We start from the raw sequence: 144,179 nt of genomic DNA, 5'->3' as shown, positions 1-144,179 counted from the left end.
GATGTAATTGAGGATGAATGAGGCGATCTGCTTGCCGGTGACTTGGGTAAGTGGAATAGCTTCGATCCACTTGGTGAAATATTCGGTGGCGGTAATAATGAATTTATGGCCATTGGATGAAGATGGATGGATTTTACCCACAAGATCAAGACCCCATTGACAAAAAGGCCATGGTGTTGTGATTGGTTGCAGTTCCTGGGCCGGTGCATGTATCAGGTCGCCATGAACTTGACATTTCTTGCATTTTTTGACAAAGTAGTAGGAATCCTTTTCCATAGATGGCCAATAATATCCAGCTCGCAGGAGTTTCTTGGCGAGTGATGGACCACTTGAATGAGTCCCGCAAATTCATTCATGTACCTCTTCCAAAGCCTTTGTTATCTCACCTTGTTCCAGACATCGAAGGAGAGTACCATCAAGACCGCGTCGGTATAGGGTTTCGGCAATAATGGTATATCGAGCAGTTTGGCGAATGAAGGTTTTACGTTGGTTATTTGATTGGTTGGGAGGAAGGGTGTGATCGCGGAGATAGGTGTAGAACTCACCGTACCATGGGGATTCAGAACCAACAAGGCAACATATCATTTCAGATTCGGGGATATCATAAGCCGGGATCCAAAGTTGTTCTACCAAGAACTCATAGCGTGTTGAATTCTGTGGAAGATCTAGTAGAGATGCGATGGTAGCCATAGCGTCAGCAGCTCGATTCTGATCTCTTGGTATCTGCTCAAAAGTGATAGTAGTAAATGATGTCTTTAGATTGTCCACCATTTGCTTGTATGGCATGAGTTTATCATCTTTGGTCTGATACTCATCTGTTGCTTGTCGAATGACTAGTTGGGAATCGCCATATACTTGCAGTTCTTTTAATTTCCATTGTATGGCTAATCTGAGTCCTGTGATCAAGGCCTCATACTCTGCTATGTTGTTTGTGCATGGAAATGTGAGCCTGTAAGACTTCGGGATGCTATCACCTTGAGGTGTGATAAACAGAATGCCTGCCCCCGAGCCGTGCCTAGTGTATGAACCATCAAAGTATAATTTCCATGACTGTGCTTCTGTAATCATGAATATCTCTTCATCTGGAAAATTGGAAATGAGAGGATGATCGCCTATGAGAGGTGCATCAGCCAACTGATCTGCAATAACTTGACCTTTGATAGCTTTACGGTCCACATACTCAATGTCAAATTCACTTAGAATCATTACCCATTTGGCCAAGCGACCTGTCAATGCTGCTTTGCTGAGTAAATACTTGAGTGGATCAATCTTTGCAATGAGTTGTACCTTGTGTGTTAATAGATAGTGCCGCAATTTAGTGGCTGCCAGGATTACTGCTAGGCAAGCTCGCTCAATAGGTGTGTAATTGAGTTCATAGCCAACCAGTGTACGAGAGATGTAGTATACAGCACACTCGTTGCCTTCTGCATTATGTTGTGCTAGTAATACACCTAATGTTGTACTTGTCGCTGAGATATAAAGTAACAACGGTCTACTTGGATCTGGTGGCATCAACAATGGTGGATTCATGAGATAGTCTTTAAGCGCCTGAAATGCTTGCTGGCATCGGGCATCCCACTGAAAGCGGATGTTCTTGTGTAGCAGGTGTGTGAATGGGTGACACTTATCAGCCAATTGTGCAATGAATCTGCGGATGGATTGAAGCCGTCCTTGTAGTGTCCTTAGCTGACTGATATTCCTTGGAGGTGGCATGTCCATGATTGCCTTAACCTTTGCTGGATCGACCTCAATACCTTTGCTTGAGACAATGTATCCTAGAAGCTTCCCGGAGGTCACTCCGAAGACACATTTCTTTGGGTTGAGTCGAACATGGTATTGTTCCAGTCTATCAAAGATTTTATCTAAGATGTGAAGATGTCCTTCTCTAGTAAGTGATTTTGCTAGTAAATCATCCACATAATCTTCCATCATAGTATGCATCATGTCATGGAAGATGGTGGTCATTGCTCTTTGATAGGTCGCTCCTGCATTCTTTAGACCAAAAGGCATTACATTCCAGCAGTATGTGCCCCATGGACATGTGAAGGCTGTCTTATGTTGGTCCTCTGGTGCGATCTTTATTTGATTGTATCCTGAAAAGCCATCCATGAGTGAAAGCATGGCATGTCCTGCTGTCAAATCTACTATGATGTCAATATTTGGTAGAGGGAAGTCATCCTTAGGACATGCTTTATTTAGATCTCTGAAGTCTGTACAAATGCGGATGCCCCCTTTTGGTTTGCCAACTGGCACAATATTGAAGATCCATTCTGCATAATCAATTGGTCTAATGAAACCAACATCCAGGAGTTTCTTGAGTTCTGTTTTGACTAGCACGGCAATCTGAGGATGCATCTTACGAAGCTTCTGCTTGACAGGTTTGGCTCCTTTTGCTACTGTGAGATGATGCATGACTAAATCAGGATCAAGCCCAGGCATGTCTGCATATGACCATGCAAAGTTGATCTGACGCTGTTGGAAGAACTCTATAAATTGAGGCTGTTCCTCTGGAGTGAGAAGAGATGCCAGATGTATGATATGAGGATTTTCAGGAGTCCCCACATTGTATTCTTTGGTTTCCTCGATAAGAATCGTTGATCGTTCCTGTTGTGTACTAGCAGGGAGGATGTCAAACCCTTCATCCTCAGGTGCCTCAGAGAGGTTTTCACCATTGGATACGCTCTTTCTTTTTACTTTTGTCGGATCAAATAGTGCCACAGTGTGGTTTTCACTGGAAGATCCATGTTTTATTGTTATATTTTTGCAGCTGAAGGATTTGGCATCCGCCCCGAAGTATGTTGCGCTATTAAGTTCAATGGCGAATCCAGCTTTGTGATCCCCGCTTGGTAGATTATCCCTTAATTCCAAAAAGTCAATGATAGCCTCATCGTTCTGGAAGAGGTCAAGACATGGGGGATTTGGTTGGTTCCATTCAATGAGTTCAGGGTGGATAATGGGCATTACTTCATCGATTAAGTTAAGTGCGGGAGATGTATCAGTGAGGGTTAAGACAGTGTGGTGAAGGTCGTTGATGGTACTCTCCCTGTCAGAATCAGGCGTAGGATGAGACGTAGGGTCTGTGGAAGATGTTTCCAGCTCAGGTACCCAAGTGGTCTTTATCTGTGCTTCTCCGTAAACAGGAATGTCTTTGCGTGGCGGAGGTGGTGACGTGTCTTCCTCATCTGAAGTGTTAAGCTGTACAGAATCAAATTCCCACTCATGTGAGTCGGTCTCTGAATCACTTTCCAGCATCCGATTGCTATACCATACTGGGATGTCACTGGAGTTGAATACTGTAGGTGTGATTGGTTTATGTACCTTTGAGGTGATCGGTGCTGCAGGAACTGTGATGGGGTTTAAAGGTTTTGTCACTGGAAGTATCGACAGTGTTGATTTAGTGGCTTCTATTGGAACGGCTGGTGCCATAGATGCTACTACGGGTTCCAATATAGTTGTGGCTGCGAATGATTTTATTGATGTGATGACTGCTGTGGATGGGATTACTAGTTCGATTGGTGGGATTTTTGGCACTGATGACGGTTGCAGTGGGTTTGTGAGCCTCGATGGGGCAGTGACAATATTGCTTGATGGTGCTTTGATTATGAAAGGTGTCCTCTTTACAGTAGGTGGGAAAAATGGTTTGCTAGGTTTTCCTTTAAATCTGAGTTTAGGAAGGATCTCTTTTTCAAAGCCTAGGCCTGTATTACCTTTGGGCTTGAATTCTGGTAGCAGCGGTTCGTGTCGTCCTTGTTTGCAGTATCCCAAAGCACTCTGACCATCATATCCCATTCTTTGCATAATGAGGAGGCCTTTGCCATATTGTTCCGTAGGAAGTGTAACTTGCGGTTTGTCAGTGGTGATGGGATCTTTATAGATCCAGTCCGCTAGGTCCTCATCTTGTGTCTCTTCCTCTTGACTCTTTCCAAGAATGAAAGGCGTTAAGGCACATGCAGGCGTGATTAGTGGTTGCTGGAGCAACTGCTGTGGTTTACCATGTGTTCTAGGAGAAGTGGGCATTTGTCCCACACAAAAGAGCTGACTCAAGTTGTATTCTCCAGGACCTTCCTCTGCGATTTTCATCTTAAGCTTTTCTTGCTTGGGTATAGGGGTGTTTGAACTGGCAAGAGAGGCGGGATTTACATATGATGTGGAGGAAATGGCTTCCCTATTATTAGGAACAGTAATTTCTGGTTGATGGCTGATATTATGGCAAAATGCAAAGGGATTTGCATCGCCCAGGATTGTGATCTCTGCACCATTATGTGGGAACTTGATACATTGATGGTAGGTAGATGGAACGGCTTGCATGGCATGTATCCAAGGTCTCCCTAATAATAGATTATATGGCAGAGGAAGGTCCAGAACCTGAAAAATGATATGCTTTACCACAGGGCCCACTCGGATTGGTAGTACCACAGCTCCTTTGGATGAACGCTCTGCATCATCATAGGCCTTGATGGTGATCTTCTTGCGAGGATCCACTGATTCTATTGCATATCCCAATGCTGTGACCAACTGTAGTGTACAGATGTTTAGGCCTGCTCCATTATCTATCAAGACTCGCTTGATCCTATGTTGGTTGACAAAGCCTTCAATGTGGAGTGAGGCGTTATGAGGTTGTTGGAACGAAGAGTTGTCACTTTCGGAAAAAGTGAGACAAGGTGATGACTTTAGAGTTCCAACCATGGCTTGAAATTGGTCCGTGTTTAGGTTTGCAGGGACTGACGCCTCTTGGAGTGCGTGATCCAAGATTGTTTTATGAGAGGGTGACAGACGCAAAATCTCCAAAATGGATATAAGTGCAGGGGTTTTGTCTAATTGTTCCACAAGATTGTATTGCTTCGGGACAGAGGTGGTGCCCTGTGGAGCTGCCTTTATGGTAACTTTGCCGCGTTGTGTAACAACATCGCAATTTGAGGTGGGATTTTTGAAGGTTATAGTTGCAATTTGTTCACTGGCATCATATAGATGATTTACAGTGTAGTTATACGCAGCCTGCGTATAGTCAGTGGTATCGGTGCCTCGCCTGGAAGTGGAAGGACCCCTTTGATCTTGTGATGGAAGTGGATTCTTGAACATCAGGTGATCATTATTTGTCATTTTTGGATCATGTCCTTCAATCTCAATTTCTCCTCGATCAATAAGATCTTGAATGAGATCTTTCAATCGGTGACAATTACTTGTCTTGTGTCCTCTTCCTTGATGGAACTCACAGTGTTCAGTATCTTTCCACCATGCCGGTTTGACCTGAGGTTCATAGTTGGATAGCTTAGGTAGAGTGATCAAATTCTGAGAAATGAGTTGTCGCATCACTGTTTCAATGGGTTCCCCTAAGGGAGTATATGTGCGTTTTTGTTTTTGCTGACGAGGTCTTGGTTCATCTTGAGATGTGATGCGACCTTGATTAGGAGGAACATTTGTGTTATTTTGAGGTGGAGGATTTTGTCCTGCAAATCGAACCACAGGTTGTGCATTTTGGATAGTTCGAGCATCTACAACCCCATCGTTGACGATATTTTTATTCTTGTTCCAGAAGTTTGGTTTATCGCTATTGAAGTGCGGGCGAGGACCATCTTTTGGTTCATTAAAGATTTTGATGAGTCCTTTCTTGATGAGTGCCCTTTCACATTTTAAACCCTTGGTGATCATATCGTTAAAAGAGTCTGTGTCTTTGACATCCAGGTGAAATTCCATTTCTTCGTTTAAGTTGGAGATGAAAATTTCCACTAGTTCTTGTTCAGGTAACTGAAGAGAACGTCTGCTAGACATTTGGCGCCATCGTTGCAGGAATACTGAGAATAGTTCACCTGGTTTTTGTTTGGTATTGCATAGATCAGCCATGGTGATGTCGCGTTCAATGTTATAAGAGTAATGAGATAGGAACTTCTGGATGAGTTCCTCAAATGTTCTAATGCCACCTGGTAGTCGGCAAAACCATGATGTGGTTGTTCCTCCCAAGCTTTGGGGAAAAAGGCGCATTAGGTATGTGTCCTCATAAGCCACTTCAAGACAAGCGGAATGAAATTCTCGGACATGATCATGGGGATCCCCCTTTCCTCTATATTTTTCAAATTTGGGTGTTTCGAACCCGCGTGGAAAGGGTGGCATATAAAGATTCCTATCAAATGGATAGGGACAGATGTCGTTAAGTAAAAATTGATTGGTCTTAACACCACTATGAAGTTGTTGGGCGAGATTCGCGACTTGTTGCCGCAACATCTCCATTTCATTTGGAGGAGGAGGTGGTGGGTTACCTCGAGGGATGTTATATCTGATGGGATCTCTACGCCTTTCCTCCTCATGGTGACTTTGTCTTTCTGATGCTTGTCTTAATTGGGCAAGATCAAAGTCTGAGGGGAGTTTGGCTCCTTCTTGAGCAAGTCTTAAGAAGTGAGCATCCACATTGCTCCTGAGAATTTCATCAAATAATCTGTTAAAGTGAGGGTTATGCTGAACCCTTTCGATTGTTGAAGGAGTGGGACTACTTGGGTTTTCATCATTTACATTTCCTCCAAGTGCTTCTTGAAATTCATTGAGGTTGTCCTCTTCTTCCTCAATTTCTATTTCTCGTTGCCTTGATCGCGATCGGGTTTGAGCCATTTTGTTTGCAAGTTTGTGTTGAAGTTGATTGAAGATGATGATGAGTTGTTCGATGAAAGATGGATGATTAGTGGATTGTAGATCTCTAGCACTCTAAAGGTAAATGTAACCAGAATTCTTTCTTTGAATTGCTTGTTTGTTTTGATGAGTTTGGATGTGATAAGGTGTAGAGAAATCTGAGATGTGTTACAGATTTTGACTACCTAGTAATGAGAGGATTCACTCATGAACTAGTTTTAACCTGCGTAGATGTGTCTCTTAGGATGAGCTTATCCTAGATGTAGAAACAATCTAAAAGTGATGTGATGTGTTTGATTTCAAGCAATATCTAAAAAGAGAATTTGGGACAAGAACCTCTTAATGATTTGAGAATTTTTGGAATGGATTGATGATGGAATAATGATGTATGAATGAGATGATGGATGTTTTTGTTTTCAACTTTCAATCTTTCAATAAAAACTTTGTGTCACAAATGGAACAAACTCTTCTTCTTCCCTTTCAGGTGTTGGTGGCACTTCTCGAGCTGTGTTGTAGGTGATACAAATGTTTGGGAAGAATTTGGGATTAATCTTTCCTCCTTGATTTTTGTGATAACTCAGAGCTCTATATTGCATAAAAGCTTTGCGGTTCAATGATTTGGAATCAAACTCATTTGTTTTACCTTGAAGATAGAGACACATGCGATGTAGAAAGACTCTATGGGAGACAAAGATTTGTCGATTGATATAGAAGAATTTCCTCCTTTTGATCAAATCCTTTGAGCTTAGTGGTCTCCTTTTCAAGGTGATATTCTGATGACACTTCTTCTTTCGTAAGATGTGAAGAATGGTCATAAATTTTTGATTCTTTGTTTGTTTGTACCTTGTTTTTGATGTTTTTGGTTGTGTTGACAGATGTTGGATGAATACTTTGTTTTTGGGATTGATTTTTTTGATTTTTCCTTGACAAGAAAACAAAGCAAGCACACAAACACAAGAATGTTACCTCAAAGGCACAAATGAGTATGGGTCTAGATCAACCCAATTCTTGGACTTGTTTTTGACCCTTCCTTTAGATTTATTTTAAGGTGTAGTTCCAAAGCCTGAAGTTGGCTCAATTTGCACTAGGTCTGTAAAACGAACACACTTCAAACATTTTTTTATCCCTAAGGTCAAATGGCCAGTTGTGATAAATTTAGCCCAAATCTTGATATTTCTTCGACTTTGGTACTACATACCTTATGAATCCCGCCGTGGCAGGTAAGGATGTGATATACTAAGTCTTGCACGAGCATAACAAATAGATGATCCCTATGATGGGGGAGTCACCACTTTTATCAAGCCACAAGTGACTTTTTAAAAAGCTATGTTTCTACTCAAGGAAATATGTATGGTGAGTATCTTGGGAGCAAAACCATCTATGCTCTTGCACTAAATTATATCTCAAATATCCTCAATCAATAGAACGGGTGGGCTACTACTTAAAGGTGTTTAGTCATGTTCGATATTTTTGGACATAAGTTCATTCTGCAGTGACTCACTTAAGAGCCTTGTAACTGGTGGTGGGGCCCATTTGTCCTTTCGGCCAGTTACACTGTAGGAACAGCTATACCCAAGGCTACAGCTTTCGCTCTCACCTGATTTCTATAGCGGCTCGAAGGATTTACCGCTCGAGGTCGTTCCCAAGAGTATCGATCCCTTGGCAGGCCTCTCTTAAAAAGATAAAATTTGAGCGTTACTAACACTTTTCTCTTGCACCTAGAACCACGAGAGCCAAGGGAGAGGATAGTGTGTGTTAGAGGTAGGACCACTCGACCAACTCTTTTGCACAAGTGTGCCAAACACAAAATTCACTTGTTCCTTTTAATTTGTCATCGCAATGATGATCTAACTATTTGGAGATGTTGCTCCAACAGTCATGGTGTTCTTTTTAACTTCAAAGGCAATGTGTTTTGTAATCTAGAATTTTGAAAATCCTGGTCAACTTAATGAAAAACACGTTTTGCTTTGAAGGAAAATTGCTTTGAAAATGAGACAAGTTGATTGTGAATTTTATTTGCACCAAAAATGGAAGTGTGGATTGTGAGTTTTATTTTGATGCAAGAAATAAAATTTGCCTTGTTGATTTTAAGCACCAAAACGAAGTTTGTTTCCTAACTTGCAAAAAAAATAAAGTTGTTTTTGCATAAGTTTGTGGTTCTTTTTACCTTGGAACAATGAAATTCTTTTTAAGAGCCCCAAACAAATGTGTGATTCTTTTTTTAAAAGCCCAAATTTGAAATGTGAAGTTAATTTTAAACCAAAATAAAAAGTGAATTCATTTTTAAAACCAACTTCAAAAACAAGTTAGTAAAAAATATAAATCTACTTTTTAATCTAATTTAAATCTGCACAAAAGAGAAAAATAGTTAGTAAAATCCGCCTATTTGGTGGGCTTCTACAAGCCTAATTTTTTTTTTTTTTTTGGTTACAAGGTGATTTGTACAACGTTTTGTTACAATAGCGCTAGTCTGCGTTTGAACAGAGGCACTATTTAACACAAACGTACTAAAAGAAAGGGAAAGACAGAGAAGGGAAAAGCACTGAAACAGGATGAATAGCGCCAAAATAATGCCAAACGCACCAAAACAGTGTCAAAATCGCAACCTGTGTGACATTTTCAACATTCAAACATGTTATTGGTTAAAAAAAAAAAAATTGATCTTTTTGGTGTTTGGATTCACGTCGGGTTCACCAAATGATGCTCTGCAAAAAGGATTAGAAAATCTGTTTGATAGCAACACACACAAGAGCACAAGAAACAAACGTTAGTGTTAGCAACAAAAGATTATCCTAAACAGGCATATCAAGAGAGATATTAAGCATGAAATAGAAAGCATATAAACATAAAATGAAATAGCTAATCAAGATGCTCATAGTTGCTCCTCCCTTGTTCCTCTCCTCTCCAAGTCCCAAATGAGTGTAGCTCTCAGCAGCTTTTTGCACTATGGATGCTTATGGAGGATTGAGATTTAATACTAAGCTTCAAATATGAAATGAAAAGCTAAATACTATGCTATTGATGCTAAAATGATTGATTTTAACAAAAAATGATAAGATGTTAGATTGCTTATGCTAAATGCTCTCTAAAAATGTCTATAGCCTAAATGCTTACAAGTTTTCAGGATCTGGATTATGAAGGAATGGGCTCTATTTATAGGAAAAATGGAGCAATGGATGGCCAGGATTGAAAGGTTTAATCAAGGGTCAAGCTTGAAAGTTGGGGATCCATGTCCACAATTTGCACCAATGAAATGGTGACAAGTGTCAACATAAGATTGGGTTGAGAGAAGAGGTTGGAGGCATTAAATGCCTGAGGAGACCTCATGGTTATCTAGAAGGTAAGGGTCAAGCCTAAATTAGGATTACCCACTGGATTAGGAGTTAATGCAAGGATAAACCTTTGTGCAAATGATTAAGAGATAATCATGGTCAAAGCATTAATGGCCTGATGAGACCTTTGGGTTGGGTAGAGGTTGAGTCAAAAAAAATGTTTTAACCATGTGGGAGGGTTGAATTAACCATTAATGGTTATTGGAGACTTTGGGGATTAAGTGGTTGAAGGTTGAAAGCCTTCAATGGTTATCAAAGACTTTGAGCCATTTAGTGGTTGAAGGTTGGAAGCTTTCAAAGGTTATCCAAGACTTTGAGACTTTGAGAAGTGACTCCATTTTGCTTAGGAATGTGACAATATTTAGGGGATGGATTAGGCTAATTAGGAAGGGTTTAGAAGAATCTAGAAGGGGTTTAGGCATACAAGTGGATTTTGTAGGAAAATGCAAGTGGGAGAAATTTTGGTATTTTCAATTAAAATAAAATCATTTATTTCAATTAAATGGTGTAAGTTGCATTTGGATAAATATTTAAATAAATATCAATTTATTTAAATGAGAAAAAGAAGATAAAGCATTAAAATGCTTAAAGACTTTGAGGGGAACCATTAAAGGCTTGAAGACTTTAAGGAAAACCATTAAAGCCTTAAGAAGACTATAGAAGGAAGCCATCAAGTTTGAAGACTTTAAAGCCATCAAGTTTGAATACTTTAAGGGAAACCATTAAAGGTTTCAAGTGGGTGAGGATAAATAGGATTTTAAATAAATAATTTATTTAAATTAGTTGTGCAACTTGCTTTTGTAGGAAAATACAAGTGGGTGGAGGATAAAGGTGATTTAAATAAATTATTTATTTAAAATAATTGTGCAACTTGCTTTTGTAGGAAAATGCAAGTGGGTGGAGGATAAAGGTGATTTAAATAAATGTTAATTTATTTAAATGTGAGAGGTGGGATTTTGGGGGATTTAAATAAATATTAATTTATTTAAATGTGAGAGAAGATTTAATTAAATAAATATGATTTATTTATTTAATTAATGGTCTGAATTTGGTTAAGTGAATTAAATCAAATAAATTGAATAATTTATTTAATTAATAGGAGAAGAGAGTTAAGATGAATTAATTAAATATATTAATTTAATTAATTATTAATTGATGGTTAAATAATCAAATAAATATTAAATATTCATTTAATTAAGTGGACAGATTTATGTGACTACAATTTCATTCACTAAAGATGTCAACATCACTCTTCTTGAAATGGTCTTATCTACTATTCGATATTTTTTACCAATGTTCACCAAACCTTTCTTAACATTATCAACAATAGATTTTTGTAGCTAAGAAGTTTTCCTCTTTTGACTTGTTGTATCTATACCCAACAATTTTAGTGGATCTATTAAGTCTTTATGAGTAAGTACAATTGATAACAATTGAGCTTTCTCTAGTGTAGTATCAAGATTGTAGAAATGAGACATTATTTATTTTGCACTTTTATTCATTGACCTCCTTTTAGTATGTCTAGGTTCTTCACTAAGATGTTTCAACTCATCCACATCCATTTCAAGTAAATGATCTAAATTTTTATAAGAAATATTTCTCTTCACCTATTTAGCTAGATCCACAATATGCTCATCCATACTAGTGGTAGGAGGTAAGGAGCCTGACCCCTCTCCTTCAACCTCCATTGGTTCAACTTGGTCAAGATCCTCCCTATGTTCATCAACTATATTGTGTTCTTCAACAGGCTCGTTTGCCTCGAATCCCACTTGAAAACTCCCTTTTTCTCAAGCCCGTTCTGCACATAATTTAAGATGACAGAGACTATTTATAATGCAATGAAATTCCAAGTTTAATTTGAAACCAAATTTTCAAGACATTTAGTAAGACCTAAAAATTATGTCATAACAGCTGAATATTATGTCATATTTAAGACCTCTTATTGCATAATAGACCTCCTAATATCACATGTTATAGGTCCTAATATGATCTGCATAATATAGGTCTTAAGGGGACTCTTGAGTATAATGTGAAATGTTTTTGCATATGTCAAGTCATATAAATAGACGTAATAGGTTCTAGATTTATGTCACATTTAAGACCTATAATCACATAATAAGTCATAATATCACATAATAGGCCTTATTATTACTTAATATGACCATGTATGCAAAAAAAATTTACATTAATATACTTGACTTCCCTTAAGATAGATATATTATCTGATATTAAAGGACCTATCACATTAAATTAAGTAGGTCTTAAAAAGGATACACTTGTTAGAACCTAAATTAAGACATAATAGGTCTTATTAATTTTATGACTTAATACATGACCACATATGCAAAAACATTTCACATTATACTTGACTCCCCTTAAGACCTATATTATGCAAATATTAGGACCTATTATGTATGTGATATTAGGACCTAAATTATGCGATAATAGGTCATTAATTTAAATCAAATGTACATAATAGGCCCTAATATATATCATAAATATAGGTCTTAAGGCTCGCACTGAAGTATATAATGAGAAATGTTTTTGCATACGTGATCATGTTATTAAGTCACAATAAGACCTCTTTTGTCATAATAGGTTCTATTATGTCATATTTAATATCTAGGTATTATCGCAGATAATAGGTTTTAATATCACATAATAGGTCCTAGTATCACATAATATAGGTTTTAAGGGGACTCAAGTATAATGTGAAATATTTTTGCATACACTTGAAAACAAAGAAGACAAAATGTTTCATTTTTTTAAAGTGTTCAATATTGTTTTGATCATGCATGCACAAATCCTAGGGCTAGACGAGATAGTAGTTGTTGAATCTCACTTTGGGGGTTACCCCAAGCTACACAACTTAGAGCAGATACTTAGGTGCTTGACCCCACTGGCTCCCCTCCATGACACTCACTTCTATGTGCCAACCAAGCACCAGTCCCCACGAAAAATCCTTGTAGCGAACTTTGTATCTCTACTAAGAATCGTAATAATGTGAGCCACTTTAGAGGTCCAACTTCCTGCGCCAACAACTAGAAGGTTTTTGGCTTCTAACACAAAAAAGTGTCCAGTAAGGGCAGCCATTCAGGTGGCTATAATCAGTAGCGTGTTATTCTTCGTTAAATGGATGGCCTCTCAACCTATAGAGGTTGCGCTCTATAGAGTTTATGGGGAGTCGTAACGCCGTTATAGCAGCATGTAACACTTGTTGCTTGGAACTTCGTCACAAACACATTTATTTAGAGTGGTTTGGAAGAGCTTGGATTTAGCTTGTTACCACTTTGGTTTGTTCCCTCTCACGGAGCCTTTAGGGTTACTTGGGAGGCAAGCCCCTTTCCAAGGATAAAACGAAAATAGCCTATTGTTGAAGACACAAAAGACAATTTTGTTATTTTTAGAGCACCAATTGAAGCATTTGCTAAACTATAAAGACACTTGGTTTCAAAATCTAAATTAAATTATATATTTATGGACTATCTAAATTAAATTATAAATTATAAATAATTAATGGGAAAGAGAGGGGTCCTAAAGATCTAAATTTTAAATTAAAACCATGATCTATTATAAATGGACTTAAGCGGGGGAGAAAATGTCAATTACACAACAATCAAGTCAATGGAATTTGAAATTTGCAAATACACATATTATTTCAAATTAAAGCATAATTAATTTTAATTAAAATGAGATTATTTTTAATCCTACTATTTCCAATTAATTTAATAAAAATAATATCATTTAGAATTAATTAAGATATAATTATTATGAAAATTAAATTAATTAAATTTATTTAATTTATTTAATATTATTTAAAATAATTTTCATTAAAAATATTAGATAAAAAATATTTAACTATTAGTAACAAATAAACACAATTTTTGGTATGTAATACATATAAAATTAAATAGAAATAAAAATAAAAATACATACTTGCATCATGATATCTTTGCCTTCTTTGTTCTTGATATCTTTGTTTCATTTTGGGAGAATAATTCCTTGATGTCTTATTTTGCCTTCTCTTCTTGTTCCCCATGCATTTAAAATAACCTTCAAATGTCTACAAATTATTGCCCTCAAAATAATTTTCAAATGTCTTCTTTCATCCAAAAATGCGAATTGTTTTAATCATTTGTGTGTAAAAAAATGAAAAAAATTATGTATATTTATATGACTCTACTAAAATGTTAAAAAAAAAAATTGGGTTGGCCTGGGTTCGAATGAATGTTGACAGTTAAAAAAGGTTGGGTTCATTCAAACTCGATCGTTATATGAATGTGTGCGTCATAATTTTGCCTAGTGGGTTCGAGTGAAGGGGGCTTTGATCAAACCCCTTAGGTTTGATCGGAACCCCCTTCGCTCAAATTAGTGTTCATTTGAACCCAATTGTTAGAGGTCTCTCCCAAAAAATTTTTGCCTTCGGACCTCTGGCTCAAGGCACAAATGAAATAATCTTGATAACCCAAAAATATAAGATGGTAGTACTTAGAGCAAGCTTTCCAACGAGTATAATTTTATTACATTGTGAATTTATTATGTTCTTGTTTTTTTAATTTTATGGAATATTGGTTTTTCACTGAACATGAACTTCTCTGTTCAACGCATTGGGAAAAATAGGAAACTAATTCAAAAAAATTCTGAAAAATATCTATGCCCCAGGTATTGATGTCTTCTTTCTAACAAAAATCAAATAAATTGAATTTTGATATATATAGAACAAGTTATATGTTCAAACTTAAACCTATGTCTGAATTGTGACTAGTTGGACCTCAAAACGTAATAAAATGAAAAATATTCAACATATCACTATCAAACCAACTACAAGCCTTGGATATTTATGTTACAAACCAAAATTCGAAAGAATTGAGTTTTTATCATTTATAGAAAAAAAGCTATGCATTTCGGGAGGCACTTCACTCTTAAAAAATATAGTTTCCTGTAAAAAACTACTTTTCGAGGGAGATGGAAATTTTTTTAAAAAAATCCTTCAAAAAAATTTGAAAAAAATATATATAGAATCTATAGACAAAATTCTACAAATCACTAATTTGCATCATCCTCAAATTATTAATAGTTTAAAACTTATAGTTCTCAGAAGTTGAAGATTATTTTTAAAATGTTCATCTTAGAGTCAAAAGTGGCAAAAAAGTGGGAACCATTATTGTGAGTTCACCAAGGAAGAAAATGTTTTCATAAGCCGAGGAATCTTTGGTCTCCGATCAGGCTAGAGGATTCAAACTTGCATGCTTGAGGACCCTAATGCAGTAAAAAATTGCTAAGGTCATAATTTTATGACACTACAATACCAATCCTTAGATGGCGAATTTCGTGGGAATTTAATATGGTATACAAATATTTGGCGAATCTCGCGTAACTATAACACGACTTATGTAATTTTCAAAGTGATTATGGGTAATCCAAATAATTGGAAAATACAATATACTTGGCAAAAATTGGGGTGAATGGAGACATGTGTCGGCAAAATTCCGGGTGAATTGGGTCCTCCTAGCTAACAAATCTTCATATGCCTATAGGCAAATTATGGTTGTCTATTAAGGCAACCTTGGAGAGTGTAGGCAAAACAATTAAATCTACTGTGTGTCCATCGTATATTGTATTGGCGAGATCCTCGCATAGAAACATTTAATTACATAAATCATATTGCGATTGGGCCATGAATTTGACAGAAATTGATAATGTTTAGGCGACATGGCCATCCCTATTCGGTACAAATTATTCGTCATTTCCCAGGTCACCAAAGTGAAAAATTTGCCATTGGCGAATATTCGCCACTAAAGTAATCTCTGGATGGTTAAGGAGGGCGAAATTGATGAGATTTGAGATTGGATGAGAGAGGATGGCAAGCAGAATGCAATGTCCATCCATTATCACGATTAAGGTTGGAGGGATGGTTATAGATATATATGGTTCTCTTAAGCTTCCTTTTGAAAAAATTATCTTGTATGGATAGGATTTGGCTCTTCTCAAGGAAGATATGGTTTTTTGTGGAAGTGGAATGCTCAGCTAGGGCTGACTTCAGAACAAGATCATATTTAATGTCTGCACCATGTTCTTTGATTCAGGTTTCGAATGAATGCCCAGTTTCACCTATGTAAGGGATGCCACATAAGAAAACAATTTTGTAGACACTAGAATCGGTAAAATAGTCCCTAGGATCTTTAAGAGATGGGATGCAATTACCCAGGGTGGAACATGGTTTGAAGGCACATCTAATGTTCTTATTAAGGAGGATGTTGGAGATTTATATTTTAGTGGTTTTTTTATTTATATTATAATTTAACCTTTCCTTAGATATTTATGTATGGGGTTTTATTTCTTTCCTCCTATATATGTGTATATATATTCAAACATATATTTAGACATATATATGTATATACACTCGCATTAATATATAAGCTACTGCATATATAATCATGTATAGGCTTATTTATCTCTTCTACCTTTGTATACATACATACATACATACATACATACATACATGTGTGTGTGTGTGTGTGATTTTATTTTATGTTATTTTACTTCTTCACATTTCATTTTTTCATTTATCTCTTTATTTAGTTATTTATTTATCCTTGTCTTTTTATTGTTTCCTCTTGTTTTCTTTTTATTTGATTTTTTAGTTTTCTAGTTTCATTTTTTTCCCATCTTGGTTTTTGTGTCCTTTCCTTGGGAATTTGTGCCACTCATTCCCTTCTCTTATCCTTTTTATCTAGCATTGGTTTGCAATTGCATACATTTTTTCTCCTACAACTCTCATCCTAATCATGATTCAAACGTTGATGCAAAAAACTCCTATACAACTAATCCAGAAGCATATATCAATTTAACATGGATTGTGGAAATCTCATCTCTCTAAGAAAAATAATATTTCTGCAATCATAAAAAAATACAATTAAATAAAGACTATAAAGATTTTGTTCAAAAATTTTAATTCTCACTGTTATAAATTAATACATAAATATTAAAAAAAACTTATAATTAAAAACGATTTGAAAAAACAAACATTTTTAATATTATACTATTATATTAATAGGAAAAAATAAAAAATAATTATAATTAATATTTTTAAGTAAGCTATATGAAATACTTTCCAGATACTGAAATGTATCCTTCCAATTGTCTTCCCCGTATCTCCCTCAACTACCATTGTCATAGAAGGCGGCTGGTTTTGAAGTCGGGGTTGTTGACATGTCAACTTTCTTTCTCACGTCAGCGAATATGGTTATATAGTAGAAATCAGAAAAATATTGTTGAGTTTCATAAAATTTCCAACACTTGTCAGGGAGAGTATTTCAAGGGAGCTTCGCAGTACGCAACTTGAGACATGGCATTTTGCGTTTGATGTAATGCATGATATTGACAGAGATGAAAGATGGCAGTAGAGGACAGTAGAATATTGAGGAGGAAGAAAGATGGCAGTAGACGACTGTAGAACGTGAATGAGCCGTTAAATTAGTCATCCTCTCCACTCAAGAGGAAACAACGAAGAACCTAATACTATCTTTCCGAGCATGCATATGAGACAAACGACTATCACTATCCCTATAATTATTGACCTAAAATTTGGATAGGTTCACATCTTTTTTCAAAATTTTAATTTTGATATTGTGGAGTGGATAATCTTGAGATTTGGATATTACTTTCTAGTGTATGGATATCAAAAGGTTTCAATTATGTGTATGGTGAGACATCATCTTAAGAGGCTTTGACACTTTGACATGCTCAAATTACAAATTGATAAGGTATGAAAAGAATATAATTTTCGTTTTTACAATTTTAATAATTAATTATTATTTCTTGAAGGAGAGGGATTAGTAGTTGTATAGGGTCCAATAGTTGTACACTTATTTGTGTTTATAATATCTACTCTTGCCACATATTTATATTATATATTATAAATAAATAATCCACATGTAAGTTAAAAAATTATCAAATATTGGTCAAAATGGACCAATACTTAAACACAAGAGAACCTATAAGTGTTATATAAAAAAGGCATAAATACATTCTTAACAAATGAAATAAATTATTTTTTTTTAAAAATAAAATATAATGGCTATCCACTATAAGTGTGTCATTTATAAAAAAAGATGCTCACTTAAACAAGTACTCTTATCATAGTGAAAAATTATTATTCTTATATGTACAACTATTGGGGTATCAATGTATATGCATTGGAGTATATCATATTGATAATTTGTCTTATCACAAATATAAAAGGTGAATAGAATAAATACCTTGTTTTTTTCCATAAAATGTGAGGGATTGTCCTAAGGTTTTAGTGTTAAACAATTGGTCCCTTTGTGTTCAATATAAGTTATATTTTATATAATAATATTTGTTTTTATAACAACAAATAATTATTTGTGTTCAATTATTGGTCATTTGGTGTTGGATATAAAAGTTAGAGATAACTCACATTTATGATTACTAATAGGAATTTGGTTCATTTAAGTTGCATATAAGTTATATTTTACATAAAAATATGATATTTTACTACTTACAAATGAAAATTTTTTATTCAAATTCTAGGGATTTTTAGATTAAGTTTTGGTCTAATCTTTAAAAAATCATTTTTGGACACTTCACAGTAGACATGTTATTTTGATCAGTTGCATGACGAGTCATGCCTTCTGTAAGAATTTATTGAAGATAGTCAAGATCAAGAGCACGTTGAATAGAACAAAAGAGAGACAAATATATTTTGTGAGATTTTTCCAAGATCTAGGGTTTAATGAAAAATACAATAGAGAGACAAAATAGATGATAGAAATAAATTGTATTCTATCAAGATGAAAATACTAATCAACTGGATCATCAAGGATTACATACAATGAATATGAGCCTGCTTATATGGGAAAGGATATATGGATATGTGAGCACACAAACATGACATGTGGCTCAATAAGAAACAAGGGTACATAGTTGAAACAATATAATATTCCACATGAGGTGGATCACCCACTGAATGTGGAGTGTAACAACAAGATAAGTCCACAGAAGGTGGAAATTTTCCTACACACACTATCCCAATGTGGCACAAACACCCAAGTGTCTCATACCCAAACTACTATGAAATGCATTTCCTAAGTGAACTTAAGTAAGGTGTAATAATATCCATGATGAATAATTATTTACACCAACACCCCCCTTTAAGTGCAACTTAGGGGAATGCACTTCAGTCTACAATGCAACTAAGCAATGCAAGATGGGTCCCGGCTACTAGGTCATGTTAGGTACCCATGTAAAAATGCAAATGCATGCAAACCAATGCAATGAAATCTCTCACAAAGCAGGGAAAGAGAGAAAAACCCAATGGGAAAAAAAGCCTGCCCCAAAAGAGAGATGAAAACCATATACAAAGAACTCTCATAGAAGTATGTGAAGGACAAAACCCCATGTGAGGAAAAATTCCCCCCCATATGAGAGAGGAAGAAGAAGAAGAGAGACGAGGAAGTGCCCCCTCAATGTGGAATCTACACCAATGATAGAAGCTTGATGATGTATGAAGGAAATGCTCCACGAACATTGAACCATGTTCCTCCCCTTAGGAACAAACAAAACCAAAGGTGTATCCATGAAGTTTCCCCAAGCATGAAGGGAAGATGTAGGAAAAATACTCATGATGAAAGGAATATCTAAAAACTGATCAAGTGTCCCCATGTCGATGCTAAAAGTTACCCCCTCCAAAGGTGGTAAACTGTGCCACACTACTGAAAAAGGCACTCCAAGATCTAGTGGAGATGAATGTAGAACAATATCCAAATACTCACATGTCTCATCAAAAAATAAAGAGACCCCCTCCAAGTGTTGTACAAAAGTATCCACAATCATGTCAACCTCTAAAGATTGATCATATAGAGAATGCACAAGAGGGTCAAAGTGATCCCTCACAACAATTGAAGGATCATCTTCATCAAAGAGAAGATGAATGTCATTATTGATGTCTCCCAAATCTACATTGCAGGACTCTACAAACAAACCTGCAATGTCTGTCAAGTAGGCATCCTAATCAACTGAAGCTAGAAGACATGGAATATCCTGTTGCACTGAATCACAAGAAGGCAAAACTGTTGCATTAGCTACATCATAAGGTGCAATAGGTGGTGTGATATCAAGACAAGGAGATGAAATGCAAGGATCAAGAACAGGGTCACAAGTGAGAATCCCCAAGTTCAAGTGCCCAAAGTTCTCCTCAAAATCTGAATCATCAACATAGGAACAATCAACCTCATTAATAGGACCAAAATGTGAAAAAGAGTACAACCGAGATGCATGATCAACCAACCCAGTCGCAATGATAGCTCCACTCTCCAAGTCTCTAATGATAATTGAATCAGGTGTGAAATCCATAGTTTTCCTAGTTGCCCCATGTGTGATTTGATAGATGAAAAGAAGATTATTTCTCAAGTGGGATACACACAACACACCATTAAAGGAGTTATCCCCAATGGCAATAGATCCTTTCCCAATCACATCCATGTATGTATGATTACCCATCAAAATCTATGGCATGTGGCAAGGCTCAAATGTAGAAAAAAAAGACTACGAAGATGCCATATGATGAGAAGCCCCTGAATCTAGAAGCCATCTTCTTGAATCATGACTTGTAGTAGCACAAAGAAGCCGATGTAGATATTCTGGAAGGTAGGTTGATTTTATTCTTCTCAAGAAGATTCTTCAACTCATCAATATCCTTCTTGTAACAATGATGGTCATCACGTCCTGACTTCTTGCAATATCCATAAAAAACATTGTCCTTATATGATTTCCTCTTAGGTGAGAATGGTGAATCACCTTGTTGTGGAGAGGAAGATTGTGCTCCATCTTGATGTGGTTTTGACTTAGGTTGCTTTTGATTCTTAAATTTTCCTTGATTGCTTTGATTCCCTTTATTAGCCACCAAAGCTTGTGACTATGAAGATTTGAGAATCCCCATCTTGGTCAACTTAGATTGCTCAAGTATCAACATCTTCATGATTGAATCAAACGAGGGAGAAGTGTATGAGGAACCTTGAGCTAACCTATGGGTGTGAAAGCTAGATACAAAGGCTACATACTCTGAAGGAAGCTAGTCCAACAAGTTATAAACCAATTGAGCATTCTTTTTGTCAATTCCACAATCCTTTAGCTTTTCTCTTAGCTCATTTGCTTTTGTGACATAATCTTGGATTGTATCAAAATCCTTGGGATCTAAATTTGTGTGTTCACTATCAATCTTGTAGCCCTTAATCTTATCAACTTGACCATACAATTTTTGAAAAATATCTCAAGCCTCTTTAATTGTGGTACACTTATCAATGTGAAAAATGAGGTCATCTGATACATACTTTCTAAGAGTTCCAAGTGCCATAGCATTTTTAGTGAGCCATTCAAGTTGAGCATTAGGATCAGCCTTAGGATTAGGTGGTGCTGTAATAGTTCTAGTTACATAATGAATGAGTCCTTTTTCCATTAGTTTACTCCATGCCTTAACCTTCCATGATGCATAATTATGAGGAGTTAAAAGTGGAAATTTAGGAGAACGCATAGCACCAAAATGAAAAAACAAGATAGAGAGAGGCACAATCACACAAGACACCCCCCCAAAATACTCAATCAAAAAATCCTCCCCAAAAAGGTTATTTGGCACTTTATACTTAGTGCGTATATAATGGGCCACTTGCAAAACAAGGCAAAGTGGACTTCTGATTTCAATTTCCAACTTTTAAAAATGAGATATAAGAGACTTCAGCAAATACTACTAGTGATCTAAACTAAGATTCAAGTGAAATACAAGTACCAAATAGGCGAAAAATGACCAAATACCGAAAGTACAATTTCTACTCAAACTCACTGCAAACAAATGGCAGATTATGAAAGTAGAAAAAAAATTATGCACTTTAAAAAAAATGGCACCTGAAAAGGAGGTCGTATGACCCCAAATGAAGCCTCTGAAGTTGTAAAATCAGGGATTAGACAGGTATAGTCATGAAGATTGGAAATTTTTCCAAAATACATTTATAAAAATCATAAAATTCTTCCACCAATGCAAAGAGAATGAAATTCTATCCCATTTCAAAAAACATTTCACCAAAAAAGGAGCAAAACTGAGCAAGATATGGCCTTCCAAAGTTGAACTGCAAAATTGAAAAGCTCAATGAAGAGGGGATCAAAAAAATTTGAAAATACTGCTGATGTCAGCAAATGACAGGCTCAAAATTGACATTTGTCTACCCTTCAAAAATAATTTGCCTCCCTGCCCATTCAATGTCTGTACCGTACAGACTTTTGAGGTGGACAACTAACTGGACATGTACGTTCGACTGTGTGGCAAAGGCTGATGTATGACGGAGATATCCACATGGCGTGATGACATGGTGGGGGGACCAGTCAAAAGCCTGCGTGGTAGCTATGTGGAGCCCAGATCGGTGTAGTGGCAGGAGTTTGGCTGGTGGTCAAAAGTCTGTGAAGGGGTCGGCGACAGAGGACCTGTGGCAGCGTTTGCCGAAGTGGCTTTGAGTGGTGAAGTCCGATGGTGGGTGAGTGACTGGTGGGACTATTGTCGGAGAGAAACGTTGTCGCAGGGGTGGCCGAGGACTTGCAACACAGATCGGGACAACAGTCACTGAGGATGTGGGTAGGAGTAAGGGATGTAGCACGTGGTGGCCGGTACGATAGGGTCTACGGTGGAGCTATAGTTGCATGGATAACAATGACATAGACGGTATGATCTGTACAACCTGCAACACACGCAAGGTATGGAGATCACGGGGGGGTCTGTGAACCCCCCAAAAAAATTTTGATTTCTTTTTACTTTTCAAAAAAAAAAATTCAAAAAAAAATTTTTTCAAAAAAAAATTCGAAAACTGTACGACTATGCTCAAAATAGGCAAAAAAAAATTCTCACCAAATATAGTCAACTTTATAGTCAAAATTTATGGAAACGGCCTCTTGGATGCAACCGTGATGTCCAAATCATTGTACGATGACCCCAAAAAATGAAAATCCCCAAATCCAAAAATTGAAGGCTTCAAAATTTCTCTAAAAGACTAATCAATGAAGCCCTATAGGCTCTGATACCATGTGATATTTTTCCAAGATCTAGGGATCAATAAAAAATATAACAGAGAGAAAAAATAGATGATAGAAATAAATTGTATTATATCAAGATGAAAATATTGATCAACTGGATCATCAAGCGTTACATATAATGAATATGAGCTTGCTTATATAGGCAATGATATATGGATATGTGAGCACACAAATATGACATGTGGCTCAATAAGAAACAAGGGTAGGTAGGAAATAGGTGTGGGTAGGTATGAATAAAAATATAATATTCCACATGAGGTGGATCACCCATTGAGTGTGGATTGTAACAATAAGATAAGTCCATAAAAGGTGGAAATTCTCCTACACACACTATCCCAATGTGGCACAAAAACCCTAGTGTATCATACCCAAACTACTATGAAATGCATTTCCTAAGTAAGATGTAATAATATCCATGATGAATAATTATTTACACCAATAGTTTTGATGAGAATAAACTGTATTCTAATCCAGATGCAAAATATTGATCAATTTGATCATCCAAAGTTACATACAATGTAGATGAGCCTACTTATAAAGGCAATTCCATATGGATATGTGAGCACACAATCATGACATGTGGCTCAATGAGAAACAATGGTAGGTTAGGGTAGGTAGAAGAAATAATAAAATATTCCACAAGAGGTGGATCACCCACTGAAGGTGGAATTTTTCCTACATACATCATCCATATATGCACACTTCCCTAAGTGTCTCATACCCAAACTACTATGAAATGCATTACCCTAATTCAACATAAATAAAGTTTAATTATGAGACATAATTTACACCAACACCACCCCTTAAGTGCAACTTAGGGGAATGTGGGCTTAAGTCAACAATGCAAGATGGGTCATGGCTACGAGGCCATGTCAGGTGCCCATGTACTAATGAAAATGCTCACAAACTAGTGCAATATCTCACAAATAGAGAAAGAGAGAAAAAAACAATGGGAAAAAACACCCCCCTACAAGAGAGATGAAAACTATACAAATAACTCTCAAATAAGTATGAGAAGGACCAAACCCCATGTGAGGAAAAATTCCTCCCCCCATAAGTAGCCACTCCTCAGTGTAGAATATGCACCAATGGTAGATGCTCGAAAATGAATGAAGAAAATATTCCACAATCATCTAACAACACTCCTCCCCTTGGGAAGAAACAAAAACAAAGGTGAATCCATGAAGTCTCCACAATCATGAAGGGAAGATGTAGAAAAAAAACTCATGATGTGTGGAGTCTCTGAAAAGTTGCTCAAGTGTTCTCATGTCAATGTTGAAAGTTACCCCCTCCTGTACTGGTCCACACTACTTAAAAAGGAACTCCAAGATGTAGTGGAGATGAATGTAGAACAAGATCAAAACAATCACATGTCTCATCTAAGGATAAAGAGACCTCCTCCAAATCTTGTACATAAGAATCCACAATCATGTCAACCTTGAAAGAATGATCATGTAGAGAATGAAAAAGAGGGTAAGAGTTTTCCCTCACAACAATTGAAGAAGGATCATCTTCATCAAAGAGAAGATGAATTTCATCAATGATGTCTCCAAAATCCACTATGTAGGACTCCATAAACAAGCCTAGAATGTCTATCAAGTAGTCATCCCAATGAACTAAAGCTAGAACACAAGGTATATCCTATTTCACTGAATCACGAGAAGGGAAAACTATCACAACATGTGCATCATCAGGTGCAATAGGTGATGTGATATCAATAGGAGATTAAATACAAGGCTCAAGAATGGGGGTCACATGTAAGAATCCCCAAGTTCAAGTACCAAAAGTTCTCCTTTATATCTGAATCAACACAATAAGTGTGATCATCATGTGAAGAATCATCCTCATCAATAGGAATGTAAAATTAGAAAAGGAATGCAACCTAGATGCATGATCCACCACCACTATAGAAATAATAGCTCTAGTCTCTAATTCTCTAATGATAACTAAATCAAGTGTGAACTCCATAGTTTTCCTTTTTGACCCATGAGTGATTTGATAGATGGAAAGAAGATTGTTTGTGAAATGTGGTACACACAACACATCATTGAAGGAGTTATACCCAATGGCAATAGATCCTTTCTGAATCTCATTCATATATGTATGATTTCCCATCAAAATCTATGACATGTTGCAAGGTCAAATGAAGAGGAGAAGATCTTGAATCTAGAAGCCATCTCCCTAAATCATGACTTGTAGAAGCACAAAGGGCTTGTCCCTTTCCTTTAGACTCAAAAGAGTGATCCTTCTCTTTATTCTTTTCTTTGGAAGAAGAAGTTTAAGTAGAAATTGTAGAAGGTAAACTCATTCTATCCTTCTCAAGAAGATGTTTCAATTCATCAATATGCTTCTTGTAACAATGTTGTTCATCATGTGCTGACTTCTTGCAATATGCACAAAAAAGATTGTCCTTATATGGTTTCTTCTTAGGTGAGGATGTAGAATCAACTTGTTGTAGACAAAGAAGACATTTGGATCAGAAATGAGCATGGGATCTATATCCCGCATCCTTTTTGACAGTGTGTAGGTATGAAGCAAGTAAAGTGAGATAAAGAGAAACTAAAGCTAGAGAATCTGGCTGAGGTTCTGAAAGAGGTTAGGAAGAAGTTTGTAGACAAAGAAGACATTTAAATAAAAAATGAGCATGGGATCTATATCCCACATCCTTTTTGATGTTGATGAGTTACCTCTCATGAAACATCTTTTTCTACCTAGGGTGTATGATGTAGGAGCATCCCCGGTCTATGAGAAATCTTGCATCAACCAAAAATATTTGCTTTTAGTTTTGTTCTTGTTGTAGTTTCTATGTTACTTCTAGATTTTTTTGGTTTTTGTTTCTTTTTCATTGTGAATAAAATTTTTGACTTCTAGGCTTGTTCGTGTTCATCATTCCAGATTTCTAGTTCATTTGGATTATTTTCTAACAAGTTATTCTTCCTAGAGTGTTTGTTTCATGGTTCTAGAGGAGTTTTGTGTTTACTATTTATGTTCGAGATTTCTTCTCATGTGGAGTGATTCCTTAGATTGCGGAACAATTTGGCAGCACACACAATGTTCTTAGACCCTTGGACGACCCTCCTTTGTGGTCCTCACTTCATGCTTATTGTTGGTAGATGAGATCTTTACATTTTGGGGGCAACCTATTTTACACATTTCTTTTTTCCTTGTTAAATGTAATCTTTTTTGGCTGACCTGGATGTGTTCTAGATGGTATATATTGTTGTATGTGATCCTTTGAGATATAGTGAAGTAGTATGATGATCTAGATTCATAAATTATAATTTCAACACTTCTTGGCAGTCCTGATGAATTGTATTCTGGGATGTAGTCTGAACTGGGCATGCTAGCCTATATGTAACCTCAATATTATTGGATGTTGTATGATGAATATATGATGATGTAGATATCTGATTTTCCATTTTCTATGTTTGGTTTTGTTGCTTCCATTGTGTTACTTTTGCTGCATGATCTAGACTATTCTCTTTGAGGATCCTCAGGGTGTTGGCTGTACCAGGATATTTCAATTTTTTTGGAAGTACTGTTACATTAAAAGAGATGGAGATCTTGGAAAGTTTGATGCTATATGTGATGAAGGAATCTATTTTTGGTTATTCCACTAAAAGTAAGGCCTACCGGTGTTATAATAAACAATTGAGAAAGATGTTCGAAAGTGCTAATGTGAATGTTGATGAAGGTAATGTGAGACAAATTAGATCTTGTAGATATGATTCTCATTATTAGGATGCTTTTTCAGATAAGGGAAAGCTAGTGCAGACCCAAAGTCAAGTTTAGATTTCTTCAAAAAAGTATGAGAATGAAGGTGTAGATGCTAGTGTAGAAGGAAGAATTCAAGAATCTAAAATTAAAGAGCTTGAAATTCAAGAAAATCCTAAAAACCCTAGGTAGGTAAGGTTGAATCATTCAAAATATCAGATTATAGGTGATAAAAATAAAGGTGTGATGACTAGAAGAAGACTTGCTGAAGAAATTTGTTTAATTTCTACGACTGAACTTAAGAATGTTGATGATGCATGCAAAGATTAAAATTGGATTAAAGCTATCGAAGAGGAATAGAATCAGATTGTGAAAAATAATATATGGATTCCTATTCCTAGACCTAAGGATAAAAAAATAATTGGAACTAAAAGGGTATTTCGAAATAAGTTGAATGAAAAGGGTGAAGTTCTCCAAAATAAAGCTAGACTTGTTTGTAAGGGTTATTCATAGATGGAAGGAATTGACTATGAGGAGACCTTTGTTATGGTGTCTAGAATTAAAGTTGTTAGATTATTTATTACTTATGCTACTCACAGAGGTTTCAAGGTTTATTAAATTGATGTCAAATCAGCTTTTCTTAATGGTGAATTGGAAGAAGAAGATTAAGTTGAGTAACCAAATGGATTTCAACTGACAAATGAAAATGACATGGTTTGTAGGTTGAAGAAAGAATTGTATGGATTGACACAAGCCCCTAGAGCCTAGTATGCCAAATTGGATAAGTATTTAATGAAACTTGGATTCAATAAGGTACTGCTAACATTAATTTTAATTTCAAAATTGATTAGAATAACATCTTTATTGTTCAAGTTTTTGTTGATGACATTATCTTTGGAGGAAATGATTGTCTACATAAGAAATTTGTTGAAGAGATATAGAATGAATCTGAGATGTCTATGTTTAGTGAAATAAAATTCTTTTTGGAATTGCAAATTACTTAGTTGGACAAAGGTTTCATATCTCAATCTGATTATGTGAAGGAATTGTTGAAGAAATTCAATCTTGAATATTCTAAATTTGTTGGTACACCTATGGTGACCAAATGTAAGCTAACAAAAGATGATGATTCACTGAAAGCTAATCGCACCAGATATAGATCTATGATTGGTAGTTTGTTGTATTTGACTTCGACTAGACCTGATATAATGGATGTTGTCTGTCATGTTGCTAGATTTCAAGTTGATCCTAACAAATCTCATGTTACTTATATGAAAAGGATATTCAAATATTTGAAAGGGATAGTTGATTTTGGTTTGTGGTATTCAAAGAATGATGACTTTACTTTGAGTTCTTTTACATATGTTGATTGGGCAGGTGATGTTGATGACTGAAAGAGTACTATAGGTGGTGCATTATTTTTGGGAAAGAATTTGGTCTCTTGGTCGAGTAAGAAGTGGAATGCTATTTCCTTATCTACTACAGAGCCTAAATACATTGTTGTTGCTAGCAATTATACTTAGGTAATTTAGATGAAGGAAATGTTGAAGGATATAGGAGTTATTTATGATGAGCCTATTTCTATATACTATGATAATTCAAGTGCTATCAATATTTCAAAGAATCTAGTGTTGCATTAAAAAACAAAGCATATATCAATCAAGTTTAATTTCTTGAGAGAGAAGGTGAATGAGAAAGTAGTCAAATTGGAGTATATATCTGCAAAAGAATAGATAGAAGATATCTTTACAAAGCTTTTTCCTAAAGATACTTTTGAGTATCTCAGAGAGAAGTTAGGGGTGATTGTCCCTCCTAATGAGAACTAAGATGCATGGATTTGCATTAGTCCGATGAAATTCAGAGAGATATTTTATGCTCCAGATTGATTAGTGAGAATGCTACTCAGGGGGAGTAGTCAATGTTGGTGGTTCAAAATGTTCAGATTTGTGATGCTAATTCAGAGGAAGAAAGTTGTGATTCCTGAGCCTTTGTCATTGATTTCAAAGGGGGAGAGAAGCATGTGAAAAACTCTGTAAGAGAGTAGAGCATTTTGAAATTTGAATAATTTGTCAAAGGGGGAGCCGATCCTTGTTATTTTGAGGAAGATTGCTGAGATTTCTTTCTTTGCATTGATTCTTTTTTCATATTCATATGTTGCCATCAATGTCAAAGAGGGATATTTGTTGGATATTGGCTGATATGTTGTCATTGATGTCAATATATGTGGAGATTATTGATGAGGAGATTATTGGAAACTTTTCTATATATTCTAGTTTTGTAGTTTCAAGGAATGTGTTGGTTTAGCCTATGTATTGTAGATGAGTTGATCAGGTTTAAAGGGTTTACAGTATGTCATTTGTAGATGGTTCATGCTCATTTGCAGAGGTTTGCATAATAACTTGATTTAGTTATGAGATCTGTTATTAGGGATGTTATGCAACTATTTGTGTTATCCCATATTCTGGTTTTTGCTTCGTATTTCTCCATAATTTCTATATCTTTAGTTGTGGATGTGTGGGATGTGTTATATATATTGACATGTGTGTCCTTAGTTCTATTGGTTCATGTATTGGAAATCCACAAGAAAATATTTCAAGTTGACAGTTAGTTATGTTGATGTTCTTGAGCTTCGATGGAGAGAGGATGATGATTCTGGTAATCCAAGTTTTTGCGGTTGTTGTGGTGCAATTCATGTTGCTTGTGAATATCCCTCAATCAATTTCTAAGTGTATTGGTGTTCCACATAGATTATTGTGCATCTTATTGAAGGTTTTCTTTGTTCGATGGCATTCTTAATGTCATATGACATTCTTGGCAGTTGTAGCATGTTGCTAGTGATCAAGGCATAATTGTTGGAGGTGTTGCATGTTTGCAGTATTGAATACGGTCCAGACTATGTCTTAGCTGACATTTTTTTGGTCTGCATGTATTGTTATAGCATGTGAGGATATTATTTTGTACTTGTATTGAGGGTTTAGCCAACCTTGAAATTGAGGTTGAGGGTCTGTATAAATAAATGTAATAATCATGTAAGATGCATGTCTTTTGGTGTCTAAATTGTATCTGCGAGTGTGTGATCGATTTGGATGTGTGAATAAGTGATTTGATATTTTAGAAGTGTGAAGGAGATGTAGTGTTGCAGAGTAGAGTGTGTGATTAACCAAAACTATACTCAGGCATATGGAGATGCTATTTTTATAGTTCATGTGATCCGGATTATTGTCCTAATTTTTTGTAAGTCATTGAGACTTCTTTTAAGGTAGTTAGTCTTCCCTTAAGGTTGTAGCCTTTCTAGGTTTCTTATTTGAGTGGTGAGCTCTAGGTAGTGTGCCTAAATGCATGTGAATTCCCCATTGTAATATTCACATTTACTCCTAATAGGGTATTATCTAAGTGTGCATAGGTTCCCATCATGTTTTTCCACATCAAAAATATTGGTTTTATGTGTGTTATTAATGTGGCATTGTTTCATTCTTTAACTATTAATTATGAAATCTATTTTGTGGTTTAAGTTGCAGTAAGATTTTGTGCAAACTAATTAACCCCCCCTCTTAGTTTGCTACATTGTTGCCAACAAGGGAGAGGAGGAGGGAGAGAGAGAGAGAGAGAGAGAGAGAGAGAGAGAGAGAGAGAGATATGAACATAGAGAGAGGGGGAGGGGTAGAGTGAGAGAGAGAAGAGGGGGAGGGAACTCATAAAATACACAGGTATATAAAGACATTATAATTTACAAAAAATTAAATTCAATAAATATATCACATATAATCTAACCTTACATCTATAGCCTTGAACCCTTTGTGTGATCCTAAATTTGATATGACAACATTGAAACTCATGTCGTTTTTAAAAACTTCCCCCTTATGTAAATTTGGATTTAGTAGTGCTTAGGATCATTGATGCAAATCCTATGAAATGGAGGAATTTGTGACTTGTCTTAACTAAGTGAATCCCTATGTATTGATTTAACAGTGTGTGAACAAGATCTAAGACATGTTAGGTAAAATGTAAAGTGCCTATGCACATGTTCTTATGAATGTAGATGTTGATGCAATAATTATTGTAATAAACTTTGTAATAATAATATGGTGATATTTCATTATCATCATTTATGCCTTAGAAATGGCCTAGGGTTTTGTCCTCATTATCCAAGATTCAAGCATTTAATTTAATTTTTTGTGTAGTGCCAACTATTTGGAGTCAACTTAGTTTGGTCCAAATATTAAAATTGACTGTGAAAAATAAGGGTGCAGTTGTATTAATGGTTGTAAATTAGGTTTAGGGTTTCCTAGATATCATGACCTAACATTGGGATACAAATCTAATTGAGGGCTAAATTTAGATCCTTAGAAATAAGAAATTATGTTCGAGATGAATACCATCTAAACACCAAATTGTTATAATTGAAACACTTGATCAAAATAAATCTAAAATGCATTAGAAAATGTGTTAAGAATACAAGTTTTCACAACACTTATATAATCCTTTAGAAAATAAAGTATTTTCAAAGTTAAACTTTAATTTAACTAGTTTTTATGAAAGTATATTTATACACTTATATATGTATAAATATACATGTATATGTACACATATATATGCATATGTATGTATATGTATATATGTATGAATGAATACATACATACAGATGGAAATTAATGGTTCACTCTTGCAGATTATCACTCTCAGCAGGTCTATTAGACAAGGCTGCACTCTAGCCCCTGCTCTCTTTATTATTGCTTTGGATGCCCTATACTATATCCTAAGATATTTTACCATTTCCCCTAAAGTAGAAGGTGTTAAACTTCCTAATGGATTTGAGTTGATTAATGCTTAATTTGTTGATGACACTGCACTCTTTATCAAACTCAACAAACCAAATATGGAGGCATTGAAGTGCAAAATTAAGTTTTTAGGGGATATTTTAGGAGCTAAAATATCTCAGGTCAAATCCACCATGCTTGGTTGGGATGATCAACCTCTAGAGTGGTTGCAACAATTTGGGGTCCAATGGGGGGGCCCAAATAGGATTGTCAGATATTTGGGAATTCCTTTTGCCATCTCACCATCTCTCAAGGAGATGTGGTTATGGGTTAGAAGCAAGATATACTAGAATCTCAATAAGTCAAATAATAGGTATCTCTTGTTCCCTGGAAGAGTGCAGGTGTGTCAAAAAATCTTATCTTCCTATAGCATCTATTACTCCTCAGTGTGGATGTTCTCCAACTATCAAATCCAGGAAATTCAAAAAACCATCAGGAATTTCGTTTGGTCCGATTGGAAAGGAAATAAAAAGGTTCATTATGTTAAATGGGAGTGGTGTCATAAAGAAAAGAGTTTGGGATGACTAGGGTTAAAAGATTTGAGAATTCAAGGGACTTCCCTTGCAGTAAAATGGATCTTTTAGGCATTTGATGGTAATGAACCATGGAAACTTCTGGTAAGAAATAACATCTTGAGAGTTGTTCCAAATAAGGCCAAATCTTGGAAATCCTTACCCTTTTGTGACCTAATGGCTGGAGACTTTGCAGTCTCAGTGCAAGGCTCGAGTGTCTTTTAGTCTATTTGGAAATCCTGGGAAACTATTAGACCTTTCATCAACAATAATAGGGTCAACAACAATGATTTCATCCATGGGGATAGATCCATCTAGTGGAACCTCCTTCACTCTTCTAGACCTCTTTCTCTTACGCAAGGCTGCTCTTTTAAAGCCTGGGCTGCTAAAGGAATTTGCTACTTTAAAGATATTATTGAGGATGATAGGCTTCTTAGCTGGGAAACCCTTAGAGGTAGATTTGAATTGCAAGATTCCCACAAACAGACCTATAACATGATGAAAAAAGCTTGTGCAAACCTTCAGTTTCCCAAGAATTGCAAGAATAGTAATGATACTTGTAAGGATTTTATGTGGAATTACACTATCCCTATGTCTAACATCAAAGCTATCAATATTTATAATACTCTAATTTATGATGAATCCACTATACTATATGTTAACAAGCTCTGGTTTGCAGAATTTTCAGTGAAATAGTGGCAAAAGGTGTTTTCAAGATTATGGAGTGGTCCTGTTACACCCAATGAAAAATGTTTTAAATGGCTTATGATAATCAACAGGCTATCTTTCAAAAAAGATCATAATAATTGTGATATTTGTAATGTATGCAGGGTTCCTGAGTCTGTTAGACACATTTTCTTTGAATGTAGTATTGCTAGAGAAATATGGTTGTTATTGGGTATTTATATTCCTAACGAGTTTACTATGCTAGATGTTCTAATTGGGTATATTAAGGGTCTAAAAAAGGATACTAATTTATTTTGGCATATTCTTTCCACCGAAATTTTATGGTATATATGGAAAATCAGAAATGAAGACAAATTCCAAGGTATAGTTAGGGCCCTTACTATGTCATTTCATGGACTCACCCTTCGCCATATTTTTTTGCAGGTCTTTGTGACAATGAATTTTGAGAAGCATAAATTCCTTAGGTTCATTAAGGATGGAAATGCAAAGATGTACCTTCATGAGATGGAGAATGGATACAAATGGAGGCGGGCAACAAGAGGAAAACAAGATGTTGACCTAGTAATTGAGAGCCTTAGACTAGAGGTTGCCAAAGCAAGAGACCCAATTAAAGACCAGATTCAAATGCTCTCACAATTACTCGAAGGAAAAGAAGTTGTGTGGATGGATGGTCCCCTAGGGTGGACTACCTAGATGGAAGTAGATCAAGAACAAACATTGATATGATCTGGACTTAGCATTTTAGTTCTTTGAATATGAACATTTTATAAATTTTGTATTGAAGAATATGCTTTCTAGTCATATATGCATAACTTTTTACAATTTTGTATATAGTCAGAAGTAATCTTCTAGACCTGTATAGTTTGTTACTAGATTTGCGATCCATGTAGACATATCTCTGATAATTATGTAACAGTATTTTTCTCTTATATGCAATATTTATATATATATATACATATATACATGTATATGTACATATATGCATATACACATGTATATACATATATATACATGTGTATATGCATATATGTACATATACATGTATATATGTATATACATGTATATATGTATATATATATGTATATATGTATATATATATATGTATATATATGTATATATATGTATATATATGTATATATATGTATATATGTATATATATATATATATGTGTGTATATATACATATATACATGTATATATGTATATATATATGTGTGTATATATATATGTATATATGTATATATATACACACACACATCCATATATAGATCTATATACATATGTATGTGTATGTATGTGTGTGTGTGTACACACACACACACACATAGACACACACACATTTGTAATTTAATAAATATGTTTTTCAATAAATACTAATATTTACAGATAGTCTTGCATGATATATATCAGTATATGAAAACAAAATACTTCATCTAATTATCTATGACATCATAATTTGTTTAATAAAGAATAATATCATGTCTTAGAATTTAGAGTTAAACAAGGATTAATAATTTATTAATTAAGTATTCAATATAAAGATGTTAAAGGGATAAGATATGTTGTACATATTTACCTTTTGATTGTTGACGTACAATTCTAGTTAATTATAAGGTTTTATGTTTGAATAAATAAAATGGCAAAAAACACTTTTTTCTTCCACACCTATATAATATGTTAATAGGATAAATTTTTCATAATTTACAAGACTTTTATGTATATTAATATTTATAGAATATTATGATTATGTAATTCTATGAATAAAAAGTATATCATTATAAATAATTTATCATTTATATATTTATTATTTCAATCTTTACGATATATAATCTTAATTTAATATTTTTTTTTTTTTGAGAAAAGGTGGCGGTGCCACTTAATATGTTTTATTTATATATTTCTTTACATAAGATGATTCAAAGAGCTCCCAAAGAAAAGAACCAGAAAGAAAAACTTTGATCCTTGCCCGATATTACATAGAAAAGTTCTGAAACTTAAATCCCTAATATGCCACAAAAGTACAATATATCTCGTAATGTCCAGAATACCAAATGCCTAAAGTCATCTCCAAGTATCGAATACTTCCTGAATTATGTTGACCAAGATGAAGTCCGAACCAAAACATCATGAAAGTTGTACACATTTACATAGCACTCCACAGTCTGCCTCACTTCAAAGATGCCCAAATCAACATTCATTCACATCATTCAGATACTGCACAACCATAGAATCCTGTAATTATAATACCTCACATACCAACTTTTTATCATTATGAAAATATCTACATAACCATGTGCAATTTTATCCTGTACCCATGTCCTCCAAAATTATTTTTCTAAAGATTGGAAAAGAATCGAGATCAAAATTTGGACCCATCATATTAAGTTCTACCTTGGAACTTCCCATATTTGTGAAATGATCTCCAACCTAGTTTCCTTCTCTATACACATGTGAAATAGTAATGTTTACAAATGTATCAATGAGTGCCCATGCTTGTTCAAGGAAATATCTTATTTGCCAATTGTCAATATTTCTCTTTATGCAATCATTGATAATAATAGTTGATTCGCCTTCAATGTGAATATAAGAGATGTTCAATTTTTTAACTAGTAGAATGCCTTCAAGAAAAGCATATGCCTCTGTGTAGTTGTTAGTACCTAGTGGAATGGAAACAGATTTAAAAGAAAAAACACACCTTGTGTTGTCCCTAATGCATACTCCTACTCTTGCATCACCCGGGTTCCCTTTAGAGGAGCCATCAAAATTCAATTTAAAATGTGTTGAATTCAAAGGACACCATTTCACTTTATTTCTATCAATTTTACTAATCCTCACTCTCAGAAAGCAAGGTGATACGGGAATAGAGATGCCCTGCTAGCAATTAATAATTTGACCATCCCAAGAAGTAAATTCCCTACATGGATTGAATTGGTTTGAAACATGAGCATTGACTAGTTTTGATACTGATTTTTTAATGTATTTGAAAACACCAGAAAGAGGAGATGTATGTTTTCTAAAAATACACTTATTTATTTCCCACCAAATTGACCCTACTAGTGTGGATGCGATCACTTTCCAAATGCATGCAAACAAAGAGGATCAATATAAGACTGGCCAGGAATGAAACAAATCCCATACATTCTTTGGAAGAGGGATGCTAAAGGAGAATTTAGCAAGCACAAACATTCAACAATTATGAGCAAAATCACATTGGAGGAGGAGATGATCTAACGTTTAATTATACTCACCACAAAGTACACAAGCAAATGGAGGTGGAATATTCAATTTATCAAGTCTCTCACTGGTAAGTATTCTCTTGTGTAGAGCAAGCCAAGCAAACATCCCTGCCTTGGGAAGAATATTGTTGTTCCAATAGAAGTTATAAGCTCTTTGTGAATAGGATTGAACTGACATATGATGAATTGCCTTATACCCTTCCTTGATAGAGTACTTTCCATTCTTTGCAAGGCACCATATCAATTTGTTCAAACCATTAGAGATAAAAATAATGCGGTTCTTGAGAATCAAAGAGAATTTTACCTTTTGAGCTGGGGTGATTCAGAGTGAAGATAGATTCTTCCAAATGACAATATTTGAAGGCTTCTCAAGATCACCTATGTAATCATAAAGGTAAGATCCCCATTGAGTAATAAATATGGGGATTGCATTTACTAGAGATTCCTTAAGATTAAGAGAGGGGATAAAACTCCATTAATCATGCTAGAAGTTGACATCTTTCCCATTATGTACTTGCCAAGATAAATATCTAGTAATCACATTCCTAGAAACCATCATGAAGTTCCAAACTGTAGAGCCTAATGGAGGATCAAGGATAGTTAAAATACATGATGGGGTAGGAGTATCTAAATACTTTTCTTGCATAATTTGACACCACAAAGCATGTGGCTTTATATAAATATTCCAAACCAACTTTCCCCCAAAGGCCTTGTTCCATTTTGAAAGATCGTGTAGACCAACCCTACCCGTAGATTTACTTGTAGTCATTTTGTTGAGAGATACAAGAGGGATATTTTTATCTTCTCAAATATTACCTTGCCAAATAAAATTCCAAATAATTTTCTCGATATGGGAAACAATAGATTTTGAGGCTTGAAGGATTGAAATGTAGTAGTTTGGCATTGTAGCCAAAATAATTTTGACAAGAAGGATTCTGCCTGATAGAGATAACCATCTATCTTTCCACACATAAATTCTTCTTTTTAATCTGTCAATCACATAATTCCAAAAAGAGGGTTTTCCTCCTCCTATAAAGAAAGGGATGCCCAAATACAAAGATGGAAGAGAATCAACTGGAAAGCCCAATGTCTAGATAATGTTGTTAGACACCTTTTCATAAGTATTAAATATGAATAGTTTAGATTTTTGAGCACTGATTTTCTACCCAGATTCGGAAGTATATATGTCCAACATTTTCTTAATATGCCTTGTTTCTTGAATGTTGGAACAACCAAATAGAAGTGTATCATATACAAATAAAGTATGGGTGATGAAAAATGAAGTATTAGGGATGCATACCCCCTTCCAAAGACCCAAAGTCAACTGTTTATTGACCAATCTACTAAAAGTTTTTGCCATGATAATGAAGATAAAAGGTGATAGTGGGTCACCTTGTCTAACTCCTTGAGTGGCTCGAAAAAAAATAGAAGGATTACCATTAATAATAACAGAGAAATATGCACCGGAGAGACAATTTTTGATCCATTTGCACCACTTATCCAAAAAGCCAAACTTTTTAAGCATTCTCAAAAGAAAAGACTAGCATACTTTATCATATGCTTTCAACATGTCTAATTTAGCTATGAAAGTAGGGGACTGTGAAGACTTAATTGAGTGCAAAGATTCATGGGCCATAAGCGCACCTTCCGATGTTTCCCTACCAGGAACAAAACCTCCTTGTTGAGGAGATATTACTTTAGGTATCAAGGATTTTAACCAGAGATAAATAGCTTTTGTGAAGATCTTGTAAACTATATTACACAAGGAGATAGGCCTAAAGTCTGCAAAAGATTGGGGGTTCTTGGATTTGGGGATAAGACAAAGATGGGTTAAGTTGAAGTTCTTGAGTATACAAGTTTTTTGTCTTGACTCCTCCAAAGCCATTAAAAGATAAAAACTTAAAACGTCCCAAAATTTTTGAAAGAATAGCATGGTGAAACCATCAAGACCAGGAGACTTGTCAAGAGCCTTTGAAACTACTACCTCTTGAAGTTTAGCAAGAGACAATGGTTGCATCATATAATCATTATCATGTTGTAAAATTAGACAAGGGATGGAATCTAGCAACACCTCGACATTGGACTCCTTAGGAACAAAAGGAGGATAAGGAGGAAGAATATTTTTAAAGAAGAGTTCACCTTCTTCCCTAATTTCTTCTTCATTAGTTAATTTTATCCTCGAAGAAGAGGCATTTATAGAAAATATATTAGATGCAGCTTGCTTAATATTTGCAGATGCCTAAGAGAACTTAGTATTTTTATCCCCATCTTTTAGCCATAGCTCCCTTTATTTTTGTCCCCAATACTCCTCCTCTCTAGGGCACAATTCTTCCTAGTATATTTGTAAATTCTTCTACCTTGAGAAGGTTTCAGGGTTAATCCTATTAGAAAAGGTAAGTTCCTTGATGTCCTTTAGTTCCTTCTCTACATTTGATTTCTTTGCAAAGATATTTTTGAATACTTCCCTATTCCAAACTTTGATATTTCCTTTTACAAACTGCATTTTCATATAAAGTTCAAACATTTTGTTCCCCCTACAAAAGGGGGCACTTACCCACCATTGATGAAGTAGAGCATGAAAGTGTGGGTGCAGAAACCACATTCTTTCAAATTTAAAAGAAGGTATATGATGAGAAGCTTCATGTTTATCCAAGCATAATGAGATAGGAAAATGGTCTGATCCAGAGAATGATAGAATATTAGAGTTGAAAGTATCTTTCTGAAGGATCCATTCATATGAAGTGAAAAATATGTCCATTCTCCTTTCTATTTGAAGGAAGTTCTTTGGTTTCTCCATGTAAATTGACCATTTGAAGGTGAAATGTCAGAAAGGGCATTATCAGACACAAAAGATCTAAAGTCATCAATCGCCTTAGAAGTAGTAGAGTTGCCTCGTTTCTCATCCTAAGACAAATGGCATTAAAATCACCTCCTAAGATGATTTTCTGAGCTCCCTACTGATGTATTTGATAAGATAAGGTATTCCAAAGAGAATGTTTCTCATGGGGAGCTGTTGGACCATAAATATTAAAGAGAAGAAATGATAAATCAAAATTTTCAATAAGAATAAAATGCCAATTTGTCCCTTGGTTTAAGGTTTTTGCTTTGATTGTCTTGGGATTCCACAATGTCAAAATACCATCGGAAGCCCCTACTGTAAGAACATGTATGAAATCCCATAAAGTCCATTTTTAAAAAATCTTTTGAGAGGATTCATCAGAAAGCTTTGTTTCTTGCAATAAAATGATGTCTTCTTGGGAGGAATCCAGCTGCTGCTTGATCCGTCCTGTCTTGTTAGAGGCATTCAAACCTCTGACATTCCAAGATATGATCCTCATTGCACCTGAGAAGAACAACATTTTCTTTTCAGTCTTGGGTGGGGTGAAAACTTGTCTACAATTGTAGACTGGATACCAGCTGCGATCTCTTCTTGGATTTTAAGAATCTTGGGCTTCCGACCTCTTTTTTCTGTGTTTTAGTTAACAATGGAGATGAAGAGACTAATTGAGAAAGAGAGAGATGTTGAGAAAAATCTAAGTCCATCTGTGTGGGAGGTTGAAAAGGCTGATATGAATTATGTTCAGCCACAAGGTGATCAGCATGACTAAACTCCAAAATGGGTGGTGAAGTATTAAGAGTGAGAGGCATAGCATCAACAGAAGGGACATTCTTCATTTTTAGGAATTTCTCGAGAGCAATTTAATCAATCGAGTTCAATGCAAAAGAGATAAGGATATCATGTGCCACTAATTTGATATTTGGAGCATTCGATAAGGGTCCAAAAGTGGGAAGATTGCGATCAACCACATGGAAAGGTTGGAAATTAAACATCAAGCTATGAATCAAATTATCTTTTACATTCTGTGAAATAGAGATTTCCTAGTCTTGAGAATCTGAGGGTCCCACAAAAGTTAAACTCAGAAAAGAAGAAGTGACCTGTGTAAAGGGAGAGGAAGCAAATATGTTCTTGTACAACCAATCAATCAGGATTAGAGAGTAGTGGATCTTAAAAGATATTTTCTTGTATCTACCCACAAATTTTTGTAGAGAACATGAACCAAGGATAACAACCTGATATTGAGGAGAATTCTTCCAGTTGGAGGACCTTGTTATTTTTTCTTTTGGAAGTAAAATGTATGCCATACAACCCAAAAAGAATTGAGAAGGAATCACAGAAAGAGGAGGATCTGCTTGTAACTGAACACCCTAGAAAGGTCTTGCAATATTATCAACATTATTCAAAGGTATGAGACTCTCTGATAAGCCAGCTACACTTGTTGTCCAAGTTGGTGTAGAAGAAGGAGACACAACAGACTGATAAAAGGAGCATTTATGAAAATCAATCACAAAATCCCTTCAAACCTTGACTGCATCAATACCTGATCCTTGACACTGCGATTTAAAATGGCCCAATTTATCTACATGGTCATCAACATCTCTAGTACCCTGTATGCAAATGACTTGATTCCATTTCCATATAGAGGAAGTCATTAAAATAGATTTGGGAAATGGCTTTGTGAGGTTTAGCAATAGGCATACCCTGACAGTTAAATGGGCAAGTTCATATGGGATAAGGTCATGCTTGATAAAAATACCCATTTGATTAGACAAAATTTCCACAATATCTGGATCTCGATACTCAAGCGGGATCTATGGGAGAGAAATCCAAAAAAGCATGAAATGGGGGGAACTAAATCGAGACTAAAATTTGGAACCCACACCAAAGTGATAATACCAACCCCCTTACAAAACCACCCCTTATATCTATGCACACAATTTCTATGTTCTTTTGAATAAAAAATGGCAATACAAAGAGAGATTGCTTATCCATCAAAAAAAATATCCTTCAAGCCTAGCCAGTTCTGTTTAGCCCAAAATGAAACTTGCATGAAGGAAATAGTAGAATATAGTTTACTGATGAGGGTTATGGCATGTAACAGATCTATTTGAGGCTGAATGAGATGGTCTGGCAAAATGATCTTATACACACCCTCTGATTTGCTTGATTCTCTAGTATTAGCAGCATTCTTGACCTTTGGCAAGTTTGGAGCCCGACTACCATCTTTAGTTGTATCATTTGAGAGTTGTGCACTACCTTTTGCATCCAAATTTTGTGCTAGTGAATCAAGAAGAGATGTGCAAGGGGTTTTCTTTCTCCAGTTTTGTGTAACCTCTTTTGGTTTGAAGGGTGCTCCTTGGTCGAGGTTGTTTAGTGGAAGATTATTTGGGGTTGAAATAAATTTGGGGTTTATCAACTGGGTATTGTTTGGCCAGGTCACATATGCTGGAAGGTTAACAGGATTAGCTTGTGACTCAGATAGAGAACGGAGTGACAATAGTGATGTCCCCTCACAAATGTCAAAAGGGGCCTGTGGTGTTTGATCTAGTCAGCGTTCAAAATTATGTTGTGAAAATCTTCTTTCTCTCCCCTTACCATGTAACCTACCTATAAACCATTGGACTCCACCAAAAGAATGCCTTCCCTCTGATATAACATCGTGTAGCTACCATGAAACCCGCCTAACTCCCATGGGTCAAGACCTTAGCAACCCTGGTTGCATGGCTCATTGCATCAATCAAGGTTACTCAGTCCCTCTAGATGTAGATAGCCGCTACCGCCCACCCACCGTTTGGCCACTGTTTGGCTTGTTACCTCGTGACTAGGGTTGCATGGAAAATGATTCGACCCTGTTGGTCTTGCCTAGGGAATGCAATGGTTGCAAGGCATGCGATGGTTGTAAATTTTTCTGACATTGATACAATGACAATCCTTCTAAGTGTGGTTGATGGTTGCAGCTCTCACTGTTGACTTCTACTGCCCACCCTGCAGCTTCTGTCGCCGACCCTGCTGGCCTCGTTGCCTCCCTAAGAGTTAATTAAGTATATTTTTTATAATTAGTTGATAAGTTATTTTATGTATAACTTTTATAATTATAATTTTAAAATTATATAATGAAAAATTATATATTTAAATTTCTTATAAATACATCATTATAATACCAATAACAATTATTCTCCTTCATGGTGAATCATGATTATAATTTCTTTCTTAAGGTGTTTACTAAATCCTATAAACAATGCACACTTGACTCACATTCAATTAACAAATGAATGTGAGTCCAAATTTATAGTTAAAGTCATAGTGTGAATTAAGCTACGGAAGGATGAAACATACCTTACTCTCAAATAATAATTTTTATGTATATATCAGATCCTTAGTTATAAGCAGTTAAGTCGTATATGGAGACAACCAAAAAAACAAAAAATTGAAATTTGACGCACAGTTTGAGAGTTCTATGTGCGCGAAATTAGCTATGTCCACTACTGCTACCCTTCCCCTATCATTTTAGTTATACCCAACTAAGAATGTAACAAATATTTTTCCCGAGGTGCATACAACGTGAGGTCAATAGTTTTTTTTTTAAATTAATTATTTTTATGTTCAATAAATGCTTTTTATTTTTTGTTTTGATTGATTTAAATTTGAAATTACTGACAAATTAATTAAATTTAATATTACTGACAAATGAACTAAATGTATAATTTGTATTTTCTTTTTGAAAAGTTTGAATTTAATATTTATTGTTTCCTGTATTAATCAATAGAAAGCAAGAAAAATGAGTGATGTATGCTTTTGGATTTCGCTCTGTAGGAGGTTTTTGCATCAATGTTTCGAATCACAGTCCTAGATTCATCATAGGAGAAAAAATGTATGCAATTGCAAACCAATTCCAGATAAAAAGGATGAGAGAGGGGAATGAGTGGCACAAATTCCCAAGGAAGGGACACAAAAACCAAAGTGGGAAAAAAATTGAAACTAGAAAACTAAAAAATCTAATAAAAAGAAAAGAAGAGGAAACAATAAAAAGACAAGGATAAATACATAACTAAATAAAGAGATAAATGAAAAAATGAAATGTGAAGAAGTAAAATAACATAAAATAAAATATCTCTCTCTCTCTCTCTCTCACACACACACATAGATATATGTATGTATATATATACAAAGGTAGAAGAGATAAATAAACCTATAAATGAATATATAAATAGGAGCTTATATATGAATAGAGTGTGTGAGTATGTATATATATATATCTATATATATGTATATATGTCTAAATATATGTGTAAATATATATATACATACATAGGAAGAAGGAAATAAAAACCAGTACATAAATATCTAAGCAAACGGTAAATTATAATATAAATAAAAAAACCACTAAAGCATAAATATACATATATATGGAAATGAGTATGTACATAATAAAATTCATGTCCATATATGTGTATACTATTTAAGTTGTGTGTGTGTGAGAGAGAGAGAAAGAGAGAGATGAGAAGATATTTATTCATACTCATATATATGTATAACAATATATCATATATAAATAAAAGAAGGAAAGCAAAAAAGAAAGAAAGAGCAAAGAGAAAAGAGAAAGCCTGTAAATATGCACAAAACATAACTAAATAAATAAAAAAGAAAATAAATCTTAACAAAAGAAAGGAAAAATGCAAAATCTACTATAAAGAGTCACTAAGATATATATACATATATATGGGTATACATACATATATGTATTTATATACACACAGATATATTATATGTATGTATGTATGTGTGTGTATATATATGTATATGTATATAGTAGAAATCAGAAAAATATTGTTGAGTTTCATAAAATTTCCAACACTTGTCAGGGAGAGTATTTCAACGGAGCTTCTTAGTACGCAACTTGAGACATGGCATTTTGCGTTTGATGTAATGCATGATATTGACAGAGATGAAAGATGACAGTAGAGGACAGTACAATATTGAGGAGGAAGAAAGATGGCATTAGAGGACCGTAGAACGTGAATGAGCCGTTAAATTAGTCATCCTCTCCACTCAAGAGGAAACAATGAAGAACCTAATACTATCTTTCCAAGCATACATATGAGACAAACGACTATCACTATCCCTATAATTATTGACCTAAAATTTGGATAGGTTCACATCTTTTTTCAAAAAATTTAATTTTGATATTGTGGAGTGGATAATCTTGAGATTTGGATATTACTTTCTAGTGTATGGATATCAAAAGGTTTCAATTATGTGTCTGATGAGACATCATCTTAAGAGGCTTTGACACTTTGACATGCTCAAATTACAAATTGATAACGTATGAAAATAATATAATTTTCATTTTTACAATTTTAATAATTAATCATTATTTCTTAAAGGATAGGGATTAGTAGTTGTATACGGTCCAATAGTTGTATGTTTATTTGTGCTTATAATATCCACTCTTGCCACATATTTATACTATATATTGTAAATAAATAATTCACATGTAAGTTAAAAAATTATCAAATATTGGTCAAAATGGACCAATACTTAAACACGAGAGAACCTATAAGTGTTATATAAAAAAGCCATAAATACATTCTTCACAAGTGAAATAAATAATTTTTTGTTTCAAATAAAATATCATGGCTATCCACTATAAGTGTGTCATTTATAAAAAAAGATGCTCACTTAAACAAGTACTCTTATCATAGTGAAAAAATATTATTCTTATATGTACAACTATTGGGGTATCAATGTATATGCATTGGAGTATATCATATTGATAATTTGTCTTATCACAAATATAAAAGGTGAATATAATAAATACCTTGTTTTTTTCCATAAAATGTGAGGGATTGTTCTAAGGTTTTAGTGTTCAATAGTTAGTGCCTTTGTGTTCAATATAAGTTGTATTTTACATAATAATATATTTTTATAACAACAAATATTCTTTTGTGTTCAACTATTAGTCCTTTGGTGCTGGATATAAAAGTTAGATATAACTCACATTTATGATTACTAATAGGAATTTGGTTCATTTAAGTTGCATATAAGTTATATTTGACATAAAAATATGATATTTTACTACTTACAAATTAAATTTTTTTATTCAAATTCTAGGGATTTTTAGATTTAGTTTTGGTCTAATCTTTAAAAAATCATTTTTTGGACACTTCACACTAGACGTGTTATTTTGATCAGTTGCATGATGAGTCATGCCTTCTGTAAGAATTTAATGAAGATAGTCAAGATCAAGAGCACATTGAATACAACAAAAGAGAGAAGAATAGATTTGATGAGAAAAAATTGTATTCTAATCCAGATGCAAAATATTGATCAACTCGATCACCCAAAGTTACGTACAATGTAGATGAGCCTGCTTAAAAAGGCAATTTCATATGGATATGCGAGAACACAATCATGACATGTGGCTCAATGAGAAACAATGGTAGGTTGGGGTAGGTAGGAGAAATAATAAAATATTCCACAAGAGGTGGATCACCCACCAAAGGTCGAACTTCTCCTACATATATCATCCCTATATGCACACTTCCCTAAGTGTCTCATATCCAAACTACTATGAAATGCATTACCCTAAGTCAACATAAGTAAAGTGTAATTATGAGACATAATTTACACCAAAACCACCCCTTAAGTGCAAGTTAGGGGAATGTGGACTTAAGTCAACAATGCAAGATGGGTCCTAGCTATGAGGCCATGTTAGGTACCCATGTACTAATGAAAATGCTCACAAACTAGTGCAATCTCTCACAAACATAGAAAGAGAGAAAAAAACAATGGAAAAAAACTCCCCCTAAAAGAGAGATGAAAATTATGTAAATAACTCTCAACTAAGTATGAGAAGGACAAAACCCCATGTGAGGAAAAAGTCCTCCCCCCATAAGTAGCCCCCCCTCAATGTAGAATCTGCACCAATGGTAGGAGCTCAAAAATGAATGAAGAAACTTCTCCATGATTGTTGAACAATGTTCCTCCCCTTGGGAAGAAACAAAAAAAAAGGTGAATCTATGAAGTCTCCCCAATCATGAAGGGAAGATGTAGGAAGAAAACTTATGATGTGTGGAGTCTCTAAAAAGCTTCTCAAGTGTCCACATGTTGATGTTGAAAGTTACCCCCTCAAAATTAGGTGTACTGGTCCACACTACTAAAAGAGGCACTCCAAAATGTAGTGGAGATGAATGTAGAACAAGATGGAAAGACTCACATGTCTCCTCTAAGGATAAAGAGACCTCCTCCAAATGTCATACATAAGAATCCATAATCATGCCAACCTCGAAAGAATGATCATGTAGAGAATGAACAAGAGGGTCAGAGTGTTCCATCACAACAATCGAATAAGTATCATCTTCATCAAAGAGAAGATGAATTTCATCAATGATGTCTCCCAAATCTACAATGTAGGACTCCACAAACCTAGAATGTCTATCAACTAGTCATCCCAATGACTTGAAGCTAGAGCACAAGGTATATCTTATTGCACTGAATCACAAGAATACAAAGCTATCACAACTTGTGCATCATCAGGTGCAATAGGTGATTTGATATCAATAGGAGGAGATGAAAGGCAAGTCTCAAGAATGGGGTCACATGTGAGAATCTCCAAGTTCAAGTATGAAAAGTTCTCCTTGTTGGTATTTTTGTATGGTTTTGTCATTGATATCAACAACTACTAAACACTTATCAATTGTAGCACTTTGGAGTATTAGCAACATTCACCGGCAAGCAAGTGACTTATGCACAGTCACTGGTATCTAGTACACCGGTAGGATATAATGATTACTGGCACTTGGAATGATATGTAAAACACTTGGTTATGTCGAAGACATCATGTGGACACCTTGTCTTGGAGTTTTGTTAATTGGCATATTCATGTTTACATATTTGTTGTTACCGACAAATAGGTCTAGGTTACATTGGCAGGTTTATCTTTTCCAGATTAGCATGGCACGCTATGGAGATGACTTATTATTGTTGTAAATGCATTGAGCCGACATGTTGAATTGGTTATTGCATCGGATATTGTTTTGTTTATAAAATAATTTTATTGTAATATATCTTGTAGAGATGGCCTACTAAAATTGGTCCTAGGTTATGGTATAAATGTAAGATCTTATTTATAAGATCGTGTGGAATGCGAAAAATGATTGTGTGAAGATATATGCGAGAATAAGCAGAGCTATACATGCAGACATCATTTGAAGGTTGAAGGAGGGTTTTTGTGAAGACAATTAGAACTACATTGGTAATGAATCCAGCATATGAAGATGCTATTTTGAATAGTACATTCTTATTGGATTTAACCATCCAATTGTAGTCAGTGTGACTCCTATTTTGTGATTGAGCAGTGAGCTCTAGGCACTTGGCCTTTCTACATTTGCAGACCCCATTTGTATACACTTAGTATCTGCAGTAGTATCATCTAACTGTAGTTTCTTACATTAATCTTTACCGGTATTGCAATTATCTAATAAAACTGTCCACCGGTATAACAGACCTTTTCACTGGTATTAAGCAAAAAGTTGATTAAGTTGTTTTTGATTTAAATTTATTAGACAATTGATTCACCCCCCCCCCCCCCCCCCCCCCTCTCATTTGTCTCCGGGACCTAAGAATTGGTATCAAAACCTAATCCTCTTTTGCAGAAGTTTAACATCTTGAGGAGATCCAATGTCTACTAACTATTTCAGGAAGGACAATCCTAAACTTGATGGAACCAAACTATGGCATATGGAAGATCCGAATGGAGACACATTTAAATTGCATTGGAAAGGATATCTAGGATGTTACAAAGAACGTTTATACTGCTCCTACTCTTGGTCAACATAATCCACCTACCTTGGGAAAGGATGAAGAAAATGATTCCAAAGCAAGAGAAGCACTTTTGTGTGCATTATCAGATCAACAAATCAAGGGATTATCAAATAGGTGTACTGCTAAAGCTATTTGGGATCATTTGGAAACACTGAATGAAGGAGATTCCACAATCAAAATTACAAAACTTGGAAGCTTCCAGGTCAGGTATGAACATCTGAAAATGGAAGAAGATGAAAGGATTTCTTCTTTTATGGAAAGAGTAAATGAGATTGTTTTGGGTATTAAATGTTGTGCAGGAACCTTAAATAAGGATCAAATTGTTTGAAAAGTCTTAAGAGGATTGCCACCAGCATATAAAATGAAATTTATTGCTATAAATGAGTTAAGAGCAATGCCTAATACATCAGTAACTAGGGATACATTGATTGGAAAACTTTCAGCTTTTAAAATTGAAGAATTTGGTCCTGTTGCTACTATAAAGACAGATTTAGCCTTTAAAGCATCAACATCATCTACACCATTATTTGATAAATCAGATTGGAAAGCCTTTTATGCAAGAGAACTTGAAGAAAGCAGGAAAGAAAATGAGAAACTTGAAGAACTTGAAGCACTATTTGCAAGGAAAATGTCTAAAGGCCTAGTTGGAAGTAAGTATGAAGGTAAAGCACCCTTTAAATGTTTTAACTACAATAAGATTGGTCATATGGCTTCAAGATGCCCTGATAGACATGCTAGACTAAGAGAAGAAGCTAGAAGAACATACAAGCCTAATCCTGAATATCAAAGATATAGATTTAAGAAGAATAAAGACAAATCTTTTTACATTGCTGATGAAGGAGTGACTGATGATTCTCATGAGGATCCGATAGACAATGGATGGGTTTTTGTTGCTATAAGAGAAGATCAACTGACACCTACTACTCAATCGGTAGAACAGGCCTTGGCTGCTAAAGTTGAAGTAAAGGATGTGGATCATTGATTCAGGATGCTCACATCATATGACAGTAGATAAAGGTAAATTATTGAACTTTCAAGAATACAATGGAGGCTTAGTAAGATTTGGAGATGATAAAGCTTATTTGATCAAAGGTAAGGGTACAACATCTCTTGATGGTAAGCATAACACTGACAATGTTTACTATGTTGAAGAATTAAAGCATAATCTTTTGAGTGTTGGTCAATTAGTTGAGAAAGGATTTCAGTTACAATTCAAAAATGGAAAATGCAAAATCATGAATAGAACTGGTTTGGAAATTGCAACCGGTAATCAGACTATAGGTAATATCTTTCATTTGAATAATAGTGAAAATATATGATTAATTGCACATATTGATGAAAGTTGGCTATGGCATAAGAGACTCTGTCATGTAAACTTTGATTGCATGGTGAAAATCAGTACTACTAAGGTAGTTAGAGATTTACCTAAAATTGTCAATCCTCACAATACAATATGTAAGGAATGTCAATTTGGAAAACAAGTTAGAGCTAGTTTCAAAAGTATTCTAGAAAAATCCAATAATGCTCTTGATTTAATTCATACTGACTTATGTGGTCGAGCTAGAACTAAAAGCTTACAAGGCGATAGATATTTCATGGTAATCATTGATGACTATTCTAAAATGTGCTGGGTTACTTTTCACAGAGAAAAATCAGAAGCACTTGGAAAGTTCAAATTGTTCAAAGCTATGGTAGAAAATGAAACTGGTAAGAAAATAAAAGCTTTAAGATCAGATCAAGGAGAATAATTTACATCTAAGGAATTTAATACATTCTGTGAAGTAAATGGAATCAGAAGATAGCTATCAGCACCTCGGACACCACAACAAAATCGAGTTGGTGAAAGGAAAAACAAAACTATCTTGGATGCAGCAAGAAGTGTGTTATCAGAAGCAAACCTATCACATGTATATTGGAGAGAGGCAATCAGTACAATGGTCTATACATTCAACAAAACTCACATCAAAGGTGAAACCGGTAAGACCCCTCATGAACTATGGTTTGGTATTACTCCTACTCTTAAATATTTTAGAATTTTTGGAAGTAATGTTATATCAGAACAGATGAGTATATTGGAAAATTTGATCCTAGAAGTGATGAAGGAATATTTCTTGGTTATTCATCTAAGAGCAAGGCATATAGATGTTTTAACAAAAGATTGCAGAAAATTGTTGAAAGTACAAATGTAAAGATTGATGAACAATTCAAAGGAACTTCAAGGTATATAGACTCTGAATCGGCAACAAAATTTTTGACAAATGAACCTACACTGAATCCACTGGTACAGAATGAAGATCCAGTTACACCGGTATCATCTAAAAATTCCACAGTAACTGAGGAACAACAACAAACAAAGACACCATGGTATGTAAGACTGAATCATTCTAAAGATCAGATAATTGGAAACAAGTATAAAGGAGTTATGACAAGATGAATATTGGCAAATGAAGAGGTATGTCTTTTATCTCAAATTGAACCATTATATGTTAATAAGGCATGTGAAGATAAATATTGGATTAAAGCTATGGAAGAAGAATTGGGACCAATTGAGAAAAATAACACGGACATTAGTTCCCTGGCATAAAGATAAAAATGTAGTTGGAACCAAATGGGTATTCAAAAAAAAACTTAATGAAGATGGTAAGTTTATCAGAAAAAAAACAAGACTAGTGTGTAAGGGATATTCTCAGAAAGAAGGAATTGATTACAATGAAGCCCTTGCACTAGTAGCTAGAATTGAGGCAGTTAGATTATTTTTGGCTTTTGTAGCACATAAGAACTACAAAGTATATCAAATGGATATTAAATGTGCATTTCAGAATGGAGATCTTGAAGAAGAAATTTACATTGAACAACCTAATGGATTTTCTTTGACAGATAACAAAGATATTGTTTGCAGGTTAAGAAAAGCTTTGTATGGATTGAAACAAGCTCCAAGAGCTTGGTATGCAAGATTGGATAAGTATCTTTTAAAGATGGGTTTTTCTAAAGGTAATGCTGACATAAACATATGCTATAAAGTGACTAATGATGACATCTTGGTTATAGAAGTTTTTGTTGATGATATAATCTTTGGAGGAGAAGATGGATTATGTAAAGAATTTTCTATTAAAATGCAGCAAGAATTTGAAATGTCTATGATTGGAGAAATAAAATTCTTTTTAGGGTTGCAAATTTCACAGACACATAAAGGTATATTCTTGAGTCAATCCAATTACTTAAAAGAGTTACTAAAGAAATTTGGGATGGAGAACTCTAAATCGGTAAGCACACTTATGACTACAAATGAGAAACTATCACTAAGGGTTGAATCTACACCTATTAATCCAACTTGATACAAATCTATGATAGGAGGTTTACTGTATTTGACAAAAACTAGACCTGATATTATGAATGCAGTATGTATTGTTTCAAGATTTCAAAGTAATCCTAGAGAAAATCATGAATCAACAGTGAAAGGGATTTTTTAGTACTTACAAGGCACTATAAATCTTGGATTATGGTATCCTAGAGATGAAAACTTTGAATTATGTGCATACATAGATGAAAATTGGGTAGGAGATGTGGATGATAGAAAAAGAACCATCGGCGAAGCATTCTTTCTTTGAAACAGACTAGTTTCTTGGTTGAGTAAGAAACAAAGTTGTACATCTTTATCAATAGCAGAATCAGAAAATGTTGCAGCAGCAACTAATTGTACACAGGTACTATGGCTTAAGAAAATGTTGAAAGACATAAAGGTAAAATGGAAGGAACCTATTACTATCTATTGTGATAACACTACAACATTTGATATATCTAAGAATTTGGTATTAGATCCTAAAACCAAACATGTTTCTATCAAACTGAATTTTCTAAGGGAAAATGTTGAAGCAAAGGAAATAAAATTGGTTTATGTGAATACTAAAGAGTAGATTGCAGATATCTTCACTAAACCTCTGCCTAAGGAGACTTTTGAATATCTCAGAGACCATCTTGGGGTCATACCCACACCGGTAGAGACTTAGGAAGTTGATGTTTGTCATCAACTGACAGAATTAACAGAGAAATCTTTTACTCCAGCTTTGATGAGGAAGCTACTTCTCAAGGGGAGTAGTTGGTATACTAATTTGGTTGGTATTTTGTATATGAACTTGGTTTTGTAATAACTTTGGCATTTGTTGTCAAAGAGGGAGAGATCGGTATGGAAAAACACAAGGAAAACACATGTTGCTCCCATGGGGAGAGATTTGATTTCTGGTTATGATATTTTTTTGGGAGATTGTTGGTTTTTGGTATTTGGCATTTCTATTTTGGCACTTTGATCGTTTTTCCATCTTGTGTTGCCATCAATGCCAAAGGGGGAGATTGTTGGTATTTTGGTATGGTTTTGTCATTGATGTCAACACCTACTAAACACTTATCAACTTTGGCACTTTGCAGTATCAACAACATTCACGGGCAAGCAAGTGACTTATGCACAATCACCAGTATCTGGTACATCGATAGGATATAATGATCACTGACACTTGGAATGATATGGAAAACACTTGGTTATGTCAAAGACATCATGTGGACATGTTATCTTGGAGTTTTATTAATTGGCATATTCGTATTTACATATCTGTTGTTACCGACATATAGGTCCAAGTTACACTAGTAGGTTTATCTTTTTCAGATTAGCATGGCACGCTATGGAGATGACTTATTATTGTTGTAAATGCATTGAGCGAACATGTTGAATCGGTTATTGCATCGGATATTGTTTTGTTTATAAAATGATTCTATTGTAATATATCTTGTAGAGCCGACCTACTAAAGGTGGTCCTAGGTTATGGTATAAATGTAAGATCTTATTTGTAAGATCAAGTGTGGAATACAAAAAATGATTGTGTGAAGATATATGCGAGAATAAGCAAATCTATACATACAGACATCATTTGAAGATTGAAGGAGGGTTTTTGTGAAGACTATCAGAACTACACCAATACTAAATCCAACATATGAAGATGGTATTTTGAATAGTACATTCTTATTATATTTAACCATCTAATTGTAGTCAGTGTGACTCCTATTTTGTGATTGAGCAGTGAGCTCTAAGCACTTGGCCTTTCTGCATGTGCACACCCCATTTGTATACACTTACTATATGCAATAGTATCATCTGACTGTGGATAAGGTTTCCCACTGTGGTTTTTCTCCTTACAAGGTTTCCACATACAAATATTGGTGTTATGTGTTTTGGATGACTTTGTCTTTTTGTTTCTTACATTAATCTTTACCAGTATTGCAATTATCTAATAAAACTGTCCACTGGTATAACAGACTGTTTGACTGGTATTAAGCAGAAAGTTGATTAAGTTGTTTTTTATTTAAATTTATTCGACAACTGATTCACCCCCCCCCCCCCCTCAGTTGTCTCTGGGACCTAACAATTGCTATCAGAGCCTAGTCCTCTTTTGCAGAATTTTAATAGCTTGAAGAGATCCAATGTCTACTAATATTTCAGGAAGGACAATCCTAAACTTGATGGAACCAACTATGGTATATGGAAGATCAGAATGGAGACACATTTAAATTGCATTTTAAAGGATATCTAGGATGTTACAAAGAATGGTTATACTGCTCCTACTCCTGGTCAACCTAATCCACCTACCTTGGGAAATGATGAAGAAAATGATTGCAAAGCAAGAGAAGCACTTTTGAGCACATTATTAGATCAACAAATCATGGGATTATTAGATAGGTCTATTGCTAAAAATATTTGGGATCATTTGGAAACACTGAGTAAATGAGATTCCATAGTCAAAATTGCAAAACTTGAAAGCTTTCGGGTCAGGTATGAACATCTGAAAATGGAAGAAGATGAAAGGATTTATTCTTTTATGGAAAGAGTAAATGAGATTGTTTTGGGTATTAAATGTTGTGGAGGAACCTTAAGTGAGGATGAAATTATTTGAAAAGTCTTAAGAGGATAGCCACCGGCATATAAAGTGAAAGTCATTTCTATAAATGAGTTAAGAACAATGCCTAATAAATCAGTAACTTGGGATACATTGATTGGAAAACTTTCAGCTTTTGAAATTGAAGAATTTGGTCTTGTTGCTACTATAAAGAAAGAATTAGCCTTAAAAGCATCAACATCATCTACACCATTATTTGATAAATCAGATTGGAAAGCCTTTTATGCAAGAGAACTTGAAGAAAGCAGGAAAGAAAATGAGAAACTTGAAGAACTTGAAGCACTATTTGGAAGGAAAATGTCTAAAGGTCTAGTTGGAAGTAAGTATGAAGGTAAAGCACCCTTTAAATGTTTTAACTGCAATAAGATTGGTCATATGGCTTCAAGATGCCCTGATAGACATGCTAGACTAAGAGAAGAAGCTAGAAGAACATACAAGCCTAATCCTGAATATCAAAGATATAGATTTAAGAAGAATAAAGACAAATCTTTTTACATTGCTGATGAAGGAGTGACTGATGATTCTCATGAGGATCCGACAGACAATGGATGGGTTTTGTTGCTATAATAGAAGATCAACTGACACCTACTACTCAATCGGTAGAACAGGCCTTGGCTGCTAAAGTTGACGTAAAGGATGTGGATCATTGATTCAGGATGCTCACATCATATGACAGGAGATAAAGGTAAATTATTGAACTTTCAAGAATACAATGGAGGCTTAGTAAGATTTGGAGATGATAAAGCTTATTTGATCAAAGGTAAGGGTACAACATCTCTTGATGGTAAGCATAACACTGACAATGTTTACTATGTTGAAGAATTAAAGCATAATCTTTTGAGTGTTGGTCAATTAGTTGAGAAAGGATTTCAGTTACAATTCAAAAATGGAAAATGCAAAATCATGAATAGAACTGGTTTGGAAATTGGAACCGGTAATCAGACTATAGGTAATATCTTTCATTTGAATAATAGTGAAAATATATGATTAATTGCACATATTGATGAAAGTTGGCTATGGCATAAGAGACTCTGTCATGTAAACTTTGATTGCATGGTGAAAATCAGTACTACTAAGGTAGTTAGAGATTTACCTAAAATTGTCAAACCTCACAATACAGTATGTAAGGAATGACAATTTGGAAAACAAGTTAGAGCTAGTTTCAAAAGTATTCCAGAAAAATCCAATAATGCTCTTGATTTAATTCATACTGACTTATGTGGTCCAACTAGAACTAAAAGCTTACAAGGTGATAGATATTTCATGTTAATCATTGATGACTATTCTAGAATTTTTTGGGTTACTTTTCTTAGAGAAAAATTAGAAGCACTTGGAAAGTTGAAACTGTTGAAAGATATGGGAGAAAATGAAACTAGTAAGAAAATTAAATGTTTAAGATCAGATCAAGAAGGAGAATTTACATCAAAGGAATTTAATACATTCTGTGAAGTAAATGGAATCAGAAGACAGCTAGCAGCACCTCGGACACCACATCAGAATGGAGTTGTTGAAAGAAAAAATAGAACTATCTTGGATGCAGAAAGAAGTATGTTATTAGAAGAAAATGTACCACATGTATATTGGAGAGAGGTAGTTAGTACAACGGTCTATACATTCAACAAAGTTCACATCAAAGGTGAAGTTGGTAAGACCCCTCATGAGCTATGGTTTGGTATTACTCCTACTCTTAAATATTTTAGAATTTTTGGAAGTAAATGTTATATCATAAGAGATGAGTATATTGGAAAAGTTGATCCTAAAAGTGATGAAGGAATATTTCTTGGTTATTCATCTAAGAGCAAGGCATATAGATGTTTTAACAAAAGATTGCAGAAAATTGTTGAAAGTGCAAATGTAAAGATTGATGAACAATTCAGAGGAACTTCAAGGTATATAGACTCTAAACCGACAATAGAAATTTTGACAAATAAACCTACACTTAATCCACCGGTACAGAATGAAGATCTAGTTACACTAGTATCATCTGAAAATTCCACAGTAATTGAGAAACAACAATAAACAAAGACACCCCAGTATGTAAGACTGAATCATTCTAAAGATTAGATAATTGGAAACAAGTATAAAGGAGTTATGACAAGAGGAAGATTGGCAAATGAAGAGGTATGTCTTATTTCTCAAATTGAACCATCATCTATTAATGAGGCATGTGAAGATAAATATTGGATTAAAGCTATGGAAGAATTTTTGGAACAAATTGAGAAAAATAACACTTGGACATTAGTTCCCCAGCCTAAAGATAAAAATGTAATTGGAACCAAATGGGTATTCAGAAACAAACTTAATGAAGATGGTAAGGTTATCAGAAACAAAAAAAGACTAGTGTGTAAGGGATATTCTCAGAAAGAAGGAATTGATTACAATGAAACCTTTGCACCGGTAGCCAGAATTGAGGCAGTTAGATTATTTTTGGCTTTTGTAGTACATAATAACTACAAAGTATATCAAATAGATATTAAATGTGCATTGCAGAATGGAGATCTTGAAGAAAAAGTTTACATTGAACAACCTGATGGATTTTCTTTGACAAATAACAAAGATATGGTTTGCAGGTTAAGAAAAGCTTTGTATGGATTGAAACAAGCTCCAAGAGCTTGGTATGCAAGATTGGATAAGTATCTTTTAAAGATTAGTTTTTCTAAAGGTAATGCTGATAGCAACTTATACTATAAAGTGACTAATGATGACATCTTGGTTATAGAAGTTTTTGTTTATGATATAATCTTTGGAGGATAAGATGGATTATGTAAAGAATTTTCTATTAAAATGCAGCAAGAATTTGAAATGTCTATGATTGGAGAAATAAAATTCCTTTTAGGATTGCAAATTTCACAAACTGATAAAGGTATATTCTTGAGTCAATCCAACTACTTAAAAGAGTTACTAAAGAAATTTGGGATGGAGAACTCTAAACAAGTAAGCATACTTATGACTACAAATGACAAAGTATCACTAATGGATGAATCTACACCTGTTAATCCAACTAGATAAAAATATATGATAGGAGGTTTACTATATTTGACACAAACCAGACCTGATATTATGAATGCAGTATGTATTGTTTAAAGATTTAAGAGTAATCCTAGAGAAAATCATGAATTAGTAGTAAAAAGGATTTTCCGGTACTTACAAGGCACTATAAATCTTGGATTATGGTATCCTAGAGATGAAAACTTTGAATTATGTGAATACACAGATGCAAATTGGGTAGGAGATGTGGATGATAGAAAAAGCACCATCAGCGGAGCATTCTTTCTTGGAAATAGACTAGTTTCTTGGTTGAGTAAGAAACAAAGTTGTACATCTTTATGAAGAACATAATCAGAAAATGTTGCAGCAACAACTAACTGTACATAGGTACTATGGCTTAAGCAAATGTTGAAAGACATAAAGGTAAAATGCAAGGAGCCTATTACTATCTATTGTGATAACACTGCAGCAATTGATATATCTAAGAATCCGGTATTACATTCTAAAACCAAACATGTTTCTATCAAACTGAATTTTCTAAGGGAAAATGTTGAAGCAAAGGAAATAAAACTAGTTTATGTGAATACTAAAGAGCAGATTGTAGATATCTTCACTAAACTTCTGCCTAAGGAGACTTTTGAATATCTCAGAGACCAGCTTGGGGTCATACACCCACTGATAGAGACTTAGGAAATTGATGTTTGTCATCAACCAACATAATTAATAGAGAAATGTTTTACTCCAACTTTGATGAGGAAGCTACTTCTCAGGGGGAGTAGTTGCTATACTAATTTGGTTGGTATTTTGTATATGAACTTGGTTTTGTAATAACTTTGGCATTTGATGTCAAAGGGGGAGAGATTGGTATGGAAAAACACAAGGAAAACACATGTTGCTCCCATGGGGAGAGATTTGATTTCTGGTTATGATATTTTTTTGGGAGATTGTTGGTTTTTGGTATTTGGCATTTCTATTTTGGCACTTTGATGGTTTTTCCATCTTGTGTTGCCATCAATGCCAAAGGGGGAGATTCTTGGTATTTTGGTATGGTTTTGTCATTGATGTCAACACCTACTAAACACTTATCAACTCTGGCACTTTGCAGTATCAACAACATTCACGGGCAAGCAAGTGACTTATGCACAATCACCAGTATCTGGTACACCGACAGGATATAATGATCACCGACACTTGGAATGATATGGAAAACACTTGGTTATGTCAAAGACATCTTTTGGACATGTTATCTTGGAGTTTTATTAATTGGCATATTCGTATTTACATATTTGTTGTTACCGACAAATAGGTCCAGGTTACACCGACAGGTTTATCTTTTCCAAATCAGCATGGCACTATATGGAGATGACTTATTATTGTTGTAAATGCATTGAGCCGACATGTTGAATCGGTTATTGCATCGGATATTGTTTTGTTTATAAAATGATTCTATTGTAATATATCTTGTAGAGCCGACCTACTAAAGTTGGTCCTAGGTTATGGTATAAATGTAAGATCTTATTTGTAAGATCAAGTGTGGAATGTGAAAAAGGATTGTGTGAAGATATATGTGAGAATAAGAAGAGTTATAGATGCAGACATCATTTGAAGATTGAAGGAGGGTTTTTGTGAAGACAATCAGAACTACACCGGTACTGAATCTAGCATATGAAGATGCTATTTTGATTAGTACATTCTTATTGGATTTAACCATCCAATTGTAGTCTGTGTGACTCCTTTTTTTTCATTGAGCAGTGAGCTCTAGGCACTTGGCCTTTCTGCATGTGCACACCCCATTTGTATACACTTACTATATGCAGTAGTATCATCTAATTGTGGGTAAGGTTGCCCACCGTGGTTTTTCCCCTTATAGGGTTTCCACATACAAATATTGGTGTTATGTGTTTTGGATGACTTTGTCTTTTTGTTTCTTACATTAATCTTTATTGGTATTGCAATTATCTAATAAAATTGTCCACCTATATAACAAATTGTTTCACTGGTATTAAGTAGAAAGTTGATTAAGTTGTTTTTGATTTAAATTTATTAGACAATTGATTCACCCTCCCCCCTCTTAGTTGTCTCCAGGACCTAACACTCATCAATATCTGAATCAACATGATAAGTGTGATCATCATGTGAAGAATCATCCTCATCAATAGGAATGCAAAATCAGAAAATGAATGCAACTGAGATGCATGGTCGACCACCATTGTAGCAATAATAGCTCTAGTTTCCAATTCTTTAATGATAATTGAATCAGGTGTGAACTTCATAGTTTTCCTTGATGACCCATGAGTGATTTGATAGATGGAAATAATATTGTTTATCAAATGAGGTACACACAATACATCATTGAAGGAGTTATCCCCAATGGTAATAGATCCTTTCTGAATCTCATTCATATATGTATGATTTCACATCAAAATCTAAACAATTATCTGCATCATATCCTACCATGGCTTGGTGATCAGTTGTCTATATCCATATCGAGTAGTATCTAAAGTGGGGACAAAATACTAACCTTGGTAGGGGAATCTCGCCTTTGAGTTTAATCATTAGATCAAATAGACATTAAGAAAAATACAAGCATCATGGCAATGAATGAGGAACATATCAACATAAGAGAGAAAACACAAGAGGGAAAACATCAAGGCTCTTTGAACTTATTACAACTAAACAAAGATCATACTTGCAAAATGTTTTGTGTGACAAAAATACATTTCAAATAGCATACATGTTTACTTGTGGTTTTGGTCTTTTTCTTATCATATCTCTTGAGCACCTCAAGGATGTCTCACGACTAGAGAAGCAAGGAAGGAATGTGATGTTTTTTTTGTCTGCTATATGTGAGTGAAGCCTTTTATTATGCAAATTTTTCCTACAAAGAAATCAGGTGGAATATCGCTGAGGACATTTCGGATTTACATTGGTCTAAGGTTAACTCTTGTTTAATCTTGTTTGTTTAAGCAAGAAACACTCAGGTCATCTTGGTTCAATTATACCTCGACACTTGTGCTATCTTGCAATATCAAAATCCATGTAAGTTATACTCAATTCATTATGGTTTAATTATACCATGAGGCTTGTATCAAATTTCAACATATCAAGGCCCGATGATGAAAACAAAGGAAGCACTAGCAATTTGATCCAAACAAATGGAAACATTAAGAATGAGAATGCATATTAAGCTTTGCATTAGCTGCATTATCATTATCATATTAAAATCTTCATTTAGTTGCATTATTATGTCATGGCATTTAGTTGCATATCATCATCATCATCTAGTCACATTCATCATTGCATCCATCACATACGTATCTATCACATCATCATGGAATCTTTCTTCATTTTCATATCTTCATCATCCATTTATCAACATCAACTTCAACATGTTTTATACAGGATGCATCTTTCTTGAAACTAGACGTTTTGATCAGGTCTTATACAGGATATATCGTTACTAAAACCAGATGTTTTGATCATCTTTGTCTTATACAGGAGGTGTCATTCCTAAAACCAGACTTAATCTCAATCTTATCAGTTCTATCAATTCATTTCATCTGATCCATTCTATCATGTCTTATATAGAATGTGTCTTTCCTAAAACCAGATGTTTTGATCATGTCTTATATAGGATATATCATTCTTGAAACAAGATGTTTTGATCATATTTGTCTTATACAGAAGGTGTCATTCCTGAAACCAGACTTGATCTCAATATTATCAATTCTATCAATCCAATCAAACCCATGCATGTCATCAATCTATTCACTATTCTATCTTTCATATAACATTCTTCTTCTTTCAAGAGATCCTTCATGCCCTTAAGGCACAAATGATCTCTTGAGGAGGCATTATCATATGAGTTTCATATTGACATTGGTTCTATCATCAAATTTCATATCAACATTTTGGACAAGTGACATCATATCAAAATTTTGATGGCAAATTCAACATTTTTCTTTGAATCAACATGTGGTCACACGATACTTCAAAGAGGGGCAAAATATAGACACCTAAAACTTGCACAACTAATTCAATGAATTTATATTTTTTTAACTACCCTAACCTGCCTATTGACTAAACTAAGGTTTAATCAATATCCCTTTTCTTCTAATCAACCATTAATCAAACTAAAGATTTAATTAGTTCCCCCTTCCTTCTATCTAATCCATTTTAATCAGATTCAACATTTAATTAAATATCCCCTTTTAGCCATTTTAATTAAATTCAACATTTAATTAAAATCCCCTTTCCATTTTAATTAAATTTAACATTTAATTAAAATCCCCTTTCTATTTTAATTAAGTTCAACATTTAATTAAAATCCCCTTTCCATTTTAATTAGATTCAACATTTAATTAAAATCCTCTTTACCATTTAATTAAATTTACATTTAATTAAAAATCCCTATTTCCCTCACCCCACTTGCATTTTACAACATATGCAAGTTTGGTTGAAATAAATCTTTTATTTTATCTTAAAAAATCCTATTTTCCTCCACCCACTTGCATTTTCCTACAAATGCAAGTTACACCACAATTTTAAATAAATAAATTATTTATTTGAAATCCTATTTATCCCCACCCACTTGAAACCTTTAATGGCTTCCTTCTAGAGTCTTCTCAAGCCTTTAATGGTTTCCCTTAAAGTCCTCTTAAGCCTTTAATGGTTTCCCTTAAAGTCCTCTTAAGCCTTTAATGGTTTCCCTCAAAGTCTTCAAGCATTTAATCCTTTATTCCCCTTTTTTCATTTTAATAAATTAAGATTTATTTAAATAAAATCCAAAATTCACATTCACATTTAAATAAATTAATATTTATTTAAATATCTATTCAAATGCAAGTTACATTCATTTTAGTTGAAATAAATTTTTTATTTTAATTAAAAATTTCTATTTCTCTCACTTGTATTCTCCTACATTTTCCATTAACTTCCTAAGCATTCTTCTAGAACCTCTCAAAACCCACTTATTTAGTCTAATTATTCTATCATGGTCACATCCCTAAATTTTGGGGAAGTCACTTCTAATTTTGGAAGAAAGTCTTATAAATGCATTTAAAGTTTTATCTTTTCAACAAGCTAACTTTGTTGAGTTCCCCAAATTTGTAGGACTCCCATAAATGTATTGAATGTTATCTAACTTCCAACAAGATAACCTCCAAGGTCTCCAAAGATATTTTAATGCTCTTACAAAACTTCACATTTTCAACACATTGAGCTTTGCACAAGATTTTGTCCATTGGACAATATCTTTATTTACTAGATAAAAGCATTATTCTATGAATTTTCCCACATGGTATTAACCATTAAGTCTTCTAAAGCATTTAATGCCTCCTCTCTCTCCTCTCAAGTAATCTCATGGTGACACTTGTCAACATGGGATTGGGTTGAAAATCTCACATGGATTGATAACATTCAATCTTGACCCTCCTTAAGCCAACTCAATCTCTGCCATCCAATTCTCCAATTCTCTTATAACTAGAGCCCATTTCTCCTTCAATTCATATCTCAATCTTGTGCATCCAAATTATATTCATTTTGCACGTTAACAAGCTCATCTTGTGATCTTGAAGCATCCAAGCCATTTACATTAGTATTAGCATTAGCTTTTTAGCTTCATTTTAGCATATCATCTAGTTAATTGCATGTCATCTCATTGTATTTTATACTCATCTAGTTTAATTAAATCATCTAGTATCATCTAATCTTCATTTTGGTATGCATTTAACATCTTAAACATGTAGTCTTGCATCTTTCATCCCATCTTCATCCTTCATCTCATCCTAGCTAAGATCTTAGTTGCATCTATTTTGATCTTAGCACATCACTAAAATCTCGCTCTCTAGGTTGTCATCTAAGAGATCAAGTGCTCTTCCAAGTGAGGGCCACCTTGAATCTTGAAGATCTTTAGAGATAGAGGACAATGAGGCAATTTTAGGAGTTTTAAATCCACTAACTTGTCTATGATTTCTATCTCTAATGCAATGCTCCATTGGTGTGTTTGAAGTGTTTTTCTTCTTGAAGGTTGAAGACCATATATTTTGCATATAGATGGTATTTATTCTTGGAGAGATGGTTTGAAAATCCTAAAGCTACCCTTAGAAGATCGTACTATCCTTGTGCAAATGTTCATTGCATGTTGAAGAAAGACTTAGTTAGAGTTTCAACAAAGATCTTTCATTGCTCATACATTCTTAGAATTAGAATAGTCTCTCTCAACCCTTATCTTTTTCCCTTCTTTTAATCAAGTCAAGTTAACCTCATGTTCCAGTGATATCCAAAGCAGTTCAAGAATTCAATGTAAGTCCCCTCGCAGGTACAACAAATCACATCAATACAACTGAAGCTATTTGACATGTTAATGCCTAACATAAAAGAACCTTGGAGTCATCTCAAGTGATCCTTTGTGAATCTTCAACATTTGAGAGTCTTTACTCAAGAGAGGATAAAGTATTCAATACTTTATTCTATGTTCGATAGTGCATCTAAACACCATCAACAATATTATTATTACTGCATATATCATATTAGTATATTATATAATGTAGGATATAGTATACCATTTTATTATAATACTGTATATTATTATATTTTATTAATATAATATATTGTTATATTATATTTTAGCATTATTTTTATTCTTAGTTTAATTATACATAAAAAATATTTAAGTAAAAAATATATTATATATTTTAATATTATAATTATATTACTATTACATGTTATATATTATTTTATTATATAATATTACAATATTATTATCATATTATACAATGTTTTTTTTTTTTAAACAAAAATAGCAAGCCACTGATAAATATATTAATAAGAGAACTGATTCAAGAGCTCAATAGGGAAATAACTTGGAAGAAAACCCCATATCCTTGCTTAGATACAATGAAAAAGAGGAAAGGAGGCAATGAGAAGAAGCCACCTGATCTAGAGAGATAGAAAGGCACTGCCCATAAAATGACTCTCTTAGGGGCCAACATTAGAAAAACTGGTCGAGACGAGACTGGAGGAGACCATAAATAACCAACCCCCTTAACCAGTTACTATGGTGACTAGGAAACATGATTTTGAAAGTTAGAACACTGAAGAGCTGCGACAACTAGTTTCTGATTATGTTGTATCGGTGCTTTGATACCAGTATGATGTCCTCATAACCAGTTCATAAAAAGAGAAGCCTCCAATACCGGTGCTAGTCAATAGGCAAAAAGGATGATTCCTCTACCAGTTTTGAAATACCAATGGAAATAAAAGAAAAAGCCAACATCAGAAAGAAAGGGGTAGACAGAACATAGTGTCATACCGGTTACTGTTAGATTTTTTGCCCATCAAAAAGGAGCATGTTCTGGATAGCAAAAAAAAAAAGCCAGAATGACTTTACTCATCCATGGCGATGGTTTCCTGGGTTTGATTTGTAGGGGCATTGAAATTGGGTAGAACGGAAGTAGTCCATCCCGTGACTTCATCCTGTGTTGGAACTTTGAGGTTAGGACCCCTATCTATGCTCTGACCCCTTTCCACAGGTTGTAATATTTGCAAATAGGGGTCAACATTTTCTATTTCCAAGATTTCCATTAGAGCCCCAACTTTAATTTTGACTCTGTGTAGAATGTGGTCATCCAATTGTCTGCCGAATTGATGTAGTTCCTTCTTCACATGGCAAAAAAATTTCCATTCAAGGGCATGCTTTATGCGGTCATAGAGTACCATTTAAGCATGCCTAGATTGAATAAAGTGACACGGAAAGAGGCCCCCAAGGAGAGTCGACCCCTGCCATAGATTATATTTTTCCAGGGCTTCATGGAACAAGGTCGGGGAGAGCACATCTTGTCTTACCAGCTTGAAGAATACTAATTCCAGCAGACAAATAGATTGCAAGAGATCAAGAGCATTTGACTGAAAGGAACTAAGAAGTTGATGGGGATATATAATCCTTTAACTTGTGGGGATAACATCTCCTCACTGATGAAGTCTTTGACAACCCTTCTCAATTGTGGATTGTGTAACAAAAAAAGATGGTTGAGGTCCCTATCATTGACGTGTCTGTGAAAAGCCGCCAAAGGCTCTGGAATTTGCACTGAAACCTGGTCATTCCATGGCATATACTCCTGTAGCGTTGTAAATTGTACGCACTTGCTAGGGTGGTACAATTTCACACCTATTTTAGCACCCGCCTTGGCGCATTTTGTATTTTGCATTGCATTTCCCCTTTAGCACTTAATTAATCAAATTAATTAGGACTAAGGTTCCATTTTTTCATCTCCAATATCATAAAGTTGGGCCCTTTCATTAAAGTGTGCCCTTTTCATTTTATTCCTCCAATACATCATTTAATCAAAAACCCTAATTAGGTCCTATTTCGAACTTGGGGGCTTGATTTCGGGGGTCAAAACATCTCGAAATCACCTATAACTTCGGGATTCTCTCTAAAATCATCATATCCGATGGCCCTGAAAATTTGGTGAAAAGTTGTCGGGACCATGGCGCCCGGAGTGCACATGGTCCCGGACATTTTTCCCAAAATTTTAGGAGCGCGATCCAATCATAAAATAAAGTTTAACCCCAAGAAATTGGCGGGATATTCAATCTCTAGGTCGGCCAAAAGATGAAATTACGACCTAGGGTTTCCTACATAAGAGCTCTCTTTCATCATTTGAAGGGATCAGAATTTTTGGCTTTCAAGGACCTTCTATGGAGCGAAAAAGTAGATCTTTGAAGACTTCAACAACATTCAACATCCTTCTATCAAGTATTTATCAATTTCATTCATCCATTTAGGGCTTGGAAGACATTGAAGAACAATAGGAGATTACCGACTGAAGATTGGCTTGTACTCCTCCCTTGAGGGTTGGGTATGATTTCATGTTGTTTTCATGTCTTTGCATAAGCTTCAATATATCCTTTATTCATGCTTTAGATCACTTTGCATCTTGATTTAGAGCATTTACATTATCATTTACAAGCAATTAGGGTTTACTTTCTAGGTTGCTCTAGTTTGCTTTCTTGCATTTGAGGACCTTGCACACACACAAGGTCTGCACACACAATACATTTTACAATACAACTTGGCTATTCATGGAGGTGGAAATCACCAAAGTGGGGGTTTGACTAAGGCAAAACCCTATATAGCCACCCAAACACCTTTTCAGATATAAGTGCAGGTTTCGGGACTCGGACGACGCCGCGAGTTGCAGATCCGGGAGAAGCAGACTGAGACCGACCTTCCCACCAAATTTCAGAGCAAAAGACCTAGACAGGGGCGTGGGGCGCCCTGGTCCTGCTAGGATAGGGGCACTGGGCGCCCTGGTCCTCCTGATAGACAGCATTTTCAGCTTTTTTGACAGCTTTTCTAGAGTGCAAAACAGCAGTTTCCGGAGCAGTTTCAGGGGTAGAATCAGGACAGTGGCACCCGCGCCCTCATCCTGAACATTTTCAGTTAGATTTTAACACCGAGTATGCATTTACATTCTTGTCTTGTCCTTGTGTTTACAACTTTCCATTGTTTAAGTTCAATTCTGCAATCTTGTTATTAGTTCATACTTGCACTTTGGGGTTAGGGATTGAACTTGCATCATTTATATTTCAATTACAATAAGGGAATAGAAATCCTAATAGGTATCCCGTGGCTCTCTCTTCCACAAAAATAAGTAGCCAATTGTGTGATACCTCTAGGCTCTTTCGTATTCCACAAGTGTGTGGTTGAAAGTGAGAGTTGGGCATGTTTGCTTAGTGTCACTTTTTCTCCTACACATTTTTGGTGAACCTGATGTGAACTCCAATCTTCTCTAAATTCCAATTTATGTTTTTAAATTTGAGTTTTTATACTATTTCAAATTCAAATTTGTATTTACAAGTTTTAATTTCTTGCAAGATTCAAAAATTTAGAGGAAATTTTTGCTAAAACCCTAATTTTTCAATTCAAAGTTGAACTTGTGGATAGCTTAATTGGGATCAATAATTTCAAATCTGATTTAGGGACTCATTTGAATCATAAATTTCATTTTCTAAATCTACATTCTAAGTGCTTGCATTCGTTTAAATTAAACATTTCCTTCTATTTTGCATGTGTTATCATTTGAAAGAGGAAAATTGTTGTCATGATGCATTCATTTCATAGATGTGATAATGGGTTGGCTTCCCTTGTTTCAATTTTTCCTTCTCCTAAAGAACCTCCCCCCATCTATAACAACATTTTAGTTTCTAAAAGAGTTGCTACCAATCCCTTTGAGACTCTCCCATGCTCTAAGGATGAAGACTTTAAGAGTGATCTTGACAATTCTCCTAAAATGTGCCCTTCCTATTTAGCTATCCGAGAGGAAGAGAATAATATCATAAACACCTTTCTTAATGTTACTTTACCTTCCCTACATGATGCCTCTCTAAGTGAAAAGGTATTGATGGACATTAACTTATTTTCTCCTAAAGTTGGTCCTTCCAATGGGGGCATGTTAGTGCAACAAGAGGTTATGAACACTTCTTTCAAAGATCTCCTTCCTAAGCATGAATGTTTGGAGAAATATGTTCATGTTCCTCCTTAAAAACACTCCCTTCATGAGGATCCTTTTGTGCAAGAAGATGACATTATCCCTACCTTTCCTAGTGATGGCATTTCTTTTTCCAACAAAATTCCCACTAGAGATGATGAATTAATGATAAATGCTTACCCTTCTCCTAAAGTTTGTCTTACCCATAAGCATCCCTTAGAGAAAGAAGATGAAATAATAAGAAATTTCCTTAATTCTCTCTCCCCTAAAGATCATATTGAACATATTTTGAGGAAAGAGGATGAGTTTAATACATCTATTGATGCTCTCCCTCCTAAGGATGAGGAATTAATAAACAATGTTATCTCCTCTCTCGAAATTAACAATACTTCAAACATTCCTTTCAACCACTTCACTATTTGGGATGAACCATTAGAAGAAGGTGTAGATTATTCTCTCTCCCTTGATAATTTCTCACCTTCCTTGAATCTCAATTATTCTCCCTCTAAAAATAAAGCATCTCCCTTTTCTCAACTTGGTTCTACTCATAAGGATACCCTAGTTCAAAGCAAGATGGTTAACATCTCTTTCAAAGATCTCCCTCTCAAAAGTGAGACTTTAGAGAGTAGTGTTGATTTTTCTCCTAGAGAGTTTATTCCCCATGTAGATCCTTTGATGATAGAGGATGATATGACCTTTCCTAGTATTACTCTGCCTACTAGAACATCAATGCCTATCCCTTGTCTCTCTCCTAAAATTGATTTGATCTGTGATAAGATTTTAGTGCAAGAGAAGACTATCAATAATTCTTCCAACACTTTTGTTCTTTCCTCTAAACCATCCTCAATCAATTTGATACATGTGAATGAAACACCTAACAAACCTCTCTTCACTGTCCAAGGTGCTTGTCCTTCTCAAAATTCTCAACCTTTAAATAAACCTATCTTAGTGGTTCAAGGTGGTTATGCTAATGATTCTTTTTGCACTCCTAAGAAACCTATTATTACTATGCAAGGAGGTTATTCTACTAAGAGCCCTTATGAGTATGCTAAGCAATTAACTAGAGAGAGTTATCATGCGGTTGCCCATACCTATAACACAAGAAACAACAGGCAACCTAATCCTCCTCCAGTTAGCCTAACTTCACTTCCTCCTTCTCAACCAATTCTTCCGCAAGCTCCTCGTATTTCACAAATGGTTAGTAAGGACTATGATCTCATAGAACAACTTAAAGCTACCCCTGCTAAGATATCCCTTTGGGATTTGATCCAAACTTCCTCTGTTCATCATGGAATGTTACAAGATGCCTTGAAAGATTTGAATGTTCCTCCACCTAATACATCTAGTAATATAGTGTCTTTGGTTAACTCTGTGATGAATCCTAAAGCTCAAATTGTGTTTACTCAAGATGAGTTGCCTACTAGTGAAATTCAACATCAATATGATCCCTTGATGATTGTGGTTATCATAAATGACACTGCTATAAGACGAACACTGGTAGATAATGGCTCTGGCCTTAATGTGTGTAGCATTAATCTATTACATAAGATGAATGTGGATACATCCCTTATTGAGCCTGACTCTCGTCCCATTCGAGGCTTTGATAATGTGGCTAAGTCTTCATTAGGTATTATCACCTTACCCATCACAGTGGGACCAGTTACTTTGCCTACTCCTATCCATGTTATGTCGGGAAATCTAACATACAACTTGTTATTAGGGAGACCTTGGATTCACAGTATGCAAGCTGTCCCCTCTACATTGCATAGACAAGTTAAATTTATTTATAACAATAAGACATATACCTTGATAGGTGATACTAATCTTCAGGCTTGTTTGCAAACATCTACTTCCAAAGGGAGTTCTTCTAAGCTTTCCTCTTCTAGTGATGACTCATTAAACAAGATACCTATGGATGAATCATCACCCTCTGATAATCAAAATTCTTTGGATGAGTCTAAAGCTCCTGAAGAAGATCCTTCTCGACTTGAATCTACACATGAGAAGGCTTTTGATCCTGAGAAGGTCCTCGCAGAAGATGATTGGGGATCTCTTGACTTTAATCCCACCTTTGTAGGTGAGTATAGGGTTCCTCCTAGAGTGCTTAAAGTTAAAGAGAAGGAAGAAACTAGAGATCAATCAGTCTTACCTGAACCTATGAGCAATAATTTTGTGGCCACCTCTCAAACTTCTTCTTCTCACACCTCTAATTATGAAGAGTTTGATTCTTTGTCTTATGAAAAACCACCTCCTCTTTCTGAAATGGCTGATCGTTATGGTCGTGGTTTTCATATTTTTGCTAAGCATGGGTATCATGGAAAAGGTTGTGGTGCTCATGAACAAGGGATAAAAGTTCCTCTAGAGACTAATTTTCACAATTATGCCTTTGGACTTGGCTATAATCCCTGCAAACGCACTAAAGCATCTAAAAGACCATCTCTTAATGTGAATGCTATATTTAGTAGTGATGATGATCTGACTTCAACTAAATCATCTTCTATTTCTATCAACTCTCATTCCCCTCATAAGGAAATCTTGGCGATGAGAAAATCTCTTTATGACTCCCCTCAAATTTCTAAATCCACTTATGAATCTTTATCTCCTATTCATCATAAAGTCCTTTCCTCTAGGGATAAGGCTCTAATAAATTACACTCATCCCTCTTCTAAGATTTCTTGTGACTTTTCCTCTTCAATTTTTATCATTTTATACATGTTTTTGATCTCACTTATAGTTGAGCATTTAGCATGTCATATTCAAATACCTCATTCAGTCTATCATGTCTTTAAATAACATTAATGGCTATTATGTTGCTCATTATTATGTGACATTGGTAGCTCATTTACTGGGGGCTCATTGTCATTCATGATGGTACAATTTCAAGTGCAATCATATTTTTGAAGCAACATAATAGCCTAATTTTATATGTTATCTCTTGTTCCTATGGGGACAAGAGTGATTTCATACATCTCTTCTTTTGCTTATGTCTAAATCTCTCCCTAGAAGATTGTGTAAGTCCTTCTCATTATCCTTATCCTTGGGAGGCAATGATCTTTCCTTATTTTTATCTAAGGATCCACTTTTTCCTATTTCGTGGATGGTGTGAACTTTATTACTTGATGTTATTCCTTGTATGCATTTGTTGTTGTTTGTTCAAAGATTCTCTCTTACAAGAGGTGTAAGTCCTTGACTACAACCTCTTTTGCACTTGGTAAAATACATCCATAATGAATTCACTCTCCCAATTGGGTTAAAAAGAGCATCATCCTTCATTAAGAATCACTTTCACCTCGCAAAAGAAGGAAGTATTGCATTCTTATTCTCTTCTTTGTCTTCTTCTAGAAGATGTTATATATTTGTCTAAGATAATTCCTCTCGAGGATAGGTGTCTTTTGTCCAAAGATCTATTCTCCTCTAAGGATCTCCTTTACACATACTACAAGATATCCCTTTTCAAACTATCTTATCCTTGCTTAAAGAGTGCAAAACTCTCTTGCTTGGATCTATGACATTGTTGCATTTTTGGGGTATCTTCTTTTGTGATGAAGGTAGGTATCCTTGTTCTACTTTTCTTATGACATAAACATTACACTTTTTGAGCAATGGGTCATTCTTGGAACCAGAGCACAGACTCTTAGAGCGAGATGTCACGCTTTTATACTATACATATACAAGTTGTAGCATACTCGGGCATAGACTCCTATGAGGTGCTTCTAACCTCCCTTACACACACATGCACGAGGTTGAGTGGAACTAGCGGCATAGGGCTAGACTTTCTCACTCTTCTCCCTTACATGGATCACCTAGATAGACTCTAGGGGCTAGTTTTCCATGTCCTTTTCCCATGAATCACCTAGACAAGATCTAGGGGCGAGAAGTCCATGTTTTCTCTCTTACTATTCTTCTCATGGATCACCAATGTGTGTATTCATGCCTTTTTTCCCTTTCTTTTCTTCTCTTTGCATTTTGTTTCCATTTACATCCTTCATCTTTTGTTAGAGAACTCTCAAATCCTCACACTCTTTGTTGTGTTGGAATTGAGATTTAGTCCTCTTTCTTACCAAATGATTCTCCATTAGTTTTTGATCTCATATCAAATCTTCTTGTGAGCATTTGTCATCAATATTCTTTAACAATTCGAAGTGGTAAACATGATACCCTGTTTCAACTCACTAACATTAGCAAGCCGAAACAGGGGGGGCATATAGCTACCCTCGAATTTTCATCACCTTCCTTAGTAAGCATTAGGTGATTTTGTGATCTAACATGTGGTTTTGTAGGTTGTGGTTCCTAACTGAGTACTGCAGATACCACTGGGGGCTTCGTCTGATGACTTATGGATATATCCTTTTTCAAATAATGTTTACTTTTCTGTACTTTAGCTTGCATATGCAAGTAGTGTTCATATGACTGCTAAAGTGGGGGCTAAATGTAGCATCGTAAATTGTACCCACTTGCTAGGGTGGTACAATTTCACACCTAGTTTAGCACCTGCCTTGGCGCATTTTGTATTTTGCATTGTATTTCCCCTTTATCACTTAATTAATCAAATTAATTAGGTCTAAGGTTCCATTTTTTCATCTCCCATATCATAAAGTTGGGCCCTTTCATTAAAGTGTACCCTTTTCATTTTATTCCTCCAATACATCATTTAATCAAAAACCCTAATTAGGTCCTATTTCAAACTTGGGGGCTTGATTTCGGGGGTCAAAACATCTTGAAATCACCTATAACTTTGGGATTCTCTCTAAAATCATCATATCCGACGGCCCTGAAAATTTGGTGAAAAGTTGTCGGGACCATGGCGCCCGGAGTGCACACGGTCCCGACCATTTTTCCCAAAATTTTAGGAGCGCGATCCAATCATAAAATAAAGCTTAACCCCAAGAAATTGGTGGGATATTCAATCTCTAGGTCGGCCAAAAGACGAAATTATGACCTAGGGTTTCCTACATAAGAGCTCTCTTTCTTCATTTGAAGGGATCAGAATTTTTGGCTTTCAAGGACCTTCTATGCAGCGAAAGAGCAGATCTTTGAAGACTTCAACAATATTCAACATCCTTCTATCAAGCATTTATCAATTTCATTCATCCATTTAGGGCTTGGAAGACATTGAAGAACAATAGGAGATTACCGACTGAAGATTGGCTTGTACTCCTCCCTTGAGGGTTGGGTATGATTTCATGTTGTTTTCATGTCTTTGCATAAGCTTCAATATATCCTTTATTCATGCTTTAGATCACTTTGCATCTTGATTTAGAGCATTTACATTATCATTTACAAGCAATTAGGGTTTACTTTCTAGGTTGCTCTAGTTTGCTTTCTTGCATTTTAGGACCTTGCACACACACTAGGTCTGCACACACAATACATTTTACAATACAACTTGGCTATTCGTGGAGGTGGAAATCACCGAAGTGGGGGTTTGACTAAGGAAAAACCTTATATAGCCACCCAAACACCTTTTCAGATATAAGTGCAGGTTTCGAGACTCAGACGACGCCGCAGGTTGCAGATCCGGGAGAAGCAGACTGAGACCGACCTTCCCACCAAATTTCAGAGCAAAAGATCAGGACAGGGGCGTGGGGCACCCTGGTCCTACCAGGACAGGGGCACTGGGTGCCCTGGTCCCTAGGACAGGGGCACTGGGTGCCCTGGTCCTCCTGACAGACAGCATTTTCAGCATTTTTGACAGCTTTTCTAGAGTGCAAAACAGCAGTTTTCGGAGCAGTTTCAGGGGCAGAATCAGGACAGTGGTGCTCGAGCCCTCGTCCCAAACATTTTCAGTCAGATTTTAACACCGGGTATGCATTTACATTCTTGTCTTGTCCTTGTGTTTACAGCTTTCCATTGTTTAAGTTCAATTCTGCAATCTTGTTATTAGTTCATACTTGCACTTTGGGGTTAGGGATTGAACTTGCATCATTTTATATTTCAATTACAATAAGGGAATAGAAATCCTAATAGGTATCCCGTGGCTCTCTCTTCCACAAAAAGAAGTAGCCAATTGTGTGATACCTCTAGGCTCTTTCGTATTCCACAAGTGTGTGGTTGAAAGTGAGAGTTGGGCATGTTTGCTTAGTGTCACTTTTTCTCCTACACAACTCCCAATGAATTTGCCTGCATCCTCTACAAGAACCGTTTTCCATATTGTAGAGCACTGTGATACTTCAAAAATTTTAATTTTAAAAAATTTTGACTGAGAACTATGTGTGTAAGAGTAGGCTGGTCCCATTTATAAACAAAAATTACCATCTCAAAGAGCAATAAATGATTAGATTTTAGGATCATGTTTGCGATTCTTGCATAAATTTTTTGCCTATAATATAGTCAAGGGGATGTGTGAGAGGCCTAAGTCTATTTTGCCCTGTGTGAAGTGACATATTGAGAATCCCTGAGTACTTCACACTAAAGTTCCATACATACCTTATACAAAATGCATTTAAAAGCATAAATGCAAGTGTCTTGTCAGCCTTCTTGTACACCAACACCGGTTATGTGCTTACATGAAAGTATTTAATAGGAAGTAGTGATAAGAGTGTTTTACTTTCCTTTTGTACTAATTTGAGTAATTTGGGAAAAGAAGATAGTTTAGTAGGAATTGTGACTGACTCCACGAAGATGCCATCGCAGCCCATATTTGCTAACATGTCAGCAATGGAGTTGCCCTCTCTTAGTGTGTGACTAATAGAGTAGTCCGAGAAAGTGTCAAGAAGATCCAGGGTGTGCTTTAGGACATAAGATAGCTGCCACATCTTAGATCTTTTGGGGGTAATTGAGTTGATAATGACTAAAGAATCCCCTTCTATGTGTATATTGGAGAGGTCACACTTCCTTGATAACACCAGACTAGCTAGTAAGGCATCTGCTTCCACCAAGTTATTCATACTCGGAGGGATTGGTGAAGTTTGAAAAGCACGCATTTTACCAAAATGGTCTCGAATGCAAACTCCAATTCCCGATTTCCCTGGATTTCCATGAGAAGAGCTGTCAAAGTTGATCTTCCAAAAAATTGGAGCTAGGGGTGTCCATTTAATGGACAACCTATCTTTCACATGGACTAAAGACCAATTCGAGGGAATCCCTATTGGCAAAATAATATCGTGCCAAGATTTTGCAATTGCCTTATCCCACTGGGTGAATGACTGGATGTCCTTGGAATTAGTAAGAGAAGAGTTTGTGATTTCTGCAATCAAATTTTCCAATTTGATCAAAACTTGATCCAGAGAAGAGGATGTTTTTCTAAAGATTCTTTTGTTCCTCTCCCACCAAGTTGCCCAAATGATATGAGCAGGAGCACATTTCCAAATACCTGAGAAGGTTAATGTATAAAATAAAAGAGGCCAAGAGTTAAACATATCCCACAGTGATTTCAAAAAGGGTAGCATGACTTGGAGTTTATTCATGATGAATAACTAACATTGGGAGGTGAAAGAATAGTGTAAAAATAAATGATCAACTGATTCTTCCTCTAAGTCACAAAATACACAATTAAAAGCTTGTGTAATGCTTATCTTTACTAATCTCTCTATTGTTAAGATTCTTTTATTCAATGTTAGCCATGCAAAACAACCTTCTTTTGGTAAAAAAATGTCATTCCAACAGAAATAGTATGCCCAACTACTTACCTTACTACTGCAACCCTACTGTAAGGCATTGTAACCTTCTTTGATTGAATATTGCCCTGATTTTGAAGCTACCCAAAATAACACATAATCTCTGTTAGACATGATAACTGATCTATTCAATAAAATATTGCCCAATGAAGAAGATTGCAGGAAGGATATTTGAAGAAGAGTAGGATCTTTCTAGATTATTTTCCCTGAAAATATTTCTACAGCAGACACATAGTCACTCAATTTTGTACCCCAATGGGCTATAGCTGTATTCATAATGTCTTCCATGTTATCCAATTTAGCAATAAGAGGATGGCCACACCATGAGTCTCTCCAGAAGTTAGCACTGAGACCATTGTTGATTTCCCATGAAACATACTTAGATATTAGATTCCTTGAATCCATCATGAAAATCCAAATAGCAGACCCCTTTGGAGGGTCTAAAAGTGTCAATACTCTTGATGGTTGAGTGTTGTCCAAATATTTAGCTTGCATAATCTGGCACCATTTGGAGACCAGGTTAATGTACATTTTCCAAACCAGTTTCCCTCCAAAGGCCTTGTTGCGGTGCTTCAACTTGTGAAGTCCCACTCCCCCTTGGGATTTTTGGCATGACATATTTTCCAGAGAGGTTAAGGGGATTTTCCTTTCATTTGTCATATTACTGTTCCATAGAAAATCTCTAACAAGTTTCTACAATTGTTGGATGATGGATGAGGGAGCCTTGAGGATAGACATGTAATAGTTCAATATTGTTGTTAGCACTGACTTGATGAGTAGGATTCTACTTGATAATGAAAGCCACCTTACTTTCCAAGCTGAAATTTGTGCCTGAATTATACCAATGACAGTATACCAATAGGATGGTTTGTTTGGTCCCATACAAAAGGAGATGCCAAGGTAGGAGGATGGCAATTGGTCCATTGAGAAACCCAAAGTCTTGCATATTCTTAATGATAAGATTGAAGATGTGTTGAAAATGAAAATCTTAGACTTGGCAGCATTAATTTTCTGACCCGTAGCAAAAGAATAGATATCTAGTGTTTGCTTGATGAGCTTGGCTTCTTTTAGAGAAGACTTACCAAATAACAATGTGTCATTAGCAAAAAGAGAGTGAGTTACTGTTATTGAGGTACCTGGAAGGCTGACCCTAAGCCAAAGCCCTTTTGAAGCTTGAAAATTGATGTATCTGCTCAAGGAATCTTCCATGAGAATGAAGAGAAAGGGTGACAAAGGGTCACCTTGCCTTATTCCCTCTATACCCTAAAAAAACCCTAAGTGATGACCATTTATTAGAATAGAAAAATGCACGACTGAGATACAATTTTTGATCCATTTGCACCATTTGTCTGAGAAGCTAAATTTTGATAATACTTTAAAAAGAAACTCCCACTTAACCTGGTCATATGCTTTCATCATATCAAGTTTGATAACAAAATTTTCTTGTTGGCTCTCATGGATAGTGTAAAACCTCATGTGCTACTAGGGCTCCTTCCATAGTCTCCCTACCCGAGACAAAACTCCCTTGTTCTTGTGAGATGATCTTAGGTACAAGGAAGTGCATTCTAAGGCAAATGACCTTAGTTACATTCTTATATATTGTGTTACAAGAGAAATGGGTCTAAACTTTGCAAATGAAGAAGGGGAAGGGTTTTTTGGGATGGGAACAATATTTGTTGCATTAAAACTTTTTAACATAGCTCCCCTTTTCCCGGATTCTTCCATTACCTCTAAGAGGTCAAAACTAATGACATCCCAACATTTTTGAAAAAAGAGGATGGTGAATCCATCCAAACTAGGGGCTTTATCTGGGGAAAGGGGAAAAACCACTTTGTGGACTTCTTTCAAAGTGAAGGGGGCCAGGAGAGCTATGTTGTCCTGGTCAGAGATTAGAGGTGGAATAGATTGCAGTAAAGCTTAGCATTGTCCTTCCAAAAAGGATCTAAATCAGAATGTGGTGGGGCTAGGAGATTCTTTAAAAACTTTACTCCTTGTTCTTGGATATCTGCTAAATTTTTAATCAATTCCCCTAAGTCCTCATGCTTGATTGAGAATATAACATTAGATTCTTTCCTTTGGTTTGTGGAAGCATGAAAGGATTTTGTGTTCTTATCTCCCTGTTTTAGCCAGAGCTCTCTTAATTTTTGTCTCCAGTATTCTTCTTCTTTCTTACAAACCTCTTCCCACTCACTTTCAAGACCCTTTTGTGTAGAGTGCAGGAGCAGGTCCAAACCCTTGGAAATTATGTTTTGGTTAACTTCTTCCAGTTGATGAGAAATGATTTCTTTTTTTAGCAAAAACACTCTTAAAAATCTTTCTATTCCATTCCTTAGCCTGGATCTTAATAAACTGAAGTTTCTTAAAAAATTGGAACATCTTTGTTCTACTACAAGCAAGGGCAGATACCCACCATTGTCTTAGTAAAGCCTGAAAATGTGGATGTCTAAACCACATGCACTCAAACTTGAAGAAGGAGCCATAAACTGGCATGGGGATCTATTTTTGCCATTCTAGGATAATTTGGACTAGAAAGTGATCTGATTTAGAAATGGGGAGAATGTCTGAATGAAAACTGACCTAATTAAGGCACCATTCCAAAGGAATGAAAAACTTGTCGAGTCTCTCTACAATCTAAAGGAAGCCCGATCTCCTGTTAGTCAAAGTAAAGAGACCATTATTGGGGATCACATCCAATAAGTTGTTTTCTATGGTGAAACTTAGAAAATCCTGCATAGATCATGGGGGTGGGTAGATTCCTCCTTGTTTTTTCTTATGAGATAAGATTGCATTAAAGTCTCCTCCAATGATAAAATTTTGTGCTTCCTCTTGTTGGAGTAACAAACTCAGTTTGTCCCACAGGCCTTTCTTTTCTAGAGTGGGGATGGGGCCATAAACATTAAATACCATGAAGGTCATATCATAGCATACTACTTTCAACATTTGCTAGTTAAGATCTTGATCTAATAAGTGAACTTGGACTTTTTAAGGATTCCATAATGTAAGCAAACTGCTTGAGGCCCCAACACCTTGCATGTGGGCCGATCCAAATTGTGTCCATTTGGCCACTATTTTGTGATACAGTTCCTATGATAGCTTCATTTCTTGAAGTAACAAAATGTCCACCTTTGAAGAATCAAGGTGAGATTTGATTCTCCCTCTCTTTTTAGAGGCATTAATGCCCCTGACATTCCAAGAAATCATTTTCATTGTGAAGAAGGAGGGCCTTTTGCACTCCTTGTAATTCTTTTTGATAATTTAAATTTTCCATCTAAGGTACTCTGCACACCTGCCTCTATTTCTTCTTGATTTTTCATAGAGTTTGGTTTTCTACCTCTCTTTTTTGGTGTTGTAAAGCCATCTGATTTCAAACTGGGGCTTTGTTCAACTGATAAGGATTGTGCATAGTCAAAAATAAATTTTTTTCCTCACCATCTTGTGAAGGGGTTTGCACTTCTTCCTGCCTAATTTCTAAGGGGAGTTCCCCTTTATCTGAGATGTCAGTATATGAACAACAACACCTTGTTTCTTGTAAGGGACACATTACAGTTGTCATACTAACACCTTCCTCTTCTGTAATTTCCTCAATCATAGTGGCAGTTAAACTGGATAGGATATTGTCTGCTATTTCTTGGAGATGACCCTCCTTACTTGTGAAAGCTATCTAGTTCTGCATTAAATTCTGGATATGAATTGGGGATTCATTGAACATTAGTTCCTGAACTATAGCTTCTCTGTCATCAGATGATTTGTCACATAATTGGAGAACTGGTCTGGGCATGGAGGCACATTTATAGCTATAAAGGATCTAGTTATACATGATAAAAAAATGGGTTAGCTGATTAATCCATTGAACATAGGATGGTTCAAAGGCATCCTAAGGTTCAGAGGGATCATTACATGCTTGTATAGGATCAAAAGATAGAACTGCCTCATGCTAGCAGGTAGGGCACATAAGAGGGTTTGAGCAATGATTTTTACAAACTAAAAGCTCTGGGCGCTCATGACCACTACAAGAATTCGTGAAGTGGCCTAATTGTTGCTGATATTTGTAGATGACTTCAGCATTATCCAATGCAATGTCTTGATGCCACAAACCTCATTTTGATGAAATGGTTAAGTGCTTTGGTAGGGTCTTATTTGAGGTAAGGAGAAGACAAACCCTAACATCTCTCTAGATTGTTTCAAAGGGTATAAGATCGTGAGCGACAAAGATGCCTATTTGGTTGGCCATGGTCTACAATATCCTAGTCTCTGTATTCCAAAGGTAAACCTAGAAAGGAGATCCAATGGGGATAAAATCTACAAAGATTAGCATCTAGTTTCAAGTTTGGAATCCAGGATAGGGTGAAAAGACCAGCCCCTTGACAAAACTAGCCTTTATTTTTGTGAACTACATCTCTATCTTCTGATGAAGAAAACAGGGCTATAAAAAATTCCGAGTGGCTATCGATGAACAAAATATCATGCAAACCCATCTAGTGACTGTTTGCCCATGAAAGTAGAGTTTGAAGCGGGATTGAAGAACTAAACTTACCAATGAGAGCCGATTTCTGGAGAAAAGAGACCGACTGGGAGAGAACATGGTCAGGAAAGGATATCTTGGCAACAGAGATGTCCTCAACTGGAGCCCAAGCCGGAATGAGGAAAGAGGAGTCCATCTCTTTAGAATTCGCCAGTTTTCTTTTCCACACTGAGTGTGCTGGTTTTGACTTTCCATGGTCTCCTTGTTGATCTACTCTAGTTTTCCCATCGGCAAGGCAGGCCTTGAGGGAAGGCTAGTGAGGAACGGAAGGAGATGCTTCATAGATGTCAAAAATTGGTTGTTTCTTTTGGTGTTTTGTTTGGAATGGATTCAAAAATGGAGGGTTTTTGACAGGATTTTGAAAAAAAATTTCCCGCCCAAATGAATTTTGAATTTTTGTCCCCCCCAAATGAATTTTGAATTTTTTTTTCCTACTTGAATGAAGGTGGATGGTAGCCTGGATATCCCCTGAGGATCTTACGAGCCCCATGGTTGAGAGAAGCTCCCTAGATGCAGGTGTTGGAGTTCAAATGATTCTAAAGGTTACCATCTACTTTGTGGGGATGGGAATGGAATGGGTGGGCTGGATGAGCAAGAGGGCTATTGAAAAAAGTATCAGGGCTATCTAGTTGATCTTGTAGACATGCGAAATGATTTAACCATCAGTTTCTTGAGGTTAAATCTTACATTGGTTTGATAAAAGGTTTGTCCCTGAAGATTTTGGCGAAGGGGATGATGTCAAATTTTGAATATTGGCCGAAATGAGGGGCATCCTTTGACTATCCTTGGCAAGCCTGATGGGGGACACTAAAACCTTGCCACCCTCTACTGTTCCTTGTAGTGAACCTTTGAAGCCTTACCCCACCCTACCATGTTACACTATCATCTTGCCGCCATCTTCCATTCCTTGGAACCCTATTCTAAACCCTAAGAAAATTCGGGCCTCCTCCCACCCTATTGTGAAACCCAAAAGTATTCGAACCTTCGCCCATGGCTCTATCCATCTCTTGTGATTATTTTCCATATTATACAATGTTGTTATTATATTATAATATTATTTTTATTACTTATAATTATTAAAACTCTAACTAAAGTGAATAATAAAATAGTGTAAAAAAATAGCTTCTTTTTCTCAACTTAAAAATTAATAACAATAAAATTAATTTAAGTAATAAAAATTATATTTTATATAAACTCAATCAACATAATACTTTTAATTACTTTTAAAGTTTTTTTAAATTATCTTCAAATCCATACACTAATTATAATAAATATTATTTTAAAAATGAATTAAATTTATAACTTTATCTTAACACACTAAATTTCTTAGCCTATCAATACTATAATCATATTAACAAAAATAAATAAATTATTTACTAGCAAATATCATAATTGTCTTGCCACATTTTGATACAACTTCCATGACCTTATTTGTTACTGTGATGGATAAATAAAATTTAGCACCTATTGTTTAAGACACTTTGGGAAAAGACATTTTCAAAAATAGTTACTCGAGAATTTTAATGATCGAAAGTCTTCCAAGAATGATCTAGAACAAGCCAAAGGTGATAAAATTGAAAAATACCAAAATCTAAATTTTCAATATTTTCTACATTTTAGTAAATCACATTTTTGGAGGTCTTTGGAGTAGAATTTTGAGTTGAAAGTTTTGTCGGTCCATTGACTTGATAATCCAAAGGACATTGTGTTAAGATACTTAAATTAGTTTTCTTTGAGACCTTTCCAATGGCATAAGTGGTTTTAAATTTCAACTTATGAGTTGAAAGTTATGGCCCCACCAAGTTGGGATACCTAAATTCCTAGGTTTTTTTTAAATTTGTAATTTGTTGTTATTTTTTTTCTGCAAAGACTCTTCATTTTGAATATGTTGGATTCCAAAGACTATTGGAATTCCATAATGATGTCTAAAACTTAGTTCTAGATAATTAAATGTGGCTTTTGATTAATGCAACTTTGTCTTTTCAAGTTCTTTCTATTGTCCATTTTTTGTTGAATAGAGGTGGTTGTGGTTCTAGTGTTGCGGATGCCTATGATTTTCTTATCCCCTTAAGGCCATATCATGAGCAATACAAAAGATCTAGTGTAAGTAATCAAACATCTACATTGTTTTGAACTAATTGAAGAAGCAAATTTTGCAGGTCTTGCCTAAGGAATCCGATACTTTTGTTCATTCACCATAACAATAACACTGTGTGGCCTTGAATCATATACATCATGGCATTGATACATATATGGTTGTCCTAGCAGCACATCACATACATCCATTGGTACTACATCACAAACGACCTCATTTTTGAATAGTTGAATGGAATAGGATAATAAACACTAGTTGTTTACCTAAATTTCCCTTGACTCTCCCAAATCATGGAGTAGGGTCATGGATGAGGTTTTGTCTTCAAGTTCAATCTCTTTACTACGTCAGTAGAGATTAGATTCTTTTGATTCCCATTGTCAACTATGAAGTCTAATACCTTTCCATTCACCAACATCTATGAATGAAACAAAGGCTTCTCATCTTCCCAGTGTATATTTTTTGTGGTGGCAACACTTGCATAAGGATCTACTTTAACAATTGTTTCACCACTTTTCTATTCAAAGGGGTCTGTGGGCAATGTGTCATCCTCCTATTCTACTTCATGTGTTTTTGTCATCAATGTTTTTGCAGCCTTGCAATCCTTTGTATCGTACCAAGAGATTTTGTGGATATCATAGCACATACCTATATCTTTAGGTGTCTCTTTTACTCTGATGCTCCATACTAGCGATTGAGAAACAAACTTACTAGTGGCAACTTGTTTTCCTATGAAATTGTTTCTATTCTCCCCCTTGAATTTATTATTTATAAAGAATATTCACATTATTGTCATTGATGTCAATAAAATTTGTAGGGATGTCATGAGGTTTCAAAGAAGCAAGTTGCAACTGTGCATAACATGAAAATAAGCAATGTGCATAACATGCAGGTTATGATGTCTCTATAGAGGCTTCAACCTGGCTCCATGTCTCTATGTTTTGGTAGTGGTCTATAGTTATGTGTTTGTGAGGTGTACATGTTGGGCCTCTTTTGGTGTATCAGCTGTTGCACTCGACACTCGGCAGGGAAGTCTTCTATGTTTGACTGAGTCACAAGTAGGTTATGGTGAGCTGTAATTTCCATATGGCTGTAGTTGGTTGCTTCACATGTGTCAGTGGGTCTCATGGTGTGTTCAAATGAAGGAAAGAGATCATGCAAGATAACACTTGAGTGAAGACAAGGCCATCCACATCTACCCCGCAATGTTCAAACGTAAGATGCATTGGTCATCTAGGATAAGAGTTTCACTAAGGTCAAAGAACCCCCACTATCCCATGGCATGATGATTAATAGTTTTGTGACCATGTGAGACATGAAAAAGATAAGGTGAAGGTATCCCCCTCTATCCTGCACCACTAATGATAAAAGTGGATTTGTCCTACGGGATTACAAATTGATGGTTGGATAGAGGCTTCCCACTATCTTGCATCATCAAAACATGAGTATCGATGATCATGTGGGGAAACTTAAGGAGAGGTGAGATATGTATCCTGCTATCCCACAGTGCTAAGTAAGACAAGATGATGGTTGTGCAGGATAACATGAAGAGAGTGGTGAATGGTTCTCGCTATCCTGCACTATTCAAGATGGTTGTGCAATGGTCATGGAGGATAAGATAGTGGAGGAAGATAAGGTTCCAACTATCCCACAACATGCAGAAGGATAAATAGAGGATCTCATGGGGTAAGTAAAGGAAGAAAGATGACATATTGTGCCATCCCACAGAGATAGAGTTTAAGATCGTTATGACCATTAGAGGTGTTTTAGTGGACGCAATGGCAGCCCGATAAGCACAATTGTCCACATGGTGATTGACCATGGTTGACCAAGTGACTTGGATGTCAATAAAGAATATTTTTGATGACATTTGTGCATGTTGATAGGCACAAGGGTTTTATGTGGAGGCTAACTGACCTTGACTCAGTAATATGATGAAGTAAATGGATATATATGTCTCTCTGGGTTGTCGAAGAATATATCTGATACACAAAAGACAGTGTCAAAGGTTCTAAATCTGGTAGTTGTTTATCTTATAAGGGTAGGTCAATAGAGGATTAAGAATGCATTAATGGAAACTGAGTTGTAGGCTGGTTGTGTGGCTTGAGGAAGAATTCTTGATCTTTTTGGGCAGAGAAAGATTACTAAACTTAGTAATCTAAGTACGAAAAAATAAAGTAAACAAAGTTCAGATGCTTTTACTAAAGATGGAAAAATAATACTTAGTAATATAAGAACAAAAAATGAACTGAAAAAAGTTAGGATGCATTTACTATTGGCATGATTGGCATAACTAATGCAAATGGAGAATGTTGACTGAACCAATAAAAGATTGTTAGTGATGACATTGTGATGAAGAGATTGAGATTGTATGATTGGATGATATTGATCAGTTATTTGTGTTGTCATTGATGGCAACTGATGTTTATTCATGACTACTAATGTTTACTTATGTTGTATTTGGTCATCTAAGTCTTTTTGGTCTACTAGAAAGTGCTTACTAGTAATGAAATAGGAAACTGGGAATTAGGACCTTAACCAGTAAATGAGGAAATGTTTTGATTGGATCTGAAGATTGGTGATGATTGAAGTTTTGTGGTTTGGAATGTGAGTTTGTATCATTCTAATATGTATCTGACTGGAACCCCATCATATTCTGAGTCATGTTTATGATTTCTATTGAGTTTTTGCTAGGGTTTAAGAAGGGTTTAAGGACCGGTAAAGAATTCTCTTAACCGATAATGATTTTTGGTTTGGCAGTGATCTACATCAAGTTCAAATGTTGGAGTTGATGTGGCACAACCCGTGTAAATGGACGAATTGTTTTTTTGGCATGTTTGAAGATGGAATTTATTGGGAAACAATGAAATAATTAGAAGAGTGTTTTAAGGGTTTCACTTTGTATCAGACCGAGTTGTTGTAATGAGTTACAATCACTTAACGATTGATATTGTCTTGTAAAATATTTTATTGATCTATATGATGATATGATATGATCCTTGATGATTTGTATTGTAAAATCTTGATGTATCTAGGGTTTTAGTTGTCGACCTAGTTATAAAAGTTATTTATGTTGGTATAGTTGATGTTTGTTGTGTCGGTGGTTTTCAAGAAGAGTGTGAATCTGAACTAGAGTGTGAGAGATCTACTAGAGTGTTGCAGATTTGGAGCATAATTAGATCTGACCAAACAAGCATTTGAGTGCTACATATCATTCACTATTGTTCCCTAAAAGTTTTAGCAGATAAAATCCCTTAACTAGGTAGGTCCTAACATACCTTACATTGTAAATCCCCTAATAGGGTGACTCAAGATCTGAGTTCTAAATCCTCTTGTGAGGTTGATCCTAACAATTCAAAGATCCTAACAGAGCTTATCATCTAAATCCCTTAACCAAGTCACTCCTAACAGGGTCTTCTCCTAATAGGGCATCATTGTAAGCTCCTAACGGGGCTAGGCTCCTAACAGGGTGCACTCCAAAAGAGTGCACAATTATTGTGGGTTCCAATTCCCACTGTGGTTTTTTTCCTATTTTGGGTTTCCACATGAAAAACATGGTGTTCATATGGTGAATGTTTTTATGATTTACTTTCAGTTTATACATGGATAATAAACACTTAATGAGCAACATTGATATATCAGTTTAGCAGATGATTATCAGCAGATACCGGTACTAGTAAATGGGTTTGTTATTGGTTTATATTTGATTTGGTGAAAGTTTGATAAGTTTAAGTTTCAACTTTTCAAATGGTGTTAATATTGACTCACCCACCCCCCTCTTAGTATTAACCGGATCCTCTAAGACTAACATTTACTACAAGACAAAGAATAAAATATCTAGAGGCATAGATCTTCATGACAACTGACTCGAATAAAATATTCAAGATTGTAGTAGAGGAAAGATCCAATGTGTACACAATTGATCGATTCAAACAATAGAAGTGATGAGATTTGACATTGGTAGGTGTGGTTGTTGAGACAAAGATAGAGATAGAAAAAGAAATATCTCAACAAGTCGACTGTGTAGAGTATGTGCTATGGAGTTGAGTATGTGGTGTTTCTACTGAAAGAAAAGAGAAATTTAAAGAGGTGGAGAAAGTAAGAACAGAGAAAAACTAGAGTATCCTAAAAGGTGAAGCTACAATAGAGAGGAGAAGACTACCAAATAGAGGAAGTGGAAGAAACAAAGGAAGAGATCTAGAAAGAAGAGCAATTCATTCTCATGTTATGAGAAATTGGTATGTGTTTCAAAACTCATTTGTAACAAGGTTTCATCATTGCATTATAATTTTTTGATAATCATTGTAAATCTTTGAGTGGGTGCACAGAGCATGGGTAGGTGCTCCTTGAGTAGGTGTTCATAAAATTAGGGGTTGGTACTCCTTGAGTTGGTGACCTAAAGTTCAGGGGTTGGTGCTCCTTTGGTTGGTGCCTTGAACTTTGTATTTTGTTATTTACTATGAGGCTGGATTGGAGCAATACACTTCAACAAATATTCTCACCGAGGTTTTTCCAACTTTGGGTTTTCCTCGTAAATCTAGTGTTGTGGTTTAATTTGTGTGTGTGTGTGCTCTTAATTATTTTGTAGTTTTTGTATTTACATACATAGTTAAAATTTAAAAATACATAGATTCACCTCCCCTCTGAATGTCCATTTGTGTTCAATTGGTATTAGAGCCTTGGATTCCCTTACTGTAAATCTTTCTCTAGGTTGGGTAGATCTTGTCTTGTGAACACAATAGCTAGATATGAGTCCTCCTCCAGAGAACCTATGTTTGATGGAACTAACTATTCCTTTTGGAGTAGAATAATGGAGACATATTTGTCTTCCCTTGGGTTTGATCTCTCAATGTTAGTAAAAAATGGATATATTATTCCTCAAGTGCACCCTACCGATCTTGATGCTAAAAGGGAGTATGAAAATAATGTAAAGGCTAAGAATGTTATATTAAGTGGTCTATTTGATATAGAGTTTGTTAAATTCATGCATTGCACTTTGGAAAAAGAAACATGGGATAAGCTACAAACAATATATGAAGGTGATACTAAATTGAAAGATGCCAAACTACAAAATTTAAGAACTCAATTTGAAAATTTGAAAATGAAAGAGGAAAAAAAGATAGCTGATTATCTACAAAGAGTGGATGAGATTGTGAGAGCAATAAGAGGACTTTGAGAAGATCTCATAGATGAAGTCACTGCCAAAAAGGTCTTGAGATCATTGACTACAAGATATGACACAAAATGTTTCTGCTATTCAAGAAGCTAAAGATCTAAAAATGAATTGTTTGGTTCTCTATCAGCCTATGAAATGAGGACAGCTAGTGTTGAATCTACAAAGAGAGAGGTTGCCTTCAGTACCACACAAAAAGGAAAAGAACAAACTACAAATGAATATGAAAATGTTTCTAATGCTATTGTGGCAAACTTTGTAAGAAAGCTAAAAGAGAGGTTCTGGAAAGTACAAAGTTAAGTCGCCTTTCAGATGTTTCAACTATGGAAAAATTGGACACTTTGCATCTAAGTACCCTTATGGAGAAAAGGATGAAGAGGAAAATAAAAATATGAAGGCTTTTAGCAAGGAAAATATAAAAACATCTTATACCCCAAGGAGAAGAAATTTCAGGAAAAAGAGCAGTCTTTACACATTTCAAGATGATGCCTCTGATGAAGAAATTATTTCTGAAGATTGATGTAGTGAAGGTGAAAGTGAAGTCAATATTTTCATGGCACAGGGAGAGTTATCTAATGAACATATTGTTGATGATGACGAAGAGGAAATTGAAGCTAAACTAGACTTGGAAGGTGAAATTGTGAGTGCACTAGAAGAACTTAGAAAAGTGAGAAAGGGATATAAAAAGTACAAGAATGCCACTATTGAAGAACAAGACCTACTAAACAAATCACTTGAGGAGTCAAAGACAACAATTTAAGATTTTTTAATCCGGTTGGAAGAAACAAAAAGGATGTATGAAGTAATAAAATTAGATTTAGAAAGGAAGGACAAGGAGTGTCAAAAATTGTAAGAAGACCTTGTAAATTTAAGAAGAGAATTGGAAGAGAATAAAGATGAACTAAACATGAGGATTAAGTATGATGGGAGCAACGAATCATAAGACAAAATATTAAGTAAGAAAAAGAACAACAAGGACATCAATGGTGTTGGATTTTAAAATGGACAATGTTCTAATAGTAAATATTCATTAGACAAGGAGATACACTTCACCTCTTCAAGTGAAGGTGAGTTCAAACAAATCTTCATAGTCAGCAAGCCCAATGAGATGAAGACATATGTTGCTGCTACAAAGAATCAGTCAATGAACCAGCATGCTAATCCTAAAAGAAAAGAAAATGTTGCTAATGGAGGCTTCACAAAGGTCAAGGATACAAGAAGGAAGAGCTCAAGAAGACCGAACTATGCCACTCCAAGGAGACAACTTCAACAGTGATTGGTATGTACCTCAATTCAATGGCTACTGCTATAAATGTAACACTTATGGTCATTGAATTGTTAATTGTAATCATATGCATAGGTGTCCACCCAGTTTTGAAACTAGAAATCAATTTGTTTCTCTTAGGGATATGAATGTTATTTGTTATGGATGTAATGTGTATGGTCATAGGAGTTATGAATGAAGGAGAAATGTATCTCAATCCTAAAATATATTTTTAAAATTCATCATTCAATGTAAATGTTAAATGCTATCATTGTCAAAATTTGGGTCATATTACAAAACACTGTAAGCTAAGGACTGCATAGCAAAAAAAGTCTCTATCAACATTAGAATCAAGAGTCAATCCAGGTCAAGAAACAACAATAGAAAGTAAGAAAGAATCAAAACAAGTTTGGGCAGAAAAGGATAAAGATAACATTGAGTCAAGTTTGATTGTTCAAACTACCCTACATGCTGAAAGGAAAAACTTGTGGGTGCTACATAGTGGCTACTCCAATGACATGATTGGAGACAAGAAGAAATTTATTAAACTTTAAGATTATAATTGTGGTTTAGTAAGGTTTGGAGACAACTCATCAATCAAAATCAAGGGTAAAGGTACACTAAACATTAATGGTAAGCTGAAAGCTCATGATGTTTATTATGTGGAAGGTCTGAAACATAATCTACTAAGTGTGAGTCACATGTGTGATAAAGGATATAAGTTTACATTTGATTCCAAGGGCTATGAAATTGGGAAAGAGAGTAATGGTAAACTAGTTGTAGAAGGTAAAAGAATAGATAGAAATGTATACAACTTGAAGGAATGTTTTGTGTCCCAATGCATGATGGGACAAGCTGATGAGAGTTGGTTATTGCATAGAATACTAGGTCACATCAATTTTGATAATCTTGTTAAGATAAGAAAGAAAGGGTATGTAAGAAACATACCTCAAATTATTAAGCCATATAGTACCTTCTATGATGAATGTCAAAGAGGTAAGAAAATAAAGGTCAACCTTGAGACAAAAGAATACTCAACTACAAGACCTCTTGAGCTTGTGCATATTACTTTATGTGGGCCTACTAGAACAAGAGCCCTAAATGGAGAAAGATACTTCATGTTGATCATAGATGATTTTTCAAGGATTACATGGGTCACCTTCTTGCAAGAAAAGTCACAAGAATTTGAGAGATTCAAAATCTTCAAAATGATGGTAGAAAAGGAAAATGGATATAAGCTGAAATGTCTAAGGTTAGACAGTGGAGGTGAGTTTGCATCAAATGAATTTGAAAACTGCAATGAAAGACATGCAATCAGATGATAGTATTCAAACCCTAGGACACCACAACAAAAATGGTTCTATGGAAAGGAATAATAGAACCATCAAATAAATGGCAAGGACAATATTAAATGAAGCCAATCTACCTGGTGTCTATTGGAAAGATGCAATTCACACAGTTGTATACACCTTAAATAGGGTACAACTAAGGGTGAACTAAAATATGACACCTTATGAACTATGGTATGATAGGAGACCCTCAATCAAGTATTTCAAGGTGTTTGGAAACAAATGTTTCATCAAAAGAAATGAAGATGGATTGGGTAGATTTGAATCCAAAAGTGATGAAGGTATCTCCTTAGACTACTCTAGTCATAGTAAGGCCTATAAGTGTTTCAACAAAAGACTCAAGAAAGTAATTAAGGGTGTACATGTGAGAATTGATGAGGATATGCACAAAGGAAAGAAAAAATTAGTGATTAAAATGGAAGAACCATATGTTGAAGATGAAGATCAGTTTGAGAGTGAACATGAAGAAGAAGTACCAAGAAAAGCCCCAAATAGATATGTGAAAAATAATCACCCTAAGGATAAAATCATTGGTAACAAGAATGATGGTGTACAAACTAGAAGGAGAGAAAGGAACATTGAGCAAGTAAATTTCTGCCTTATGACTGAAATGGAACCTTGGAACATATGATGAGGCCAACAAGAGTGAGAAGTGGATAAAGGATATGGAAGAAGAATTGCAGTAGATTGAGAAGAACAAAACATGGGAATTGGTTCCTAGACTTGTAGACAAAAATATCATTGGGACAAATGGGTCTATAGGAACAAGATGAATGAAGAAGACATGGGAAGGCTTTTATGCAAGGGATATGCTAAAGTAGAGGGCATAGATTTTGAAGAAACATTTGTACTAGTTGAAAGACTTGAGGTAATAAGAATTTTCTTGGCATTCTCTGCACTCAAAGAGTACAAGGTATACCAAAGGGATGTCAAATCTGCTTTCTTAAATGGAAATCTAGAAGAGGAGGTGTACATAGAGCAACCTAAAGGATTTCAACTACATGAGGATAAGAATTTTGTCTGCAGATTAAGAAAGGCATTATATGGTCTAAAGTAGGAACTTAGAGCATTGTATTCTAGGTTGGATAAGTACTTACATCAACAAGGGTTTAAAAAGGGAAACATTGATAGAAACTTGTACATTGAGGTGTATGGAGACCACATGATCATTCTTGTTATATATGTAGATGATATCATATATGGAGGCAATAAAGATATTCTATGCAAATAATTTACTGATCAGATGCAATCAGAGTTTGAAATGTCTATTCCTGGAGAGTTATCATATTTTCTTGGTTTGCAAATATCATAGCAAAATAAGGGCATATTAATTTCCCACTTTGAACCATACTTGCCAAAATGGGAGAGGAAATGTAGTTTATATACTTGCCAATTAGGGTTTGATAGACTGATTTTTCCGACCTTAGGCCGACCAGGAAATAATATTTTCCAATTTGCAAACTAAAAGACCCGAAGCCCCATAAGATACTGGGCCCAAAATAGGGCCAGGGACCAGGGCGCTGGGCGCCATGGTCCCACCTCCAGGGACAGCGGGGTGCAAGGAGGATTAGGCCAGGGTGCTGGAAAATGCAATTTTTGATGTCATGGACAAGTTTTAGGGTCTCCATTCAGGTTCCATGTTGCGTCGCCATCGTGAAGACCCAAATGCGGTTGAAATTGCAAGTGTCACAATTTTAGGTCTGCTTCATCCCATTTGCAACAATAGTGTATATATTTTTCATCCCATCATGTATTTCTTGTCTATCATACTACGAAGGTATTCCCAACAAAATTTGACAAATATCAATAGGCATAATATCACACAAAACTTCATCATGATAAGATCCAATCATCAATTTCACCAAACATTGTTCACTTACTAGTATCTTACATTATCATCTTGAATCCATACTATCTAATAAGGCTTAAGGTGCTTCAATCTTTCAAAATTCAGATTATTCACCATCTCCTCCAAAACAAGATTATTTGAACTACCACTATCAATTATAACTTTACAACACTTACCAAATACCTTACATTTGATCTCGAACAAATTCCTTCTCTGTAAGGGCTCTTCATCTTCTCTGGTATGATAGAAATCTCTCCTCATCATAAGTAATTCTTAATCTTCTAGTTTATTAGTGTAGCATCCTAAAATTGCGACACTTGCAATTTCGACTGCATTTCGGTCTTCACGATGGCGACGCAACACGCAACCTAAATGGAGACCCCAAAACCTATTTATGACACTAAAAACTACATTTTTCAAGCACCCTGGCCTGAACCTCCTTTGCACCCTGCTATCCCGGGAGGTGGGACCATAGCGCCCAGCGCCCTGGTCCTTCAGGGCCAGGGCGCCCAGCGCCCTGGTCCCCTAGGACCATGGCGCCTAGCGCCCTAGTCCCTGGCCCTATTTTGGGCCTAGTCTCCTATGGGACTTCAGGTCTTTTTGTTTGCAAATTGGAAAATATCATTTCCTGGTTGGCCTAAGGTCGGGAAAATCAGTCTATCAACCCTAACTGGCAAGTATATAAACGACATTTTCTCTCTCATTTTGGGTAGAAGATGAATATATGTGGAAACGATACTCAAGCATTCAAGCATTCAAGCATTCAAGCATTCCTTCAAGTATTCCTTCTAAGTCTCCATTCAAGGCTAAGTGTTGCATTCAAGACAAGGATTCAACCATTGAAGAGGAGATCACATACTACAACATACAACATACAACATACAACAAACAACAACATCTATACCTTCGCACATAAGGATACAAACATCCTTACAACAAGGTATTAGTACTTGTTTTACATTACAGTCATTTACATTTACAGTAATTTCTCATTTCTTGGTTAATTCCAAAACCAGGGTTTGACCTAAAGGCAAACCCCTAATCCCTAATCCCCCAATCGTCTTCGCTTTTCTATGTGTAGGTTGCAGGTACGCGGCTGAAATTGAAGATCTAGAATCCTTGTGCAGAGATGAACAGATCCCCCTTCGTTTCGCAGATTTTTCGGAGGACCATGTGCACGCCGGGCGCCATCGTCCCGTCAACTTTTTCTCAAATTTGCAGGACAGCGCCATATCAACATTTTACTGCTAATTCCAGGTCTGCAGCTTCATCCTATATCCCTATCTCAGTTTATAAGCGAATCTTTCTCACTTTCTATGCATTCCTAGCTTGATCATTCTATGCACATTCTTTACAAAAGAGGGTAGCCTTGTTGTCTTAGCCCTTGAAACTCATCTAGAATCCAATCTTGCCTTGTGTGGGATTGGATCTTGTGGGTTTCAACCCCTCTTTTGAATGTAAAGTCACCCCTAAGTGAAAACCATCAACCCTAGCAACCTCCCTTCTCTCTCCTTGGAGTTAGAAGAGGGGAGAGCAACTAGGGTTCGATCGATTTTCCGCTTTACATTTTGGTGAACCCGACATGAACATCCTTTCTGATTATTCATGGTTAGATCTGAAAATTGGTTCCTTGCTTACATTTCCATGTTTGATCTTTTGCAAAATTTTATAGGTTGACTGCATAAAAACCCTAAAATTTTCTTTTTAGTAATTGAGCTTGTGAAATGTCTAATTGTTAATGCTTGTTTCAGATCTACCCTTCTATTGCAAATTATCAAATCATATTTGTGCTTTAATTTTGAAAATTAAGTGGTTAAGTGTCAAAACCCTAATTTTTGAAACCCTCTTGATTCAACCTTTGTCCGACAATTTCACTGATCAAAACATCTCCAAATCGGCTGTAACTTTGGATTCCACAATAAAATCACAATATCTTTCATCCCTGAAAATTTGGAAAAAAGTTGCAAGGACCGTGTGCACTCCAAGCGCCATCGTCCCCGACATTTTTTCCGAAATTTCGGGAGCTAGATCTTACTGTATTTTCCTACTAAAATCCAGAATTTTGGCTGATTTTATCAATTATAACACTTTCAAAATTATAGTCAAAGTTGGTCTTGTGATTGCTTGGATTAAGGCTTCTAATTATTCAAAAATTGTTGAAATTGAAATTTTGTGTCAAAATTGTGTTCTTACTGTCCTAAATCTGAAAAGTGTGTTTGCATTCATTCGAAATTTCAGTGCTTTATTCAAATTCTTGCAATTTGTGACTTTTGAAATTAAGTACTTAATTACAACAACTTTGATTTCCGCTTTCAAAATTGAATTTTGCGTGAAATTGAGTCAATTTTTAAATTTCAAAACTTGCATTGCTTTTGACATTCCCTCTAAAATCATAAAATTCAAAATTTCAATTTCCCTCTCTTTTTCAAAATTCAAATTTTGCATTTTTCGACAATCTTGGTAGTGTTCAATTTTGAGATTGCAACTTTAATTTGACCTATCTACAGATCGTAAAATCACTCAATTTTTTCAGATTAACTTTAAAATCATCATAACTTTCATCCCTGCAAATTTTGAAAAAAGTTGCAAGGACCGTGTGCACTCCGAGCGCCATGGTCCCGGACATTTTTTCCGAAATTTCGGGAGATTGTCGTGATTGCATTTAACGGCTTAAATCTAGAAGATTGGCTAATTTTACTGAAAATTGCTACCTCTAAAATTCAAAATCTTCTCTCTCTCTCTCTAGTGCATGAGTTTTACAACAATAAGCCCTACTTACACTATTCCCGTTAGATGAAGCCGTAGAATTAAGTCTTTCCGAGGTTTAATTACCGAGGAGATGGAACCTAATTTGAGTAGCCTTTTTAATGAGGACATGGGTAATTCCTCTAATCCTCCTAATGATGAAGAAGCTCTCCATGAGGTTTCTATAGAACAACTTTCAAAATTGGATAATCAATTTGACAATTTTCGACAATGGATGTCTCAAGAATACCCTGATAGTCAAGCTCTTCCTTTAATTGAGGGTCTAAAACATATGCTTCAAAGTGATAAGAATGGAATTGATATTTTGCGTGGTATTGCACACATTGTGGATTCGAATGTGATGCCTATAAAGAGTTGTGCTAAAACTTTAGGTTATACACAACCTCCCACTCAAGTCAATCATTCTATTCCTTTGACAACTTATATTGCTAGCATACCTACCTTTACATCAAACATAATGGCTACTTCAATACAAGACATTCCACCTATGATCACCAATCATGGGGGCAATCCTTCTTCTTCAATTAACCCTCTTCCTTCATTTAATCCAACTTCCTCATACATTCCTTCAATGAGTGTTCCTACTATATCTCCACAAATGAACATAACGCAAGGGGGCAATTCATTCAACCATTCTATTCCTCCTTGTAGTGTTCCTCTTTTCCAATCCTCTCCTATGACTAACTATCATAGTGTCCCACCACCTTACTCTTTACCTTCTTTCAATAACATAACACCTCCATCTCAATCTAACACATGTAATATGAATTCCTCGACTGAAGCGACCATTAATAATCTTGCACGAACTATCTCTTCTTTACAGCAACACATTGCCTCTATGAATCAATCTAAGTTTAGTGTGCCCACATTTGATGTTGCGAGCCCACTTTCTCTTGACATTGTTCAAGCTATCCCTCCTAAACATGTTGAAATCCCGCATTTGGAGCTATATAATGGTAAAGGAGATCCTCTAACACATGTTAAGACTTTTCAAACAATATGTACTGATTTTGCTTATGACCAAAGGTTGCTGGCAAAATTGTTTACTAGAACATTAAGAGAAAAAGCCCTACAATGGTATTGCTCGTTGCCTTCTTATTCTATTACTTCTTTCGAACAACTTGCAAATGGTTTCATTCAACAATTTCAAAACAATATAAGTCCTAAGGTTGCTTTGATTGATTTAATGCATTGTAAACAAGGTGTTAAAGAAAAAGTGACTGATTTCATTGGTAGATATAAGCATTTGTATGCTCAAATTTCTTTTCCAGTGCCTGACAATGATATTCAAAGAATCTTTATTTCTAATTTACAAAAAGATATTCGAGACAAACTTCTGTTTTCTGAGTTTACTTCTTTCCAACAGTTGTGTGCAACTCTTCACAATTATCAACTGACTGTGAGTCAAATGGAACAATCACATCCTATGGCTCCGAGTGATAAGGGTGATAGCAGTCAACAACCATTTCGAAAGTTTAAACCGAACTGAGATTCCATCAAATTCAATGAAAACATCATCAACAACAATGTGAATGTAGCATCAGGTCTGTCTCCTATTTCTAAATTTTTCAAGAAACGAAGAAAGTATACTCCTTTGAATGAATCATTGCATAGTATTATGAATAAGTTATTGGAACAAAATGTGCTTACTCTTCCTCCTATAAGGCAAATTGATCCTGCAAAGATTAATTCACCTTATTTTGATCACAAATCTTTTTGTCAATTTCATCGTCAACCTGGGCATGATACTGAAAAATGTTTTTCTTTAAAGGATAAAATTAAAGATTTGATTGATAATAATACTATCTCTGTTTCTGGAGTGAATGATAAAGGCAACACATCTGTAGCTCCTCCTAACCAAAATCTTCAGATTTTTACTGATCCATTACCTTCCCATACCTCTAATGCGATTGAGACTAATGATTCCTCTTTATCATCTGATGGTCTTGTGTCTATAACTCCAAATGTGATTAACTTTGTAGAGTAGCAAGAAAACCCTAAAGAACCTTCCATCACATTTGATTCTAGTGAAACTATCAGGGCACCTGATGGTCCTTTATACATAGTTGCAAAAGTCAAGAATACACCTTGCCGTGGAGTGTTTATTGATCCTTCGTGCATGGTTAATGTTATTACTAAAGAATTTCTTTTTACTTTGCAATTGAATCAAGTGATCTATGACAAAACAGATGTGGTTGTGAAATTATTTGATGCATTTTCTTCTCCTGCAATTGGTTCTATTACATTACCTATTGAGGTCCATAACAAATCTCTTGATGTGAACTTTGCTATTATTCCTTCATCCGAACAATTTCGTGTGAAGCTTGGCTATCCTCGGCTATCTTCCATGAAAGCTATTGCTTCTCCTATTCACAAGTGTTTGAAATTTCCCCATAATGGTGAAGTTGTTACTGTCAATCATAGTCTCTTTAAACCAGCTGAAAGAACTTCTAGTGTTCCTATTGATTATTTTTGGCCTAAACAATTCCAATCTCTTCCTCCGCGAAGTGATCATCTTTTCAAATCTTATCAAAAGTGGAGAACAGATATGATCCTATCTCTAAGTGAACGTCGAACACCCAAACTTGATACTCCTATTGTTCTTGAGAAGGAAGTTCTTCCTTTGAAAGATAAAACTAATGTCTTTCCTCAAGAAGATTCCCAACCCATCCCTATGGATGTGACTATGTCTATGCCTAATAAACCTTCTAAAAGTAGACCTATACCTCCTCGTCATGATGGACTTGGTCTTCTTCCTAAACCAAACATTCCTCCTTTATATGGATCAGTTCCTCCTCCTTCTTTTTATAGAGAGAAGAGACCTTCCTCTTCTCCTATTATTCAGCCTAAGAGACCACAACCTAAACACCCAAGTGATAAGGATGAGAACATTCCTCCTCCTCAATCTTCTCCACTTCCTACTAAGACTAGACGAAATTGTTCTGCACGTGAACGTCGATGAAGTTAGACCTCAGGCAGTTGCTTCTCAAACTCTACAATCCCCAAAAACACCTTCAACAAGCATTATTCCATTTTCTCCTCAATCAGAAATTGAGCCAAAATCTCCTAAACATAAGATGCATGATGATCTTGATCCTGTGCGAGTTAAAGACCTATTTTTATAAATCTTGATGATGCTATAGATGAAAATGTTATTCATGATGAAAATGTTGCTTCTCCTTCTTCTGATAGTGAATATGAACTTGTTGATATTGATAACCATTTATCTAACGAATTTTCTAAAGCACTTATCCTAGCTCCTAGACAAGAACAACGTGGCTTGGAACATGAACATAGCCCTTGTTTGGATCTTGTGATAGCTCCATCTGCTATGTTGGATGTTCCTCCTCTAGCGTGTTCCCTGCCTTCCTGAAACATTGATCAGCAAGATCGGGGGGTAGATGACATGCTAGACTAGTTTCATTAGCATAGCAGATTCTCTCCTCCTCTTTCGTTACTTCTTCTATATGTTATTCTCATTCTTCTATTCATTGTCCTTAGTGTTGTCTACTTGAGGACGATGCAAAGCATTGAGATCTATTTAGGTCTCTCTCATGTTGACTCAAAAGACACATGTGTTCCCTTCTTCTAGGTGACCTTCCTTAATTGGGGAATGAAGAACAATTATGTATACATATGATATACATGACTTATCATACAACATACTGACCCTGAGGAAAGCGAAGTCACCTCGTGCTTTGTGTTTTGTGTCTATTATCCTTGGGTTTATCTCACACTTGGGGGCTAAATCTTTGTGATAACATGCTCCTTTCCCTTCTCATTTCTTATGTGTATCACTACGTTAAAGCAATCATCACCGTTGAGGTGTGTGCGATTGCTTTAACGTAGGGGGGCATACACCCTATCTATCCCTTCAGGATACTTGAAAACTTCTTGGCAAACTTAGCTTTGCCTTGAAAATTTTTGGTATTTTTATTACATGACTCATAGTGAGGGAACCTTACTACTGACAGTCATGGTTCTCTCTCGTGATCTTCCCTTTTACTTTGTCAATCGAAGTCGTAAGATCCTTACTCCACTGGGGGCTTGGTGTGTCTTGCCTCCTTGACATGGTGAAAGTCTTTCAATGTTGTTTCCTTGTACTTTACCAGAAGTATGAGCGTATGCCTATACTCCCGCTAAAGTGGGGGCTAAATGTAGCGTCCTGAAATTGCGACACTTGCAATTTCGACTGCATTTCGGTCTTCACGATGGTGATGCAACACGCAACCTGAATGGAGACCCCGAAACCTATTTATGACACTAAAAACTGCATTTTTCAAGCACCCTGGCTTGAACCTCCTTTGCACCCTGCTGTCCCGGGAGGTGGGACCAGAGCACCCAGTGCCCTGGTCCTTCAGGGCCAGGGCGCCCAGCGCCCTGGTCCCCCAGGACCATGGCGCCTAGCGCCCTGGTCCCTGGCCCTATTTTGGGCGTGGTCTCCTATGGGACTTCGGGTCTTTTTGTTTGCAAATTGGAAAATATCATTTCCTGGTCGGCCTAAGGTCGGGAAAATCAGTCTATCAACCCTAATTGGCAAGTATATAAATGACATTTTCTCTCTCATTTTGGGTAGAAGATGAATATATGTGGAAACGATACTCAAGCATTCAAGCATTCAAGCATTCAAGCATTCCTTCAAGTATTCCTTCTAAGTCTCCATTCAAGGCTAAGTGTTGCATTCAAGACAAGGATTCAACCATTGAAGAGGAGATCACATACTACAATATGCAACATACAACATACAACAAACAACAACATCTATACCTTCGCACATAAGGATACAAACATCCTTACAACAAGGTATTAGTACTTGTTTTACATTACAGTCATTTACATTTACAGCAATTTCTCATTTCTTGGTTAATTCCAAAACTGGGGTTTGACCTAAAGGCAAACCCCTAATCCCTAACCCCCCAATCATCTTCACTTTTCTGTGTGTAGGTTGTAGGTACGTGGCTGAAATTGAAGATCTGGAATGCTTGTGCAGAGACGAACAGATCCCCCTTTGTTTCGCGGATTTTTCGGAGGACCGTGTGCACGCCGGGCGCCATCATCCCGTCAACTTTTGCTCAAATTTGCAGGACAGCGCTGTATCGACATTTTACTGCTAATTCTAGGTCCGCAGCTTCATCCTATATCCCTATCTCAGTTTATAAGCGAATCTTTCTCACTTTCTATGCATTCCTAGCTTGATCATTCTATGCACATTCTTTACAAAAGAGGGTAGCCTTGTTGTCTTAACCCTTGAAACTCATCTAGAATCCAATCTTTCCTTGTGTGGGATTGGATCTTGTGGGTTTTAACCCCTCTTTTGAATGTAAAGTCTCCCCTAAGTGAAAACCATCAACCCTAGCAACCTCCCTTCTCTCTCCTTGGAGTTAGAAGAGGGGAGAGCAACTAGGGTTCGAACGATTTTCTGCTTTACAATTAGTTGATTTGATATGGTCTTCTTCTACCTGGGGTACTCTCCTAGTGTTCTTGATCTTCTTACATTCAAAAGAACAATGCCCTTCTCCTCTATCCATCAGGTTCTCTTCTATGGTAAAAATTTCTATCATCCTTCTAGTATCAACTACCTTCTATTCTAACTTTCTTATCTGTATTCTAATCTACATAGGGTCCTCTTTCTCAGGAATAGCTTCTTCCTCTTGGAAATATTCCTCTGGAAAACCTTCCACTTCTACCTCTTTGCTAATGCTCATTTCTTTTATTCAAATTCTCTTCTATTTTAGGGCATATTGATAAGATTCCTCAACACTACAACTTTATTAAACTAAGTTCATCTTGTATAGACATCTGCAACCCATTCAAGTACCTAGCAACTTTTTCAATCTCATCATCAGTATGTCAGAATATGATATTCAACTTGTAAAATACTTTGGTATACTCCTTCACAGTAGATTCCTTCTACTTCAGGTTTTGTAACTTCTAAAATAGATTCACTTGATAATTGGCAGGCATAAACTTTGATTTCAACTTACTAACCATCCACTCCCAAGATTTGATCATCCCTTTACCTTTTCTTTTTCTATCTATCTGCAAATGTTCCTAGCAAAGAGATGCACAACCTTTCAACTTAGTACAAGCATACCTCACCTTTCTATCTTCTGCAGTGCCTTCAAAATCCAAATACATTTCCATTTGTGTGATGCAATCCAACAATTCATCTGAATCCAAATTGCCATCATAATTTGGTGGGGTAGAATATGGTCTAGTATTCACTCTAGACAATACTCTTCTAAACTTTTCTTCATCCAAATTGTTTGCCAGTGGATTTACTTCTTGTTCTCTAGCTACTTTTTCTTCCACATCATCACTCACATCTTCAATATGTTGCCCTCTTCTTTGGGTTGTTTCAATAACTTTTGATCAACCTTAAATCCCTCTCAAAATTTCCGTCATAGCTATTGGTATTTTGGCACTAAGTTGTCACTGATGTCAACCAGCATGATGGAGATCCACGTAAGGGTGAGCATAAATAATAAAGGTCTATCAGTAAAGTACAAACCAGTCTAAAGGATGGTTGCTTGTTTATGATGAAGAGGCAGAATGTTAAAATTGTCTCACACCACCGGACATGAAGATGTGCAACTAGTACAGGATTCTATACCGGTTAATAGAAGAAGAACACTCTACTAGCAAAGGGTTTTACCGGTATGTGTTTTTCGAACTGACTATGTGTTCGTAGGCTGTGTCTTCATCGGTGTGATTCCATATGGAGCTGAGGTGGCAAGTGTGTTGTGGTTGATGAAGCCTCATCGAGAGGGTTGATGAAACATATAATCACCATTAATGAAGAAGCCACAAATCATGGGATTACATCAAACTGATTGTGGCTTAAGGAAAAAGGAATGACAGAGAAAGATCAAGGAGCAGTCGGTGCTTGAATCAACGCAAAGTCAGTGTTTTACCTGTGAGGCTAGTTTGGAGCAATAGTCTCCAGTAGCTCTTCTCACCGAGGTTTTTCCCATATTGGGTTTTCCTCCTAGATCTGGTGTTGTGAATCTCTTGTGTGTGAATGGTCTCTTTGTTTTTCTCTCTTGCATTATTGCTATGACTAGTGGTTAAGTAAATAGTTGATTGTTTGAAGGTAGATCAGTAAGGGGAATGATTTAGGAACCACTAATTCACCCCCCTCTTAGTGGTATTCTTTGTTCAACAATTGGTATCAGAGCCTGGTTCCCAGTTATCTTTAAACCTTGGGTAGATTCTAGACTTTGAGCACAATCAAAAGAAGTGAGTCTGCTTCCTCAAAAGCCCCCAAGTTTGATGGATCCAACTATGCCTTCTAGAGCAGAAGAATGGAGACCTATTTTTCATCTCTTTGTTTTGATGTGTGGATGCTAGTCAAGAATAGGTATGTCATTCCTAATACTCCTCCCACTAATCAAGATGCAAAAAGGGAGTATGAGAATAATGCAAAGGAAAAACATGCCATATTGAGTGGACTATCTGATAATGAGTTTGTCAAAGTCATGCACTATGTTTCAACAAAGGAGACATGGGAAAAATTGCAGAGGTTGTTTGAGGGAGATGCAAAGGTTAAGGAAACTAAGATGCAAACACTAAGGAGCCAACTTGAAAGCATCAAAATGAAAGATGATGAAAAGATTGCAGACTATCTTCACAAATTTGATGAAACTATGAATACTATTAGAGGACTTGGAGAAGAGATCATAGATGAGATTTTTGTCAAAAAGATACTTAGACCTATCACTCCCAAATATGATACTAAGGTGTTAGCCATAGAAGAAGCCAAGGATCTGAAGACTTTTACAATGGATGAGCTATTTGGCTCCCTGACAGCCTATGAGATGAGAACAACTAGTGAGACTTCCACAAGGAAAGAAGTAGCATTCAACATCACCAAAAAGGGAAAAGAAGCTATTACTCATAAAGAATCTAGTGAAGAATGTGATTCTGAAGTAGAAATCTTTGTCAGGAAGCTCAAAAGAGGATCCTACTGGTACAAAGGAAAGCTACCACTTAAATGCTTCAACTGTAGGAAGGTAGGACACTTCGCTGCAAGTTGTCCTCACAAAGAAGCTAGTGGAGATGAGTTAAGAGAGTTCAAAAGATCTGTCGGCAAAGACAGAGAAATGAATGAATATTGGCAAGGAAGAAGAGGCTACTAGAACCAAAACAACCCATATACCATTGAGGATGACACAACAGATGATGAAGATCCATCAGAAGATGATGACCATGAGAATGACAAAAAAGTAAATCTTTTCATGGCACTTGACAGACCTACTAATGAAGATGAGGAGGAAGAGGATATTGAGGCTGAAGTGGATTTGGAGAGTGAACTTATTAGTGCACTTGAAGAATTGAGTAAAACAAGAAGAGAACTTTAGAGGGTTAATCTTATTGCAGTAGATGAACAAGATCTCTTAAAGTAGTCTCTGGAAGAGTTTGGTCAAATCATATCTGACTTGAAGCTGCAACTGGAAGAAAATAAGAGGATCGATGAATCTACAACCCTTGATCTCACAAAGAAAGAAAAGGAGCATCAAGAGATGGAAGAAGAAATAATAAAGCTTAGAAAGGAGCTTGAAGAAAGCAAGGAAGAAATAAAAATAAGAAGTATAAAGGCAACACTGAGGCTTTGGATAAGATATTGAGCAAACAAAAGGAATCCAAAGACACTAGAGGCTTAGGCTTTGAAGTTGGTCAAGGTTCAACCCACAAAGGTAAATCTGACAAACAGTTAATGTTCACTTCTTCAATTGAAGGTGAAAAAAAGAAGACATTCACTGTAGGCAAGGATACCGGCAAAAAGACATGCAAATGTTGTTGGAAATCGACATCGAAACTGGTATGCAGGAATGCCAGAATTGATCGAGATAGATTCACCAGATTCAAAAAGATGAATGGAAGCCCCCCAATGATGCAATTCCATTCAGGACCATGACAACCCAACCAGTATGTATCAGACTTTCATGGTTATTGCTACCAGTGTAATAAATTTGGGCACATAATAGCTGACTGTAGGTTAAACAATAAGCGTTCTATGAATTAAGAAAGTAGAAATTAATTTAATGCACTCTGGGAAATGAATGTTGTCTGCTCTCAGTGCAATGGATATGGACATAAGAGTTTTGATTGTAGGAAGAACAAATCAGTACCCTAGAATAATTTTAAGGATGTTCCCTTTAATGAAAATATAAAATGCTATAACTATCAAGAATTTGGACACATAGCAAAGTTATGCAAAAACAAGAAGATCAAGCAAATGAAGAAAAATCCAGATCATGAACCAATAACTGAACCTGAGCTGAATATAGCAGCTGATAAGAAGAAGGAAATCAGACCAATTTGGGTTGAGAAAGAAAAGGAAAAGGTGGAATCGAGTCTCATAGTGCAGACTGCCTTGCATGTTGAAAAGAAAAATCTATGGGTGGTAGATAGTGGTTTCTCAAACCATATGACTGGTGACAAAAGGAAATTCATTAAACTTGAAGATTGGGATGGTGGATTGGTAAGGTTTGGAGGCAATTCCTCCATTAAAATAAAGGGAAAAGGAACACTAAGCATTGATGGAAAACAAAAGGCACATGATGTATATTATGTGGAAGGCCTCAAACATAATCTGTTGAGTGTGAGTCAGATGTGTGACAAAGGTTACAAATTCACCTTTGACTCAACTGGTTGCCAGATAAAGAAAGACAATACCGGTAAAGTTGTGGTAGAAGGAAAGAGAACTGATGGAAATGTTTATAATCTGAAGGAATGCTATGAATCCCAATGTATGTTAGGACAAGTAGATGAAAGTTGGTTGTGGCATAGAATATTAGGCCACATAAATTTTGATAACTTAGTTGTAGTAAGCAAAAAGGGGTGTGTGACAAATATTCTACTCATCATCAAATCGGTAAACACATTTTGTGTTGGATGTGTAAAAGGTAACCAAATGAAAGTGAGTTTCAAGACAAAGGAGCACAACAACTCAAAGCCACTTGAAATTGTGCATACAGATCTATGTGGTCCAACTAGAATAAGAGCACTTGCTGGTGAAAGATACTTTATGCTCTTCAATGATGACTACTCAAGGATGACATGGGTCACCTTTCTGCAAGATAAATCACAAGCATTTGAAAGATTCAAGATCTTTTCGAAGATGGTGGAAAAGGAAAGTAGTTACAAATTTAAATGCCTAAGATCAAATAGGGGTGGAGAGTTCACATGAAATGAATTTGAAGATTATTATGAAAAACATGGAATTAGAAGGCAATACTCTACTCCTAGAATACCACAACAAAATGGTGTGGTAGAAAGGAAGAACATGACAGTCAAGGAGATGGCCAGAACCATGTTGAATTAGGCTAGTCTAGGAGATACTTATTGGAAAGAAGTTGTGCATATTGCTGCATACACTTTGAACCAGGTTCAATTAAGAAAAAATAGCAAGATGACACCTTATGAGTTATGGTATGACTGGAAGCCATCAATCAAATATTTCAAAGAATTTGGAAGCAAGTGCTTCATCAAGAAAGATATGGATGGTTTAGGAATTTTTGACTCCAGAAGTGATGAAGGAATCTTTCTTGGCTACTCATCTAACAACAAAGCTTACAAATGATACAATAAAAGGCTAAGAAGGGTCATTGAGAGTGTGCCTGTAAAAGTTGATGAAGATATGTATAGAGGATCTCAACCACAAGTTAACCTATATGATGACTCCGGTGATGAATATTATGAAGCTCAGACAGAAATTGAACTAGAGGTAGCATCCCAGAAGGTTCCCAACTGGTACGTATAGTTGAATCACCCTAAAGAACAAATTTTGGGAAATAAGAGTGATGGTGTGCAAACTAGAAGAAGACTTGTGCAGAATGATGAACAAGTCAACCTATGCCTCATGACTGAAGTTGAACCTAAAAATTTCATTGAGGATAACAAGAGACAAGAATGGATAGATGCCATGGAAGAAGAACTCCACTAGATTGAGAAGAACAAGACTTAGGAATTAGTCCCTATACTAGAGGATAGGAATATCATTGGCACAAAGTGGGTCTACCAGAACAAAATGACTGAAGAAGGTAAAATTGCAAGGCATAAAGCTAGACTAGTGTGCAAAGGATACTCTCAAGTAGAGGGGATTGACTTTGAAGAAAATTTTACACCAGTGGCTAGATTAGAAGCAATTAGGATGTTTTTAGCTTACTCTGCCTACAAAATCTATAAAGTATACCAAATGGATGTAAAATATTCTTTTCTAAATGGAAATTTAGAAGAAGTATACATGGAGCAACCAGAAGGATTTCTACTGCATGATGATGAGACATTTATATGTCGGTTAAAGAGGGCTCTGTACGGTTTGAAGAAAGCTTCTAGAGCATGGTACTCAAGACTATATTAGTATCTAAAGGAGAAAGGATTCAAAAAGGGAAGTGATGATAGTAATTAATATATAAGGAAAGATGGGAATCACATGATTATTGTGGTTGTGTATGTAGATGACATCATCTTTGGAGGCAACAAGGATGCTCTCTACAAAGAGTTTGCTGATCAGATGCAGTCAGAATTTGAGATATCAATGCTTGGTGAATTGACTTACTTCCTTTGCTTGTAGATATTACAGAAATATTAAGGATTCTTTATCTCACAGGTCAAGTATGCAAAGGAGATGCTGAAGAAATTCCAACTAGAAGACTGCAAACCGGTAAGTACTCCCATGTTGACCAACAACAAATTGAGTAAGAATGATGAATCATTGGTAGTGGATCATAATCTATACAGGTTCATGATATGAGGTCTACTGTATCTAACTACTTCAAGATTGGATATAGTTTAGACAGTATGCCTAGTAGCCAGATTCCAAGCTGCACCAAAGCAGTCACACATGAATGTTGTTAGCAGATTTTTTAGGTACCTACAAGGAACTCTCAACTATGGTTTGTGGTATCCTAAACAAGGAGATTTTATCTTGAAAGCATACACTTATATTGATTGGGCAGGATGCATTGATAATAGAAAGAGAACAAGTGGGGGTGCATTCTTTCTAAGTGATCGGTTGGTCTCTTGGCATAGCAAGAAGCAAGACTCAGTCTCCTTATCTACTACTGAAGCTAAGTACACTGCTACTGCTACATGCTACTCTCAGGTGCTTTGGATGAAGTAGACTCTCAAAGATATACCAGTAGACATCACTGAACCTCTTCTCATCTTGTGTGACAATTCAAGTGCAATCAACATAGAAAAAAATCTAGTCATGCATTCCAGAACAAAACAAATTGCAATCAAATATCACTTCCTTGGAGAGAAGGTTGAAGGACATGAGGTAAGAATTGATTATGTTCCTATTGGTGAACAAGTAGTAGACATTTTCACCAAACCATTACAGGTCTACACTTTGAGTACCTCCGAAACAAGTTGGGCATTGTATCATCTTCCTAAGAAGGTTTTATGCATCTCAGGGGGAGCATGGTATGGATCAAAGGGGGAGTGCACAAGTACCCTTTGTCATTGTGTGAAAGGGGGAGAAATTTTGGTATTTTGGTATGAAGTGAATTGTGAAAAGTTGACATCAATGCCAAAGGGGGAGATTGTTGGCATTTTGGCACTAAGTTGTCATTGATGCCAACCAGCATGATGGAGATCCACATAAGTGTGAGCATAAAGAATGAAGGTCTACTGGTAAAGTAAAAACTGGTCTGAATGATGGTTGCTTGTTTATGGTGAAGAGGAAAAATGTTAAAAGTTGTCTCACACCACGAGAAGTGAAGATGTGCAATCGATAAGGGATGCTATACCGGTTAACAGAAGAAGAACACTCTATTGGAAAAGGGTTTTACTAGTATGTGTTTGCCGAACCAACTACGTGTTGGTAGGCTATGTCTTGATCAGTGTGATGCCATATGGAGCTGAGTGGCAAGTGTGTTGTGGTTGATGAAGCCTCATCGACAGGGTTGATGAAACATATAATCACCATTAATGAAGAAGCCACAAATCATGGGATTACATCAGACTGATTGCAGCTCAAGGAATAAGGAATGATAGAGGAAGATCGGGGAGCAGTTGGTGCCTAAATCAATGCAAAGGAAGTCTGATTCAGGATGTTCTCATAAAGGAAACTTCTAGAATACTTTATGTGTCATCTGACTTCATGACAAAAGATCTGATTTGTGATTTCCACTTCGAGGAAAATGTACATTGCATAATGGAAACCGTGTGCAGGAGTGGTCTTCAAGGATAGGTTATTGATCCAATATAGGTGGGGTTGGATCTCAGTAAGACTGTGTCAGAAAAAGGAAACCCTTATCGCTCAGGTTTTTGAATTGCATTTTGGTGGGAAATCATTGGATAAGTGATGAGAGCTCTAGACAGAAAAGGTTGTTGATGCTGTGGAGATTAAGAAGTGAAGAGAAGGGAGAGAGAGAAAGGAGAATTTTTTTTGAAGGTGTTCTAAGAAAGTTGTAGTGTGAGTGAGTGAGAAATTCGGTGAGAGGATTCTATTGGTAGTATCATAGTCTAGCAGTTGAACCTAACAAGTAAGGTGTGGTGGGGAAGGCAACATCCTAGTGTGACACAGTGTGTTGAGATACTGTATGTGAAAGGGAAAGAAAGATAACAAAGAGTTATTTGATTCTAGAGTTGCAAAATTTATTTGAACAAGAAGCCTCGATTGTATTCAAACAATATTTCAATATACATCACCAAGTTGAAGCTTGGTGTAGGGATTGGTTCTCCTTGGGTTGGTGCCCTAAAAGTGCAGGGGTCAATTCTCCATGGGTTGGTGCCCAAAATATTTAAAGTCGGTGTTTTACTTGTGAGGCTAGATTGGAGCATTAGTCTCCAACAGCTCTTCTCACCAAGGTGTTACCCATATTGGGTTTTCCTTGTAAATCTAGTGTTGTGAATCTCTTGTGTGTGAATGGTCTCTTTGTTTTTCTCTCTTGCATTACCAGTATGACTATTTAGTGGTTAAGTAAATAGTTGATTATCTAAAGTTAGATCAATAAGGGGAATGATTTAGGAGCCACTGATTCACCCCCCTCTCAGTGGTATTTTGTGTTCAACAATAGCAGGGTTTGCATTTCCACATGCTCCACCATTTTCATATCCTCTTCGCATCATCTTCATGCAAGTCCTCTACAACTGGAGGCTGGATCTGCAATCTACCACCCTACAACAAATCTTACAAGACAATGCAATCTATAGAATGAAACTCGCTTAGATACCATTTGACATAGTCATGGTGGGAGAGTCCTCAAAGAGAATAGTTTGGATTGGGCAGCAAGGGTTACACAACAAAAACAACTCAAAGTGATGGAGGTGATATAGGAACAAGCTATATTATATCATGAAAATCAATTACAAATTGTCAGCATCATGTGGGCTCACATGATTCGGCTCATAGGCTTGAGTACCAAACATGTGTGTTATGCAACATTTAGGTTCAAGCAAGAACATGAGCCAACTTTGGACCTCCTAACCTCAGGATTATTCTTCTATGTTGTAATCGATGAATCTTAATGATCAATTACATTGATTTATATGATAAAAAATGATCCGAGTTGGCCCAAGATGGAACAAATGCTGATTAATAGAATGAAACATGTAGAACAACCAAGTTGACCTTTACCAAAGAGATCCTTCTAAAAAATTCATAGAATAAAGTGTGAACCCAAGGGAAATTTGATGAGACGTCAAGGAACATTGGAAACAATGAACTGAAGCTTTTCAAGATATTGGGGCGATCCGCAAGATCCATCAATAGCCAAATAGGTCCAAGTGGTTTTAGTATTTTGGCCAAAAAACTGTCAGATTCTGGGAGTGATAACTTGTCGAAAAAAGATCCAAACATCTCGCAGACTTAGGATAAGGTAGATGAACATGTCCACACTCAAAATCTAGGCTCGCAAGATCCAGTGAGAAAATGCCAAGAAATGCAGAATGAAATGCTAAAGCTGCAAAATGGGAAACAAACTTCAAGAAAATGTTTTTGATTGATGCAAGATTGCCAAGAACCAGGGATGCTCTTACATAAGCTACTTAAGTGTAGCTAATCATTTTGGGTGATTAGTTCACTAAAGCGGGAGTAAAATATACAATCACAAATCAAACTCTATACCAATTTCAAACATACACATTATTCTAGTGCATTTATGACAAAATTCATGATTGGAATTTCATACTTTGGACTCCATGGATGGTAAGGATGAAGCATTAATAGCATTTTCTTTTAATTTGAAAATAATTCAAGCAGATGGTAGTGCAACACATAAATATATATGAAACATAAACACATCCCAAAAAATCTAAAGATTCAAACAAGTATATTTGATGAAAAATAGTTTTGACGTGTGTCCAAATCTTCAAATGCAATTGTAATGGCTATTCCCTCCCATTCCAAGCAACAAAACTCTTATTTTTTCTCACTTTTTGTCATTGTAGCTACTCTAGATCTCTTTATGCACTCAATGAAGGTCTATAAAAATCTATGTTACACTTGAATTTCATAGCAACATCCAAGACTCCTCTCATCTTTCTATCATGTTTTACTTGTCTCATGAGTGGAGCAATAGCTTTTGGTAATGCACTCTTGCAATATCTTCTATTGATCTCATTTATCATATCATATATATCTATATTCTCTAGTATATTTCATTTACCATAGTAAGAATTTTCCTCTACAACAAGGATTATTTATATTACACATATTCTTATCAAATTGTATCTAGCTATTCATGGAGTTGGAAACAACAAAACAAGGATTTTAAATGAGGCACATCCCTATAAAGCCCTATCCTTATTCCTCTTCTCATATGTGTAGGTAGTGAAGAAGATCAAGGAGTGAGAAATATTATTCTAGTGACTTTTTGGTGTTTGTTTGGGTTCATTATATATGAATGATAGTATGGCATGTAGACTTCTTCATAATGAACTACCATCCGAGGCCAATGCAGTACATGCCTTGTATTTTGATCTCTACATTTTGTACATTGTTTTTTGTATTCCAAATATTTTTACCATATATCCATGTTAATCAATTTTTTTAATCCTAGTCATAGTTTAGTGTCTTTTATTTATTTAAATTTTAAGAATTTTGTGCTACTTCACTTGAGTTGTGGCACTCAAGTTAGTTGAGAGTCTTTTTATTCTTTAGACCTTGTTATCTAGATAGTAGTGTATCCCATCTTCTAGACAAACACAATCAAAACACATTATACACAATTTACTCATTAAAAATTTAATTTTTATAAAACCATTAAATTCAATTTCATATTAAAAATTGACAATAAAATGTAATTAAACTAAATTCAACAAACACTCTTTCCAAGTTGACCACGAAGATGAATAAGGAATTTCATATGTTACCAAACATAATATTTTGGTCTATATCGGTATACACTTGGGGAATCATACTCAGTTAAGTATGATGACTAAGATTAAGTGATGACTGGAAAGTGTTCTATCTCCTGTTAACCCCTATCAAGGAGGGTACAATCAGAACTGTGGAGCTAGGTTGAGTCAATATCTAATACCAACAACTAGTTAACAAATATTAATGGTACACTAAAATAAATAATTTAAAATACATTATTTACAAACATAACATCAATGACATCCAACCGTCATAATCACATCACCTCACTATGCCAAATCAAAATGCAGTTTAATGCCAACATCACATTTAATCTTTAACAACATCTCAAACATAACTAACTTTAAGAATAATTAACAATGAATATAATATCATTAAACTTCCATCACAAAAGTTATGATAATAAAAAAATTCATTAAGTCACTACAAGAGGTTTAACACAATATAATACATAAATTCATTGTGATTCAATCACCCAATGACCATGGGTTTAAGCAAATCAAAAGTCATAAAGAGCACGAAATGCACATTGAAGTTGAAAATAGATTAGGTTCTCAAGATCAAAGCACAGATGCATAACTCAACATTTTCAAATACAAGGTCACAATACAACAAGGCATCCCCATCTCCAAACAACAAATGGGAGAGGCATTACATGTTCATCATTTTCTTATTTCTCCACAAAAATGTCCATACTTTATAAAATTCAATTGTATAGTCTTGCATTGTAGACAAGTTTTTTTCAAATTTTAAAAATATCAACAAATAGTCTATGCATAAGATATAGGAAAAAAATTCTCTCTTAGCTTCTTCTTGGCCAATTTTTCTCTATGTTCTTATTTTATGCTTCTCATTCCTAATCTTCTCCTTTTGTAGATGATCCCACTAGATCATTGCATGATGCTTAAACTTGATCCTTTGTAATAATATTTCATTCAAAATAATTCCCCATACTATTCAGCCACTCTATTAGCTCCTCTAGTTTAAGACTACCTAAAAAATTAGAAACATGAGTTTTGATTTCATCATTTTTAGTTCTTCCTTATAATGATCTAAGTATCATTTCTCAAAAGTTTAGGCACTCTAATTGTTCTTCTTGTTCATATTTTGCATGTTGCTCTTCACGTCTTTGTCTTATTTTTTCATTATAATTATTTCTCTTTATTCTCTAGTATGCTATCATATTGGCAATATTTTCCACACGTCTCTATATATATTGCATTTATCTATGCATCTCAAGAAGATATCCTCTTCCTCCTCTACTTCCAACATTCAAAGCAATTTAGAAATGTAGTTATTGTAGGAACATATTTTTTTATTTAATGGATTGATATCAACTCATCAAATTATTGATTAATAATTGTATAAGAAATATTGAATAATTGAAGGATGAAATTCTAATTTTAATAGAATGTAAATGCTTCACTAAAATCTTACATAGCTAATTAAGTTAATATTTTTAACTAAACCTATAGATAAATTCTAAGAAATGATGTAATTACCTTTTGTACATGAATTTGTACAAACAAATAATATATATATTTTAATTTAAAAAATGAAATAACAAGAAGAAAAATAGTCTTCAGACATGTAGAGTCACAGTTAGAACACTTCGTTGGTGAAGCGGCTACCAAGGTTCAAACTTCTGCTAGGCCATTGTGCTCTCAGGCCTTGTGTCTTTGTTGGGCCATTGTGGTCGTGGGTTTGAACGGGTGAAGTGTGGGGATGAGGTCCCCAAATTGTGGCCTCACCGGTTCATAGCTCCGGGTCATAAAGTGTTTCACATGGAGCTAGAGGGTGTGTCATTCCAGCATTGTCGATCACGTTAAAAACTTTACTAGGCATTTTTTTTTTTTTTTTTAAAAAGAATAAAAATAATGTGAAATATTTTTTTTTGTAAAAATTAAACAAAATAAGAAAATGATATTTTTCTTTGGAAGTATTCATAAAATTATGATCACTAGCCAACATGACACCATTTGTATACGACACTTCAGAAAATACATCACATATGTAACTGTCATCCACCTCCTTATTAGATATATCATTACAAGAGTGAAATATAATCTAGTGGCATTTGATCATTTGTACTAAACCGGTAATGTGTATTTGCTTAATGCAATCGATATATGTCTATTGTGCATAGAAATTAGATTTATGTATGATAACTATTTTGTATGTTGTCAATTATGGAAACTATGGTTCTTTAAGTCATCTAAGTCCTACAATTCAATTGGCTAGACTTAACCGATAAAGCAGAGACAGTTTTATCAGAACCGGTAATTAGGACTTCAACTAGTAAATGACAGACAGTGTTACACACCGACAACTAGTACATGAAATTCATGAAGGATGAAGGAATGTGGTTTTACAACAGCATTGATGACTAGCAGTTGAAGATAATTTCATGACCGCATGAGCAGATTTGATCAGATGAATGAGATTTGATAAACAAGGAAGAGACCAAGAAACATAGTTAACTGGTAGTGATGAAAATCATTTAGATCGGTAAAATGACACAAATGGATTAGTTAAGTCAGTGGATGACATAACTAAAGCGTACAATGCAAGATTGTCTAGATGCGTTGAACCTAGGGAATTGTAATAAGGTTCTAGCCAACCTTATGATAATTTTAATTATGTGATGAGGTATGAAAGGATATATATACATGATCTTGGTAGTGTGATATGTGATGAATGAATTTTGTATTTCTAATAGTGCAAAGATCAGAGGAGTTGAGAGATAAATTCTTTGTGATGTTGTAATATTCTAAAGTGGATCTTATCAGATACAGAAAGTGTTATATTGAGTTCATTTGTACGTGTTGTCTTCCTAATAGTTGCAGTAAGAAAATCCTCTTACAAGGTCACTCCTAATAGTGTGCAGTCAAATCCTAACAATTCTGATCATTAAATCCTCTAACCAGGTAACACATTAGCTTGTGTTTTCAAATCCCAATAACTTGGGTAGCTCCTAATGGGGCTGGTCCTCACAGGCCTTTTTGTAAATCTCTTAAGTGGGCTTAGACACTTCTAATAGGGTGTGCCCCTAACCGGGTGTTGTACACCTTAACCGGTCAGATCTCTATACTGCAGATAGTGGATCTTGTGGGTACTAACTCCAACCATGGTTTTTTCAATTTTGGTTTTCCATGTATAAACTCTTGTGTCATGTGGTGATTGCATACTTGGTGTTATTTCTTGCATGTCTATTGAATTATAAGTTGGTGAAATTGATATTCAGTTTTGTATTGTTTTTACTATCACTAATTCACCCACCCCCTCTTAGTGCCTTATAAGTTAATCAATTGGTATCAAAGCCAAACTTCCTGAAGGCTTAACTACTTGGAAGGGATCTCTAACCCTAAGGCAAATATGGGTGAACGAATGAGCTATAGAGAGATGGCTAGAGAACTTGCTGAAACCAAGGATGAGCTAGAAACTCTACGAGTCAAGTATAAGACATCACTAGCTAAAAGAAAGGAACTAACTGAGCAATTATTGGAGATCTCTGCCAGCAGCTCTTCAGACGAGGAGAACATTGATGCACTGGTTGAAGAAGTGGAGAAGCTAAATGGTGAGAAGACTAACCTGAGAAGAGAGTTGGAATCACTTACAATCCTGATGAGTGAGGAACTTGAAGCTAGAAGAAAGGCTGAGGATCAAATTTGAGATAAAGAGCATGAAATTTTTAAGATCGAGTAGGAGAATGCAACTTTTTATGAACATTGGCATGAGGAGAAAGAAGAAAAGGAAGCATTACAATTAGATCTTGAAATGAGAATGTCTCTTGAAGAGATCCTCATTGAAAAGAAATGAAGATCTTACAAAGGAACTTACTGAGGACAATGAGAAGCTTGATAAATTCAAAAAGAGCTCCTCTATGGTGGATGAACAAATCCAATCTTAGAGGATGAAAGATGGTACATCTGGGTTAGGATATAATACATCTAAGAAAGGTGAACCTTCAGGTACCAAGAGGGACATGCATGAAGGTAAAACTGTTCCTAAAGCTCAAAAGTCACCGGTAAGAAAGATTACAAACTTGTTTTCTTTAACTGTCATAGACCAGGACATACTGCTAATATTTGTAGAAGCACATCTGATGCTAATATTGGTTATAGACCTAATACTAGATATGTACCTGTAGCGTCCTAAAATTGCGACACTTGCAATTTTGACCACATTTGGGTCTTCACAACGGCGATGCAACACGGAACCTGAATGGAGACCCTGAAACTTGTCCATGACATCAAAAACTGCATTTTTCAGCACCCTGGCTTGATCCTCCTTGCACCCCGTTGTCCCTGGAGGTGGGACCAGGGTGCCCAGCGCCCTGGTCCCCCAGGACCATGGCGCCCAGCGCCCTGGTCCCTGGCCCTATTTTTGGGCCCAGTCTCTTTTGAGGCTTCGGGTCTTTATGTTTGCAAATTGGAAAATAATCTTTCCTAGTCGGCCTAAGGTCAGAAAAATCAGTCTTTCAACCCTAATTGACAAGTATATAAACTACATTTCCTCTCTCATTTTAAGAAGATGGAAAAAAGGCGGAAGCAATACTCAAACATTCAAGCATTCAAGCATTCAAGCATTCCTTCAAGCAATTGATCATTCTAAGTCTCCATTCAAGGCTAACTGTTGCATTCAAGACAAGGATTCAACTATTGAAGAGGAGATCACATACAACATACAACATACAACATACAACAACATCTACACCTTCGCATGTAAGAATACAAACATTCTTACAACAAGGTACTAGTACTTGTTTTACAATCATTTACATTTACAGCATTTCTCATTTCTTGGTTAATTCCAAAATTGGGGTTTGACCTAAGGGCAAACCCCTAATCCCTAACCCCCCAATCGTCTTCACTTTTCTGTGTGTAGGTTGTAGGTACGCGGCTGTAATTGAAGATCTGGAATCCTTGTGCAGAGACGAACAGATCCCCCTTCGTTTCGCGGATTTTTCGGAGGACCGTGTGCACGTCGGGCACCATCGTCCTGTCAACTTTCACTCAAATTTGTAGGACAGTGTCGTCTCAACATTTTACTACTAATTCCAGGTCCGTAGCTTCATCCTATATCCCTATCTCAGTTTATAAGTGAATCTTTCTCACTTTCTATGCATTCCTAGCTTAATCCTCCTATCCATATTCTTTACAAAAGAGGGTAGCCTTGTTGTCTTAACCCTTGAAACTCATTTAGAATCCAATCTTGCATTGAGTGGGATTGGATCTTGTGGGTTTCAACCCCTCTTTTTAATGTAAAGTCTCTCCTAAGTGAAAACTATCAACCCTAATGACCTCCTTCCCCTCTCCTCGGAGTGGTGGGGGGAACACTTGGGGTTCGCTCGCAATTTTCCGCTTTACATTTTGGTGAACCCGACATGAACATCCCTTCTGATTATTCATGACTAGAGCTGAAAATCGGATGCCTTGATTATATTTCCATGTTTGATCTTTTGCAAATTTTAGAGGTTGATTGCATGAAAACCCTAAATTTTCTTTTTAGTAATTGAGCTTGTGAAATGTTTAATTGTTAATGCTTGTTTCAGATCTACCCTTCTATTGCAAATTATCAAATCATATTTGTGCTTTAATTCTGAAAATTAAGTGGTTAAGTGTCAAAACCCTAATTTTTAAAACCCTCTTGATTTAACCTTTGACCGACAATTTCACTAATCAAAACATCTCCAAATCGGCTGTAACTTTGGATTCCACAATAAAATCATAAAATCTTTCATGCCTGAAAATTTTGAAAAAAGTTGCGAAGACCGTGTGCACCCCGAGCGCCATCGTCCCCGACATTTTTTCTGAAATTTCGGGAGCTATATCTTACTATATTTTCCTGCTAAAATCCAGAATTTTGGCTGATTTTATCAATTCTAACACTTTCAAAATTAAAGTCAAAGTTGGTCTAGGGATTGCTTGGATTAAGGCTTCTAATCATTCAAAAATTATTGAAATTGAAATTTTGTATCAAAATTGTGTTTCTTACTGTCCTAAATCTGAAAAGTGTGTTGGTGTTCATTCAAAATTTCAGTGCTCTATTCAAATTCTTGCAATTTGTGACTTTTGAAATTAAGTGCTTAATTACACCAACTTTGATTTCCGCTTTCAAAATTGAATTTTGCGTGAAATTGAGCCAAATTTTAAAATTCAAAACTTGCATTGCTTTTGGTATTCCCTCTAAAATCATAAAATTCAAAATTTCAGTTTCCCTCTCTTTTTCAAAATTCAAATTTTGCATTTTTCGACAATCTGGGTAGGGTTCAATTTTGAGATTGCAACTTTAATTTGGCCTATCTACAGATCGTAAAATCACTCAATTTTTTCAGATTAGCTCTAAAATCATCATAACTGTCATCCCTACAAATTTTGAAAAAAGTTGCGAGGACCGTGTACACTCCGAATGCCACGGTCCCTGACATTTTTTCCGAAATTTTGGGAGATTGTCGTGATTGCATTTAACAGCTTAAATCTAGGAGATTGGCCAATTTTTCTAAATTTTGCTACCTCTAAATTCAAAATTTTCTCTTCCTCTCTAATGCATAAGTTTTACAACAATAAGCCCTACTTACACTATTCCCATTAAATGAAGCCTTAGAATTAAGTCTTTCCAAGGTTTAATTACTGAGGAGATGGAACCTAATTTGAATAGCCTTTTTAACGAGGACATGGGTAATTCCTCTAATCCTCCTAATGATGAAGAAGCTCTTCATGAGGTTTCTATAGAACAACTTTCGAAATTGGATAACCAATTTGATGATTTTCGACAATGGATGTCTCAAGAATACCCCGATAGTCAAGCTCTTCCTTTAATTGAGGGTCTAAAACATATGCTTCAAAGTGATAAGAATGGAATTGATATTTTGCGTGGTATTGCACACATTGTGGATTCGAATGTGATGCCTATGAAGATTTGTGCTGAAACTTTAGGTTATACACAACATCCTACTCAAGTCAATCATTCTATTCCTTTGACAACTTCTATTACTAGCATACCTACCTTTACATCAAACATAATGACTACTTCTATACAAGACATTCCGCCTATGATTACCAGTCATGGGGGCAATCCTTCCTCTTCAATTAATCCTCTTCCTTCATTTAATCCAACTTCTTCATTCATTCCTTCAATGAGTGTTCCTATTACATCTCCATAATGAACATGATGCAAGGGGGCAATTCATTCAACCATTCCATTCCTCCTTGTAGTGTTCCTCTTTTCCAATCTTCTCCTATGACTAACTATCATAGTGTCCTGCCACCTTACTCTTTACCTTCTTTCAATAACATAACACCTCCATCTCAATCTAACATATCTAATATGAATTCTTTGACTGAAGCAACCATTAACAATCTTGCACAAACTGTCTCCTCTTTACAGCAACAAATTGCCTCTATGAATCAATCTAAGTTTAGTGTGCCCACATTTGATGTTGCGAGCCCACTTTCTCTTGACATTGTTCGAGCTATCCCTCCTAAACATGTTGAAATTCCGCATTTGGAGCTTTATAATGGTAAAGGTGATCCTCTAACACATGTTAAGACTTTTCAAACGATATGTACCGATTTTGCTTATGACCAAAGGTTGCTTGCAAAACTGTTTACTAGAACATTAAGAGATAAAGCCCTACAATGGTATTGCTCATTGCCTTCTTATTCTATTACTTCTTTCGAACAACTTGCAAATGGTTTCATTCAACAATTTCAAAACAATATAAGTCCTAAAGTTACTTTGATTGATTTAATGCATTGTAAACAAGGTGTTAAAGAAAAAGTGATTGATTTCATCGGAAGATATAAGCATTTGTATGCTCAAATTTCTTTTCCAGTGCCTGACAATGATATTCAAAGAATCTTTATTTCTAATTTACAAAAAGATATTCGAGATAAACTTCTATTTTCTGAGTTTACTTCTTTCCAACAATTGTGTGCAACTCTTCACAATTATCAACTGACTGTGAGTGAAATGGAACAAGCAAATCCTATGGCTCCGAGTGATAAGTGTGATAGTAGTCAACAACCATTTGGAAAGTTTAAACCGAACAAAGAGTCCATTAAAGTCAATGAAAACATCATCAACAACAATGTGAATGCAGCATCAGGTGTGCCTCCTATTTCTAAAATTTTCAAGAAAGAAAGAAAGTTTACTCCTTTGAATGAATCATTGCATAGTATTATGAATAAGTTATTGGAACAAAATGTGCTTACTCTTCCTCCTATAGATAAAATTGATCCTACAAAGATTAATTCACCCTATTTTGATAACAAATCTTTTTCTCAATTTCATCGCCAACCTGGGCATGATATTGAAAAATGTTTTGCTTTAAAGGGTAAAATTCAAGATTTGATTGATAATAATACTATCTTTGTTTCTGGAGTGAATGATAAAGGTAATACATATGTAGCTCCTCCTAACCAAAATCTTTAGATTTTTACTGATCCATTACCTTCTCATACCTCTAATGCGATTGAGGCTAATGATTCTTCTTTCTCATCTGATGGTCTTGTGTCTATGACTTTGAATGTGATTAACTTTGTAGAGCAACAAGAAAACCCTAAAGAGCCTTCCATCACATTTGATTCTAGTGAAACTATCAGGGCACCTGATGGTCCTTTATATATAGTTGCAAAAGTCAAGAATACACCTTTCTGTGGAGTGCTTATTGATCCTTCATGCATGGTTAATGTTATTACTGAATAATTTCTTTTTACTTTGCAATTGAATCAAGTGATCTATGACAAAACAGATGTGATTGTGAAATTATTTGATGCATTTTCTTCTCCTGCAATTGGTTCTATTACATTACCTATTGAGGTCCATAACAAATCCCTTGATGTGAACTTTGCTATTATTCCTTCATCCGAACAATTTCATGTGAAGCTTGGCTATCCTTGGCTATCTTCCATGAAAGCTATTGCTTCTCCTATTCATAAGTGTTTGAAATTTCCCCATAATGGTGAACTTGTTACTGTCAATCATAGTCTCTTTAAACCAGCTGAAAGAACTTCTAGCATTCCTATCGATTATTTTTGGCCTAAACAATTCCAATCTCTTCCTCCGCGAAGTGATCATCTTTTCAAATCTTATCAAAAGTGGAAAATAGATATGATCCTATCTCTAAGTGAACCTAGAACACAAAAACTTGATATTCCTATCATTCTTGAGAAGTTCGTTCTTCCTTTGAAAGATAAAACTAATGTCTTTCCTCAAGAAGATTCCCAACCCATTCCTATGGATGTGACTATGTCTATGTCTAAGAAACTTCCTAAAAGTAGGCCTATACCTCCTCATCATGATGGACTTGGTCTTCTTCATAAACCAAATATTCCTCCTTTATATGGAGTAGTTCCTCCTCCTTCTTTTTATAGAGAGAAGAGACCTTCTTCTTCTCCTATTATCCAGCCTAAGAGACCACAACCTAAACACCCAAGTGATAAGGATGAGAACATTCCTCCTCCTCAATCTTCTCAACTTCCTACTAAGACTAGACGAAATCGTTCTACGCGTGAATGCCGATGAAAGCGTCGTCTTAGAGCTCAGGCAGCTGCTTCTCAAACTTCGCAATCCCCAAAAACACCTTCAACAAGCATTATTCCATTTTCTCCAAAATCTCCTAAACATAAGTTGCATGATGGTCTTGATCCTGTGCGAGTTAAAGATCCTATTTTTATAAATCTTTATGATGATATAGATAAAAATGTTATTCATGATGAAAATGTTACTTCTTTTGCTTCTGATAGTGAATATGAATTTGTTGATATTGATAACCATTTATCTAACGAATTTTCTAAAGCACTTATCCTAGCTCCTAGACAAGAACAACATGGCTTGGAACATGAACATAGCCCTTGTTTGGATCTTGTGATAGCTCCATCTACTGTGTTGAATGTTCCTCCTCTAGCATGTTTCCTGCCTTCCCGAAACATTGATTAGCAAGATCGGGGGGTAGATGATGTGCTAGACTAGTTTCATTAGCATAGCAGATTCTCTCCTCCTCTCTTTTGTTACTTCTTCTATGTGTTATTCTCATTCCTCTATTTGTTGTCCTTAGTGTTGTCTACTTGAGGATGATGCAAAGCATTGAGATCTCTTTTGGTCTCTCTCATGTTGACTCAAAAGACACATGTGTTCCCTTCTTCTAGGTGACCTTACTTGATTGGGGAATGAAGAACAATTATGCATACATACATATGATATACATGAATTATCATATAGCATACTGACCCCGAGGAAAGCGAAGTCACCTCGTGCTTTGTGGTTTGTGTCTATTATCCTTGGGTTTATCTCACACTTGGGGGCTAAATCTTTGTGATAACGTGCTCCTTTCCCTTCTCATGTATCACTACCTTAAGCAATCACCCCTATTGAGGCATGTGCGATCGCTTTAACGTAGGGGGGCATACACCCTGTCTATCCCTTCAGGAATACTTGAAAATTTCTTGGCGAACTTAGCTTTGCCTTGAAAATTTTTGGTATTTCTCTTGCATGACTCATAGTGAGGGAACCTTACTACTGACAATCATGGTTCTCCCTCGTGATCTTCCCTTTTACTTTGTCAATCAAAGTCGTAAGATCCTTAGTCCACTGGGGGCTTGGTGTGTCTTTCCTCCTTGACGTGGTGAAAGTCTTTCAATGTTGTTTCCTTGTACTTTACCGGAAGTATGAGCATATGCTTATACTCCCGCTAAAGTGGGGGCTAAATGTAGCGTCCTAAAATTGTGACACTTGCAATTTTGACCACATTTGGGTCTTCACGACGACGATGCAACACGGAACCTAAATGGAGACCCGGAAACTTGTCCATGACATCAAAAACTACATTTTTCAGCACCTTGGCCTGATCCTCCTTGCACCCCGTTGTCCCTGGAGGTGGGACCAGGGCGCCCTGCGCCCTGGTCCCTGGTCCTATTTTTGGTCCTGGTCTCTTTTGAGGCTTCGGGTCTTTATGTTTGCAAATTGGAAAATAATCTTTCCTGGTCGGCCTAAGGTCGAAAAAATCAGTCTTTCAACCCTAATGACAAGTATATAAACTACATTTCCTCTCTCATTTTAAGAAGATGGAAAAAAGGCGGAAGCAATGCTCAAACATTCAAGCATTCCTTCAAGCAATTGATCATTCTAAGTCTCCATTCAAGGCTAAGTGTTGCATTCAAGACAAGGATTCAACCATTGAAGAAGAGATCACATACAACATACAACATACAACATACAACAACATCTACACCTTCGCATGTAAGAATACAAACATTCTTACAACAAGGTACTAGTACTTGTTTTACAATCATTTACATTTACAGCATTTCTCATTTCTTGGTTAATTCCAAAACCGGGGTTTGACCTAAGGGCAAACCCCTAATCCCTAACCCCCCAATCGTCTTCGCTTTTCTATGTGTAGGTTGCAGGTACGCGGCTGTAATTGAAGATCTGGAATCCTTGTGTAGAGACGAACAGATCCCCCTTTGTTTCACGGATTTTTCGGAGGACAGTGTGCACGCCGAGCGCCATCGTCCCGTCAACTTTCGCTCAAATTTGTAGGACAGTGCCATCTCAACATTTTATTGCTAATTCCAGGTCTGCAGCTTCATCCTATATCCCTATCTCAGTTTATAAGTGAATCTTTCTCACTTTCTATGCATTCCTAGCTTAATCCTCCTATCCATATTCTTTACAAAAGAGGGTAGCCTTGCTGTCTTAACCCGTGAAACTCATTTAGAATCCAATCTTGCATTGAGTGGGATTGGATCTTGTGGGTTTCAACCCCTCTTTTGAATGTAAAGTGTCTCCTAAGTGAAAACCGTCAACCCTAGTGACCTCCTTCCCCTCTCCTCGGAGTGGTGGGGGGAACACTTGGGGTTCGCTCGCGATTTTCCGCTTTACTGTACCTAAAGATTTGAAGGTTATTGTTATTCATGCAACATGTATGGGAATTGATAAGTTGAATGTAGATGTGGAGCAAACAATCATGCACATCACATGTACCCATGACCTATTGGTGACTGGAGAAGGAATTTCACTAACCGAAGGAACACAAATTGGCAAAGACCCTATGTTAACCGGTCTAGTCCTTATGAGATGGAAAAGAGAGTCAATGTGATTTACTTAATCTACAACAACTATGTACATGTGGCTATGAACTACAGAAGAAGAATAGGGAGAGGCAATGTAGGACCTTGGAGAGAATCTGGAATGGCATGCTATCATTACAACAAATCGAGACACATTGCGAAGTTTTGCAGAACACAGAAGAACCAACTAATGAATCATCCTATAGACCAGAAAGGAAAGCAGAAGGTTGATATTAAAGAAACTAGAGATGAGGTGAATAAGACCTAGAAGAAGAAGAGTGATGACAAACCATTTGAGGAATAAGATTCTTCATCTAATGTGGAGAATCCATCTCTGACAAACTAAGTTGTTTCTACAATTTGGGGTGAGCTTATTGTCAAATCTTGAGTTGAACCCCTGAATGATGTACTATAAGTTAAATCTGCATATTCTGATGCATTTTCATGTGTTGATGTGTTTGTGGATCATAACCAAGAAATATCATTGAGTTTTTTCTACTGGTAATATTCTTTAGAATTTTCTAAGGCATTTTAGGGTTTTGCTGATAAATACATTTATTGCAGTAGTTTGATTCAGTGATCGAGTGTTGAACATTTTGACGTTGTGTAACCCTAGTTTAGAAGTAGGAAAGGTATTTATCAGTGAATCCTACTCTTTCCTTCAAATTTTTCCATATTGTAGTATAGATACTCTGCATCTTGTTGATGTGACTAAGAGGGCAAGACCTGAATAGAGATGACATCCATACAAGTCAAAGGAAACTGACCCTATTGGTGCCCTATCCGATGTATCAAATGGTGTTTTGCATGTAGAGGATGTAAGATCCTTTTATTACTACAAACTTGCAGACTTGGGAGTTGCAATTATTTATGAGCAATACAAATCTCTGTCTAATGAACAAGGAAGTTTGAAAGAACAGTTCAGAAGCATAGCCGATAAAGGTTTTCATCATACGATTAATTTTATTGATGATTTTGATGACGGGTTGGTGAGATTTGTTTTGAGTTGTATTCATGATTAGTTCATGTGGTTGGACAGACCTCACAAAATCACTAAGGAAGCAATTGTTCACATTTTTTATGTTTATGTTGTGATTGTCATTGATGGACACACACTTGTACTGAGAACCCCTTTATATGTATGAGCTAGAGCTCAACCGGTATTTGTTCCAACTGGTATGATGTATTCTAGTCTTTAGACTAGTGATTTTGCAGAATGTGTTTCTTGGTTTGAAGCAGCATGTCGACCCCAAGCGGTTCGTAGATCTCAACTAGTACAAAGGAGCAAAGTGGTATAACACATTCTTACCAGTCTTCAGTTTTGTCAAACCGGCAACCGGTATTTTGTATGAACTGGTAATACTCTGTGATGAGTTACCAACCGACATTTTGTGATGACTTACCAACCCATTGATTGATTGACGGTGCTGACACACTGACGGTGCTTTTTGTGTCGTGTTACTGAGTATGTCTAGATTCATTGAACCTAGGAAATTGTAATGTAATCCTATTGGACCGACATGAAATCAGATTCCTTTAAAAGGACATCATGTCTAGGGTTTTTAAAAAGGTTGTTGATGTTACTGAAAGGGTTTATGTTGTGGCTAGGGTTTAAGGTGATTGTTGAGTTGTTGTAAGAGCAATCTTATCTAAGAAGATCGATTTGTAAATAGAAAGTGATAGAGAAGATTGAAGTAATGCTGGAGTGCATTAGCAGTGAACTATACTAGATCTAACCAAGCAGTCTATGCTATAAGATAGATCAAACACTTGTTGATTACTCACATCTTTGACAAGTCTGTAACCCTTAACCGGGTAGGCCTCAAAGCCTTTGTAAAATCCTCTAACAAGGTGGTTCACTTCTATGAATCTGAAATCCTCTAACAAGGTGGTTCACTTCTGTGAATTTGAAATCCTCTAACAAGGTAGTCTTTAATCAGACTTATCTCCTAACAGAGATTGAGATTCCTAATAGGATCTATTCTAGTGAAGAACATTGTAAGACCTTAACCAGTCTGGTTTCTATTCTGCAAATAGTGACTTGTGAGTTCCATCTCACTGTGGTTTTTCCTAGTTGGGTTTCCACATCAAATATCTTGTGTTATGGTTCTATTGCTTTTGTGGGTGAATGCTTTATTCGCATTTTGGTTTGCATGTGTGATAATCTGTCTGTCTGTTAGACTATTTTACCGGTTTATCTTCAGACTGTGTAAGTGTTTAAGTATAGAGATTTTTGGCATATTAATTCACCCCCCCTCTTAGTATTCATCAATTGGTTTCAGAGCCAGGTTTTCTATAAGTTTAACCACTTGGAAAGAGATATGGGGGAATACACTTTGAGGGAACTTACTCAATGACTCACTTAGTGTGAGAAAGCCTATGATGATCTTATGGTCAAATACAAGGCATCTCAAACAAAAAGGAGAGAACATGTAGAGAAGTTGATGGAGCTATCTGAAAGTAGTTATGAAGATGAAGCAAATAAGGAAGCCATGATTGCAGAAGTAAATAAGCTGAATGATTCAAACTCCAATCTGAGAAAGGAGTTGGAAGGACTGACTATCCGGTTTAATCAAGAGCTTGATAACCATAGGAAAGCAGAAGATCGGGTAAAGGATAGAGATCATGAGATCTCCAAGTTGAAACAAGAGATTAGTGCACTAACTGCTCGCCTTCATGAGAGCAAGATGGAAAAGGAAGACATGCAAGGTGAACTAAACATAGCCATCTCTAAAAATGCAAGTCTAGTGGAGACAAATACTGCTATTTCCAAATAACTCTCTGAGTCAAAGGAAATACTTGCTAAGTTTGGCAAAAGTACTGTCAAGCTAGAGCAAAAGCTTGAGTCATCTAGACTGGTAAAGAATACCAATGGTCTTGGTTTCTCTGGACATGAGGAAGGAGAATCCTCAGGAACAAATGCTAAAGCATCAAAGAAGCAACCGACACTCAAAGGAAAAGGTAAGCAAAAATTCAAACCTGTTTGCTTTAACTATCTTAAAGAAGGACACATGGCCAATGTATGTAGGAGCAAAGCCTACAATAATTTTCCATATTTTATCAACAATGTACCTAGATCCAATAAGTTCAATGGTCATTACTATGCATGCAACAAGTTTGGGCATAGAGCATCTGAATGTAGGTTTGTCATGAACAATACCGGAAGATATCCTCAGAGGATCCAAGGAGCTGGTCTGGAATCTTTTGTAAACTGGAACCCTAACCGCTTCAATGCCTACAATTATCAGTCAAGCAATAATGGTTATCAATCAGCAATCGGATGGAGAGAAAATTGTTGGATTTGTCATGGATATGGACACACTACGGCTACATGCAGAAGGAAGAATGGAAATATGAACAATGGACCTTGGAGAGCACCTCGATTGGTTTGCTATCACTGCAATAAACCAAGTCACATTGCAAGATTCTGCAGAAGCAGAAAGAGTATATCTGATGATATACTGGTTACTCAGAAAGGAGAAGTTGATGTTGAAAATGTTCAAGCGGACATGAACAAAACTTGGAGGAAGAAACCAACAATGTTGGAAGAAGAACCAGTTTTTGCACCTAGTGTGGAAATATTGGAACCAGTAAACTAAGCTCCAAAGAGGCTTTGGGGGAGAAAATGGTGAAATGATTGTGAACCCCCAATTACATCGGTAAAAGACCTTGACTAGTATGTGATACCTGTCGCTCGACAGAAGACCGAAAATGGTAAAAGAGAAAATTAGGGTTTTCACCCTAATAGAGGAGCATTAATGGCGGTAGGTGAGAGACATGTATAAAAGAATATTTCAAATCATTTCTCACTATCTATTTTTGAGCAAAGAAAAGTTTTCAAGTGGAAAGCGAAGAAAAGGCAATTTGAGCTAAGATTTCAAGAAATTGATAAATCTTGTAGGAGATTCAAATCCAGTTTGCAAGTGGTCATGGAGAACTCAAAGTGGTGATTTGGGAACTGACGGAGAGTGAAGTGAAGCAGAATCTGGAAGTGCTAAATTCGCATTGAAAAGGTATTTTTCATGTTCTTGAAAATACTCAACAATGGCTTCCGCATCTCATACCAGTTCTAGTACATCCATTGAGTCGGAAACTTTTATTCAGAGGAAGTCCAAATATAATGCCTTATCACAAGTTCCAGCTAGAGTCATAGTTGAAGAAGGAATTTAAGATTATATTGATTGCAAAATAGAAGACCTAGGGTCTTTAGCTATTCACACCCAGTTAGGTTTATTTTGCGGCAAGGACAAAAAGATCAAACCGAAGTTTAGTATCTTAGAGAAGAAGAAACTCCATAATGTAGTATACTTTCTAGAAGATTTTATGGAGGATCATATCAAGATCATTTTGAGTAGAGTCCATGGTGACAAAATGTACCTAGAGAGGATGCATGATATCACACCTTAGGCAATTCATCTAGTCATCAGTTTTTGCAACACAGGGGAAGTGCCAGCCCTAAGAACGGTAAGCAAAACTGAAATGGACAAGCTCACCGGTTCAACAAGTGACTCACGGGGTATGACAGTTAATCCTATCAAGGATGATCTGGTGAAATATGCCTGCATGGTGATTGGCTACAAAACATTTTCAGCCAGCAGGATTAATTTTGTATCTTCTGCAGCGGTAAATGCTGCTTACCGGATGATTAAAGAGGATGCATCTTTTGACTTATGCATCGGTATGCAGAGGCAACTCCTATTGACTCTAAAGGTGATCAAACAGGACAATGCACTGAGGTTTAAGTTTGGACAACTACTGATAGGGTTGTTCTTCTATTTCCAAGGCTACTTTCCTAGAGTAGGAGATGTCCAGTGGTCTCCTGACCAACCGGTAACCAAGCAGATCAAGGAAAGCATACAAGCCATTGGAACCAGTTACCCTGAAGTACTAAACAAATATTTTGATGAGTTCAAAAGGAAGATGAGTCAAAGGGTAATAATCTCAAGTGATATAGTTAAGAAATATGAAGATGACATCTGTTTCACCATTTAGGTGGACAAATGGTTAATGGAGGCTATTGAGCCTAGAATGGAGGAAGTGGAGCCAATGGGCTATGAAGTTATGTATGATATGCTGGAGGGTATGCCTCAACCCTTATTGCCTCACCTTTTGATCCAAAGGCTAAAAGGACCAAAACCTACTTGGAGAGGATTGCACCGGCTGAAGAACCATCGATTAAGAAAGGAAAAGAACTGGCAGCAAAGAAAGCCAAAGCAGTGCTTGCAGGATTGGCACTAGCTACCACTGCAACTCCAAGAGTGACCAAATGGTCACCTGCAAAGAAGCAACCGGAGGTAACACCGGAAAAAGTATTTGAAAGAAAAAGGAAGATGAAGATAAATGAACCAGACTTTGAAGAAACCAAGTTTGATGAAAAGCCAAAGAAGGCTAGACAGACAAAGAAAATGAAGAAGAATGAACCAGTAGCATCCACACCGGTAAATATTGATATCTCCTCATACAAACCTTTGACACATTTTCAAAGGATAGTTAAGAGTATTAGGAGAAAATTACTTCATGATTTAGTAGATTATTATGATGATCTTAGTGATGAGGAAAAGGAAGAAGTATTATAGGAAATCATTATTTATTTGTCTAAAAATGACTGGTCACCATCAGAGATTAAATCTCAGACACCAGATTCTTTATTTAAAGCATTAGATAATAAATGGTGCATTGCCATTGAAAAAGAACAAGAGATTAGGGAGAAATTCTTTGCACAATACTTTCCCAAACTCTCAAATTCAGAATTATTTGAGGTCCTCGATCAAAATAAAGGTCTCTTCTTCACAAGGAGAAGAAGACTCTGGTTGCTGGAGGGGAGAATTGATGATGTTGAAAAAGATACTCATCAACATATGGATTATGCTATCAACTCTCACAAAGCAAAAATGGCCAACCTCCAAGCAGAAAAAGAACTGCTTGTATCCAAACTGGATGAAGTTTTTGATGAGGAATGAAACCTAGTTGAAGAACCAATCAACACAATTGATGTCGATGCCCTGGATGTAGAAGATGTCACTCAGGATATACCTTCTGAGGGAACAGAATAGGGGCAACAAGCCAAATAGGGTGGTGAGCAAGCTAAGGACACATAGGAAGCGGCTCAAGAACAGGAAGAGAAGAAGAAGAAGGATGAAGATGAAAAGAAGAGAAAAGAGGAAGAGGAGAAATGAAAAGATGAAGAGAAGAAGAAGCAAGAAGAGGAAAGGAAGAAGAAATAAGAAGAGGACAAGGAAGAAAAGAGGAAGAAAGAAGAGGAAGAAAAGAAGAAAAAGGAAGAGGAAGAAAAGAGGAAGAAAGAAGAGGAAGAAAAGAAGAAGAAGGAAGAGGAAGAAAAGAGGAAGAAAGAAGAAGAAGAAAAGAAGAAGAAGGAAGAGGAAGAAAAGAAAAAGATGGAAGAGGAAGAAAAGAAGAAGGAAGAGAAAGAGAAAGAAGAGGAGAAGAGGAAAGAAGAAGACAGGAAAAAGAAAGAAGAGGGAGATAGGGAACAAGAATAGAAGAAAGAAGTAGAGAAAAGGAAGAAGGTAGAAGCAGACAAGGTAGTGAAAGCAATGGAGAGCACACAGATGGAGACTCTAAAGGCAACCAGGAGTCAAGCCAAACCAGCTGATATCTCTAGTCATATCGATCTCCAATCTACAAGTGAGTCGAAGCTTATGCAAAGCATCAAGGTTGCTCAAGAGTGCCTTGAAATCATTCACAGGAAAAAGGAACAGGATATAATTCAGGCGGTTGTAGACACCCTTACCGGTTTAATCCCCGGTACCAATCTTCCTGACACTAAATCATCACTAGCACAACTCAAACTACTATGTACTATAGTGGATGATCAAGGGCAGAGCCTGGAAGAAGTAGCTAGGGCAAATGTCAAGAAAGAGCACCAAAAGGCTCTTAACATTGCTCTAGTGAAAAAGATGAATGAGCTTCAGTCTGAACTGCTAAAAGACCAAAAGGACATAAGGAATGCCTTGGATGAGGGAAACTTGCTACTAAGCAAAATCTGTCAACCTCATCTATTTTGTGACGATGTGCTAGCTAAGAAGAAAAAGCTTCAAATGGACTTACAGTCCTACTTGGGCACATTTAAGACACCATATGATTCCTTTGCAACATATGGGCAAACCGTTCACTAGTTCTAGATCTAGTCAGCCAAAATGGAGCAAGAGATCAGTACACGACCTAAAGATTTGTAGGAGCTACAACTGGTTTTACTTCCACGTCTGCAAATTCTTTAGAAGTGTTATCTGAACCTGGATGCCTTGATAATTATGCAGGAGCTGAGCACAGTTGATGCCATGGAGGAACAGGTATACCAAATGCAAATAGAAAAAGAAGTGACCACCTCCCTACTTGAGTCCTGGTCGCTATCTAGGAAACAATTTTTGCAGGACTATAAATTAGTTTTTGACAAGTATTATTCATTGTTGTCATAAACTTTTTATTTTTTTTGGAAATAGGGTTGTTCAGCAATACTTTGTCATTGTTGGCAAAGGGGGAGAAGTATCTATTTTTGGTTTTAAAATTTTGATCTTTTGATATAGGGGGAGAAATACTCTATCTATTTTGAAGACAAATAGGGAGAAGCATCTGTTTTTGAAATTTTGATATATGTTTTGATATATGCTATATGCTCTGATGTCTCAATGATTATGCTCTATATGAAACATTGCTATACATTGTGTTGATTAAGGGATAGTGTATATGCTTAGGGGGAGCAATTTTGTTAATGGCAAGTTTTTGTTGTAAAACACTTAGATGTCAAAATTTTATTTTCCTAAGTGTTGCCATCAATGCCAAAGGGGGAGATTGTTGGCATTTTTTATGTTTATGGTGTGATTGTCATTGATGGACACACACTTGTACTAAGAACCCCTTTATATGTATGAGCTAGAGCTGAACCAGTATTTGTTCGAACCGGTATGTTGTATTCTAGTCTTTAGACTAGTGATTTTGCAGAATGTGTTTCCTGGTTTGAAGCGGCATGTCGACCCCAAGTGGTTCTTAGATCTCAACTGGTACAAGGGAGCAAAGCGGCATAACACATTCTTGCCAGTATTCCATTTTGTCAAACCGGCAACCGGTATTTTGTATGAACCGGTAATACTTTGTGATGAGTTACCAACCGACATTTTGTGATGAGTTACCAACCCACCGATTGATTGATGGTGTTGACACATTGACGGTGCTTTTTGTGTCATGTTACTGAGTATGTCTAGATTCATTGAACCTAGGAAATTGTAATGTAATCCTATTGGACCGACATGAAATCAGATTCCTTTAAAAGGACATCATGTCTAGGGTTTTTTAAAAGGTTGTTGCTATTACTAAAAGGGTTTATGTTGTGGCTAGGGTTTAAGGTGATTGTTGAGTTGTTGTAAGAGCGATCTTATCTAAGAAGATCGACTTGTAAATAGAAAGAGATAGAGAAGATTGAAGTAATGTTGGAGTGCATTAGCAGTGAACTATACTGGATCTAACCAAGCAGTTTGTGCTATAAGATAGATCAAACACTTGTTGATTACTCACATCTTTAACAAGTCTATAACCCTTAACTGGGTAGGCCTCAAAGCCTTTGTAAAATCCTCTTACAAGGTGGTACACTTCTGTGAATCTGAAATCCTCTAACAAGGTGGTTCACTTCTGTGAATCTGAAATCCTCTAACAAGGTAGTCTTTAATCAGACTTATCTCCTAACAGAGATTGAGATTCCTAACAGGATCTGTTCTGGTGAAGAACATTGTAAGACCTTAACCAGTCTGACCTTAACCGATCTAGTTTCTATTCTATAGATAGTTACTTGTGAGTTCCATCTCACTGTGGTTTTTCCCAATTGGGTTTCCATGTTAAATATCTTATGTTATGGTTGTATTACTTTTGTGGGTGAATGCTTTATTCACATTTTGGTTTGCATGTGTGATAACCAGTCTGTCTGTTAGACCGTTTTACCAATTTATCTTCAGACTATGTAAGTGTTTAAGTACAGAGATTTTTGGCATACTAATTCACACCCCCCCCTCTTAGTATCATCAGCAATCCATATTGTAACCGGCTTCTTCTCAACTGGTGAAGTGTCATTGCTTAGTTCTATACCTAAGAATGATGTTGAGAAGTTAATTGGATATAGATGGGATAAAAGAGCCATGATAATGAACGAAATTAATGATCCTGTTGTTAAATTTGCATCTATTGTGATTGGCTATAGAATTTTCTATTCAAAAAGAATGAACAACATATCGATAGTAGCTATTCACACTACTTACCAGATGATTAAAGATGATGTTGATTATGATCTCTATGAAGCAATGAGAAGCCAATTAATGAAAAATTTAGAAGTTGTCAAGAAGGACAAGAAACTGAGATTTAAATTTGGTCAACTAATTATGGGCTTATTCTTCTATTTTCAAAACCTTTTCCCTTGTATATGTGGTATTCAATGGATATCCAATACTCTAGCACTATTGCAAATAAAGAACAGTATCTGGATGAGCAAAGACAAGTTTGATGATATCATTTGGGGATATTTCAAGAAATTTCAAAAGAAAATGCATGCAAGAGAGAGAATTCCAGCTGAAGTTGTAAACAAATATGACGACTCCATCTGTTTCATGGTTGACACAGATACATTCCTGATGAAAGCTATGATTCCAAGAACCACATAGGTAATGCCCATGGGATATGAAGTAGATAAAGATCCACTCATTGCCTATGCTGACCATTTATTATGGCAACCAGTAGATGCTACTGCTGAGAGGTTTGGAACCTACAAGGAGAAACTACTGAAAGTGCATTCTGAATTACAAAAACTGATGATAGCAAAGAAAATAATAAAAGAGGTATAGGCCTTTGTAGAGCAGGCCAGAATCACAAAAGAACAGATAGCTGCAACGAGAGCCAAATATGAGGCAACACAAGGTGGAACTTCTAATGTACCAATTGGTACCCCCATTGGTAGTACAAGAGAAGCCAAAGAAGTTGAGAAGAAGAAAGCAGAAGAAAGCAGAAGAAAGCAAGGTGAAGCCTGCTAAATCTCAAAGAGGGAAACCCTCTAAAATATAGTTCCAAAGGAAAGGTAAAACTATTCAACCTCCTATTGTGCTTGCCCAAACTGAAAAAAGAAAGAAGGAGAAAGCTCACAAACCGGTGATAGATATAGAGGAAATAGAATCAAAATAAGATAAGAGATCACTAAGGGCAAGTGCTAAGAAGAAGAAGAAGACTACTCAAAAAGGTAAATCAACTACAAAAATATTGACACTTGAAGATTATTTCACTAGAATGATTATAATTATTAAGGACTATAGTATTTACAAAGGTTTAAACATACTGTTTACTCATTTGTCTGAAAGTCAACAAAGGGAGATTGAAGATGCAATCATCTTCCATATGAACAAGTTTAGTAGATCCCTCATTGAATTACAAGGGAAAATTATAGATTCCTTATATAATTTGATTGATGCTAGGTGGGAAGGGGCAATTAGCCTTGATAAAGAATTTATTGATTATACACTTAAACACTTGCAACCAGAAGCAACTGAAGAGGAAATTGAACAGATAAAGAAAAATAAAAAATCTTTGTTTTTGATCAAAGAAGACATTAACAAGAATGCTTGTTGGTTATACTGAATCTATCCAAAAGGAGACTAAAATTTTGATAAAGAAATCTTTAGGTCTCATCCCTAAAGATGAAGAAAAAGATGAAGTAATTGAGGATATTACTCCTAATTTGCCAAAATCAAAAGAACTTCCTAAAGGTGTAAAGTTCAAAGACTTTGAACTAGATAGTAAGTATATGCAAGATGACCCTATTAATACTAAATTGGTAGATATAACAAATGATGGTATCGGTGATGCAAATAATGTTGCTAACAGTGTTGATAATGCAAATTTTTTTGAAGTTGATGTACAGATGTTTGATACTCAACAGGGATAGGTTGAGAACAAAGGAAAAGAGAAAGAAGCAAACAAAAGCTCAACTAAGCAACCAGTGAATGCACAGTCAATAGAGACTCAGAATGCACCAATTAATGTAAGTGTAGATGCAAATGAAAATATTGCCACTGAGGATAATCAGAAGCATTCAGTTGATAAGGAAGAGAAAGCACTAGTCAAAGAAAATATTGTTGAAAATCTACAACCGATCAAAGACACCTCTAAGGAAGAGGAGACAAAAAAAGATAAGGAGGTGGAGAAGAAAACAAAGAAGGCAAAGGAGGCACTAGCTATTGAAAAAAGTGTGGAAATACAACCACCACTAGTAAAGGAACATCATGTTGAAAGTCAACTGCCACTGGTCACTACAACAACACAGAAGGAACAACCAGAGACAGGGAAAGAGAAACCTGAGAACAAGTTAGAAGAGAAAAATGATGAAGAGAAGAAAATAAAGAAGAAGAAGAAAACCTTAATCGATGATGATGATGATGATGAGGACTCCATGAGTATTAAAGGTCCCATAGACATGGACAATCTAAGTTCCTCTAAATTAATGGAAATTGCTACTTCCATGCAATCCTGGGCACAAAAGAAAATATTGAAGGAACAACAAAGAGAAGCAGAGACTATAGGGATTATTGTTGATATTTTGTCAAGTCTCCTACCAGAGGCTAATACAGAACATTTGGCTACCCCTATTGCCAAGCTTGGACAGTTAGTTGTTGATGCTAGTGAACAATTAAAATCACTTGAAGAGGCAGCTCATGCTTTAGCAAAAAAAGATTACAAGAAGAGAAGGGGAGAACAATTATTTTTCAGAAATTGGCAAAGGTAAGGTTGCTTTAACAGTGAACAAAGATCTTTTGAAGACCGGAATAGAAATTGGAGGTAAAATTTTGGCCACTATATCTAAAGTATAATTATTTTGTTCCAACTTAAAGAAAAAGAGAGAAGATACAAAGAAGGAACTAGATAGGATAAGTGATGCATACATACCCGTACATGACTCCACTTTAACTTCTTGTAAATTAGTTGATGCCTTACAACACATATTAGAAATTTATGATTTTGAATAGGTGAAGTGGATAAGATCCTTGAAGGAGATGAAGACTCAGTTAATTCTGAAAGTTGAAATTTTACAGAGAGCATACAAGGAGTCTGAAGCAATTTTGGCTACCTTGGAGATGAGCATTGTTGATGCTATGGAAGAATTTTCTGCACAAATCTTAACACATGTTGAGATGACTGAGACACTGTTAGAAATGTGGGACAATGACCTTAAGCATTTAAAGTTTTATTTAAATGGTATTTTCTTAAGAATTGCATTGTAAAGACCTTACAACTTCTATCTCTATAGATATACATGCAGTTTTTTTATGACAAATTTTGACGTATTGTATGTATTTAACTTCTTTATTTGGCATTGTTGTCAAAGGGGGAGTATAAATAGATAAGAGTCTAGGCAAAATTTTGTATGTACTATTAAGGGGGAGTAATGATTTCATTTTTGTAATTATCATTTCTCAAAAGTTTAAGCACTCTACTTATTTTTCTTGTTCATATTTTGCATGTTGCTCCGCACGTCTTTGTCTTAGTTTTTCATTATAATTATTTCTCTTTATTCTCTAGTATGCTATCATATTGGCAATATTTTCTACTTGTCTCTATATATATTGCATTTATATATGCATCTCAAGAAGATATCATCTTCCTCCTCTACTTCCAACATTCAAAGCAATTTAGAAATGTAGTTATTGTAGGAACATTATTTTTTATTTAATGGATTGATATCAACTCATCAAATTATTGATTAATAATTGTATAAGAAATATTGAATAATTGAAGGATGAAATTCTAATTTTAATAGAATGTAAATGCTTCACTAAAATCTTACATAGCTAATTAAGTTAATATTTTTAACTAAACCTATAGATAAATGCTAAGAAATGACGTAATTACCCTTTGTACATGAATTTGTACAAACAAATAATATATATATTAATTTAGAAAATGAAATAACAAGAAAAAAAAATGTGAAATATTCCTTCTGTAAAAAATAAACAAAATAAGAAAATGATAGTTTTCTTTGGAAGTATTCATAACATTATGATCACTAGCCAAAGTGACACCATTTGTATATGACACTTAAGAAAATACATGACATATGTAATCGTCATGCACCTCCTCATTAGATATATCATTACAAGAGTGAAATTTAATCTATTGGCATTTGATCATTTGTACTAAACAGGTAGTGTGTATTTGCTTAATGCAATCAGAATATGTCTGTTGTGCATAGAAATTAGATGTATGTATAATGACTATTTTGTATGTTGTCATTGATGGCAACTATATTTCTTTAAGTCATCTAAGTCCTATAGTTCAACCAGTAAAGCGGAGATAGTTTTATCAGAACTGGTAATTAGGACTTCAACTAGTAAATGATAGATAGTGTTACACACCCACAACCGGTACATGAAATTCATAAAGGATGAAGGAATGTGGTTTTTTAGAAATGTTGATGACTAGTAGTTGAAGATAACTTCATGACTGCATGAGCATATTTGATCAAATGAATGAGATTTGATCAACGAGGCAGAGACCAAGAAATATAGTTAATGGGTAGTGATGAAAATCACTCAGAATGGTAAAATGACATAGAATTGGATTTGTTATGTCAGTGGCTGACAAAACTAAAGCGTACAATGCAAGATTGTCTAGATGCATTGAACCTAGGGAATTGTAATAAGGTTCTAGCTGACCTTATGATAATTTTAATTATGTGATGAGGTATGAAAGGATATATATACATGAGCTTGTTAGTGTGATATGTGATGAGTGAATTTTGTATTTTTGATAGTGCGAAGATTAGAGGAGTTGAGAGATGAAGTCTTTGTGATTTTGTAATGTTTTGAAGCGGATGTGATCAGATACGTAAGGTGTTATACTGAGATCATTTGTACTTGTTGCCTTCCTAACAGTTGCAACAAGAAAATCCTCTTATAAGGTCACTCCTCGTAGGGTGTAGTCAGATCCTAACAGTTCTGATCATTAAATCCTCTAACTAGGTGACACATTAGCTTGTGTTTTCAAATCCTAGTAACTTGGGTAGCTCCCAATAGGGCTGGTCCTCATAGGAATATTTGTAAAGCTTTTAACTGGGCTTAGACATTTCTAACAGGGTGTGCCCCTAATCGGGTATTGTAGACCTTAACTAGTCAGATCTCTATACTACAGATAGTGGATCTTGTGGGTACTAACTCCAACCATGGCTTTTCCCATTTGGTTTTTCCACATATAAACTTGTGTCATGTGGTGATTGCATACTTGGTGTTATTTCTTGCATGTCTATTGAGTTTTAAGTTGGTGAAATGGATATTCAGTTTTGTATTATTTTTACTATCACTGATTCACCCCCCCCCCCCTCTCAGTGCCTTATAAGTTCATCATAATCAATAGAACACCACAGTCACTAGTCAAGAATGATAATGGTAAATATTTAATTATAAAAATCACTATAACTAATAAGAAGCTATGTAATCAATATCAAGCTAAAAATAAATGGATCCAAAAGTCAAGAAAAATGGTAGATATGATGTCACCAATGATCAAATCTAACAAATTGATAGAGCATTTTGAAATCCTCGATAAATATACACTATAATAGAAAAATAATGATTGATGGTAAGAAAAGATTATGTTTCATGTAATTAAAAACAAACAAGAGATGGTCTACAAGAGATAATAAAGTAAGGCAGAAACTCTATAAATAACACACAAAGGTCACACGGGGTCAAATCTTAAGATAGTAAAAAAATAAAGAATCAAATTTGAATGTTATAAATATAAAAAAAAATTTAATAAAAATTGAAAGGATGTTGGAACTAAAATACACTATAAAAAGTTACCTAGGTATAAGAAAATAAATTAAATTCAAAACATAAAAAGCATAAATAACTTGAATATGAAAAATCGATTAAAATAAAACATACTTTTAAAATTAGGCATATGTGTTTAATTTAAATTTACAAAGATTAGATTTGTATATCTTAAAATTAGTGGAAGATTAATTTTGACTAATGTAACACAATGCAAAGAGATACAAATGTCGTATTATGACCTAGATTATAAATTAATGAGGTGAGACAATTATAATTTGAGAGGTTGGTATTTTATGATGTGATGATGTGTATTATCTATTTTATTGGTGCAATTATGTCCCATATAATTGAACCTCTATCATCTATACAACTTGTTCACTATATTTATATACAAAGTAAGAAAGTTATTGGTGTGAAGGAAAAACCATTGAATTTATTATGTAAAGATTTAATTTAAGGAGTTTTCTTTACCTCAATGAAGCATAAAGATTGTGTTAATAACACTAAAAATAATAGAGTGGCAATGGATTCGAATGTGTAGCAGCATTGGATATTTTTTATTTGGTCTTCAAAAAATATCAAAAATCTAATTTTTTTTGTATTTTCTACATTTTAGTAAATTGCATTTTCGGAGATCTATAAAGTGGAATTTGAGGTTAAAAGTGTCATTGGTCCCTTAAATTGATAAGATGAAGGCCATGGTATTAAGGGACTGAAATTATTTCTCTTTGAGACCTTTCCAATGGCATAATAAGTTTTAAACTTTGAGTTATGAGCTGAAAGTTATGGCCTTGCCAAGTTGGGGTACCTAAATTCCTAGGTTTTTTTCAAAAAAAATTAATTGTTTTTATTTTTATTTTTGCAAAGACTCCTCATTTAGAATGTTTTGGATTCCATAGACTATTATAATTCCATGTTGATGTTTTAAAATCAGTTCCGGATAATTAAATGTGACTTTTGATGCTTACAACTCTGGCTTTTTGAGTTCTTGCTATTGTCCATTTTTGTTGAACAATACTTGTCGGTTTCTTCTTACCTTGTATTTTTACAAATTAATTATTGAATTATGATGATTGGTATTAGAGTTGGTATGTTCCTCTATGTCACATCATACATCATCTAGTTATCAGAGGTTGGGATTGGGGATAGATAACCCATCAATTTATCTCACCTTGAAGCATAACTAGCCAAAGATGGTAGACCCAAATGAAGATCTTATTAAGGACATGGTGGAAAAAGCCTTGAACAAATAGAGAGAGGAAATGATGAGGAAATTCTCTTAGATTCTACAAAATCCCCAATAATCAAATGAAGGAGGAAAACCATTCAATGCCCATACTCGTTTCAAGGTGTAGGTAAATTTTGGCATTCCAAATTTTGAAGGTAAAATCAATGTAGATGATGTGGAGGAATGGATAAAAAAACTAGATAGGTATTTTTTTATGAATACATTTTCAAATGCTGAAAAGATAACCCTTTCTCCCCTAAAAGTTGAGCCACATGTGAAGCAATCATGAGAAAACAAAATCACCTCAAGGAATTTGGGGAACAGTTCGAATGGAGAAATAGGTGATGATCGTACATGGAATGAATTTGTTGAATTCATCAAATAGGAGTATATTCTCCCAAAGACGTGTATCAAGAAAAATATATGGAGTGTTAATTGTTGTGGAAAAGGAATGACCAAACTATATAAGATTATACCAATAAGTTTCATGCTTTATCGTCAAAGCTTGGTATTCAAGATTTGGAGAAGCACCGAGCTTTGAAATATCATAGTGGGCTTAATAGATACATTTAAACAGAGATATCCTTCTCGAATACTGAAACATTAGGGACTACTTATAAGTATTCTACAAAAACTGATGAGAATTTCAATGAAAAGGGGAAGAAATACTTCTTTGAAGAACACAAATAGACACTGAGAGGGGCGGGTGAATGGGTGTATTTAATTTTTTTAACTATGTGTGTAAATACAGAAACTACAAACTAATTAAGGACATACAGATAAACAACAACACTATTTTAATAAGGAAACCCCAATGTCAAAAAAACCTTAGTGAGAATAGTTGTTGGAGTCTACTGCTCCAATCCAACCTCACAGTAAATAACATATTACAAACTTTAGGGAACCAACCCAAGGAGCACCAACCCCTAAAATTTAGGGCACCAACTCAGGAAGCACCAACCCCTAATTTTATGAGCACATACTCAAGGAGAACATACCCTTTCTCTGAGAACCCACTCAAAGATTTACAATGATTATAAAAAATTTACAATGCAGTGATGAAACCTTGTTACAAATGAGTTTTGCAACACATACAAATTTCTCATAACATTAGAATGAATTTCTCTATCTACTGGATCTCTTCCTCCATTTTTTCCTCTTACTCTATTTGGTAGTCTTCTCCTCTCTACTACAACTTCACCATTTAGGATACTCTATTTTTGCTCTGTTCTTACTTTCTCCACCTCTGTAAATTTTTTTCTTTTTTCTTTTTGTAGCAACACCACATACCTAATCCACAACACACACTTTGCCCAGTCAACTTGTTGAGATATTTCTATTTCTATCTCTTTCTCCATCTCACCAGCCACACCTACCAATGTCAAATCTCATCACTTCTATTGTTGGATTCGATCAATTATGTACATATTGGATCTTTCCTCTACTGCAATCTTGAATATCTTATTCAAGTTGGTTGTCATGGAGATCTACACCTCTAGAGATTTTATTCTCTGTCCTGACCATGGTCTCACATTTTTTCACCTGTAGTAAATGCACCCTAACTTTCTTGAGTTCATTTTCTGTACTTATATTACTAAGTTCAATAATCTTTGTTTGCCTGAAAAAGATCAGGAATTCTTCCTCGAGCCACACAACCAACCCGTAGCTTGGTCACCATTAATTCATTCTCCATTGTTTGTCAAGCTACCCTTTTAAGATTGACAACTACCATATTTAGATCCTTCATCACCATCTTCTATGTATCATATATCTTCTTCAACAGGTTAAAGAGCCATATGTATCTATTTCCTTCATCATATTACTCAGTCAAGGTTGATCAACTTCAATGTAAAACACTTGTGCCTATCAACATGAACATATGTTGTCAAAAGTTTTCTTTATTAACATCCAAGTCACTTGGTCAACCATGGTCAATTTTCATGTGGACAATCATGCTTATCAGGTTGCTATCATGTCGATTAAATCAACTCTAATGGTCATAATGACCTTAAACATTGTCTATGTGCGATGGCAGGATGCATCTTCTTTCTACCTTTACTTACACTGTGAGATCCTCTATCCATCCTTCTACATGATATGGGATAGCAAGCACCTTCTCTTCCTTCACTATCTTATCCCTCATGACCATCGCACAACCATCTTGAATGGTATGGGATAGCGGGAACCATTCACCACTCTCTTCATGGTACTCCACACAATAATCATGTCCTCTTACTTAGCATTGTGGGATAGCGAGATACATATCTCACTTCTCCTTGAGCTACCCTGCATGATCATCGATACTCACATTTTGATGAAATGAGATAGCGGGAAGCCTCTATCCAACCATCAATTTTCAATCCCATAGGACAAATCCACTTTTGTCATTGGTAGTGCAGGATAGAGGGGAATACCTTCCCCTTGTCTTTTTCATGTTCTACACAGTCAAATAACTCTTATTCATTATGCTATAGGATAGCACGGGATCTTTGACCTTAGTGAAACTCTTATCTCGTATGCCTAGTGCATATTACTTTTCAATGTTGTGAGGTAGATGCAAATGGCATTGTCTTCACTCAAGTGTTATCCCACATGGTCTCTTTCCTTCATTTGAATACACTGTGGGACCCGCTGACACACATGAACCAACCAAATACTGCCATGTGGAAATCAGAGCTCACCATATCCTACTCGTGACTCAATCAAACATGGAAGATTTCCCTACTGAGTGTTGAGTGCAATAGTCAATGCACAAAAATAGGCCCAACATGTACACCTCACCAACACGTAACTCTAGATCACTACCGACACATAGAGACATGGAGCTAGGTTGAAGCCTCTGTATAATGATAGCATAACTTTCCTATTATGTGCATTGCCTATTTTTGTGTTATGCACACTTGCAACCTACTTCTCTGCAACCTCTTGACATCCCTGCAACTCTTATTGACATCAATGACAATAATTCCAACAATCTCGCCCTTTGTCATTGATGTGAACACACTTGAAGACCACTCACAAACAATTTCTCCATTTCTCCCCCTTTGACAACAATGGAAAAGGGTGAAATGACCAACTTCTCTGTCACCAATAGACAATAGCTCACTTTCTCCCTCTTCAATTGTCTATATAAATGAATGGAATGCTCAATTTCGATCATGAGACATCTGCAATATATTAGAAATTTCCTTTACAATTTCTTAAAAGATATCCTTTCATCATTCTTGTCTACTATTTTTTCCTATAGCTAGATGAACCACTATTACGATATAAAAAGAAGTACCATTACTGCTTATAGAAATTTAGATCTCCCCCTAAGACTATACATGAGGTTCAAGGCGGAATGAGTGAAACAATATGCTCCCCTAAATTAAAGACTACACAAAAGTTGTTAAGTGTTGAAGATGGGTGGAAGAACACCCAATTTTCATCTCAGATATTCAAAGTTGTCCTTATGTAGTGGCTTCGTGAAAATATCAGCAATTTGTTCATCAGTGGACACATTCAATTTTTACCTCTCTTTGTAACCTACATGTGGTAGCTACAATATACTCAACTTCATTATTTGATAATGAGATAGACTGTTGTTTCTTTATATGATAAGAAATTAACCCATCTCCAAGGAAGAAGGATCCACCATTGGTTCTCTTCCTATCATCTACAAATCCTACCCAATCTACATAAGTATAGGCTTGTAGAGTGAAATCTTCTTTCTTTGGGTACCATAAGCCATAACTAAGTGTTACCTATAGGTACTTGAATATCCTCCTAAGAACATTGACATGTGATTTCTTAGGAGCTTCTTGGAATCTTGCAACCATACACACTGCTTGAACTATATTAGACCTTGATGTTGTAAGATACAACACACTTCCAATCATGGATCTATACAAGGTCTGATCTACTCTAGGTGAGTCATCATCTTTTCTTAACTTGCATCTTGTCACCATGGGGGTCCCAACCAATTTGTTGTCCTCCATCTTAAACTTCTTCAACATATCCTTAGTATAAAGAATGGAATTGATATTTTGCGTGGTATTACACACATTGTGGATTTGAATGTGATGCCTATGAAGAGTTGTGCCAAAACTTTAGGTTATACACAACCTCCTACTCAATTCAATCATTCTATTCCTTTGGCAACTTCTATTGCTAGCATACCTACCTTTACATCAAACATAATGACTACTTCTATACAAGACATTCCGCCTATGATTACTAGTCATGGGGGCAATCCTTCCTCTTCAATTAATCCTCTTCCTTCATTTAATCCAACTTCTTCATTCATTCCTTCAATGAGTGTTCCTATTACATCTCCACAAATGAACATGACGCAAGGGGGCAATTCATTCAACCATTCCATTCCTCCTTGTAGTGTTCCTCTTTTCCAATCTTCTCCTATGACTAACTATCATAGTGTCCTACCACCTTACTCTTTACCTTCTTTCAATAACATAACACCTCCATCTCAATCTAACACATCTAATATGAATTCTTTGACTGAAGTGACCATTAACAATCTTGCACAAACTGTCTCTTCCTTGCAGCAACAAATTGCCTCTATGAATCAATCTAAGTTTAGTGTGGCCACATTTGATGTTGCGAGCCCACTTTCTCTTGACATTGTTCGAGCTATTCCTCCTAAACATGTTGAAATCCCGCATTTGGAGCTTTATAATGGTAAAGGTGATCCTCTAACACATGTTAAGACTTTTCAAACAATATGTACTGATTTTGCTTATGACCAAAGGTTGCTTGCAAAACTGTTTACTAGAACATTAAGAGATAAAGCCCTACAATGGTATTGCTCGTTGCCTTCTTATTCTATTACTTCTTTCGAACAACTTGCAAATGCTTTTATTCAACAATTTCAAAACAATATAAGCCCTAAAGTTACTTTGATTGATTTAATGCATTGTAAACAAGGTGCTAAAGAAAAAGTGACTGATTTCATCAGTAGATATAAGCATTTGTGTAGCGTCCTAAAATTGTGACACTTGCAATTTCGACTGCATTTGGGTATTCACGATGGTGACGCAACACTGAACCTGAATGGAGACCCTGAAACCTGTCCATGACATCAAAAACTGCATTTTCTTGTACCCTGGCCTGATCCTCCTTGCACCCTGCTGTCTTGCGAGGTAGGACCAGAGCGCCTAGCACCCTAGTCCTTTAGGACCAGGGTGCCCAACGCCCTGGTCCCTGGCCCTATTTTGGGCCCGGTCTCTTTTGGGGCCTCGGGTCTTTATGTTTGCAATTTGGAAAATAATCTTTCCTGGTCGGCCTAAGGTCAGAAAAATCAGTCAATCAACCCTAATTGGCAAGTATATAAACTACATTGTCCTCTCTCATTAAGGATGGAAAAAAAAGGTGGAAGCGACATTCAAACATTCAAGCATTCAAGCATTCCTTCAAGCAATTGATCATTCCAAGTCTCCATTCAAGGCTAAGTGTTGCATTCAAGACAAGGATTCAACCATTGAAGAGGAGATCACATACTACATACCACATATAGCATACAACATACAACAACATCTGCACCTTCGCATGTAAGAATACAAACATTCTTACAACAAGGTACTAGTACTTGTTTTACATTACAATCATTTACATTTACAGCATTCTCATTTCTTGGTTAATTCTAAAACTGGGGTTTGACCTAAGGGCAAACCCCTAATCCCTAACCCCCCAATCGTCTTCACTTTTCTGTGTGTAGGTGGTAGGTACGCGGCTGTAATTGAAGATCTGGAATCCTTGTGCAGAGACGAACAGATCCCCCTTCGTTTCGCGTATTTTTCAGAGGACCGTGTGCACGCTGGGCGCCATCGTCCCATCAACTTTCGCTCAAATTTGCAGGACAGTGCCGTCTCAACATTTTACTGCTAATTCCAGGTCCGCAGCTTCATCCTATATCCCTATCTCAGTTTATAAGTGAATCTTTCTCACTTTTCATGCGTTCCTAGCTTAATCCTTCTATCTACATTCTTTACAAAAGAGGG

The sequence above is a fragment of the Cryptomeria japonica genome, chromosome 9 (assembly GCF_030272615.1).
Source record: "Cryptomeria japonica chromosome 9, Sugi_1.0, whole genome shotgun sequence".
NCBI classification, from domain to species: Eukaryota; Viridiplantae; Streptophyta; class Pinopsida; order Cupressales; family Cupressaceae; genus Cryptomeria; species Cryptomeria japonica.
The sequence above is the reverse complement of the archived record's forward strand: the minus strand, read 5'-3'. Positions refer to the sequence as shown.